General features: G+C 38.4%; 1 protein-coding gene and 1 long non-coding RNA gene across 5 annotated transcripts; one reads left to right on the top strand and one right to left on the bottom strand.

The window, feature by feature from the left end:
* Window positions 1-44,619: 44,619 nt before the first annotated feature.
* Window positions 44,620-133,805, bottom strand: SPRY1 (sprouty RTK signaling antagonist 1). Of its 4 annotated transcripts, XR_013446451.1 has the most exons (3): window positions 133,669-133,805; window positions 132,001-132,930; window positions 44,620-44,704 (listed from the first exon to the last, which is right to left on the bottom strand). XR_013446451.1 is itself a non-coding variant. In XM_036121858.2 (2 exons), exon 2 carries the CDS (start codon window positions 129,101-129,103, stop codon window positions 128,144-128,146), a length of 960 nt encoding a protein of 319 aa, XP_035977751.1. In that variant the 5' UTR covers window positions 129,104-129,158; window positions 132,001-132,223; the 3' UTR covers window positions 126,949-128,143. The 4 variants fall into 4 exon arrangements, 3 of the variants coding, with proteins under 3 accessions (XP_035977751.1, XP_035977765.1, XP_035977741.1); XM_036121858.2 differs by lacking the exons at window positions 44,620-44,704; window positions 133,669-133,805 and adding an exon at window positions 126,949-129,158 and having other exon boundaries at window positions 132,001-132,223; XM_036121872.2 differs by lacking the exons at window positions 44,620-44,704; window positions 132,001-132,930; window positions 133,669-133,805 and adding exons at window positions 126,949-129,158; window positions 130,977-131,928.
* Window positions 132,532-135,925, top strand: LOC144381373 (uncharacterized). Its single transcript, XR_013446452.1, has 2 exons — window positions 132,532-132,632; window positions 132,992-135,925. It is a non-coding gene; the product is annotated as an uncharacterized LOC144381373 (long non-coding RNA).
* The last annotated feature ends 8,254 nt before the right edge of the window (window positions 135,926-144,179 follow it).

Here is a 144,179-nt window from a genome sequence, read left to right as displayed (position 1 = left end):
AGGTTGAGTCTTTAAAATACAAAATAAATAAGTAAGAGATTCAAATATTTTCCAGTTAATCTGATCAATAAACATGGTTAGACCACATAATTCAAATTATTTCTTGATTTGCCCGATTGAATATGGCCAAAACTATAAAACTGCTTCTGCTGGTGAGCATCAGGGACATAGTCCTAAGAAACCTTATTGTTTAAATCATGGACCTTGAGGAACTGGGATTTTTGAAATCCTATCAGGGATTATACAAACAAAATGAAACAGCTTTAAGTTGAGTAGGCTAAAGCAGCCCAGCTTTGGTTCAAGAGCCAATTCACATTATTCCCCAGTCCTGTTAGAGCTAATAAAAAGTTTTCTCCCTTCTATTAGAACAAACCCTCTGTACTCACTCAGAAAAGTATATAAATCTTGATCAAGCAATCCTTAAGTAAACCATATTCCAACATTCCATCTCCCTTGCTAAACAAGACAAATTCAGCCTTTTTTTAACCTCAGAATTGCTAGTCTTGTTGCCTGAACAACAGAACCCATGGTATTTATAGTCCTTAAAGCTTCGTGAAGAAGCCCTGATCTTCTGAATGTCCACTTTTAGTTAACTTAATGCCATTATTACCTCAAGAATTGGCATTTCTCCTCCAACAACCATGTTCCTGAAATAGTCTTATTCCTATAGCTATTCCTGTCCTGTGTGCTCCAAAATATACACATATGGTCACTGGCTTAGAGTAAACTCTGAACACTGATGTAATATCAAAGGATACAAATCGGGTCATTTCCAGGAACCTGGGCTTATTGAGCTTGACCAGATGGACACAGGTTAGAATTTTAAGGATACTGTTCAATTCCCACTTCTGGTTCACCTTCAAATCTACTTCCTAAGGAGTAATAGTTCTGTCGGTTCTCACGGCCTCAGGGTGGGGGGTGCATGGGGGAGGAGTGAAGGAAAATTTTCCTCAATTCCAGGTCTACCTCTTGATTCTGATTGAAATCCTCTTTATTTCAGGCACCAAAATCACAACTCTGTGGATTCCTTGGATTCTACTTGGTTCTACCCCTTTATCTCTTTCTCTGAGAACAGAGCTCCAGGTCAGCCCCCATAAGCCACCCCTGCTCTATGGCTCCCTCATGCCATCTCTAAACCCACCATGTTCTATCAAGCTCCAAGTCCCTACCCAACCCTGTTCCCCATCTGCCTTCCCACCATAACTTCCCTCCAAAACCTTATCTAAGGTTTTACTCTCACATTTTTTCTGACTTTTGGGAATCCCCTCTTTTAAGCTCTATATTTCTCCCAAGTACCAACATTAGCTTTTCTAAAACCAATCACATTTCATTACTCATCAAGGATGGGGTAACTCTCTATCTCCTCATGATTTTTAAACAAAGCCTACTTCCCTGAATTGCCAATGGGTATCCATAGTTTCAGGTAATAACCCAGATATAGCAAAAAATAAAAATCTAATCCATTTGCGGCATCTGAATTAAACTTATTTTTTTTTTAAGATTTTATTTATTTATTTGAGAGAGAGAGAACGAGAGACAGAGAGCATGAGAGGGAGGAGGGTCAGAGGGAGAAGCAGACCCCCTGCCGAGCAGGGAGCCTGATGTGGGACTGGATCCAGGGACTCCAGGATCATGACCTGAGCCGAAGGCAGTCGCTCAACCAACTGAGCCACCCAGGCGCCCTGAATTAAATCTAATTTGACCATTCGTTTGTTAAAATTAGCACGAAATTTTCCAGATTTCCATTTAGGATAGTGCAGACATAACTGGTATCAAGATAGACTAAATAAAACAATTTTAGGGGTGCCTGGGTGGCTCAGTCGTTGGGCGTCTGCCTTCGGATAAGGTCATGATCCCAGAGTCCTGGGATCGAGCCCCACATCAGGCTCCCTGCTCCGCGGGAAGCCTGCTTCTCCCTCTCCCACTCCCCCTGCTTGTGTTCCCTCTCTGGCTGTCTTTCTCTCTGTCAAATAAATAAAACCTAAAAAATAAAATAAAATAAAAATAAAACAATTTTATCTCTTTAAAAATAATACATTGAGCACATGCTGTAACACACCGTACGCTATGTGTAGGGGGGGGAAAACCTTTCCTCTAGAGTCTTAGGTTCAGTGACTGGAGTCTGTGAATTAAACTGACAAAAGACAGATTAATAGTAAAGAAGATTTATTTCCTATATACATGGTAGGGTGGGTCTTCACAGAAGAGAAATGAAAACCCCAAGGAGACCGACGTTCTTAGATACCATTTTAACAAAGGGTGATGTAGAGACCAGACAAAGAGAAAGGGGAGTGGGGATACATTTTAGGAAGATGATTAGGGGTACATAGTAAATAAGGGTTGTTTAGGAAGGCTTGTTATGTCTCAAATCATCTGAGGTGATAAGAATTATCTCAAGAGACTCACAGAAGACTAACTTTACAAAGGGAAATTTCCAGTTGTGAGGCATTCACTGTGGTTTAATCAGAATAATATCCAAATTTAGTTTAATTAGGAATGTTTCATTATCCCATCCTGTAAAATATGTTGCATAGTAAGTTTAATCCTTTTCCAAAAATGGGTTGGCTAATTTTTGGATGACAGGACCTTTGAATCCATTATTTTTAATGGGAAGAATAATAAGGTATCCCCAGTGTGTCTGAAAATCCCAACCAATTTCCCCAAACATTACTGAAACACTCTTGGTGTCTATATAACAATGCATCAAGGATTCCTGCATACTACAGAACACTTAAAACACCAATTACCTAATTATTTAACACTTAATGAACTCATTAGTGGGCATCTTTGTATGCAGTACTTGATAATGTACAGAATAGATATGAATTATGTTTTTCCTTCTGCACTGCCATAAACATGCACTCTAGCCTAAATAAACAATGAAGTGATATGTTAAAGATACATAAAAGTTCAAAAAAAAGGCTCAGCAAAATAAAATAAACAAGACAATTATTTTTGAATGGCTACTGCCTGAAGGATTGCCTGAAAGAGGTTTGGTGGCAAGAGGCAGAGGTGGTCTGTGGTCCCTGTTGCTTTCTGGAGGTGAGAGAAGGTGAGTAAGGAATGCTTCATCATGTGAAGCTTTTCTCCTAAGGCACCCCTCTTCTAGACTGCTTGGACTCACCCAATTTCCTCCTAGGCTTTTCTACTACTTAAAAGACATTTCACTTAATAATATGGGGAAGATGAGAGCAATAATGCACCATGCATTTCATCAACGTGCAAACCTGATTCCAACTGAGAACAGATGAAAGGAGTTTTGCTCAGACCCCAGGACAACTTAAAGTTTTGCTGGCTTGTATGTGGAATGATTACAGCAAGTTGTAATTTAGATAATGAACTTCTTAATGTAGGAAGTTCTTAATTCAGGAAATAGGAGTTGGTGAAATCGAAACCAATTTATTAAATAAAAGGAAAAGCAGATATAGCCAAGTACTTAGATGCTAGAACACTCAATTTTTAAGATTTGAAATAAAATAGCATGGGAGCCATAATTCTTCAGTTTTTACACTGTACCATCACTATAATACTTTGTTTTAACCCTCTGAAGTTGTTTAGAACAGATGCAACAGATACCTGGAAAAACCAACGTAACTTTTACTTCTAAACTTTTGTTCAAGATTTAGCTATAAACATAAACATTTGATTGCATAAACTGGTAACAGTTCACATACCGGACAAGGCTTATATTTAACTGTGTAACACCATATTTTCCAGTCCACTGGGACCAGGCTCCCCTCACTCCCTACAAAGAAAAGCTGTGCCTCCTCCCAATTTGGATGGTTCTATAAATCTCAAGCGTCTGGCTGTCCCCTTGACCACAGGAAGGTCCATGACCAAAGCCCAGGCAATTGGAGTAAAATCTGCTGACTCTAGAAATTGGACCAGGAATGAGCAACTGCCCAAAGATGAGCCTTTCTAGACCCTTCTTTCCAGAGATTGCCCAAACTGAAGGTAGGCGAAAAAGTTCTTTTCCTTTGCCATTGCTAAGCCTTCCCCAGGGATTGCCCTAAAACTCTGGACCTGCCTGTGGCCATCTCCATTCAAGAAAACGTCTGAAGTGACAGAGTGAGTGACAACAAAAGAAGTGAAGACTTAAGGCAGAGAAATGGAAAGACAGTCCTGATACTGGATCCAGGTGACCCTGAAGCCAACCCTACTTCTCCTTTCCTTGTATCAAGAGCCACCAAATTCCCTTTTTTTTTTTTTTTAAAGATGTTATTTATTTATTTGAGAGAGAGAATGAGAGAGAGCACATGAGAGGGGGGAGGGTCAGAGGGAGAAGCAGACTCCCTGCCGAGCAGGGAGCCGGATGCGGGACTCGATCCAGGGACTCCAGGATCATGACCTGAGCCGAAGGCAGTCGCTTAACCAACTGAGCCACCCAGGGGCCCCAAATTCCCTTTTTTGGATAATATTTTTGAGATAAGTTTCTGTCACTACAACCAAATATATTGGTTAAGCAAACTATAGTTTGAGCATAAACTCAAAATTGTATGGCCATTGAAATGATCTTACCAAAGTAGAACTTTCAATAAAAATTAAATGAATGGATAGCCCACAAAGATGATCTGATATATTAAGTGGAAAAAACCCTAGTTACAAAACAATATTCATAGCATCAACTAATTATGTTAAAAATAGATGGATAGAGAAAACACTGTAATGATGGCTTTTTTTCTGGGTGTTGGGACATATGATTTTTAAAAATAATTTTCCATTTTTCATAATTTTTCCTTTTATAAGAAAATGATACTAGAAACCAAGCCTTGGTCCAGTCTTTTTTCAAGTCTATGTAAAAATTAAAACATAATCACCCACCGATACGCTTTGAATTCTGCCATGCCCCTTTACTTCAAAATAAGTCTCCTTGACACATCATCCCTTTTCTTTTTCAAGCACTGGAACTCTAAAAGATGACATTTATAAGGATGGTAAATAATCATCACCTTCCATCAGCAGTTCATGGCTTTTTGGCTAGTGTAGCAATGCACAAAAGAAACATTTTGATCTAAATGAAGTCACTCTGTAACTTTCTAATTATTTTTCTCCATAGTAACACATATAAAATATGAAAAATATGTTTATTCAATTTTTTTTCTTCTTTTTCATAACTAGTTCAAAGAGCCTTAAGTGTGTTTTATACCTCCTTAAAAATTTCACCCTGTAGATGGGGTTCATTTTAACACTGAAGTCTGGGGCTTTACACCAATAACCTGACTCTATTACTGCATTCCTGATGAAAAGCAGTAATAGCTTAAAATGTTTCTTACTTGAATTTTTTTTCTCATGAAAATGACTCTGAAGGCTTTGGAAAGTGTTTTAAAATAATGTCATATGAAAAGTCAGCCTTTTATTAGACTGCAGACCACAGAAGGATCCCATGGAGTTTTTTTTTAATATAATTTAGTCCCTACATTCAAGAACTTAAGAGCTGGAGTATGGTTTAATAGGTAGACTTAGAGGCTTCTGTGCCTCCGTAATCCTTCTTTCATCAAAACAATGGCTATAATTAATATTTATGATTTTGCCTTTCACCTCGAAGGACTTCACAAATTGTTACCACAGGACTCATGACACTCACTAATGAAGTACTATTCAGTCGAGTAGAGAAATTTATAATCACATCAAGTTTACTCCATAATAATGTGGCTACAGAAGGGGGTTGGGTGGTGATGACAAATTAAACTCCCCATCACCAAAAGAATGTCTCAGGAATGGGAAATCAATCAGTCCAGCCCATACTAATTCCTCAAAGCCTGCATAGCAAAATCATGTTTTTTCATTATGAACCACTGTGATGTCATACAAGCGTAGGCAAATTACAGCCTTAGGGCCTCTGGCCTCAATTTTATACACTACCTCTCTCTTACCACCTCCCCACTCTCTACCCCCCAGCGAATGATTTTTACATTTTTATTTATTTTGTTTATTTTTGTTAAAGATCTTTATTTATTTATTTGATAGAAAGAGCCAGAGAGCACAAGTGGGGGGAGGGGGAGGGAACAGCAGAGGGAGAGGGAGAGGTAGGTTTCCCGCTGAGCAGGGAGCCCGATGCGGGGCTCCATCCCAGGACCCTGGCATCATGACCTGAGCCGAAGGCAGACGCTTAACCATCTGAGCCACCCAGGCTCCCCCTGCCCACTGAATTATTAAGTTACATGGTGAGAAATGCAATATTCAACCCAAAGAGACAAAAATAAAAGGGCAAGGAGCAATAATCTTTTCAACATGAGAGATTTTAAAATACTTTCACATGCTTAATCAGATTTAAGCCCAAATTAAATTCTTTTTATCTATATTTTTATATCAGTTTATATGCCATTTTTATATTTAAAATTCATTAAATACTTCCAAAAGTTATTTTTTTCAATTCAATTTATTTATTTTTATTTTTATTTTTTTATTAACATATATTATTTGTTTCAGGGGTACAGGTCTGTGATTCATCAGTCTTACACAATTCACAGTGCTCACCATAGCACATACCCTCCCCAAATGCCCATTCCCCAGCCACCCCATCCCTCCCACCCCCACCACTCCAGCAACCCTCAGTTTGTTTCCTGAGATTAAGAATTTCTCATATCAGTGAGATCATATGATACTTGTCTTTCTCTGATTGACTTATTTTGCTTAGCATAATACCCTCTAGTTCCATCCAAGTCATTGCAAATGGCTAGATTTTGGTTTTTTTGATGGTTGCATAATATTCCATTGTGTATATTATATATATACACACCACATCTTATTTATCCATTCATCTGTTGATGGACCTCTAGGCTCTTTCCATAGTTGGCCGTTGTGGACATTACTGCTAGAAACATTGGGGTGCACATACCCCTTCCGGATCACCTACACTTTATCATTGGGGTTAATACCCAGTAGTACAATTGCTGGGTCATAGGGTAGCTCTATTTTCAACTTTTCGAGGAACCTCCATACTGTTTTCCAGAGTGGCTGCACCAGCTTACATTCCCACCAAAAGTGTAGGAGCGTTCCCCTTTCTCCACATCCTAGCTAACATCTGTCGTTTCCTGACTTGTTAATTTTAGGCATTCTGACTGGTGTGAGGTGGTATCCCATGGAGGTTTTGATTTGGATTTCCCTGATGTCGAGCACTTTTTCATGTGTCTGTTGGATGTCTTTTTGCAGAAATGTCTGTTCATGTCTTCTGCCCATTTCTTGATTGGATTATTTGTTCTTTGGGTGTTGAGTTTGATAAGTTCTTTCTGGATTCTGGATACTAGCCCTTTATCTGACATGTCATTTGCAAATATCTTCTCCCATTCTGTCAGTTGTCTTTTGGTTTTGTTGACTGTTTCCTTTGCTGTGCAAAAGCTTTTTATCTTGATGAAGTCCCAATAGTTCATTTTTGCCCTTGCTTCCCTTGCATTTGGCGATGTTTCTAGGAAGAAGTTGCTGTGGCTGAGGTCGAAGAGGTTGCTGCCTGTGTTCTCCTCTAGGATTTTGATGGATTCCTGTCTCACATTTAGGTCTTTCATCCATTTGGAGTCTATTTTTGTGTGTGGTGTAAGGAAATGGTCTAGTTTCATTCTCCTGCATGTGGCTGTCCAATTTTCCCAACACCATTTGTTGAAGAGACTGTCTTTTTTCCATTGGACATTCTTTCCTGCTTTGTCAAAGATTAGTTGACCATAGAGTTGAGGGTCCATTTCTGGGCTATCTATTCTGTTCCATTGATCTATGTGTCTGTTTTTGTGCCAGTACCATACTGTCCTGATGATGACAGCTTTGTAATAGAGCTGAAAGTCCAGAATTGTGATGCCACCAGCTTTGCTTTTCTTTTTCAACATTCGTCTGGCTATTCGGGGTCTTTTCTGGTTCCATACAAATTTTAGGATTATTTGTTCCATTTCTTTGAAAAAAGTTGATGGTATTTTGTTAGGGATTGCATTAAATGTATAGATTGCTCTAGATAGCGTGGACATTTTCACAATATTTGTTCTTCCAATCCATGAGCATGAAATGTTTTTCCATTTCTTTGTGTCTTCCTCAATTTCTTTCATGAGTATTCTATAGTTTTCTGAGTACAAATCTTTTGCCTCTTTGGTTAGATTTATTCCTAGGTATCTTATGGTTTTGGGTGCAATTGTAAATGGGATCGATTCCTTAATTTCTCTTTCTTCTGTCTTGTTGTTGGTGTATAGAAATGCCATGGATTTCTGTGGATTGATTTTATATCCTGCCACTTTACTGAATTTATGTATGAGTTCTAGCAGTTTTGGGGTGGAGTCTTTGGGTTTTTTACATAAAGTATCATATCATCTGCAAAGAGTGAGAGTTTGACTTCTTCTTTGCTGATTTGGATGCCTTTTATTTCTTTTTGCTGTCTGATTGCTGTGGCTAGGACTTCTAGTACTATGTTGAATAGCAGTGGTGATAGTGGACAACCCTGCTGTGTCCCTGACCTTAGGGGAAAAGCTCTCAGTTTTTCCCCATTGAGAATGATATTTGCTGTGGGTTTTTCATAGATGGCTTTTATGATATTGAGATATGTACCCTCTATCCCTACACTGTGAAGAGTTTTAATCAAGAAAGGATGCTGTACTTCGTCAAATGCGTTTTCTGCATCTATTGAGAGGATCATATATGCTGTCTACAAGAGACTCATTTTAGACCCAAAGCACCTCCAGATTGAAAGTGAGGGGGTGGAAAACTATTTACCATGGTAATGGACATCAAAAGAAAGCTGGGGTGGCAATCCTTATACGAGACAAATTAGATTTTAAACCAAAGACTATAATAAGAGATGAGGAAGGACACTACATCATACTTAAAGTGTCTATCCAACAAGAAGATCTAACAGTTGTAAATATCTATGCCCCTAACATGGGAGCAGCCAATTATATAAGCCAATTAATAACAAAATCAAAGAAACACATTGACAACAATACAATAATAGTAGGGGACTTTTAACACTCCCCTCACTGAAATGGACAGATCATCTAAGCAAAAGATCCACAAGGAAATAAAGGCTTTAAATGACACACTGGACACACAGATGGACTTCACAGATATATTCTGAACATTCTATCCCGAAGCAAGACAATACACATTCTTCTGTAGTGCACATGGAACATTCTCCAGAATAGATCACATCCTAGGTCACAAATCAGGTCTCATCCAGTACCAAAAGATTGGGATCATTCCCGGCATATTTTAGGACCACAATGCTTTGAAACTAGAACTCATTCACAAGAGGAAAGTCACAGTGAACTCAAATACATGGAGGCTAAAGAGCATCCTACTAAAGAATGAATGGATCAACCAGGAAATTAAAGAAGAATTAAAAAAATTCATGGAAACAAATGAAAATGAAAACACAACTGTTCAGAATCTTTGGGATGCAGCAAAGGCAGTCCTAGGAGGAAAGTATATAGCAATACAAGCCTTCCTCAAGAAACAAGAAAGGTCTCAAATACACAACCTAACCCTACACCTAAAGGAGCTGGAGAAAGAACAGCAAATAAAGCCTAAACCCAGCAGGAGAAGGGAAATAATAAAGATCAGAGCAGAAATCAATAAAATAGAAACCCAAAGAATAGTGGAACAGATCAATGAAACTAGGAGCTCGTTCTTTGAAAGAATTAACATGATTGATAAGCCCCTGGCCAGACTTATCACAAAGAAAAAAGAAATGACCCAAATAACTAAAATCATGAATGAAAGAAGAGAGATCACAACCAACACCAAAGAAATACAAACAATTATAAGAATGTATTATGAGCGAGTGGAGGAGAAAGATGGCGGAGGAGGAGGAGACCTGGATTTCGTCTCCTCTCAGGAATTCAGCTGGATAGGGATCAAACCATTCTGAACACCTACAAACTCAACAGGAGATCGAAGAAAAGAATAGCAACAACTCTCTGAACAGAAAAGCGCGACCACTTTCTGGAAGGTAGGACCTGCGGAGAAGTGAATCCGAGGTGATATTCGGGAGGATAGACGGCGGGGGAGGGGCCTCCGTCGGCCGCTTCTGGCAAGTGATAGAGCCACGGAGCACAAAATCGGAACTTTTATAAGTCTGCTCCGCTGAGGGATGTCACTCTGTTGGTGAAGTGGGGGGTGGAACCCTCACGGGACAGTGTGGTCTCAGGACCCTCGGGGTCACAGAAAGACCGGGGGTGCCTGAGTGCAGCAGAGCTCCCAGGTACCAGAGCAGGGAAGCCGGCCGCAGAGACGGAGCCCAGGCGCGGGCTCTCAGCTCGGGGTTGTCATAAACATGATCCGCGGCACAGTCAGGCCACTGCTCCTCCAGCAGGGACCCAACAAGTGGCAGATCCGGGGAGACTCACCTTCTTCCCCCGGGAGAAGAGGTGCGGGAGCGCACCGCGGGGATCTGCTGGGTTTGGAGACCACCCGGGGTCGGGTGCCAGATAGAAAGGCGCGGTCACAGGCCGGGTGAGCGCGGAGTGTGGCCGGAGACCGGAGAGACGGGAGTGACTGACTGCTTTTCTCTGGGGGCGCACTGAGGAGTGGGGCCCCGAGTTCTCGGCTCCTCCGGGGTGGAGACTGGGAGGCCGCCATTTTCACTCTCCGCCTCCAAAGCTGTACGGAAAGCTTGCAGGGAACAAAAGCTCCGGAGAGCAAACCCGAGCAGATTACTTAGCCTGGACCGGCAAGGGCGGGGCAATTCTGCCTCCAGCAAAGACATTTGGGAACCACGGCAACAGGCCCCTCCCCCAGAAGATCAGCGAGAACAGCCAGCCAAGACCAAGTTTACCGATCAATGAGAACGGCAGAACTCCAGCGCTAGGGGAATACAGCACAGAATTCATTGCTTTTTTCCCCATGATTCTTTAGTCTTCCAAAGTAAATTATTTTTTTTAACTTTTTTTCTTTTTTCTTTTTTTTTGAATTTTTCTTTTTCCCTTTTTCAACCAACATCTTATTAATCCCTTTTTAAAAAAAAAAAAAATTTTTATTTTTCATTTTTAAAGTCATATTCTATCCCTTTATAGTAGTTACCTGTATTTTTGGCATATATATATATAAGTTGTTCTCTCTTTAAAATCTTGAGATAGTTTCTTCTAACAGATCAAAATATACTCTAAATCTCTAGTGTATGGTTTTTTTTCTATTCCCCTGCCTGATCACATTCTCTCCCTTTTTTCTTTCTTTCTTTTTTTTTTTAATCCTCTTCTTTCTTTTTTCAAACAACTTATCAAATCCTTTTATAAAATTTTTTATAATTTCCATCTTTACAGTCATATTCCATCCCTTCATCATATCAACCCTTATTTTTGTACATATATAAGTTTTTCTTTCTTTAAAATTTTGGGAGGGACTTTCTTTTAACAGACCAAAATACACCCAAAATCTAGTGTGTGGCACTGATCTATAAACCAGCCTGATCATATTTGATCACATTCTGTTTTTGTTTTGTTTTGTTTTGTTCTGCTTTTGTTTGTTTTTATCTTTATCTTTTTCTTTTTTCTTCTTTTCTTTCTTTTTCTTTTTTCTCTCTTTCCCTTTCTTTTCCCACTGCTTCAGGTCTTTTCTGATTTGTTTAGAGTATATTTTCTGGGGACGTTGTTACCCTGCTAACATTTTGTTCTCTCATTAATCTATTCTCCTCTGCACAAAATGACAAGACGGAAAAAATCACCTCAACAAAAAGAACAAGAGGTAGTACCGACTGCCAGGGACCTACTCAATACGGACATTAGTACGATGTCAGATCTAGAGTTCAGAATCATCACTTTAAAGATACTAGCTGGGCTTGAAAAAAGCATGGAAGTTATTAGAGAAACCCTTTCTGGAGAAGTAAAAGAACTAAAATCTAACCAAGTAGAAATCAAAAAGGCTATTAATGAGGTGCAATCAAATATGGGGGCGCTAACTGCTAGGATAAATGAGGCAGAAGAAAGAATCAGTGAGATAGAAGACCAAATGATGGAAAATAAAGAAGCTGAGAAAAAGAGAGATAAACAACTACTGGATCACGAGGGCAGAATTCGAGAGATAAACGATACCATAAGACGAAACAACATTAGAATAATTGGGATCCCAGAAGAAGAAGAAAGAGAGAGAGGGGCAGAAGGCATAATGGAGCAAATTATAGCAGAGAACTTCCCTAATTTGGGGAAGGAAACAGGCATCAAAATCCAGGAAGCACAGAGAACCCCTCTCAAAATCAATAAAAATAGGTCAACACCCCGACATCTAATAGTAAAACTTACGAGTCTCAGAGACAAAGAGAAAATCCTGAAAGCAGCTCGGGAGAAGAGATATGTAACCTACAATGGTAGAAACATTAGATTGGCAACAGACTTATCCACAGAGACCTGGCAGGCCAGAAAGGACTGGCAGGACATATTCAGAGCACTAAATGAGAAAAATATGCAGCCAAGAATACTATATCCAGCTAGGCTGTCATTGAAAATTGAAGGAGAGATAAAAAGCTTCCAGGACAAACAAAAACTAAAGGAATTTGCAAACACGAAACCAGCCCTACAAGAAATCTTGAAAGGGGTCCTCTAAGCAAAGAGAGAGCCTAAAAGCAACATAGACCAGAAAGGAACACAAACAATATACAGTAACAGTCACTTTACAGGCAATACAATGGCACTAAATTCCTATCTTTCAATAGTTACCCTGAATGTAAATGGGCTAAATGCCCCAATCAAAAGACACAGGCTATCAGATTGGATTAAAAAACAAGACCCATTGATATGCTGTCTGCAAGAGACTCATTTTAGACCCAAAGACACCCCCAGATTGAAAGTGAGGGTGTGGAAAACCATTTACCATGCTAATGGACACCAAAAGAAAGCTGGGGTGGCAATCCTTATATCAGACAAATTAGATTTTAAACCAAAGACTGTAATAAGAGATGAGGAAGGACACTATATCATACTTAAAGGGTCTATCCAACAAGAAGATCTAACAATTGTAAATATCTATGCCCCTAACATGGGAGCAGCCAATTATATAAGGCAATTAATAACAAAAGCAAAGAAACACATTGACAACAATACAATAATAGTGGGGGACTTTAACACCCCCCTCACTGAAATGGACAGATCGTCTAAGCAAAAGATCAACAAGGAAATAAAGACTTTAAATGACACACTGGACCAAATGGACTTCACAGACATATTCAGAACATTCCATCCCAAAGCAACAGAATACACATTCTTCTCTAGTGCCCATGGAACATTCTCCAGAATAGATCACATCCTAGGTCATAAATCAGGTCTCAACCGGTACCAGAAGATTGGGATCATTCCCTGCCTATTTTCAGACCACAATGCTTTGAAACTAGAACTCAATCACAAGAGGAAAGTCGGAAAGAACTCAAATACATGGAGGCTAAAGAGCATCCTACTGAAGAATGAATGGGTCAACCAGGAAATTAAAGAAGAATTAAAAAAATTCATGGAAACCAATGAAAATGAAAACACAACGATTCAAAATCTTTGGGATGCAGCAAAGGCAGTCCTAAGAGGAAAGTATATAGCAATACAAGCCTTTCTCAAGAAACAAGAAAGGTCTCAAGTACACAACCTAACCCTACACCTAAAGGAGCTGGAGAAAGAACAGCAAATAAAGCCTAAACCCAGCAGGAGAAGAGAAATAATAAAGATCAGGGCAGAAATCAATGAAATAGAAACCAAAAGAACAGTAGAACAGATCAACGAAACTAGGAGCTGGTTCTTTGAAAGAATTAACAAGATTGATAAGCCCCTGGCCAGACTTATCAAAAAGAAAAGAGAAATGACCCAAATCAACAAAATCATGAATGAAAGAGGAGAGATCACAACCAACACCAAAGAAATACAAACAATTATAAGAACATATTATGAGCAACTCTATGCCAGCAAATTAGATAACCTGGAAGTAATGGATGCATTCCTAGAGATGTATAAACTACCAAAACTGAACCAGGAAGAAATAGAACACCTGAACAGACCTATAACCACTAAGGAAATAGAAGCAGTCATCAAAAATCTCCCAAAACACAAAAGCCCAGGGCCAGATGGCTTCCCAGGGGAATTCTACCAAACATTTCAAGAAGAATTAATACCTATCCTTCTGAAACTGTTCCAAAAAATAGAAATGGAAGGAAAACTTCCAAACTCATTTTATGAGGCCAGCATTACCTTGATCCCAAAACCAGACAAAGACCCCATCAAAAAGGAGAATTACAGACCAATATCCCTGATGAACATGGATGCAAAAATTCTCACCAAAATACTAGCCAATAGGATCCAACAGTACATTAAAAAGATTATTCACCACGACCAAGTCGGATTTATACCTGGGCTGCAAGGTTGGTTCAACATCCGCAAATCAATCAACGTGATACAATACATTAACAAAAGAAAGAACAAGAATCATATGATCCTCTCAATAGATGCAGAAAAAGCATTTGACAAAGTACAGCATCCTTTCTTGATCAAAACTCTTCAGAGTATAGGTATAGAGGGTACATACCTCAATATCATAAAAGCCATCTATGAAAAACCCACAGCGAATATCATTCTCAATGGGGAAAAACTGAGAGCTTTCCCCCTAAGGTCAGGAACGCGGCAGGGATGTCCACTATCACCACTGCTATTCAACATAGTATTGGAAGTCCTAGCCACAGCAATCAGACAACAAAAAGAAATCAAAGGCATCCAAATTGGCAAAGAAGAAGTCAAACTCTCACTCTTTGCAGATGATATGATACTTTATGTGGAAAATCCCAAAGACTCCACCCCAAAACTGCTAGAACTCATACAGGAATTCAGTAAAGTGGCAGGATATAAAATCAATGCACAGAAGTCAGTGGCATTCCTATACACTAACAACAAGACAGAAGAAAGAGAAATTAAGGAGTCGATCCCATTTACAATTGCACCCAAAACGATAAGATACCTAGGAATAAATCTAACCAAAGAGGCAAAGGATCTGTACTCAGAAAACTATAAAATACTCATGAAAGAAATTGAGGAAGACACAAAGAAATGGAAAAATGTTCCATGCTCATGGATTGGAAGAACAAATATTGTGAAGATGTCGATCCTACCTAGAGCAATCTACACATTCAATGCAATCCCCATCAAAATACCATCCACTTTCTTCAAAGAAATGGAACAAATAATCCTAAAATTTGTATGGAACCAGAAAAGACCCCGCATAGCCAGAGGAATGTTGAAAAAGAAAAGCAAAGCTGGCGGCATCACAATTCCGGACTTCCAGCTCTACTACAAAGCTGTCATCATCAAGACAGTATGGTACTGGCACAAAAACAGACACATAGATCAATGGAACAGAATAGAGAGCCCAGAAATGGACCCTCAACTCTATGGTCAACTAATCTTTGACAAAGCAGGAAAGAATGTCCAATGGAAAAAAGATAGTCTCTTCAACAAATGGTGTTGGGAAAATTGGACAGCCACATGCAGAAGAATGAAACTGGACCATTTCCTTACACCACACACAAAAATAGACTCCAAATGGTTGAAAGACCTCAATGTGAGACAGGAGTCCATCAAAATCCTTGAGGAGAACACAGGCAGCAACCTCTTCGACCTCAGCCTCAGCAACTTCTTCCTAGAAACATCGCCAAAGGCAAGGGAAGCAAGGGCAAAAATGAACTATTGGGACTTCATCAAGATAAAAAGCTTTTGCAAAGCAAAGGAAACAGTCAACAAAACCAAAAGACAACTGACAGAATGGGAGAAGATATTTGCAAATGACATATCAGATAAAGGGCTAGTATCCAAAATCTATAAAGAACTCATCAAACTCAACACCAAAAGAACAAAGAATCCAATCAAGAAATGGGCAGAAGACATGAACAGACATTTTTCCAAAGAAGACATCCAAATGGCCAACAGACACATGAAAAAGTGTTCAATATCGCTCGGCATCAGGGAAATCCAAATCAAAACCTCAATGAGATACCACCTCACACCAGTCAGAATGGCTAAAATTAACAAGTCAGGAAATGACAGATGTTGGCGGGGATGCGGAGAAAGGGGAACCCTCCTACACTGTTGGTGGGAATGCAAGCTGGTGCAGCCACTCTGGAAAACAGTATGGAGGTTCCTCAAAAAGTTGAAAATAGAACTACCATATGACCCAGCAATTGCACTACTGGGTATTTACCCCAAAGATACAAAAGTAGGGACCCGAAAGGGTACGTGCACCCCAATGTTTATAGCAGCAATGTCCACAATAGCCAAACTGTGGAAAGAGCCAAGATGTCCATCAACAGATGAATGGATAAAGAAGATGTGGTATATATATACAATGGAATATTATGCAGCCATCAAAAGGAATGAGATCTTGCCATTTGCAACGACGTGGATGGAACTGGAGGGTATTATGCTGAGCGAAATAAGTCAAACAGAGAAAGACATGTATCATATGACCTCACTGATATGAGGAATTCTTAATCTCAGGAAACAAACTGAGGGTTGCTGGAGTGGGGGGTGGGGTGGGAGGGATGGGGTGACTGGGTGATGGACACTGGGGAGGGTATGTGTTCTGGTAAGCGCTGTGAATTGTGCAAGACTGTTGAATCTCAGATCTGTACCTCTGAAACAAATAATGCAATATATGTTAAGAAAGAAAAAAAGAAGAAGAAGAATGTAGCAGGAGGGGAAGAATGAAGGGGGGGAAATCGGAGGGGGAGAAGAACCATGAGAGATGATGGACTCTGAAAAACAAACTGAGGGTTCTAGAAGGGAGGGGGGTGGGAGGATGGGTTAGCCTGGTGATGGGTATTGAGGAGGGCACGTTCTGCATGGAGCACTGGGTGTTATGCACAAACAATGAATCATGGAACACTATATCTAAAACTAATGATGTAATGTATGGGGATTAACATAACAATAAAAAAATTAAAATAAAATAAAAAATTTAAAAAAAAAAAGAATGTATTATGAGCAACCATATGCCAGGAAATTAGACAATCTGGAAGAAATGGATGCATTCCTAGAGATGTATAAACTACCAAAACTGAACCAGGAAGAAACAGAAAACCTTAACAGACCTATAACTACTAAGGAAATTGAAGCAGTCATCAAAAATCTCCCAACAAACAAGAGCCCAGGTCCAGATGGTTTCCCAGGGGAATTCTACCAAACATTTAAAGAAGAATTAATACCTATTCTTCTGAAACTGTTCCAAAAAAATAGAAATGGAAGGAAAACTTCCAAATTCATTTTATGAGGCCAGCATTACCTTGATCCCCAAAGCAGAAAAAGACCCCATTAAAAAGGAGAATACAGACCAATATCCCTGATGAACATGGATGCAAAAATTCTCACCAAAATATTAGCCAATAGGATCCAACAGTACATTAAGAGAATTATTCACCAGGACCAAGTGGGATTTATTCCAGGGCTGCAAGGGTGGTTCAACATCCGCAAATCAATCAATGTGATAAAAGTTACTTTTAAAGGCCAACAGCTGAATATTATCAACATGCTATATTTCAAATCATAAAAACCTCTTAACCACTTGCATTTGCTCCCTAATTTTTTAGGAAAGGTTTTATCATCTTGGTTTTGCAAAAGATGAAAGATTCTCGGGTGAGTAAATCACTCATCATCGTGTAACCATAAGGTGGTGGAAACAGATTTGAACCCAGTTTGACTCAGGTAAAAAATTCCATTTTCCTACATGGTAATGATTCCCCAACTTTCCACAAGACAACTGCTTTCTTAAAATATGATGTTCTCTAATCTAAATAAATCTCTAACTTGGTGGATCTACTTTCTTTCTCAGGTCAGTTCCTTTAACCCCCCTCCGCCACTTCTGAACTCATCGATTTCTCAGAAACTCCATGTTTTTCACTGAGAACAGCAACTATGACAGGTGGAAAGAGCTTGGGCAGTTGCAGAGGTGGCCATCATTCTGAGTGTTTCCTGTACCTACACAGTTCCGTAGGTAGGAAGGAAAAAACCTCACTAAACAGTTATACCTAATGAAGACTCAAGATAATAGGATTCACAATCAAAACTATCATTTAAGCAAATCATCAAAGCTGAAAGCACTGGAGAAGAAAAATTCATCACAAAAGAACTAAGTCTTTTAAAGATGAGATTATTTATGCATCTAATCTGACGCCTATTACCTCAAAGCACCTGCTCCATGATTACATCATGAATCCTAGACTGGCCTGAAGGCCAAAAATTGGTAACAACCCAAATCTATCAATAGTAGAATGGATTAAAATTTATGGCATATTTGTAATGTGGAATATTACACAACTACTCACAATAAAAAGGATGAATCTTACGTAATGTTGAGCAAAAACAGCAAGTCAGAAGAATAAATCATTATGATTTTCTTGAGAGAAAGCTAAAAGCGGGTAAAACTAAACAGTGGTAGAACAAGAGAGAAAAGAAAGGAAATGGTTACCATAGAGTTATAATGGTTACACTTCTGCGGCAGGAAGAGGATTGGAATTCCATAAAGACACATGGGAAGGGGCTGGGGGATGATTTTCAAGTGTTGGTAAGGTTCTATTTCCTGAGTTGGATGGCAGTTACATAGAAATCCAATTTTTAACCATTTATTAATGCATACATATGTATTGTTCTCTCTTATGAAAGTACTTTCTATTTCACGATGTAAAATGTTTAATTTTCTAAATTGCAGGACAGTTTTCCTGTAATTTGATTATATAGAGGAAAGAAAAGAAGGAAGTTGCTAAAAATACTCCCAAGGCAAAAATAAAGAACACTGCCTCTGTTCTCTCCTTTAGATTCTAAGTTGCACTGGGACCTGGTTGCAATTCTTAACCTATGGTGGATGTTAAATAAATATTTGATGATGTTGAGGGCTTAAGTAATAACTTATGTAAACATCAGGAGCTGTTTCACAGAACGTATTCTCATGACACAATTTAAATTGACCAGAGGGATCTCGCTGTGGTGTGTATGAGACTAACTATAGAATAAAAGAAAGTCTCATTAACTTGTCAAGTTGACAGGGTTTGGGAGCTTGTTTTGTTGTGGCAAAACCAGTGTTTGCAAAATGAGCATTCTTATAGAGTCAGTGGATCTGTAAATTAGCACAACATATAAGAAGGGCAATTTGGCGATATTCGGCAAAGGCCTTCAAAATAATACGTTTTGACTCAGGAATTCCACTTCTAAGAATTAATCTTAAAGAAGTAGTCATGGAATTCAAATGCAAAGATTAAAGCTATAAGGGTATTTGGGATAGCTTTGCTTAGAAAAGCAAAAAAATGAGAAGCAACATAAGTGTCCAATGATAAGGGAGCTGTTCAACAAATTGTGGTCCCTGCCTCCCTTCGGTGGAATTCCATGCAGCCATTAAAACTGGTGTTGTGGAGGACTATTTTAAAACATGAAGATATGTCCATAATATACTGTTATTTTTAAAATACAATTACAAAGCTCTATGTATAATTTGATATAGACAGACAGATAAATGGATAGATGGAACCAAACCACACCAAAATTTAGCAACTTGAAACAACTAGCTTGTTCTCTCTCTCTTCTCCACAAGTTGCCTGAGATGACTGGCTAAAACAAACAGTTCTTGCGTTAATCTCATTCTGGAGACTACTGTAGGCTGACCAACTCATCCCACTTTGCCCAGGACTTTGTCAATTTTAGCACCGACAGTCCCATAGCCAGGAAACTCCCCTCCGTCCTGGGCAAGTTGGCGTGGTTAGTCCCGGACTAGCTGCCATGAATGTACACTCAAAATGACAACAGTGACTCTAGATGGTGGGATTGTGGGTGAAATGTATTTTCTTTTATTTTACTTCTCTACATTTTATACATTCTATCATATCTATGTGTGCTTCTAAAACAGAAAAAAAATTGCAACTAAAACTTCATTATCTAGAATTCCAATCATTTGTAACTTTGAGTTTAGCAGCAGACTGAAGCTTACCTTTGTACCACATATAAAGAAACTAAATGGTATAAATAAAATTGTCTGGAAGATGCTTAAGGCCTTACGGTCTGGGTCAGTAGTTCCCAATCTTGTTTCCTGCCCCACCCAACTGTAGGCATGACATCCCCCCACAGTAACCACCATCCCCTGGTAGTGATTCTAAACCAGGTGCAGAGGATGGAGGACCCTCGGGTTAAAAAAGTAAGTCCGATGTGTTTTGGCTCATGTCTGTTTAAGAATAATTAAAACATTTTTTTACTGTCAGGTTTATCTATTTTTTAAATATATCTTAAAATATTTTTCTAAAATACGTTGTACTATTTCATATTAAAGTTATTCTTTCTTAGTATAAATGTATGAAATTTTACTCTATTTACTATACTAGCCCATTCACTCTAAGACTTCAGGTCCTACCAAACAAGTCAATTAAAGAATAATATAATGTTTTAGGTACGTGGGCTGACCATGGTAGGGACTTCAGATTTTTATATAGTCTAGCTTACTTGTTATATGCATTTTTCTTTCACCAGTTTGAAATTATCCCGTTTTCCCTATTCATTAGCTGAGCAACCACAGGCTAGACTGATTTCCTTTCTATAATGAGTGTTCTTATAAGTTTAATCAGTCCAACTCGTTGATGACATAGTCAGGTGCAGAAATTAAGATAATAAACTTAATCCTCTCTTAGCAAACAAACTTCAGCCTTGTTTTTCTCCTTCCCTCTGAATTGTATGCATACACATAGACAGGCATGATTTTGTTCTCTGGGAACTTGACTTTCTGCATAAAAGATTTCTGCCATAACACATTCCCTAGTGCATTAAGAATGAAGCAATAAAAGGTGAACAATGTACTGTGATGGAACTGAGGAGAGAAGTCGCCATAATATTCTGGTTCTACCAGTGAACTAATCATTTTACAGTATGTGAGCAATTTGATGTTCCAGCCATAGTCTGTACAGAATCGGCTATTCCTCTTTCTAAGCCATCAACTCTACATAAGTTACTATACACCAATAATTTTATTTATTTTTTTAAAAGATTTTATTTATTTATTTGACAGAGAGAGACAGCGAGAGAGGGAACACAAGCAGAGGGAGTGGGAGAGGGAGAAGCAGGCTTCCTGCCGCACAGGGACCCCGATGTGGGGCTCGATCCCAGGACCCCGGGATCATGACCTGAGCCGAAGGCAGACGCTTAATGACTGAGCCACCCAAGCGCCCCCACCAATAATTTTAAAAACTAACAGCAACACAGTTCCTTACTGTGTTCTTCTGTGTAACTTACTCGTGTGGCAAAGACATATTCAACATCATAAAATGGAATATTCTCCTCTCCAAGATTCATGAAAGAATTTCATTCCTGACACACTGTTAGCTTTATTGGGGTAGTATCCTCATTGCCTGGGAAATAGAAGGTGAAATTAGAAAAAGAATATTTTCTTAAGTAGCATTTGACCCTCCTTCCTGGAATTTTATTTATGCTGCCATGTCTTACAGAATTGATTTCCACTAATACAGAAAACTGGCCCTAGCCCTCTGGAAAGGAGCAAATAGAGGAACTATATCTTGTTCCATGTGGGCTTTGGCTGGACAGTCTGGATCTGCTCGGGCTTGGCGCCTCAGGCTCCTAAGGTCTCTGGGATTTGAATCCCCTGCCGTTTGCTTAGGCTGTAACTAGGCCCAAGCTAGGGGGAACCAATACTTTCAAAAGCAAGGAGGACCTTTTCTTTGTTTCACAAGAACCTTCTGATTAGCTACCAGTGGATTAGGCTCATCCCTTTTCAGGTGGTGGGTTGACCCAATGGAGGGGAGGAGGATTGAGCCCTAAAACACTGAGCCATTTTATAAAGCTTATCTCATATGCCCTTAAACTTTTCATAATGCCTGGGAATCCCAAGTAAGTAGGACAAACGCAGACCATGAAGGGTGACCCAAAGTCAGTGGGGAGACAACCAGGAACAAAGAAGAACGACTAAAACATTGGTTTCCCTTATAAGAGACTTTCAAAATAAGTTTTTTTTTTTGATCGAGTTTCCATATCTTGAGATATTTCAAGACACAAATCTACCTGTTTTACAAGCTCATATAACCTTAGAGTTGAAAAAAAATCTTACAGGTAACCTAAATAAGTATCTCACAAATACCGGTGCGCACCAGAATCACCGAGATGAGCTTAGTCAACATGCAGACGCTCTGGGGCCAGGAAATCTGTATTTTGAACAAGCTTCCCAGGTAATTTTGTGGCACCCCAACATCTGACAGTCCCTGAATCTAGTCTCAGTTCCTATCTCCCACAGGCACTTTCATAGTTACTGACAGACCATTCATCATTGGCTCTAGCAAACAACTTCAAATAATGTGCAATAATATCAAGGTGTTGGAAAAGAATAGAAGTGTCCAAAATACCCTACCTTGCAGAATATGCCTTTCTTGCCATGTAGATACCAAATGTCTGCATATGCCCTTCTTGATGACTAAACAAATAGAAAACTGTTATTTAAATAAATAGGAAATGTATGGTTTTCAGTTTTATTTTTATTTTCTTTTTTTTTTTAAGATTTTATTTATTTATTTGACAGAGAGAGAGACACGAGAGAGGGAACACAAGCAGGGGGAGTGGGAGAGGGAGAAGCAGGCTTCCTGACGAGCAGGGAGCCCAATGCAGGGCTCGATCCCAGGACCCCAAGATCATGACCTGAGCCAAAGGCAGTCGCTTAACCAACTGAGCCACCCAGGCACCCCTTATTTTTATTTTCAAGGCAAATCTGTTGTTATATGAGAACTTCTTCCCTGATTAGGTGTGCTAAGCATGCCATACTTGGATAACTAACAGGATTTTTGAAAATCACTTAGGCTTCTACTTACCACAAGCTTTTAATCAATTTGAGTATTCCAACTTATGTAAACCACCCTAGCCTTAGAAACTTAAACAATTTGATGTTTCAATTATCCTTCCCACCTGTGGGTAATGGCTAGCATTTGCTCTTTTATTCTGATATAGATTTATGTTATTCAACTGAATATAGTCTTTGACTATGCTAAGCCTTTTATGAATTCTGAAAATTATGAAATTTAAATTTTGGTTATGTAAATGAGCAATCACTTATTTTAATAAATGTGAAGTTAAACACATGAAACAAGTGCAGGTGTTTTGTAGTTATTACTTGTTGATCTGACAACAGTTGTTAGTCATTTCAGCAAAGAGCCCATCTGTGACTCTATGAGCTGAAAGTTTTCATTGCCATTTATGCTCCCTGGCTGCCATTCACTAATTCCAAAACACCAGCACCCCTCCCACCCACACACACACACCATCTGTAATGCTGCCTTGTCAATGTTCAGGAGCCACATACAGACATTGAGGAAACTGTGCTTACACAGTGCTGACACCCAACTAACTCTTCTTTTGACAATCTATAAAAGATTCTTCTTAATTTTTGTTGCTTTAATTTGGAATAAATACAGTAAAAACCCACGTGAGACTCATACCTGGCCTTTCCAGGGATTCAGTTATATTGCCGATCAAATCACGTCCCCCAAGTACGTGGTGGTGTAAAGTGAACTCTCTCATTGTGACACTAGAAGCCAATAATATGGGTGTTTTCACATCTCTGGACAATGGGTTACAATGGGATTTTGCTATCTCAGCACTAATTGCCTTAACACTACAAGTCCTGGTTAAGCATAGGCTTAAAGCTGAAACTGATTTTCCTGACCATTGGCTCTATGGGCTTGCATTTTCAGCTGTGGACCAGGAGGTCCTAGATGCCTGCAAAAGAGCAATGTATTTTTTTTTTTCTAATATCCACATAGGACACAAAGTCTATTAGCCCAGCCCCCTCAGATTTCTGCCACGACCAGGTCTTGCCTCTGTCAACCCATCTCTTATCCTCCCATGCAATAACCTACATAATGACAGCCAGCTATGATCAACTTTGCTCTGCTAGTAGCCAAGGAAAAGCCCAAACAGAATTTGCTTTCCCTTAGTGGTGACTTGGCTTTCTAAATGTGACCTTCTAGAAATGATGCTTCAGCTTCTGGTGTCTTTTTTTTTTTTTTTTAATTTTTATTTTTAATTTTTTTTATTATGTTCAATTAGCCACCATATAGTACATCATTAGTTTTTGATGTAGTGTTCAATGATTCAATAGTTGCACATAACACCCAGTGCTCATCACAACACATGCCCTCCTTAATACCCATCCTGACACGAAATTTGGGTTCATGAGCCAAAGAGTAGGAAGAGAAGCACAGGGACAAGTCAGTAAGGCATAAAGAAAATATGAATTAAGCAGAGGTTTGTGATAACCCTCAGTTATAACTCCTACCCTGGTGTTATACTTCATATTACCCTGGCCAAGACAGATGTCCTTGGAGGAAAATGTAACAACTAAATAACAAGGCCTTTAAATAAACATACTAGCCCTTATTTACAAGTTCAAATGCTGTCATCCGTGGTGGACTTCTCCATATCTGGACAAGTTATTTCACCAATGCTACCATTGTCAAAACATTGTGGGTCTCCTTTAGAACAGCCTTCGGAGTTTGCCTTTGGCCAAAACAGTATTATTCAACCAGACAACCCTCACTCACTGAATACTCTTAGTTGTTTTTGAAAATAAAATCCACTAACATAGGATAGAAATGTATTCTCATTTAGGATATTCGTTCCTTCACTCAATTATTTGTTCATTCATCTATTTAATCAACAAGGTTGTACTGAGCATCTACCAGTTGCCACACATTGTACTGAGCACACACCCATGGGAAAGGCCTCCCATAAGAAGAACACAGTGCAGTAGGAAAGACAGAAGTATATATAGCTAATTAAAATACAAGAAGATACATGCCATATTCACGACATAAAGCAAATGTTATTTATGGTAACACAAAAGAGGGAGCAATCATTCAGCCTGGGTGGTTAGGGAATGTTCACCGAGATGGTAAATCTGAATATAATCTTGAAGGAATTAAGATCAAGTGTAATCTATAAGATTCAATAGGAAGAGAAGAATGATATAAAACAATTCTGGGTCAAAGTAATAAATAATAATTTAATAATAATTAAACCATAAAAATGCCCAGAGGTAGGGGTCCAAGAAAATTTTATGGGGGAAGAACAGTCTTTTTAACATATGGTGTGGAACATCTGAAAATTCACAAGCAAAATATGATTTGGACCCCTAACTTCATACCACACACAAAAAGTAACTCATTAAATACCTAAATGAAAGATCTAAAATCATAAAACTCTTAGAAGAAAACTCATAAGTAAATCTTTGTGACCCAGGGTTAGGCAGCGATTTCTTAGATATGACCAAAAAGCATAAGCCATCAAAGAGAAGATTGGCAAGTCAGACTAAGTCAAAATGAAAAACCTTTGTGCTTCGAAGGACACCATGAAGAAAGTGAGGGGGCAACCCACAGACAAGGGAGAAAATATTTGCAACTCATATACCTGATAAAGGACTTCCACTTGGAATATATAAAGAACTCTTACAACTCAACAACTTAAAAACAAATAACCCAATTTAAAAATAGGCAAAGGGGCGCCTGCGTGGCTCAGTTGGTTAAGCGACTGCCTTCTGCTCAGGTCATGATCCTGGAGTCCTGGGATCGAGTCCCGCATCGGGCTCCCTGCTCAGCAGGGAGTCTGCTTCTCCCTCTGACCCTCCTCCCTCTCATGCTCTCTGTCTCTCATTCTCTCTCTCTCAAATAAATAAATAAAATCTTTAAAAAAATAAAAAAATAAAAATAAAAATAGACAAAGGATTTAAATAGACATTTCTCTAAAGAAGATAATGAATGGATAATGAGCATGTGAAAAGATGCTCAACACCATTACTTATTAGGAAAATGCAAATCAAAACCACAGTGAGATATGACTTTACATGTAAGAGGGCTATAATAAAAAAAAAAAACAGACAATAATAAGTGTTGGTGAAGATGGGGAAAAATTGGAACCCTCATATATTACTAGTGGGAATACAAAATGATGCAGCTGCTTTGGAAAACACTTTGGCAATTCCTCAGGATGTTATACATAGAGTTACCATATGACAAAGCAATTTCACTCCTAGGTATAATCAAGAGAAATGAAAATACATATCCACACAAAGACTTGTACACTAATGGTCATAGCAGCATTATTCATAACAGCCAAAAAGTGGAACTAATCCAAATGTTCTTCAGTTGAATGGATAGAAAAAATTGGTATCTCCCTACAGTGGAACATTATTTGGTCACAGAAGGGAATGAACTACTGATGCATGATACATGCTACATCAAAAAACATTATACAAAGTGAAGGAAGCCAGACACATACACCCAATGTTGTATAATATCTTTTATTTTAAACATTCAGAATAGGCAGGTTTGTAGAGAAAAAAAGTAGATTAGTGGTTGCCTAAGGCTACGAGGTAGGACAGAAGGGAGGAGGGGGATGGGAAGTGACTGCCAATGGGTACAAAGTTTCTCTTGGGGGTAATGGAAATGTTCTAAAATTGCATTATGGTGACGGTTTCACAACTCTGTACATATACCATAAACCACTGAATTCTATACGTTGAGTGGGTGAGCTTAATGGTGCCCAAGTATGTCTCAATAAAGCTTTTAAAAATTACGAAGGAGTGACCATATAACTGATCATCCAAACGAGGACACTTTTGAAAGCACTGAATATGTTAAACCAGACAGGACCTCAGGATAGCAGGTGTTAACCTAGACTGTCCAGGCAAATGGGGATGTAGGCTCCATCTGGGTTTTAATAACTGCCTGAAAACAGGATGCATGAAGGGGATAAAGAGAAGGAAAGGCTAGAGAAATAATACAAGGTCAGATGGTGGAAAACTTTGAATGTCATGCTAAGGGATATCATCAGTGAAAAAAGATAACTCTAGCAACAGCATGGCGAATTAACTGAAGGAATATAAAAACTGGGCATAAAACTAGTGAGAAGATGTTTCCATAGCCAAGATTAAGAGACGGTAAGCAGCTAAATTAGGACACGGGCTGTAGGGATGACAATAAATGGACAGATTTAGGAAATATTTTGGGTTAGAAAGTCTAAAGGCATTTCCTACAGGAGAGTTCCAAAAACAAAAAACAAAAAAAAGAATCTTCAGTAATAGCAGCTCCCTGAACTAAGTATAAAGCTTTCCAAAGTCATTACTGTGGAAGAACACATTCTGTTCTGTTTTGTCTCCTACAAACCCTACATATATGGTAGACCAGACCTATGAAGCCCAGGGCATACAACTCGAATGTATCCACTGCTTTATAGAATTGTTTTGTGTTTAAAATCTGACCTGCACTGTTCATATTTCTGCAAAGGATGTTATTTTTGCCTGTCAGAGAAATGGAGGAAAAGCAGGGAAACAGTGGTCCAAGTGGGTAAGCTGGGTTTGTTTGTTTTTGATCTTGTTTTTGATTGGCAGTGGCTTATCACTCAGCTGTCTCAAGCAATTTCAAAAAATATACTGCATGGCATTATATATGGACGTGGCAGTGGGAGGGGACTTCCATCGCTATGGTTCTAGGTAATTTTTAAAAACTATATTTTTGTAAAACTAACCAGGCTTAAAAATTAAATGATTTCATGATAATGTAAACTAAGTTTTGTCATCCTTATCCAGTTTCAATAACTTTACCTTAAATAAATTTTAGCTACGGGCTCATGTACGTGGCTTGGACAAACTTAAGGCATGCCTTAAATCAAATCATCTGAGCACGTATTAATTGAAAACCAGAGGATATGAGAAAAAAATTATTAACTACTCCCATGGTAGATAGGGATCAGGGGCTAGAGAACTGGAAAGAAAAGGACTCAGAAGAAAAACCAGTGAACCAAATCATCTCCCTGCTTCCAACCTCAGGGCTATGGAATGAAATCTTTGCCCCAGGGGCTCATAAACTCATTTGCCTAAATTAGAAAGTTTAGACTCTATTCCCAGAAAGAAAAAAAAAAAAAAAAAATACACATAGGGAGTTAAAATAAAGAAGGTAAAAAACAAACCAACTGTGATTTTAATCCCAAAATACAAACAAGGGGATGGGATAGATGGATGATGCATTGATCATGAAGCCCAGACTCCCCCAAGGTCATGGCCCTCTCTTATAACTGGAGTTTCAGACAGTATGCAGCATCTTGCATTAGATAAACAATAGAGGATTAATCATGTAAGATGCTTGAATGGTTTGTGTACAATTTATGGATGTTTGGAAGGTCCCACAAAATAAATTTGCAGACAACCTGAATTAAAGATGTATTTCACTATTGCCAGTTGAAAGCATAAGAAGAGTGTGTGGAAAGGGGAGGGGGGGAGGGGGGCCAGCTGTGTTTCATCTCCACCAAGAAAATAGGTGGAATTTGTTTTTAAATACTAGGATTTGACAAAAAAAAAAAAAAAAGAACTTTCCATCCAGAAAATGTCATCTAACCCTGAAAGGGTACATGAAAGACATTGCCTCTCTCCATTAGAAAGTCTTAAAAAGACAAATATATTCGCTTGCTGGGTGGGTCATCTCAGAAGGAAAGAGCATATGAAACAACGTGTGAGTCTCTCATAAGGAAGTAGTGGTTCACTTGCAAAGTGGCTATCACTTGATGCCAGTTTTGGATGTGGCTTTCCATTATCTGGTTAATCTACAGGAGAGTTCCAAAACTAGTTCTTAAACTAGCAACCAACGAGCTTCATGACGAGAAAACAAAAATTAGAATGAGTTCTGCTTTTTTCGAGGTAATTTTCAGATAATTACTCCAATTAAAACTCTTAACTGTATTTTTCTATTAAAATCAATAAAACATTTGACACCAAAATATATTTAGGAAAATAAACATAGGCACAGCCCAAAGAATACTTTGGGAAAGAAGGTGGCTGTGGGAGACTAGACCGGTATATTATTGATACTGAAGTGGATAAATAAATCAAAACAGTAAAAGAAAAACTGGAACTATATCCAACTATTTGTAAGAATGTAATATATGGCAAAGTAAATTCACAGAAGGGAGAAAGGAAGGATTTTTAAAAATAGTGTTAGAATAAATAGATAGCAAGTAAGGAAAAAGTCATTTCGATCCATACCTTCTCCCATAAAATAATCTTTAGATGAATTTATACATTCATTCAACAAAAACGGAGGGCCAGTTCTATACCGGATATGCAAATATGAAACGCCCAGTTCCTATCCTTAAGGTGCTCACAGTATAATGGAGAGACAGGTCACTAAACAGAAAATTCCAAAACGGCATGATAGGTCGAGGAAAGTTCAAATTGCCCATTCCACTGAGGTTGAAAGGATAAATAGAGATTAGCCAGGCAATAGTAAAGTGGCATTTTAGAGGATAGATGATTCCAAAATTCCAAGTTCTCCATGAGTTGAACACAAAGTGTGTGTGTGTTGAGAAGGGTAGATAAGGAAGAAAGGAGGGGGCACAGCAGGAAACTGAAACAAAGGAGAGAGTCAGCAGACACATCACCAAGAGCCTTTCAGTATATCTTCAAACCTAGGGGGCTACATGCAAGGATTGTAAGACAAGAAAGTGGCATGATCAGATACCTGGTTTAGAGACCTCACTTCACAGCAATGTGGCAGAAGTTTTCAGCAGAAGACAAGCCATTTGCCAAAGATCAGTTGGGAGATGACAGTCAAGGGGGAAAGGAGGAGAGCCTGAATTAAAGCAGGGTGGCAGGGAGGGAGAAGGAGAAGACTGGAGTTATTTAGGGAATAAACTTGATAAGCCTGAATTACCACATCTCTAGCATTTTGATCGGAGCTGGATGGAGGTCCAACTCATCAAGAAAGAGAATTCAGGTGGGAGGTAACTTAGGGGAGTGAAAAGTGATAAATGAATTAAAGGAACTTTTGGGACTTCATCAAGATAAAAAGCTTCTGCACAACAAAGGAAACAGTCAAAATAACAAAGAGGCAACCCACAGAATGGGAGAAGATATTTGCAAATGACACTACAGATAAAGGGCTGGTATCCATTATCTATAAAGAACTTCTCAAACTCAACACCCAAAAAACAAATAATCAAGCAAAAAAATGGGCAGAAGACATGAACAGACACTTCTCCAAAGAAGACATACAAATGGCTAATAGACACATGAAAAAATGTTCATCATCATTAGCCATCAGGGAAATTCAAATCAAAACCACACTGAGATACCACCTTACACCAGTTAGAATGGCAAAAATTGACAAGGCAAGAAACAACAAATGTTGGAGAGGTTGTGGAGAAAGGGGAACCCTCTTACACTGTTGGTGGGAATGCAAGGTAGTTCAGCCACTTTGGAAAACAGTGTGGAGGTGCCTCAGAAAATTAAAAATAGAGCTACCCTATGACCCAGCAATTGCACTACTGGCTATTTCCCCCAAAGACAGCGATGTAGTGAAAAGAAGGGCCATATGCACCCCAATGTTCATAGCAGCAATGTCTGCAATAGCCAAACTGGGGAAAGAGCCGAGATGCCCTTCAACAGATGAATGGATAAAGAAGATGTGATCCATATATACAATGGAATATTACTCAGCCATCAGAAAGGATGAATACCCAACTTTTATATCAACATGGATGGGACTGGAGGAGATTATGCTAAGTGAAATAAGTCAAGCAGAGAAAGTCAATTATCACATGGTTTCACTTATCTGTGGAACATAAGGAATAGCATGGAGGACATTAGGAGAAGGAAGGGAAAAATGAAGGGGGGGAATCAGAGGGAGAGATGAACCATGGGAGACTATGGACTCTGAGAAACAAACTGAGGGTTTTAGTGGGGAGGGGGTAGGGGGATGGGTTAGCCTGGTGATGGGTATTAAGGAGGGCACGTACTGCATGGAGCACTGGGTGTTATACGAAAACAATGAATCATGGAACACTACATCAAAAACTAATGATGTAATGTATGGTGACTAACATAACATAATAAAATAAAATTAAACAAAAAAAGAAAAGTGATAAATGCAATTTGGGACATTCTGAGTTTGAAAAGCTTGTGAGACAGACATCCAAGGTGAAAGGTCCATTTACAAAATTTATTTTTGTGCATTTGTGAGTCATCCATAATATGAGTGGTAGTGATTTATACATTCTATTTACTTAAAGACAAATATATAATGAATACCTACTATGTTCTGAGCTCTGTTCTAGACTCTGGGGGTACAGCAAAAACCAAAACAGACAAGAGCCCTGCTCCCACAGGTCCCACATTCTAATGGTGTGGGTGGGACAAGGGTGGGGAGACATACAATAATCAGTTATATATGTTAGTCATGATAATAACTGTGAAGAAAAATAAACTAAGAGACTCGGGAGTGACTGAGTACAATTACAGGGCTGGGACAGGTAGAACTAGGACAGGTGAGGCAAGTGAGGTGCTTAGGGTACCAAATGTAAAGAGGCACACATTCTCAGGTACTGACTCTGAACTTACCTTCTTAAATTTTGAGTCCCGCATACCTTGCTTCCTCACCCTAGTCCCAGCCCTAATTGGGTATCTGCTATTTTCTACGGATAGCCACAGAAAGCTTTATTCAAAAGGTGACATTTGACTACAGAACTAAAAAAAGAAACAAGCCAAGTATCCCCATATCTGGGAAAATAACATTCTAAGCAGAGAGAACAGTGTGTGCAAAGGTCTTGAGGCAAGAGGGTACCTAGTATGTTCAAGAAAGATCTCCCAGGGGCCCCTGGGTGGCTCAGTTGTTAAGGGTCTGCCTTTGGCTCAGGTCATGATCGCAGGGTCCTGGGATCAAGCCCCGCATCAGGCTCCCCACTCAGCAGGAAGCCTGCTTCTCCCTCTCCCACTCCCCCTGCTTGTGTTGTTCCCTCTCTCGCTGTCAAATAAAAATAAATAAATAAATAAAAATCTTAAAAAAAAAAAAAGAAAGATCTCCCAGAAATCTCACCGTGGGAGAATGTACAGAAGAGATGAGAACCAAAGACAGAAGCCCTAAGAGAGCACAATAAGGGATAAGCGAAGGGGCAAAGAGCCTGTAAGGAAAACTAAGGAGAGGCCAGAGAGGTAAGAGAAAAAAACAGGAAAGATCCCTGTAACATCAGAGATCTGGTAAGATGCAACTGAGATATTTTACTGTTGGCAGTTAGGAATTTGTTCTGCCTTTAAGGAATACAATTTCTGACTTGGAGACCTTTCCCAAACTAAGTCCACACCAGAATAAAAATTAAGGTAGACACTTCTAAATAATTGTCTTTCCGGTATTGAAGGTCACCATCATTATTTTCATTTCGGACAAATCCAAGCAATGCCAGACTAATAATAACAGCTCAATTTGAATAACTTCAACCCAGACATGATAGTCTTATAGGAACTGATTCATAACTAAAGGATCTGAATTCATGTTCCAACTGGCCAAAATCCTCTCCCATAAACAAGGTCAGGTGCGGAAGTGGCCTTTCCCTATGGGAATACATAGTCTTACTCTCTGATCTTTAGTAGAGGCCCAGGGCAGTCCCATATAACCCATTGGCTTTAAGCACATCCTGAGAATGTTTTCCCCAGCAGAATGTGAGTGCCCCAATCTTATCCCCCTGGGCTAAATGAACGGCCATCATTTATTAACTATGAGTGAGCATGAAGCTGCAGGTTCAACTAAAACCAAACTCTTTGCTAGATGGGATACTTTCCTTTTACTGCATTCCAATGCTTTAGGGAATCTGGGGCTTCACAGTTACATCACCAAAATTCACCTACCAACCAAAACCAATAGACAAATATCAGTGAGTGTGTGGGTTTTTATGGCTTAATCAGAATCAGAAAGGGGGACCATCACTGTAATGAAGTCCAATAAAAGTCTCATATATAAAATCAAAAGAAAGCCAAGAACTTTAATATACCCAAGCTCACACCTGTCCATGGAATAATAATAATAATGATAATAATAATACTGTATTCCGTTTTTCACCATTTGGAAGAAAAACCTATAAAATTTTAGAACTCCAAGCAAAGCTCTCTTTCCTTTAACTTTTGAGTTTCTGAACAAATTTGTTTACTGAACAATGCTTAAGCATGTAAAACTACCTATCCCCCCACTCTCACATTTTTAATTTCTAACAAGATAACTTGAAACCAGCTTAGATAGATTTATCTGCAAAAAAAATATGAATTATGGGGTGCCTGGGTGGCTCAGTCGGTTAAGCGTCTGCCTTCGGCTCGGGTCATGATCTCAGGGTCCTGGGATCAAGCCCCGCATCGGGCTCCCCGCTCAGCGGGGAGTCTGCTTCTCCTTCTCCCACTCCCCCTGCTTGTGCTCCCTCTCTCGCTGTGTCTCTCTCTGTCAAATAAATAAATAAAATCTTTAAAAATATATATATGAATTATAAGCCACACCTGCTGGCTGACACCTGCTTCTGGCTACTTCCTGCTCTAAAATGGCTGACTGAAAGGGAAGTGTAGCAGGAATTCATAGTTAAGGGTCAATTCATGGATTCAGGGCTGCGATGGAAGAATGTACTTCGATAAGAAACAGGAAGATCCTTGCACTTGGCCATTTAGAAAGCGTCTCGGTGGTAGCCTAGATAGTAATTAATTCACAGATCCAGGTGCTGTATGTATGTTGTAGATGTTCAGGGAGAGCATGTCAGGACAACTTGAGAGCAGGAGTCTGCAGCCACATGGCAGGTCAGAGTGCCTTTTAAGAAAAAAAAAAAAAGTGCCTTTTAAGAAAAATAAAAATGGACCCTGAGCATTTCACACAGTCAAATGTTTGCACTAGAATTAGAGACCAAACAGACATCTGTCTCTTCACATAAATGTATTAACATGCCCAAGATTTAAACACCTCAAGATTAAAATAGTTCAACAATCTATTTTCCAATGTGTCACCTTTATCCTACCTTCAAAACTGCAAGACAATAATCTACTTCCTGTGTAATCTGTGTTAAAAACGGGAAATTATCTGATTTTTACCACACAGTTGCCCATTCAGATTCTTCCTTTAACTGCTTTGTATTACTCTGCCTAGAACAGTCCAGCGGGACCTTGACTGCCATGTTTTAAGCAAAAGCTGGGGCAATAAAAATAGGTCATGTGTGGGGACAGCTGATTGACCTCATTGCAGACTGACTTGGGGTGTGTTCAGAAGTTTCTAAATGCACCCCCAGCCCCACTGAATATGGAGTCCTTGATACTGTCAGAATAATCAGAAAAATCCATCTTGTGAAATGTCAACATGCTCAAAGGCTCTATGGGCAGAGTCTTCCACTTTTCTAAATCACTGCAAGTATATGTGTACATTTGCACAGCCTGATGTTGAACATACTCTAAGCTACAGCTGGGGAAGCAGACACACGTGTGCGGCCTCGCGGAGCTGCAACGGTGTCCTTCCAGCTCTGGGAACCCAAGGGGGCCGTCCTTCACCGCGCTCCGGGGCCCAAGAGGTCACTGCAAAGCATCAGGAGACCCTGAAGACGGTAAATTCTCCCTTTCCTCCGGAGGGAAATCACATTGAATGGGAAGCGTCCTGATCCCCTCTGAATTTGATGTTTAACGTGAAAAAGGAAAGGGAGGGGAGGCTCTGAAAAAGAGATCTTGCAAAACTTCTGAACAAATTTCCTCGGACTGCTCTCTGCCTAAGCTCAGAAGGCACCAAAAGGATACAAGGGGTCCCTACTGGAAGGGTGGCTTACCAAACATAGCAGGCTCACTTCCAGCACTTACATTTAAAAAAAAAAGGAGGCGCTTAGGCAGAGCTGACCAGACCCATTAGCATCTCCGGGTCTCTCACTGACAGTGCAACAAGGGGGAATAGCAACAGTTAAAAGAGCGGACTACCTTAAGTAAATGAAAAAGCGCATTTCCATATTTTTAAACAAAGGGGTTCTGCACCATCTGTCCCTGTCTGGGTGCCCCCTGCTCCACACTGAGCGGATTTGTGAGGGATTCAAGTGCACCTTATAGATTAAATAGTCACTCGGCTGCTTAAGCCCAGTTGCCCAGACAATGGCCGCGCAGAGCACCCCTTCCTCCTTCCTTCCTGTCGAGTGTTCTGCCTGACTACACAAACTAAATGCGCGCGGCTCCCCCGTTGCAAGAAGTGGACTTGACCGGAGCTAAAACCAACAAAGGCAGATTCTGGTGGGAGCTGCGGAAGCGCCGGGCACTGAGTCAACAAGCGGGCCTCATTGAAATGCAAATAGCGCGGCCGCGGCCCCGGCGCGCCACCTCCCGCCCCTTAACTTCTCAACCCCCGCGCCGCGCCGGCCTGAATGGGCCCATTGACGCGCGCCGGCGGTCCCCACCGCGCCGCGCCCGGCTGCCGCGGGGACGCCTGCAGCCGCGGAGCCCGCCCAGCCGCCGGGGCGCGCAGGCCTTGCGGGCTCTGGTCGGGGTTGGGATTGCTGTCAATCACCATCACCTCCTCTTCGTCATCCCCACCGCGCTCCCTCCGGCGCTAAGGAGGCGGACAGAGCCTTCCTCACACGCAGGTTGCCCTGATTTCTGGCCGAGGAACAGGAAAATTCACTCCGCTGCTGAGTTTAAAACAAACAAACAAACAGAAGTTCCAAAGTTCCACAGTGGCGGTTAGCCTCCCCCCCGCCAAGTATTTACTCACTTAACCTTAAGTATTTACTCATTTAAATCCTGCTCTCTTTCTTTCATCCAGAAAGAAATAGACTTAAATGTTTTTCAGGTGCTGAATACTTTTAGCGTCGAAGCAAGTTCTCCCTGATGCTCTGTAAATGCTTAAGTAAAAACAAATCCCATTTGGCATTTGGATACTGCCCGCCTTCTCTCCCCACTCCCCTATCCTTTGTTTTACTTTGACTAGATAATATTATCAGCTTGTTGTTTATTTTGCGCTTTCCCTAAAGTTTAAAGTTAATGCAAGCACTGTTAAAACTTCTACAGAATTTAAAGGGGGGGGGCGGGGGGTAAAGGTAAGTTTTTACAGAAATACAAGGCTAATTCAATTTTTTTTTTTTTTTTTAGCAAACTATGAGCTACTAGCAATAATTTTTTTAAAAAGCTAAATGGTACTTAAAGATCACCTGAAAACATAAGTTGACTTTCTACAGCATATATATTTGGTTGCTGTATCGACTCCAAGGAAATGAGGATTGATATACATTTAACAAATATAATGAAGGAAATATTTATTTTTAAATCCCTTAATTTTGTAAGGTTACCAGAGTATAATTATATTTGAACATATAATAGATGTGTAATTGACTTAAATACACAAACTATTTTGCTAAAAAGCAACTAAAGGAAGATTTACATTCTACCATTTTTTATTTTTAAATTATTTGGCAAAGCAAAGTAGAATTTCATTTAAAAAGAAAAAAGAAATTTCATAGTTGCCAACTTAGAATGTTTTCTGATTTTTGAAGAACAGCTCTCTTCTGTCCTTTTTCTTTTCTTTTTGGTTTTGGTTTTGGTTTTGGTAGTGCCTCCTTACCCACCTACCCAGCACACACCCAAACACACGCCAAACAAACATAGCTTTTGGCCTATTTAATAAGGGATCAATATTGTTGGATTGGATTGACCTGAGTCGACTAATTGAAATGGAGTTGAGTGGGATCTACAAAACGGGACATTCAGAATTACACTATTGGCCTTAGTAATGGCATTTCTTCTGTAGTGTATATCTGATACTTTTGCTTGCCCAGGGTCCATTTTTCCTTAGTGCAGAAACAGCACCAGATTTTCATCCAGAAGACTACCCTCCCCCACTCCTGGTCCACGTGGTTCACATCCATGGCTCCAAAGCCACAGCTAGTCCCTAGGATGCCTTTGTGCAAATTTAAAAAATACACCCCTTCCTCCAGGCAGGTGAAGCCCTCTTCCAGCAAATAGCCAGGTCTGCACTGTCCTGTCAGCCAGAAGCTTTGTGCAGTTCAGTTATACTCAGCTCTTCCTCTTTCCAGCCGTATACTCATGCCGGCAAATCGGCCCATTCAACGTCTCAGGCCACAGTGAAGAGTTTCAAGAACAGGTGTGTGAACCAAGTTGAGCTCAGGAAAGTTAGCCAGAGAAACTTCGCTGTAATTATTAGAAAAGAGGCATTAAAAATTTCTGGTGTCATTGATTAAATGGTGGCATATAGACTTGGAGCTGCACGTGACTCTCACTGCCATCGGTGGGGAAGAGTTGGCCAAAAGCAAGAGACAGAATCAGAGTGAGAGATTATTAATCCTATCCTATGAGCAGCTGGATTCAGCCATGTCTGAATCAATCACCCCTTCAATTACATGAGCCAATAAATTCCTTCTTTCGAATAAACCAGTTTAATGATTTTCTGTCATTTGCAATCCAAAAGAATCTTGACCAACACGATTGCCACAATGCGAAGAGGTAAATCTCACAGTAGATATTATGCAAGCGAATTTATTTTGGGTTTTGATATCAGCGCCGTTCATAATTCTTTCCGTAACAGGTAAATCATTATAAGTTAACTTTAGGAACAGCCATTCCACTTCCCCTACCTTTTCTTCTTCAATATATAATACTTTAAAATAAAAGACATGAATGGATCTTTATTTTCTTTGGGGGTCTGAAAATATTTCTGTGGCCATGCCCATTGTTTAGTACAGTTAGCCTACTAAATGGGGGTTTAGGTAGGAAGGTTGGAAACTATCCAAGGGGCTAATCCTCTTAACCTGTTTAATTTTGATTATTAGAAGATATATGACACATTGAAATTAGCTTTACAAAGTCTTTTCACACCCATTGAGAACCTTAATAAATTTGTAATAACTACATCAATAAAAGAACAGATAACATAGGTTGCAAGAACTTACAAAATGATAATTACTAGATAACAAACAGTCAAACTTCACTTAGATAAAATTATACCAAACTAAGCACATTTCTCATTTGATAACCAATGCAATGATTTGTTCTTTGCTCCCAGAAATATTCACGTGGATGAAATAAGATGAATCATTTGTCAGGGATGTAGTAGAAAGAATTCTGCCTTGCAATAAGAAGTTAGACTGGTTTTAGGTTCCTTTTAATTTTTATATCCTGATTTTTATGATTCAAACTTTTTAGATGTAGCAGACATGAACTTGTCCCCAAATTAATTACTATCTTATCTATTTAGGATATTATCATCCCCCCCACACACTTATCATTCATTCACGATTATCATTACATTACTTTGAATTGTGCTCATTTGAACCTGAAAAACTTAAATCTTGTTTTCAGAAAAGTATAACCACCTGAATTGTTTCCAGTCTTATCCCAGAGCTAAGTTCCTGTTGCTGTTTTTTATTTAAAAATCTAAGAACAGAGGATTTAGATATGAATGAAAATTAAGAGAAACTGCAATTCATTTTTTCTAGTTCCTGTTCTTTGTTATTCTTGGCTCTACCATTGTCATACCTTAGAAGATTGAGGGGAGGAAAATGCCATTAGTTCTTTGTTTTGTAAATATTGACTTCTTTTCCTTCCTTGCAGTAATGTTTAACACATCTGCTTTCTATTTTTATATTATGATTCCAGTACATTGTGGATAGCTCCACTCTTCCTGTAAAATTCCTTATTTATAAGAAGAAATGACCCACAGCTAGTTCAGCCTCCTTGACTCCTACCTGACCTGCCTATGCTAACTGCTCAGTTTAATCAAATGGAGGAAAGGGTCAGGAGTTTGACAGCTCCTTTAACAAGTGTGAATGATAACTAAGTTGAGTACCTCAGCATTTACATAACCTCCCTGTAGCTTGACTTCCTGTACGATAGAAGCCAAAAGCAGAACTACACACTTCCCAGACTCCCTTGCAGCTTAGGGGTCCTAATAAGATCTAGCATCTGTCAAGCAGATATCATTACTTGAAACTCAAAGATGGAAGTAAACCACATGGGCAGTGGACATATAGAGGAAGATTAGATCTCCTGGAAAGAAGAAACATCCACTTCTTCCAGGGCAGGTGGGGTAAAATTTCTAGAGTCCATTTTCTATCGTTATAGGTTCCAAATGACAAGGTGATACCAGGAGTGTTTTCTTCAAAACATTCTTATGTTGGACTTATGTACTTCTCAAGGCTGCTCTGTTTCTAGCTGTGTAGCAATCACTCAAGCCTGGTTCTCTGGCTCTCCTAAAGATTCTTTAAACTACATAGTATCTGCTTAAAATGATTAGAGTGAATGCTGATGGATAAATTAATTGATAACAGATGTGGCTTTTCAGGTAAGGAAAATAGAAATCTGAGACTGGTTGTCTGTCTTGGTTGGATTTGAAGGCACTGAGGATCTTACTGTGAGCAGCAGATGTGACACAGTGGTGAAAGTTGCCTAAACATTTACGTGCAGTCAGCAGAAGCAATGGAATGCTTATTGAAGGCTAGCTCTTAGATGGCCAAGTGTCTGCTATTATATAACAGAATGGAGGGACATAAGAAATATAAAGTTTGTGTGGTGGACTGACTAGTTCTAATCATACTGGAGTCCTTAAAGAAAGAAAAGGATAACATCAAGATTTTAAGTTCTTGGTTGAAGACATTGTTAGAGACCAAGGAGTTAATTTAATTGCCATGAAGACTTTTTATCTCTTGTCAGCCACATTTTTTGTCTGATATAGCCAACAATGAGATGGAGAGTCTGATCCTACAAGTCTCTGAATTATGACATAGGTGAATTTACATTCATATTAGGTCTCATGTGAAAGTTTGGATGGCTTGATGCTCTGCCACCTCCACCCATAATTGGAATGGGGATATTTGGGAGGATTTAACTACAGGGTGTATCTGAACTGCCAAGTCCCACTGAGCTACCCCAGAATAATCAGCCCTTCCTCTCCTATATGTTGAGATTATAACTATCTTTTTTTAAGAGTCTATAATAATCTCACTTCAGGTAAATAACTTGCAGTGGATGCTGGTTCTCCTTATCTTCCTCCCTTACCACCATTCATTGCTTCCAGACTTATAGGACAGTCATATTTAGCATTTGCTAGTTTATGAAGTTAAACAAAAGAAGGAAAGACGAACACAACTGCAAAATTTTTCTATCTCAGATCATCAAGAACGTGCATAATATACATGGAAACAGACTCTAAGGTTTCTAGACTAGAGAAGGAGGTAAATAATTCCAGATCAGGTTGAATTAATCAACATGGCTACACTTATTAGAGAGATTTTGGTTTAAACAGCTGGCAGTCCTGTTTGTTCACTTGCTTTCCTAAAACCTGGACTCAGAGGTGTTCCACGTGAAATGAGGTTGAGATGCCAGAAATTTCTTGACACAATGTGCAGGAAAGAACCTAAAGACTTCAGAAAACAGGTAGGTTGGGACAAATTTTCATGCTCAATCTGCTTGCCCACTCTCTAACTATATCTACCAAAAGGACCCAGAGAACACTCATTAAACCTTGATATTAAGTAATGCTTTTGCAAGGGACAAGTGACAGCATTTTTTTAAGTGCATTGGTGTCTGTCCTCTATAGGTCATAAGCAAAGGTAAAGAAAACCCTATTGAAAATGGCTTTCTTATTTAAATGAGGGTAACTAAATCCTGGAATGGCAGAAGCCAAGTAGCACGTGCCAGAGGTGAGGTAGGTATGATTCCCAAAATAGGCATCAGAATCACATTAATAATCAGAATTGTTTGAACAGTAAGAATCTTTAAGGGGAGCTAGTTGATCACAGGGCTTTTGAGATCAAAACAGATTGTCCACTTGCTGTTGTACCCACATAGTTGTAATAGCTATTCTAAGCAATCAGAAGAATCCACTAAAACGGAATTCTGACCTATGTAGCTGGGGGCTATAATGGAAAAGGAGGGATAAGTGGAAGGTCTGAAACCTCTCCCTCACTTTCCAAACTGTAAGCCAAAATGAATACTGTTATCACTTGGGGGATCATAGAGTAACATCATTAAAGAAATGAAATTTGAGAGATAGTTATTCCCATGGTAACCTCTTTTAAGTCATTTGTTTGACCTATGTGGGAAAAAAAAAAAGTTTTTGAGAATAATAGTAGACTGACTACTAAGCTTTCTCAGTTGGTGACTCCATAGCAGGTCTGCTTCAAGTGAGATCTCATTATTAGAACAAATGAACACAACCCCTAATATCTGGAATGTGCCTACTAATCCTGAAAATGCCTCCTACCCCACCCTTATGTCTACATAAAGCTTTCTTTCACCTGGAAGGTTTAGCATTATACTTTTACCAACTTCCTTCAAGGCTATGTCAACCCCCTGGTCCCATGACATAATTTAGTCTACTAAGAACTTGATCATCACCATCCCACAGGGCATCCCTCTGGCCCTCTGCACTGATAATGTGCTAATAGGATTAGTGAGCTGAAAGTAACAAGTACTCTAGATATCTTGGAAAGATGTGCACATGCCATAGGGTAAGAGCTAAAATCCAAGTAAATTCAGAGATCTATTCTCCATGCAGTTTCTGGGGTTTCAGTGGTCCAGGAATGTCAGTATCTTCATTCCAAAGTAAAAAACAATTGCCTAAACATTGTATCCTCTCCCACAGTGTTTGGTAGCCTCTCTAGATTCAAATGTTCTATTTTAACCCACGGACAAAATAATTCCTAGGTCTTTGAGTGAGAGTCCAGAGGGAGAGAAGATTTGGCAGCTCTTCCAGGCTAAATGGCAATTAATTCTGTTATTATCTCCCATGACCCTGTGGATCAAAACACTATATGGAGCCTTTGGAAATAGGATAATTACAATAAAAACTCCAAGAATTTTGGAACAAAATCTCTTCAGCAAATAGCTACTTTCCTTTTGAGGCCAGCAGATGTTTTCATACTCCTAGTCTGTCCTTTCACCAACATGTATCTAAGACCTCAGTGGCAATTCCCTATAGCCAGGTGGCTGAGGGTGAAATATTCAAGCCTTGTTTAAGGAAGGTTCTCTAACATATGCTGGCTCCAGCTATGAGTGTTCTTTGCAATCTCACTGACAAGGGATGGAAAAGGCTTACAACTGGGCAGAACTTTGGGAAATACAGCTTAATGTCCACTTTGACTCTTAGAAGAGATAACTGGAGGTAGGGATCTCTTCAAATGCTAGACATAGGTAAACAGTTCAGTCAGATGTCTGGGTCTTGGAAAAAAATAAGTTTGAAGGATTGACAACAAGGGGATTTGGGAAAGAGTCATATAGACGAACCATTCAGAATATACAGCAAGGGAAAGGAAATATTTGTGTTCAAGGTCAATATTCAATAGTAGATTCTTCTGCAAAGAAAGTGCTCAATAATAGTCAAGATTACCTATTTTGTATATATTGGTTGGTTCCCTTCACTTAGCCATGCTCAGTTGGCTTATGAAATAAGAGGTTATAGATACAGGGTTACGTATGGGTGAAACATGGATTTTCCTCTGCTGTTACTAAATTTCCAAACTCCAAGCAACAGAAACCAGTGCTGAGCCCCCAGTAGGGCAACCTTAATATGAAGGAACCAGGTAGCCACCTGACTCCCTTTCACTATGTTATTGTCTGCACCGATGTTTATTTTGGATATGGATTTGGCCACCCTGGCTGCAATTGCTTCTTTGTGCATTAATTTACATGTGCTAAATGAATGCATTATTCACCAACATGGTATCCTACATACATCATTGCTTCTGACTAAGGAGGTAAATTCATTGGAAAAAATAATAAATAATGCAATGGTCACATGCCCATAGGATTCACTGGTTTCACCATCTACTCCATCCCCCTATAGTTGACCTGATAAAAATAATTGTGGAATGGCTTATTAAAGACATAGCTACAGTACTGGTTGGGAGATACTTTGTGTACTTGGGGAGCTGCTCTACAGAAAATGGCATACTCTCTGAAATTACTTATGATACTGTTTCTTCAGTAGCCAGGACACATGGTTCCAGGAAGAAAGGGGTGGAAAGTGGGTGGTCTCTCTTTAATTTCACCTAATGGTTCATTTGCAAAATGTTTTTGTTTCAGTCTCCTTGACTTTATCTTTGTTGGATTAAAAGTTTTATTAGCCAAAGATAGAATGCTTTATTTTCTAGAGAGAAATAACAATATCCCATCAAATTGGAAGTTGAGGCTGCCACCTGGTCTTTTGGGGCTCCTAAACCGCTGAATTAACAGACAAAATTCAGTTATCATGTTGGCTGGAATGATTTTTCCAGAATCCAAAGGAGGAATGGGCATAGAGGGGGAGTACATCTGAACCCAGAATATCCTCTATGGTTCTTTTTAGTTATGTGATAAAAGTTAATGGAAGACATGAAAAAGATGTTCAACATCCTTAGTTACTAGGAAAATGCAAATCAAAACTATATTAATATACCACTTAATACCTACTATGATGGTTATAATAAAAAGGGGGGGGATAACAAGTATTGGCAAGGATATAGAGAAATAGGAACATTCATGCACTGGTGGTAGGAATGTAACATTGTGCAGCAGCTGTGGAAAACAGTTTGACAGTTCTCCAAAAGGTTGAACATAGAAGTACCACATATGATCCAACAATTCCACTCCTAAGTATATACTCAAAAGAACTGAATGCTTGTACAACAATGTTCATAGCAGTATATCACAATAGCCAAAAGGTGAAAATAAATCAAATGTCCATCAACACATGAATGAATAAATAAAATGGGTATATACATACAATGAAATATTAGCCATAAAAAGGCATAAGAATCTGGATACTTGCTATAATATAGATGAACTTTGAAAACATTATGTTAAGTGAAATAAGCTAGACACCAATGGAGAAATATTATATAATTCCTCTTATATGAAGAATCTAAAATATGCAAATTCAAAAAGACAGAAAGTAGAATAGAGATAACTAAAGGCAAGTGTTAGAGGGTGGAATGGGGAGTTATTGCTTAATGGGTATAGAGTTTCTGTTTGGGATGACGAAAATGTTATGGAAATAAACACTGGTGGTGGTTACACACACTGTGAATATATTTAATGTCACTGAACTAATACACTTACAGATGATTAAAATGGTAAATTTTATGTTATATATAATTTACCACAATTAAAAAGAAAGGAACACTCCAAAAGACTACAGCAACCCCATATAAGCAAGATCACTAAGAACTCAGATGTTTCAGGCATGAAAATTATGGTTGCATCACCAGAGAAAGAACCCCAACCAAACAAGATGCTGGATGAAAGCTTAGCAAAACCAGAATGGGTAGTAGAGGAAAGGAATTATAAATGTCTACAATAAATTTGTGACCAGATGTAAAAAGACGAGGATGGTTTTACCTAATTTTTTTCTTGATTTTTTTATCCATCTCCCTTTCCCCATTACCTTAAATAAGGTGCATTAGTGGTGTTAATTTTATAATCTAGTCCCTAGGATACAGGATAAGAAAATGGGATTATGAGTGAATTAAAGTAGAAATGAATATCACTCAGAGTAGATGTGGTGATTGACTTTTTGCTCAGCCATTTTGAGGAGAGGGTGAGAGTGCATTTGTAGGAAATCATGGCATTATGTCAGCCAGGAGTATGTTGTTCTTGCTATTATTGTTTGGATGTTTATGTGTTCGAGAATAAATGGATTTTGAATAGTAAAGAGAGTATGGCAGATATTGTAAGTTTTCTCACCCAATTTACACCCATTCAAACCCCACTTTAGCCTAACTTCCTATACTGTAGAGACTGGAAAGCTAAATATTAAATTTCCAAGAGTCCCTTTAACTACAGCTCCTCCATGCAGTTACACCAACCTGAGATTTGGATGTAGAAATGAGCAGTACGAGGTGGTGGCCATACACACAGAAATCAGGTCTTCTGGCAAGGGCAGTGGCAGCTCTGGTTCTTCTGGGCAGCTACTAACATCTACTTCTGTTTCAGGCTTCCCCCCAGGAAGCAGACTCTGAAATGGAGGTTAGCATGCAGAGAATTTATTAGAGAGTGCTCTCAGGATCAAGATCTGTGGAGGAAGGGAAGGAAGCAGGATTGGGCAGAGGGCAAAGTACAGTTGCCATTCAGTGTCACCTAAGACTTCAGCTGACTCTCTAAGGAGGCTTTGAAACTGGGATGGCCCTTCAGAATTGTCTTGAGTTGACACAAGGGGGCCAAGCATCTTCACTCAGGGCAAGGGCTCTCTTCAGTCAAGGGCAAGTCCCAGACGGGGCTGGCTGGTGGACAGCACATCTGGCAGCACTTACAGCAAGTGGAGGAATAAGTCCTTCAGTATGTACATACTAGAGTATATCCCTTACGTTGCTTATATCCACAGCCTTCAGGTAAGTTCTGGGAGTAACTCCTCCAGGACTGTGATGGCCTCTTTCCCCAGTACTAAGTTATAAGAGGAAGGCTAGAGGGACAAACTAAAGTCCCCATCACTGCAACTGGTCTCACTGCGTGGCTCTTCTACTACTTATTCTAGATCTCTGTAACCTTTAGCTTACTCTTCTGGTTTAAATAAAGTATTTGGTTAGGTGACTAAGACCCTCATCCCTGAGAGATAGGATTCCCTAGTCACAGTACCCATTTCTGGCCATGGCTGATAGAAATTGGACAAGGAGTACCAAAAGATGCTCAAGTGGATCTCCTGGATGCCAAACACATTCTTCCCTGTCCCCATTGTATAAGCGGTACCTTTTTCTGAAGACCATCGTTAATTACCCCTGCCAGGTTTGTGACTCTTCTCTTAGTCTACAAAGTACCTGGGAGGCAGCCATAACTTAACGTTCAGTGGGACTTTTGCTATTCCCCCCAAAAAGCATTCTCCCTTTAGAAACTAGGACCTCTAAACCAGTGAGCCTAGAATTACAGGGGTGAGAGGCATAAATTTCAAAGTGGGTCACTTAATGTGATGGTTACACAGCAACTCCTACTTTTATCCCTTGGTTCCTGAACCCATGCAAGTCTTACCTACTGGGGACATAGCACCATATAATGGTTATTGACTAGAATGCATACCACACCCTAGAAAATGGTGCCCCATTCTCATGGTCTCACCATCTTTGAGATGGTGCCTCAGCTGTGCCTTTAACGGACATTTCAATGCTCAGTCAGGCCAGCAGTTTCAAGGCAGTGGATTGATAGGACTAGAAGATTTTTGTGGTCGTATGGTCATACGATGGCAGTAGCTAATCAGCCCCAGTAAGTGGGACCCAAGCTTTTGGGCCCATACATGGCTTCCATCTAGTCCACCATGGCTACTACTTTGTTCATGGGCCTATTGTGCCAGCACTGAAATGGCTCACGTCCAAGGCTGGCTAACATCAACTGGCTGGGTCAGCTCTGACTGCTTGGTTGTTGTCTCCCTCCACGGTGGATGCTCTCAGGTGGGTATTGACATGCATACAGAGATCTTCACACTCAATCCTCCTTTTACGTCCATTCATACGCCTTTACTACACACCTGTTAGTTCCCAATCTTCCAATTTTTCTCCTTCCAAATTTCTGACCAAGCTGTTTCTCAGCATTCTTGAGTCTGTATATGTTCTTATTTGGGCCACTTCTATTTCCACATAGTGTGGATGTCTAGGTACATCACCCAATGCTCTGCTCATTGGGAGAATTTCCTTTCACCACTTTTTTCAAGGCCACTCTTGAGTAGGACTGTGATCAGTGGGGTGCTGGTAAATATTTTACAACCAACTCTCCAGAAAAAAGAGCCCCGATTTATAATATTTATAGCTTTCTGCAGGGAAAATACTCCCACCATGGCCATTTCAAGCTCCCAAAGTGATGTCTATGAATGCAGAGTTTAGAAGAGATACGTATATTTGGCGTGTGTAGTATGAGCCAACTCCAGGGCACCACTGGCTATATTGTAACTACAGTCCATTTTCAGCCTCTACCACAGACCAAGCCTACCCATTGTAAACTGAGCTTGAGTTCTGGCCTCATCCAGCAGTCATGTGGATCCCCCATATTCATAGGCACACTGGCATGAGCTGGGAAAGGGATACTAGTACAACAGTGGTAAATGTCAAGGGGTTCTAGACTCGCTACTCTTGCAGTTTACTTGTGCCCATCAGCTCTGCACGTGCCTGATCCTGGATGTACCACTTCCATCCAACAATAAATTGCTGCTGGTCCTGACTGACTCAGAAGTCTTAGAAAACCTGGCTCTGGCTGTACAGTTCTGGCCTTATGACCACTTGATGACCCTTGGTCAGGTGTTCCATATCCACCAGTGCTCAGGAGCCTGTCAGCCGCTGTTTTTCTAAACCTATCTAACCTTCTGTTGCACATAACATGGCCTAGCTGTTTATATTGTGAACCATAGGAATTTACATTGTGATTTTCCTACTGGGACTGCTGTCAACTCCTTACAGAAGGTTTTCCCACCACAGATTCCTCCAACATTATAGTTTTTGCTGGACCATATGGTCCAAATGCAGCCTGGACCTCCTACAGAGACATTTTCTACTCTAGATCCCACTCAAAGCTGGAAGTATTTTGGATCATCTAATATATAGACAGAAGCAGCAGGGCCAGATGTGGAATATGATGCCCCCAAACCCAATTAGGCTCCTAGTATTGTGCCTTCTTTTTTGTGATGGGAGATGGGAGATGCAGTAATTTGTCCTTTGCTTTGAAGTTGGCACAACTATGAAGCTGTTTCAGCATGCCTCAGACCACTGGACTCCTAAAAATTTCACTAAGGCCAGCCCCTGAGTCATTGCAGTGTTTATCTTCTATCTCTTGGAGGGAATTTTTCTTATCAAGGTTATCAACATACTTGCCACTTCATGATCATCAACTTCACCAAGTCATTAATAGAGTGAAATAGTATGATGTTCTGGAGGACGTCTAGATGGCTCAAGCCTCTCTGAGTTGTATTGTAACAGAGGGTGAGAGGTTAACATAGCCTCGGAGCAACACTACTACTGTCCATTTGAAGTGTAAACTGTTTCTGATTCTTTTCTTTTAAATATTTATTTATTTACTTGAGAGAGAGTGTGTGAGCAGGGAGAGGGGCAGAGGGAGAGGAAGACAAGCAGACTCTGCACTGAGCGGGGAGCCCAACGTGGGGCTCGATCCCAGGACCGTGAGATCATGACCTGATCACTCTCTACCATACTTATAACCACTTTGCTTTCGATTTGTTCAGCATCACTACCTGACCTCTATTATTTTAGATCTGGTCATCCTCATTGCTCTCAGAGAGTTCAGTTCTATAAAGTCATCTATCATTAAGCCTTTCCTCTGGATGGCAGGCACTAAGTTTCTCAGTGACGTTACTGCCCCCTCAGCAGTGTATACCTAATTACTTGGGTAAATGTAACATTCTCCAGGTTCTCTCAAGGAAATACTTGGGATGATCAGTTTTATGTGTCAACTTGGCTAGGCTACAGTCCCCATTTATTCAATCAAACACTAATCTTAGGTGTTGCTGTGGGTGTTGGATAAAAGAAGGGAGCCACAGGCAAGAATGAAGTCAGGAGGCTACCACTTTGGAATTAAATAGCATCATCATGTTTGTAGGTATAGGAAGAATAGTCAAGCTACACAGTGATTGACCAATTACAGTACTGCAATGGGCCATCCAGACGCATCATTGTCCCTGGGCAGGCAATATGAACAAGAGTCTCTGCCTCCAGGTAGAAGCAGAATAGAGTGTGGAGATTTGGCTGTAGGAGGAAAAAAAGGGAAAAAAAAAAGTAGCTGGAAAAGTGTGGTGGACTAAAGAATCCACTAACTGACAGATACCTTTTTAGCTCCATCTGGACTCAAGGTCTATCCTGGATATCAATAACCATTGGCTAGAAGTTGGGATATCACATATAGCTAGAAATTAAGATTTATGTAATAGCAACATAGTCTCAGACCCCAAACCATAAAGTTAACACACAGATTGGCCCTATGTCTCTATATCCCTGGAAATTCGGGCAGGGCAAATAAAAACTCTGTAGAGAAATACACCTTCAACTCAAGATGCACAATATTCAAATAAAGTCCTACTAAAAATGATCCCACATAATTAACAATTATAAGATATATGAAGAATCTACCACATTTGGGAGTCAATAAAACAACAACAGAATTAAATAGCAAAATCAAAATAATCAGAAATTCTAAATTAGATATTATTAAATCATATATTTAAATTGATTAAAGACCTAAAATAAATAACTAAAAACATTAAAAGACCAAGACTCTATGGAAGACTATTCAGAATTTAACACAGAGAAAAAAAGAGATTTTAAAATATGGAAGAGAGTTTAAAAAAACATAGAATATGGAAATGAGAAAACCCATCACAGGATTTTCAGAAATATAGAAAAGAATGAGGGAGAAGTAAAATTTGAAGACCTAGTGGCTAAAGTTTTTCCAGAATGGATGAATGATATGAATTCTCACATTCAGAAAGCATGGTGAGTGCTGTACAGAGTAAATAAATATAAATATACATCTAGATAAAGGGGGATCATAAAAGCATGCAAAGATTAAAAATCAAATAGGTGAATAATAGATTTATATCAGACTTCTTAACAGAAGGCATAAGCTGACAATTGAATATAACTTCAACATGCTGAGAGAAAATACCAGATAATTCAGGATTCTAACTTCAAACAAACTTTTATTCGATAGTAAGAATGAAACAGACATTTCCATGCACACAAAGAATCGAAGTCTTCACTATTACCACATTCTCACTGAGAAACTTTAATTTTATTTTATTACGTTATGTTAGTCACCATACATTACATCATTAGTTTTTGTATGCGTATCACACCCAGTGCTCCATGCAATACATGCCCTCCTTAATACCCATCACCGGGTCAACCCATCCCTGCACCCCTCTCCCCTCTAAAACCCTCAGTTTGTTTCTCAGAGTCCATAGTCTCTCATGGTTCATCTCCCCCTCCGATTCCCCCCCCTTCATTTTCCCTTCCTACTATCTTCTTTTTTTTTTTTTAACATATAATGTACTATTTGTTTCAGAGGTACAGGTCTGTGATTCATCAGTCTTACACAATTGGCAGAGCTCACCATAGCACACACCTTCCCCAATGTCCATCACCCAGCCACCCCATCCCTCCCACCCCCCACCACTCCAGCAACCCTCAGATTGATTCCTGAGATTAAGAGTGTCTTATGGTTTGTCTCCCTCCCTGGTTTCATCTTGTTTCATTTTTTCCTCCCTTCCCCCATGCTCCTCTGTCTTGTTTCTCAAATTCTTCATATAAGTGAGATCATATGATACTTGTCTTTCTCTGACTCACTTATTTCACTTAGCATAATACCCTCTAGTTCCAACCATGTCGTTGCAAATGGCAACATTTTGGTTTTTTTGAAAAATATTAGGGCTGTATAATATTCCATCATATATATACCACATCTTATTTATCCATTCCTCTGTTGATGGATATCTTGGCTCTTTCCATAGTTTGGCTATCGTGGACATTGCTGCTATAAACATTGGGGTGCACATACCCCTTTAGATGAGTACATTTGTATCTGTGGGCTAAATACCCAGTAGTGCAATTGCTGGGTCATAGGGTAGCTCTATTTTCAACTTTTTGAGGAACATCCATACTGTTTTCCTGAGTGGCTGCACCAGCTTGCACTCCCACCAACAGTGTAGGAGGGTTCCCCTTTCTCCACATCCTTGCCAACATCTGTCGTTTCCTGACTTGTTAAATTTAGCCATTCTGACTGGTGTGAGGTGGTATCTCATGGAGATTTGGATTTGGATTTCCCTGATGTCGAGCACTTTTTCATGTGTCTATTGGATGTCTTCTTTGCAGAAATGTCTGTTCATGTCTTCTGCCCATTTCTTGATTGGATTATTTGTTCTTTGGGTGTTGAGTTTGATAAGTTCTTCCTAGATTCTGAATACTAGCCCTTTATCTGACATGTCATTTGCAAATATCTTCTCCCATTCTGTCGGTTGTCTTTTGGTTTTGTTGACTGTTTCCCTTGCTGTGCAAAAGCTTTTTATTTTGATGATGTCCCAATAGTTCATTTTCGCCCTTGCTTCCCTTGCCTTTGGCAATGTTTCTAGGAAGAAGTTGCTGTGGCTGAGGTCGAAGAGGTTGCTTCCTGTGTTCTCCTCTAGGATTTTGATGGATTCCTGTCTCACATTTAGGTCTTTCATCCATTTTGAGTCTATTTTTGTGTGTGGTGTAAGGAAATGGTCTAGTTTCATTCTCCTGCATGTGGCTGTCCAATTTTCCCAACACCATTTGTTGAAGAGACTGTCTTTTTTCCATTGGACATTCTTTCCTGCTTTGTCAAAGATTAGTTGACCATAGAGTTGAGGGTCCATTTCTGGGCTCTCTATTCTGTTCCATTGATCTATGTGTCTGTCTTTGTGCCAGTACCACACTGTCCTGATGATGACAGCTTTGTAATAGAGCTTGAAGTCTGGAATTGTGATGCTACTGGCTTTGCTTTTCTTTTTCAATATTCTTCTGGCTATTCGGGGTCCTTTCTGGTTCGATACAAATTTCGGAGTATTTGTTCCATTTCTTTGAAAAACGTTGATGGTATTTTGATAGGGATGGCATTAAATGTGTAGATTGCTCTAGGTAGCATAGACATCTTCACAATATTTGTTCTTCCAATCCATGAGCATGGAACATTTTTCCATTTCTTTGTGTCTTCCTAAATTTCTTTCATGAGAATTCTATAGTTTTCTGAGTACAGATCCTTTGCCTCTTCGGTTAGATTTATTCCTAGGTATCTTATGGTTTTGGGTGCAATTGTAAATGGGATCAACACCTTAATTTCTCTTTCTTCTGTCTTGTAGTTGGTGTATAGAAATGCCATGGATTTCTGTGGATTGATTTTATATCCTGCCACTTTACTGAATTCCTGTATGAGTTCTAGCAGTTTGGGGGTGGAGTCTTTTAGGTTTTCCACATAAAGTATCAAATCATCTGCAAACAGTGAGAGTTTGACTTCTTTGCTGATTAGGATGCCTTTTATTTCTTTTTGTTGTCTGATTGCTGTGGCTGGGACTTCTAGTACTATGTTGAGTAGCAGTGGTGATAGTGGACATCCCTGCCGTGTTCCTGACCTTAGGGGAAAAGCTGTCAGTTTTCCCCATTGAGAATGATATTTGCTCTGGGGTTTTCATAGATGGTTTTTATGGTTTTGAGGTATGTACCCTCTATCCCTACACTGTGAAGAATTTTATTTATTTTTTTTAAGATTTTATTTATTTATTTGACAGAGAGAGAGAGATTGAGAGAGAGCGAGCAAGCACATAAGCAGGGGGAGTGGCAGGCAGAGGCAGAGGGAGATGCAGACTCCCCGCTGAGCAGGGAGCCTGATGCGGGACTCAATCCCAGGACCCCGGGATCATGACCTGAGCCAAAGGTAGTCGCTTAACCGACTGAGCCACCCAGGAGCCCAACTGTGAAGAATTTTAATCAAGAAAGGATGCTGTACTTTATCAAATGCTTCTTCTGCATCTCTTGAGAGGATCATATGGTTCTTGTTCTTTCTTTTATTAATGTACTCTATCACATTGACTGATTTGTGGATGTTGAACCAACCTTGCAGCCCAGGAATAAACCCCACTTGGTCATGGTGAATAATCCTTTTAATATACTGTTGGATCCTATTGGCTAGTATTTTGGTGAGAATTTTTGCATCCATGTTCATCAGGGATATTGGTCTGTAGTTCTCCTTTTTGATGGGGTCTTTGGTTTGGGGATCAAGGTAATGCTGGCCTCATAAAATGAGTTTGGAAGTTTTCCTTCCATTTCTATTTTTTGGAACAGTTTCAGAAGGATAGGTATTAATTCTTCTTGAAATGTTTGGTAGAATTCCCCTGGGAAGCCATCTGGCCCTGGGCTCTTGTTTGTTGGGAGATTTTTGATTACTGCTTCAATTTCCTTAGTGGTTATGGGTCTGTTCAGATTTTCTATTTCTTCCTGGTTCAGTTTTGGTAGTTTATACTTGGAAGATTGTCTAATTTGCTGGCATATGGTAGCTTGTAATATGTTTTTATAATTGTATTTCTTTGGTGTTGGTTGTAATCTCTCCTCTTTCATTCATGATTTTATTTATTTGGGTCCTTTCTCTTTTCTTTGTGATAAGTCCGGCCAGGGGTTTATCAATCTTATTAATTCTTTCAAAGAACGAGCTCCTAGTTTCATTGATCTGTTCATCTGTTCTTTGGGTTTCTATTTCATTGATTTCTGCTCTGATCTTTATTATTTCCCTTCTCCTGCTGCGTTTAGGCTTTATTTGCTGTTCTTTCTCCAGCTCCTTTAGGTGTAGGGTTAGGTTGTGTATTTGAGACCTTTCTTGTTTCTTGAGAAAGGCTTGTATTGCTATATACTTGCCTCTTAGGACTGCCTTTGCTGCATCCAAAGATTTTGAACAGTTGTGTTTTCATTTTCATTTGTTTCCATGATTTTAATTCTTCTTTAATTTCCTGGTTGACCCATTCATTCTTTAGTAGGATGCTCTTTAGCCTCCATGTATTTGAGTTCTTTCTGACTTTCCTCTTGTGATTGAGTTCTAGTTTCAAAGCACTGTGGTTTGAAAATATGCAGGGAATGATCCCAGTCTTTTGGTACTGGTTGAGATCTGATTTATGACCTAGGATGTGATCTATTCTGGAGAATGTTCCATGGGCACTAGAGAAGACTGTGTAGTCTGTTGCTTTGGGATGGAATGTTCTGAATATATCTGTGAAGTCCATCTGGTCCAGTGTGTCATTTAAAGGCTTTATTTCCTTGTTGATCTTTTGCTTAGATGATCTGTCCATTTCAGTGAGGGGGGTGTTAAATTCCCCTACTATTATTGTATTGTTGTCGATGTGTTTCTTTGATTTTGTTATTAATTGGCTTATATAATTGGCTGCTCCCATGATAGGGGCATAGATATTTATAATTGTTAGATCTTCTTGTTGGATAGACCCTTTAAGTAGGATATAGTGTCCTTCCTCATCTCTTATTATAGTCTTTGGTTTAAAATCTAATTTGTCTCATATAAGGATTGCCACCCCTGCTTTCTTTTGATGTCCATTAGTGTGGTAAATGGTTTTCCACTCCTCACTTTCAATCTGGGGGTGTCTTTGGGTCTAAAATGAGTCTCTTACAGGCAGCATATCAATGGGTCTTTTTTTTTTTTTTTTATCCAATCTGATATCCTTTGTCTTTTGATTGGAGCGTTTAACCCATTTACATTCAGGGTAACTATTGAAAGATATGAATTTAGTGCCATTGTATTGCCTGTAAGGTGACTGTTACTGTACATTGTCTCTATTCCTTTCTGGTCTATGTTACTTTTAGGCTCTCTCTTTGCTTAGAGGACCCCTTTCAATATTTCTTGTAGGGCTGGTTTCGTGTTTGCAAATTCTTTTAGTTTTTGTTTGTTCTGGAAGCTTTTTATGTCTCCCTCTATTTTCAATGACAGCCTAGCTGGATATAGTATTCTTGGCTGCATATTTTTCTCATTTAGTGCTCTGAATATATCATGCCAATCCTTTCTGGCCTGCCAGGTCTCTGTGGATAGGTCTGCTGCCAATCTAATGTTTCTACCATTGTAGGTTACAGACCTCTTGTCCTGAGCTGGTTTCAGGATTTTCTCTTTGTCTCTGAGACTCATAAGTTTTACTATTAGATGTCGGGGTGTTGATCTATTTTTATTGATTTTGAGGGGGGTTCTCTGTGCCTCCTGGATTTTGATGCCCGTTTTCTTCCCCAAATTAGGGAAGTTCTCTGCTATAATTTGCTCCAGTATACCTTCTTCCCCTCTCTCTCTTCTTCTCCTGGGATCCCAATTATTCTAATGTTGTTTCGTCTTATGGTATCACTTTTCTCTTGAATTCTGCCCTTGTGATCCAGGAGTTGTTTATATCTCTTTTTCTCAGCTTCTTTATTTTCCATCATTTGGTCTTCTATATAACTAATTCTCTCTTCTGCCTCCTTTATCCTAGCAGTTAGAGCCTTCATTTTTTATTGCACCTCATTAATAGCCTCTTTGATTTCGCCTTGGTTAGATTTTAGTTCTTTTATTTTTCCAGAAACGGTTTCTCTAGTATTTTCCATGCTTTTTTCAAGCCCAGCTAGTATCTTTATAATTGTCATTCTGAACTCTAGTTCCGACACCTTTCTAATGTCCGTATTGATTAGGTCCCTGGCAGTCGGTACTGCCTCTTGTTCTTTTTTTTGAGGTGAGTTTTTCCATCTTGTCATTTTGTCCAGAGTAGAATAGATGAATGAGAGAACAAAATGCTAAAAGGGTAACAACGACCCCAGAAAAATATACACTAAACAAATCAGAAGAGACCTGAAACTGGGGGAAAAGAAAGGGAAAGAAAGAAAGAAAAAAAAAAAAAGAATATGATCAGGATGGTGAATAGATCAGAGCCACACACTAGATTTTGGGCATATTTTGGTCTGTTAGAAGAAACTGTCTCCCAAAATTTTAAAGAAAGAAAAACTTATATGTGTACAAAATAAGGGTAAATATGATGAAGGGATGGGATATGACCGTAAAGATGAAAATTATAAAAGATTTTATAAAAGGAATTGATAAGAAGTCGGTTGTAAAAAGAAAGAAGAAAAAATTTTAAAAAACAAAAGAAAAAAGTGGGGGAGAGAATGTGATCAGGCAGGAGACTAGAACAAAGCCATACACTAGAGATTTAGGGTATATTTTGGTCTGTTAGAAGAAATGATATCCCAAAATTTTAAAGAGAGAAAAACTTATATGTATATATACAAAAAATAAGGTTAACTACAATGAAGGGATAGAATATGACTCTAAAAATGAAAATTAAAAAATATTTTTTAAAAAGGGATTGATAAGATGTTCATTGAAAAAGGGGGAAAGAAAAGTTCAAAAAAAAATAGAAAAAGAGAAAAATAAAGAAAATTTAAAAAATTAACTTTGAAAGACTAAAGAATCAGGGGGGAAAAAGCCATGAATTCTATGTGCTGTATTCCCCTAGCGCTGGCATTCTGCCGTTCTCATTGATCGGTAAACTTGGTCTTGGCTGGCTGTTCTTGCTGATCTTCTCGGAGAGGGGCCTGTTGCAGAGATTCTCAAATGTCTTTGCCTGAGGTGGAATTGCCACGCCCTTGCTGGGGGTGGGCTAAGTAATCTGCTCCGGTTTGCTCTAGGTAGGTTTTGTTCCCTGCAAGTGCTTTCCGTACAGCTTTGGAGGATGAGAGTGAAAATGGTGGCCTCCCAATCTCTGCACCGGAGGAGCCGAGAACTCGGGGCCCCACTCCTCAGTGCGCCCCCAGAGAAAAGCAGTCAATCACTCGCATCTCCCCGGTCTCCGGCCACACGCACTCCATGCTCACCCGGCCTGTGACCAAGCATTTCTATCTCCGGCACACGACCCCATTTGGAGTCTCCAAACCAAGCAGATTCCTGCGGTGCGCTTCCGTGCTGCTCCTCCCCAGGGAGGAAGGTGAGTCTCCCCGGCTCTGCCGCTTGTTTGGTCCCTGCTGGAGGAGTAGTGGCCCAACTGTGCCATGGATCACGGTTTATGGCAACCCTGAGGTGAGAGCCCACTCCTCGGCTCCGTCTTTGCAGCTGGGTTCTCCACTCCGATACCTCAGAGCTCTGCCACACTCAGGCACACCCGGTCTTTCTGTGACCCCGAGGGTCCTAAGACCACACTGTCCCAGTGAGGGTTCCACACCCCGCTTAGCCACTAGAGCTATGTCCCCCTGCAGAGCTGACTTCTAAAAGTTCCGATTTTGTGCTCCGCAGCTCTATCACTTGCTGGTAGCAGCTGACGGAAGCTCCCTCCCCCGCGGTCTGTCTTCTGAATATCGCCTCGGATTCACTTCTCGCACATCCTACCTTCCAGAAAGTGGTCGCTTTTCTGTTCATACAGTTGCTGCTATTCTTTTCTTCAATCTCCAGCCTCTCTATCCCTTACTGCTTCTCCTGGATCATGGCCTTTTGGCTGCTGCTGAGCCCATCTCCTGCTTCCAAGTGTGGGGACTCAACAGGAGCAAGGGCAAGTAGACAATCTTGAGAGCGTTTGATGATGATGTTGGCCAGCCTTGTTCTCTTCTCTCAAGACTTTCAGCAATCCAGCAGTTGCAGTTGGGTCTCCTTTCTAACAAATCCTAAAGGGCAGCCATCTTGCTTCCTTCTGCTTCTCTACTGAGAATCTTCTAAAATATATACTTCAGGAAGAAGAGCTCAAACTCAGAAGGAAGAAATAAGATGCAAGAGACAGTTTTATGCCAAGAAATGATAAATGTGTGCAAATCTTAAAAATACTTTGCAGTATAAGAGTAAAAATCAAGATGGAACTAAAATGCTACATGACAATAACTTTTAAAGTAAAAGTAGATTTGTCAAGGATTTTATACACATGTACACACACATACATATATATGCATACACACATACACATGCAAGTATATATATGTATGTATGTATGTATTTATATAGAAGACATAACTTCCAAATTGGAATTGGTAGAGAAGTGGGGGGCAACTTCAGTCAACTAAAAAAAGGCAGGAAAGGAAATGGAGGGAGGAAAGGAAGAAAAGGGGGGAAAATGCATGGTAAATAAAAGGCACCAAATAATATGTAGAAATTAAAGCAAATATGCCAACAATCATGTTGCATGTACGTAGATGACCTCATCTGTTAAAAGACGGAGATTATCAGATTAGACAGAAAGACTAAATCCAATTCTGATTCCAACAGACATACATATATGTCCTGATTCCAACAGACATACATATAATTTAAAGACACGAACATTTTAATTAATGTGATGGAAAAGATATATCAAGTAAATATTAACCCAAAGAAGGTTGTTGTAGCTAGATAAAAAGCAAACAAAATCAGTCTTAAGACAAAAGGAATTTTTAGAGATAGATACTATATAATGATCAAATGAGCAATTTGCCTACAAAATATGATAATTTTAAACTTGTATGTACTTAATAAAACAGCCATAAAATGTGTAAAGCAAAAATTTACAGTATTAAAAAGACAAATTTAACAAAACCATCTCATATTCATACCTCTCTGAAACTGGTAGATCAAACATACATAAATCAATAAGGATGGGAACAGGGATTACTGCAAATGGACTGGAGAGATCTTTTTTAAGGTGAAATGTTCTAAAATTAGTGTAGTGATGTTTGCACAATTTATAAATTTATCAAAAATCATTGCATTGTGCAATTTTAAATGGGTGAATTTTATGGTATATAAAGTATACCTCACTAAAGCTCTTAAAAACAAATCTATAGGGATGTAGAAAATTTTGTGAACCTATCTAGTATACTGCTTCTGCCAATTAAGATACAAAAATTCTACTCGAGCACCAATGGAATATTTAGAAAATTTCACTTCACATGCCACCACAAAGTAAATCTCAGCTAGTAAGAAAAAATTGGCATCTGGTAGATCATATTTATTTAATATAATTAATTAAAATTAGATTAAGTAAGTGATTTTTAAAATTCATGTCTGAAATACTTCTAAAGCATGGACTTAAGAAGAAATCACAATACAAATTGAAAAATACTTAGAACTGAAAGAAATAAAAATATTGTCATTTATGTCAAAGATGTAAGATAAGCTAAGGTAGTTAATTTTTAAAGATTTCTTTATGCATTTTAGAGAGAGACAGAGTGTGCGCACACGCAAGCGGGGTCAGGGAGGAGAGGGAGAGAGAGAGAGAGAGAGAATCCTCAGGCAGACTCCCCACTGAGCCTGGAGCCCCATGCAGACTCAATCCAGGACCCAGAGATCATGACCCAAGCTGAAATCAAGAGTCAGTCGCCCAACCAGCTGAGCCACGCAGGCGCCCCAAGGTAGGTATTTAAAAGGACATACAAGTCTTAACTGTTGATACCAGGAATACATAAAAAGGGCTAATTACACATACAATGGAGGTCTTCTACTCTTAAGAGAAAAATATGAATAGCTAAATTTGAAAACTTAGATGCAAGTTACATGGCCTTAACTTTTGTTAAAGGGCTAGAAATGTGGGGGAGAGCACAGGAATATTCAGAAGGTCTTAAATGTTTCTGCCACGTCTAGAAAGGAAAAAAATAAATTGTCATGGTTTGCAGATGATATGACTGTGTAGAAAATTTAAGAGAATTTATACACTATTAAACTGGGATGTAGATTATACTATTAGAGCTAATATGTTGGCAAATTTACTTGGAACAATGTACAAAAACCAATTTCATTGACACACACCAATAATAAATGGTAAACAAATAGAATTTTTAACACAAAGACACTTTGTAATAAATATCACAAAAGGTAAGCAAGATCTACATAAGAAAATTTTTAAACTTCATTGAAAGGCATAAAGTAGGACCTGATTTAAAAATCTATCTATACTATATACACACAAAATAAACATAAAATTATGTATATATAAAATATTCATAGATGGGAGTACCCACCATCAGAAATGCATTCATTTCCTCCAGATTAATCTCTAAATTCCATGCAAATCAAATTAAAAATCACAATAGATTCTTCTTTTTTTCTTTCTTTTCTTCTTGAGATACATATGTTTAACTTGTTAAGCTGAACCTAAAATTCATATGGAAGAGGAAAGATCCAGGAGAAACATTTTTGAGTCAAAGGACAAGAAATATCAAGATTAAATCTGAGTGTAGAGTACCAACAACAAAATACTTACAGCGACTTAAATTAATTGAGTATCATTTGTATTACATAACAGAAGTATATCTACCTATAAAGAGAAAAAAATGAAAATATGCTAACCAAAGCATTTGAATCTGGATCTCTCTGCCAGTTATTTCTTAATCTAAATTAATAAGCTGACATTGTGATTACACATCAGTCTCTATGAGCTTGACATATGAATCCACTCCTATGAAAGGACTCATTTTCCACACAGTGATAAAGTAAGTTTCTGATCCTACAAGTTCAGATCATTACAAATTCATGAAAGTATGCCATGTTCTGAGGCCACTTGACAGACAACCATCTGACTTTTTCAGGTGGCAGCTCTTCTATGTTACCACCCTTGAAGGCTTCCATTTGAAATGAATTCCCTTTGTGCCAATTTCATATTTATTCACTGTCCTTCTGATTTGAAATTCAGCTTCTCATATTAACCTTTATAAAGTTAGATTATTTCTCCATCCTGCATGACATTCTCCAATCAAAATTGCTTACAATGTGCTAGCCACTTCTCTGAAGTGGAAGGAGGGGCACCTGGCCAGCTCAGGTCATGATCCCGGGGTCCTGGGATCGAGCCCCATGTCGGGCCCTCTGATCTGTGGGGAGCCTGCTTCTCCCTCTGCCTCTGCCTGTTTCTCCCCCTGCTTGTGCTCTCTCTCTCTCTCTCTCTCTCTCTCTGGCAAATAAATAAATAAAATCTTTTAAAAAAAATAATAAAGTGAAAGGAGGGTAGGTCGTCTTTATACACATTATGGAAAGAAAATCTACTAGATAACTAAGTGATCGTTGCCATTCCAGGGCATGATGTAGATTTCGTGATAGCATATGGCACTGTGCTTTGCCTAGAGTGGCACCCAATAAATATTTTGACTAATTGGTTGTCACAGCAAATAAAATAAAGCCAACATAGCAATCCATAATTTTTGGATATTAAAATTCCCCAGAAATGTTTCCTTGACATATAACTCCCATCATAGGCTTCATAGAGACAAGATAAGTCAAGCCAAATTAATAGGTTAAATGGTCCCACATGGATAAATGAGATAGGCAGCGTGGGGATGCGAGGGCCTACTCAAGCAACACTGCTCTTGGGTCTAAGCTGATCTTTTTCAGAAGAATTATCAGCACATCTTAACATGACACTGAGAAGTAATTAAATGTACTTTGGTCCGAAGTGGGGAGAAGGATGTGGGAGAGGGAATAAGTTCTTGTTTTCTTTCACAGTCAAAAAATCAAAGAAAACTATGGTTTCATGCTCCAGGACATTACCTGGGGGGCGGGGGGGGGTGCTCTTGTGGCTCTCCCAGAATATCTTTCTCTTCGTGTTGCTGCCAGACTTTCTTCCTTAAAGACACTACATAAATCACAACTGGAGAAATAATTTATAGCCACAGAGGAGGAAAGCGGGGGGTGGGAGGGTGGAAACACTCTTTTGTAGATTACAGTGAGAAGTCCTGAATTTTCAGCAGGCTCTATGAAGACCAAAACAGGAGGCAGCTGGATAGGAATATGAAACATATTGTGCCCAAACAGACTTCCCATCTTCATGCTGTGGCTGGGATCCATCTGTTTATCATTGGATGCAACACAGGCTGGGGCAAAATATGCCATTAATAGTTTTGGGAAGTTGGGAAACAGAAGGGGAAATGGTAAGCCACAGAAAGGTCCTCAGAATTGGCTGCCTTCTAACTAGCCACATTTTAACAATGTGTTTACAGATAGCAGCAAAATTTGCAACCTCTTCTTCCCAATCAATCCCGGGTGCAAGACTTTCTTACCAGGGAGAACCAATCACCAGCAGAAGAGATGATTTGGGATATGTTTCTGTGGAGAGACAGCCAAAAAGATGAAGAACTTAACTCTTGGCATGTTTCTTCTTCCAGCTCTCTCAATTTTGATGAAATACAAAAGAAGAGATGGGATTTACAGTCTCATTTACATTTGTGAACAACAGGTAAGAAGAAATGATTGGCATAATTCATTACATCATCTGCCTTTTGAAGATGTGGGCTTTCGACATTATCCCCAAAAGGTAACCTTGAGCAAACCTACATTAAGCTATTTATAAGTTTCGCCACATGGATCATTCTCATGAGCAGTAAACAATTACTCCACTAACATGTCAATTACTGTATTTGATATAGATGTTTAATCTGAAGATTCAAACTAAAACATTTATTCTCCTGAATTTGTGATGGGCTTTAATTTTTCACTTGCATCATTTTTGAAAAGCATCATGCTGCTCAGGGAAAAATTCTCTGAGAAGAAAGCTTTTAAGTGGAGATCACAAGGTGCAATGGAACTCTAGTCTAATATATGAACTGACATGTTTTATCTTGTAATAGTTTGGGTTACCTTTGACCCTGCCCCCTTCACGCAGTTAGACTGGAAGAATCCACCCCACCTCAAAGGAGGATTGTTTTATCAGAACTCTGAGAACCAGAGTCGTCAAGGGTTAGATGCCAGGTATTCAACAAAAGAATCAGAAGAATATATATGACCAATCCCTACCATGGAGGTTTGTTTACATAAGTATGTGAATCACACACAAAACTAAAACATTTCATCCAGCTGATTCACCTGGAGCCACCTGACGCTATATGGAATTCTGAACTGTGGCCCACACTTGTCCAACTAATATTTATCTGGGGCCTACTCTACCGCACAAGACTTGTAAGGAATACAGTTATAAGTAGGCTACCTTACCTGTCCTCCGAGAGCTCAAAACCTCACAGAGTAAGTAAGAAATACATCCAGAGAAGTCTAATACAAGGCACTGTGTGAACGTGCAAGCAGAGAGGCTCCACTCCACCTAAAATGCCACTCCCCAACAGCACCTGTGTCCTTCATATCATCCAAAACTATCATTATTTCTCGTGGGGTTTACTTGTATCTTAATGGTCTACCTGACTCTAGCAGGTATTAGTCTATCTCAATACAATAGTTTTCCTAGCACATAGCAAGAGCCTGGCTATTCAAAGCATATTTTGTTGAATGCATAAAGGAAGGAAGGAAGGAAGGAAAGAAGGAAGGAAGGAAGGAACTCATACCAAGGTCTATTTTTGTTCAGTGATTATATCAAATTTTATTCTTCAAGAATTTAGAGAAGTAGGCCTTGTGTGGTAGATTGGCTACTGCCAGCTTGTCACCATCACCAACCCCTTCCAAGCCTGAGAACTGCCCTGGAGTCCCCTTGCAGTTATAGATGAGGACTTGGGATAGAGGTGGAAAGTGAAGCTAATTCTCGGATTCTCTGGAGACATTTGCACACATATACACAGACCAGTTTCTGCGATCCACCCAATAGGCTGATAGAGTTAGTGAGAGTTTCTCAGAGATTCTCCAGCAGTGCAGCAGCTTGCAAACAAGCTTTTAAAAACTATGCCATGTGTTGCAGGCTGTGGGCATCGGTGTCACCCCCTCTGACCTTTGGGGCAGCCTCTCTGACCTTCAGGGACAGCCCTGGTGAGCCTCCCCTCCCTCCTTCCAGCTCTTCCAAAAGTTGTCCAAGTTCCCAATCATCAATTAAACTCTTTATATCTAAGACACAAAGAGTGGTTTCTATTTTCTTGCCCAAACCTGGCTTGTCCATTCAGGAATTGACCCTGCCCTCACATGTGACCACACTCACATGAACAGTGTCTATATCTGGATCATTCCATCTCACTAATTTCAGATTAACTTTCCTTTTGTGCAAAAAGAAACCAGCCCACATAGAGAAAAGACTTCCTTTTCACACAAGAAAAATGATTTTCAGTCAACTGTTCTTTAAGATATCAACCTATGCTTATAAACATTCAATACTTCCAAATAATCATTTTAATTTCACGATGATAGTTTCGATGGGTATCTCCAATAATTTAAAATGAATCCATACCTCTCAGCAGGTATGTTTTCATTCCCATTTATAGGTGGTAAAGCTGAAACATGGAAGAGCCAATAGTAGCTCTGATATATCACATATCTTACTTTGGAATAACATTAAAAACCCAGTATCATTTGAAATAGAAAGTTTCAAAAATAATGGTAATTTTTTGATAGCCAGCCTCATGAATGTTATAAGAGGCCACACCTTGAAACTTAACTTTAAACTCAAGTATATCAGCCACACATATTCAACTGATTAATTTTAACTCTTGGGAACACGTTATTGTGTTTTCCTAACGATTTTTACTCAGATTTTCCACTTTCCAGCATTTCCCAGGGCAGGTTGGGCCCGATGCCTGCCAAATCCACTAAGATTGCTCGCAGATAATACCAAGGGTGCAACGATAGCAACAATTAAAAACAAAAACAAAAACAGATTGCCCCAAGTTGAGAGCCCTCATGGATTTATGGGACAGGCTTCTCCAGTCAGTGTCAAGAATGCCAGGACATTATAAACACAGAGCAGTGCGACACTGAGAGAGCCTGGAGTTCACATTGGCCTCTTCCCTTTGGGAGCTGCTGTACTGAGCACAGACGGCTCATGTCTTCTTCACTTCTCGTCTCAGGCTACACTGATGTCTTCCTGTTCTTGGTTTCCCAGTACGTGGTTCAGAGCACCCCACCCCACTGAGCATCCTTGTGACAGCCAAATCTCCGCCACTACTGTGTCATACCTGTGTGCATTTTCTTTCTTCTATCTTCATTATCTTAAAGCAAAGCCCAGCCCAGCACCAACAGGAACTGTGGAGAGGGCAAAGGGATCTAACATTTAATGAGAGACATAGGTGGATATTCCTGCATGTGCTATACTTTAAAGAGCTTCAAAGAGGTGCATCAAGTGACCTGGTTCTGATAGAGAAAACTCTGGGTGCTATGAGTCTCAGATTCCTCTTCTGCAGTAATTAATGCCAACTCCCATGGTAGTAGTCAGTATTCACTGAAATAACGTTGGGGTGCCTGGGTGGCTCAGTTGGTTAAGGGTCTGCCTTTGGCTCAAGTCATGATCCCAGTGTCCTGGGATCGAGCCCTGCAATGGGCTCCCTACATCACAGGAAGCCTGCTTCTCCCTCTGCCTGCCACTCCCAGTGATTGAGCCCTCTCTCTCTCTCTCTGTGTGTCAAATAAATTAAGAAAAATCTTTAAAAAAAAAAAGAAAGAAAGAACGCGCATGAGGCACTAAGTTCAGTGACTGGCACATGGTAGAAACAACCACAACAGTAGAAACTAGCACTGATTGAGCAAAAATGCTTTTAGGGTAAAAAGCCTTGCTGTGCCACTTACTAGCTGCATGACTTGGGCCAAAGCCCTTCACCTCCCTGAGCCTGATGGCCTCACCTGTCAGATGAATCTAAGAACACCTGTGCTCTTAACTCCTGGGCTGCCATGAAAGGCAAATAGGAATGCCTATGTAAAGGGGAACTGTACATTGTAAACCTTTAAACAAAAGAGAGTCTGTGTAAGTCACTCCCTTACCCACCAAGCTTGCTTTGGTAAACTGGAAATCTTAAGAGGCCACAGAAGAACTAGGCAGCACTGGGGTAGAATAATGATTATCAGAGGACTTGTACTCAATCATAACACCCTAAACCAATTTGTATTGAAAACCTCTAAATAAAAATACATCAAAGCATAACCTATCAGCATTTCTTCCAAAAAAAAAAAAAAAAAATGGTCAGGAAACAAAAGCTGTAACAAATATAAGAAGTTCCACATGCTTTACTGAACTCCTTTACTCAAGGCAGGAAGTATGTGAATACAAATTCCCCAGATTCCTGAGCAGCAGTGTCCCCAGCTATGCACACATCATAATAGCCCCAAAACTCCATTAGCTAAACTCTTACCTTGCAATTCTAGAATCACAGTATTCACTATGCTTTAAAAAAACATATGCATTTTACACACACACACATCCAATTTAAGAACACATTGTAGAAATTGTTCAAAAGCTGTTGCTTCTTTTTTTCCCAACAGTTAAATAGAATTACAAGAGGAAGAAGGAATGTCATTATGAAATCTGTGTGTATGGGAGGGCCAGAGAAGGACCGAGGGCAAACAGTAAGCTGTGCTATCAGGAGGAATTTAAACAGGTAGTCAGGTTTCTGAGTGTGGAAAGGAAAGAAGTTTCAATTGGACTACATTCAACAGGACATGAGCCCGGAAGTACTGCTTTAGTCTTATGATATAAAAAGAAGTTATATAAGTTGAACAAATGCTCCTCTCTTTCAGGAATGTCTTACACAAGTTGCACAAACTGTCAGAAGCCTTGGGGAAATAGCTGGTGGCAAAAATGTTTGTCCAGTGCTCAGCTGATCTGCATGCATTGCAAAATGCTCCCTGGTATTTATTACCCTCGCCCTGCCCCCTGCACACACACACACAACCACACAGCAGTGACTCCACATCAAAGTGGAGTCCTCACTACCCTTTTGTCCTTCCGAGCTCCTGCCAGCAGATCAGGACTAGTTCGGAGAGGTGCGCCTCTGAGAGTGTCTTCCTCGTTCCTCCCTGTGCCATACCTGTTCTGGACATACACGGAGGCCCCCACCTCCACAACTTTTATCTAATAAAAGACACATTGTTCAAAGCCACACTAGGAAAAGCATTATAGACTGTACCTCAGCATATCTTCTCATCTGCAGGAAGATGGCTTCCCAATTACCTAATTATTCCTACCCCTAATTCTATGATCTTTTAGAATTTTTCAAGGGAAAAAATTCCAGTTGGGCTGAAGAGATGGAAGGAGTGAGAGGAAAAAGAAGAAAAATCTTTTCAAATCACTTGAGCTTGTATATTTTGCATCCCCACCCTAAGAGTTGGATCTTCATTTACTGAACACTACTATTGCTTATGCTTCAAGTGAAATTCTGAATTTTCCTTTCCAACTTGTGTTAGTGTGATAAGGCAAACATATTCAGATTTTTCATGTTATGAAAGTAAAAAAGTACCACTTTTCCTTCCCGAGTGTTGTCCAGGATCGATTTGCCCAAGTGTTACTTGAAGATTGGGGCGATTAGATTAATGGAGCAGATGTCTCCGCCACAGGATAGTCATGGAGGGCTTACTGACCTGCTTCTTACCTCCTCCTTCAAAGAGGCTACGGTTTCTGTCTTGTGTGTCGTGGGGAAAAGGACCCCATAAAGAGAGTAACAACCGTGCTGGTCAACCACCTGCTCCGAGCGCTCACTCTGGACCGGCGCCATACACAGCGCCCTGCGTGTTTGAGGCTGCCCAAGGCTCCCGGCAACCCGCGGAGGTCCGTGCTGTAGCGCGGCCGTACTTCCTTCCTGCGCACGTCCCACAGCTGGTGGGTGACACGCGGCCGCTCCCCCTGCACCGTTCTCTCCTCGGCTGGCATCTGTGGCATTGTTCCCAGGGCCTTCCGCCACCACTTCTTGGCGTCACAGGATGTGGTGCCTCTGCTCTTGCCGCAAAGGCCCCACCGCCACAAGGTTTCTATGCTTTTCTATTTTTGTAAGTCAACACGGATGTGCCTTTGGGAGTTGTTTTTCAGGGAATTTGTACCTCCTTTCTTTTCCTGGGCGGTTCTCATAGACTGTTGTCATTCCTTTTCCAGTCACATCTAGTGCAGCTTGATGACTGGATTTTTGAAAGAGCGGCTGACTGTGCTCCGGCGCAGCACATCATACGGGTAGGGAATTGTGTGTGTGTGTGTGTGTGTGTGTGTGTGTGTGTGTTCTCCAAATGAAGCTACCACAGAGGCTGCTATCGTATAAAAGCATGGGCTTTGGAAACAAGCAGACCTGGGTTAGAATCCCAACTTGATCACTAGCTCCTCTGGGCCCTTCGAAAGATTACTTAATTTCTGTAAGCTTCAGTCTCCTTTTTGGTAAAATTGGAATAATGATAATACCTACCTACCTCAAATTAGATGTGGTAAAAATTAAATATAATTTTGCATTATGTAGTTATCAGCACTCGAGAAATACTAGCTATTGTTACTGCTGTGTTTTCAAACTTTCACTATGCGAACATCGTTGTTGTCATTCATTTAATAGTATTCTGTAATATGATCTAGCCATTCCATACTTAAGTGGATTCCCCTGGGAAACTTGCACTTATTTGTACAAAGAGACCTTTATGGGAATGTCTTTGAAGCATTATCGATACCAGTTGTTAGGGGATGACTTGTGTCCCCCCAAATTCATATATTGAAGTCCTAACTCCCAGCACCTCAGAATGTGATTGTATTTGGACATAGGGTCTTTAAAGAGGTAATCAAGTTAAAATGAGGTCATTAGTGTGATCCCTAATCCTCTATGACTAGTGTCTTTATAAGAAAAGGAGATTAGGAACCAGATGCAGGGAAGACACAGGAGGAGAAGATGACCATCTATAAGCCCAGGAGAAGCCTCAGAAGAAATCAACCCTGCCAACGCCTTCATCTTGGACTTCTAGCCTCTACAATTGAGGAAAAGTAAATTTCTATTGTTTAAGCCACCTAGTCTGTAGTACTTTGTTTGGCAGCCTTAACAAACTAATACAGTTATCATTTTTATTAGTAATCTGGTGTGCATTAATTGTATTAATCATGATCCTTGGTCCATGACACATTGTCATCATTCGACCGTGAATGTTAGGCTTATTTTTAGTTATTTATTTATTTTTTTAAATAATGAAATAAACATCTGTTGAACCCATCTCCCAAAACAAAGACTAGAAATAACTCACCTCTAATCACACCTTTCACCCACCTTACCCTTGTCTCCTAAATGTCCATCAATTTGAAAGTAAATAAATTACAATATGCTCATATACTGGAATACTATACATCAGTGAAAGTGAATGAATTAAAGCTATAATTATTAATATGCATAAATCTCAAACACATATTTACCCCGGGGAAAGAGGATAGGTAGTGATAGGATTGGGGTGGAAACAGAAAGGGTTTCAATTGTATTTGTAATGTTTTATTTCTTAAGCAGAATGCCAGAATGCAAATAAATACTATATTATCTATGTTTTTATATACCTATTTCATAAAAACAAGTTTTGTAAAATAATTTTAAATTATCATCTTTAGTGTCATCCTCAGTTATTAAAGATAGGGAAGCAAGAGGTGCAATGGCCGGGGAGAGATCCTATTGTTCACTGCCATGCCCACCACCATGTCCCCCTTCTGAACAATTAGGAGGACTCTATAGTTCTGTGATGCCCTGACCTTGAATCTCACCAAAACCTTCCTCATATATCCACAGCCAGGCTGTTCTAGCAGTCATATTTCAAACTCTTCTAATTGGTTAGTAGTTTACCATTTGCCATGGAGGGTGACTATAGGTAATTATATGAACCTCAGGGTTCTATGTAACCACCATGACAGACGTATGGCAAAGTAAATAAGGTGGAAACTCTCATTGCCGTAAGAGTCTTAACTCATTGTAAACCAAGTCAACAAAAAATAAATTCTGCCTATTGAAAGCTTTAATGATATACTAAAAATGCTAATTTCAGCATTTCAGAATCAAGTTAAAAAAGAACCAACTGAGCTTTTATTCTTTCAAAAAACCCCCAAACCTGCATTGTATAGCAGTAAGAGCTCAGACATACCTGAGGTTGACTCCAGTCTGATGTAGACACACTGCTTGACTTTGACAAATTACCTAACCTGGGTAACTCTTAATGTCCTTTTCTTTTTTTTTTTTTTTAAAGATTTTTTATTTATTTATTTGAGAGAGAGAGAATGAGAGAGAGCAAGCACATGAGAGGGGGGAGGGTCAGAGGGAGAAGCAGACTCCCTGCCGAGCAGGGAGCCGGATGCGGGACTCGATCCAGGGATTCCAGGATCATGACCTGCTTAACCAACTGAGCCACCCAGGCGCCCTTAATGTCCTTTTCTTAATATAGGAACACTGATCACTCCTCGGCAGGGGTTTTGTCGAATTGTACAAGGTAATACATAAAAGCACTTCTCACAGTGCTGCCACATGGCATATTTCCAGCATATAAAAATCCATCCCTTCTGCCCTCTGACAGCTAAATTATCTAAGATAAACAAGAAACTTTTAAAAACCCATTGTTGTTACTACAACTATTTCTGGGATCCTCTCAAAGTCTTCAATGTCCCAGCAAAGGCAGAAAATAAATGTGAAGGCATAAGAAGGGAAAGAAGTTCATGATAAATATATGATTTTCTTTTTGCTGCAGGGTCCTAATTTTTCTTAAGTTTCAGGCTACCAGTGAATTTACAGGGTTGAAGCAGATTCAAGGAAGAAAGGCACATTTAAAAAATGGTATAATGCTAAATAATGAGAAAAAAGATTACAATAAAGATATTTAATCTGATAAAAGAGATGGCTAAGGTGGTTTTATTAGTATCTTTACAGTTTCTTTTAAGGAGGAGAATGCTGAAAAATGTTTACAATTTTGCAAACCAGAACAACAAGACATAGATTTATATTAAATCAGGGAGATTTCAGTTAAAAATTTTTCAGATTTCTAGAGTTAAAAAACACTAGGAATAGTTTGGAATATCCATCCCTGGAGATCCTCAAATGGATTATTGTTTCGCCTGGATATTTTGGAGTACTCCTTGCTAAACAAACAATCCTTTTTTAAATTCTATGATTAAAAAAAGATTGATCGATATGCATTGCACATTTTATGATTATCTGTGTATGACATAATATTCTATGATTTTATTTATTTATCTGAGAGAAAGAGAGTGCACAAGGAGTGGGGAAGGTCAGAGGGAGAGGGACAAGCAGACTCTGCTCTGAGTAGGGAGCCCAATGCAGGACTCCATCCCAGGACCCTGGGATCATGAGCTGAGCCGAAGGCAGACGCTTAACTAACTGAGCCACCCAGGCGCCCGTGTATATGACATAATATTCTAAATTGCTACTTTGATTTTTTTATCAACATTCTAATCCTAAATATGTAATTTTTAGATTGTTCTTTTTTTACTCAATACTTGATACAAAGCATTTTCCCATGTTATTTAATATTCTCTAAAAATATAATATTCCTTCATTATTTGTCTGTTTCAGATTTTTCTTTACTATAAATGATTTTGTGATGAACATAAACAATTTTGAAACCCTTTTTGTCTATTGCCTTCCAGAAAATAGGTACCAAGTTACATTTGCCAGTGCAACTATTTCACCTCACCTTCAGGTGCTCTGAGATTAGCACTTAAAATCTCTTTGCCCTTATGTTTAGCAGGGAAATCATGTCCCATTGTTAATTTAATATGCATAGCTTTCATTACCAGTGAGGCTAAAGGTTTTTTAATAAGTCCATTCAGAACACCTGGTTTGTCCTTGAAAAGCTCATATAAAAGCCAGCCTTCTAAAGAGTCCTCTATTCATCTGTCCCTACAGAGACTCTTAGGCAATAGTCCTAGGCAGTAATTTGTTGATTCAAAGACTCTTCACACTAGTTCATACCAGTTACTTACACCAGCTCTTTCAGTCCTTCTTAGAAATGTGGAATTGGGGTGGGAGGGGCGGGGGGACTCTGGCTTCAAATTTTCCCTGAAACAATGGGAAAATAATTTGATGAGAGGTTCTTAGAGTACTTTGGCAGCAGAAGTACTGTTTCTTACCCAATTGCAAATATTATGCAATACGTATATTCAACATATATATATTCAATCACAGCACTTTTTATTCATAAAAGAATGAACTTAGCCTTTATAGAGCCATTGTTCGAATTTCAAGGAAAAATACACACAAATTGCATGCCATTCTCTTTATCCTCTAACAGTGCTCTACAAAAGTTCATAAAAGTGTGGTGTCTTTCCTTGATACCAGAAAATTGAAACATTCTTGCTTAATCAAAAAAATTTCATTGTCTTTATTAAATAATATTTCTAAGACAATTACTGAGGACACCAACAAAAATAATCTAGATAGAACATCAGTTATATTAGAACAACATGCTAAAAAAATAATTTCACAAAGTTCAAATCCTAAATGGAGTACAAATGTTTAATAATAGGAAACTACTATTATTATTAAACTCTAGGCATCAAACATGAGCTTCAATAAACAAAATTCTGCCATCTTTTGGTTACTCATAATTAAATAAGCATCAAGGTAGGGAATTTCTCTCTCTACTCCTTAATATAAAAAACTATAAAATCTTCCAGCCACGGAGTAACTGGAACCAAAATAGCCCTCCCTCCCCAATTACGAGATTAAACAAAAGAAATGTTTTCAGGAAATGGTTAACAGGTAGTGAAAAGCAGTAATCTCTGAGGGAATAGAAATCCACAGTGTAAGCCCTAGTATCACCCAGTTCTCTCTGCCTTGGGAAGATTTCCTGACCAAGGTGAAGAGAAAGGCAGTCCAAGGACAGCATGGCACTTTGGCTAAGCTGAGCAGGCAGAGATCAGAATTCAGGGCAGCTAGAATGGCTGGAATTTTCAGTGCAACACAACTGGAGAGGAAGGAGCTGTGCAGAAAGGGCCCCGGAAGTCTGTGTGGGAGTCTCCAGTGAGTCCATGGTTGAAGGTTGTGTTGTACATACACAGGATGAGACCACTCAAAGCTTACATATAGATATAGCAGCTGCTAAAGAGTTGAGAACAGAACAGAGATACTAGAAGTTAAAAACTGATGGAGGATGTTAAAGTTCCAGTCCTGTCAGAGTGGAGAGATCTAATTAACACCCTATTAACATCCTTGGAATTCATCTGAGATGTGGAAGTCCAGTGTCTTAGTAAGAACTACTGTATACCTACTCCAACAAACCTAAAATCTAGCCCAGACAAGATCTGTAGGGAAGACAGAGCTTAGAGATTAAGTTTCACTAAATTAGAGCACCTTGAGACATAACTTAAGCTTTTTTTTTTTAGATTTTATTTATTTATTTGAGAGAGACAGAGATAATGACAGAGATAGTGAGAGAGAGCACGAGTGGGGAGGAAAGGGAGAAGCAGGCTCCAGGGAGCCTGATGCGGGGCTCGATCCCAGGACTCCGGGATCATGACCTGAGCCAAAGGCAGATGCTTAATGGACTAAGCCCCCCAGGTGCCCCATAAGCTTTTTAAAAATATAAGTTCAAGGTGATTGACCAAAACAGAACTGCCTACTAATACGAGAATTAATGTTCTTTACAGCAAGATAAGAGAATCTAGAGTCTTTACAATCATGGCAATAATTATATTAAATGTAGGGTGGAGTAGACACCCCAATTTAAAAGCAAACATTAGGGGCACCTGGGTGGCTCAGTCGTTAAGCATCAAGTATTTTAAAAAATCATGATGGATATAGATTATCTAAATAACACAATTGATCAAATTAATCTAATTAACATTTACTGAACATTACACCCAACAATTGCTGAATATGCGTGTGTTTTCCAGAGCACATGGAATGGTCATCCATGTAAACCGTATGCTGAGCCATAGTATATAAGTCAATGAATTTCAAAGGGCTTAAATCTTACAGCATGTTTTCTGACCACAATGGAAAAGGAAATAACATTGAGCCATTATGTGGGCAGGTAATGAAAAAACATTCAAGATAATTTTTTCTAGGAAAAACACATCATCAAGATTAGGATGAGTAATAAAAATAATTCATGAGGAAAAAAAAGAACTAAAAAGACTGGGGAGTCTTACAAAAATAAACACTCAGAAAGGAAAAGAGGTTCTATGAAAGAGATACAACACCCATTATTTTTATTCTTCTTAAAGTGGTCATAGTAGTGAGACAGCTGATAGCAAAATAGGTCACTGGATCCTTTAGCTTCTTCAGGAACATCTGTTTAAAATGTCTTTGAAGTTTTATCAGTGTTCCTCAACCTTTATGTGCATAGGGATTACCTGGGGCTCTTGTTAAATTTCAAATTCCTATTTAATACATCTGGACTGGGGCCTGAGATTCTGCATTTCTAAAAAGGTCCCAGGTGATGCTGACACTACTAATCTGTAGCATTTTGGGGGCGCCTGGGTGGCTCAGTCAGAAGAGTGTGTGACTCCTGATCTCAGGGTCATGAGTTCGAGTGCCACATTTGCTGTAGAGATAATACTTCAGTAAATTTTTTAAAAAAAATCACTTAAAATTGCACTCATGAAATATGTTACAGGCAACCACATTTTAATAAAATTGTAAAGAAAATGTAACCATTAGAAAAAGAATCTATACACATCTCCTGGAGAGAAATTTGAGGGCTACTGGACTCCTTTAAGACCTGATGACCATCAGGGTATATCTACAAAAGAAAGTTCCTTTGAAACTTATGGCACAACAAAATGAGGTGTCCAGTATAATCTTGATCACTAAAAGACTTAGTCAATGTACTCTACTTATTTTTTCATGTCAGTTACCACAGAATTTGAAATGAAAAGCTAAAGTAATTCATCCATGTCAATTGTATTCTTTCCTTCAGTCATGGATTTATTCAACCGATGTTTGATAACACCAGGTGATTGCAGGCATAGTATTCCTACAACATCACTTACCTAAAATGAGTTCATGTTTACCAGAAATCATCTTTTTTCAAGTAAGGTGATTTTTAGATTTTAATTTTTAACTTTTATTTGAAAATAAATTCAGACTTACAGAGAAGTCATAATAGTAAAAAGAGCACCCATATGCCCTTTACCCAGATTCTCCTATTTGTTAACCTTTTGCCCCATTTTCTTGATCATTCTGAACCACTTGAGACTAAGAATATATCATAGCCCTCTACTCCAGATGCTTCAGTACGTATTTCTTAAGAATAAAGATATTCTCTTACAAGACCACAGTACAATTATCAACTTCAGTAAATTTAACATTGATGCAATACTTCTAGCTAACCTACCATTTGTATTCCAAATTTGTCACTTGCCTCAATAATCTTTCATAACATTTTTTCCTTCAGAACTGAATCCAGTCTAAAGTCAGATATTGCATTTAGTTGTCATGCCCCTTTAGTGTCCTTTAATTTTGAAAATCCCCTTAGCCTTTCTTTGTCTCTTATGACATTGATATTTTTGAAGAATTCATTCTCTCTCATTTTGTTAGTAAAATTTTCTTTATTTAGAGTTGTCTGAGTTTTCCCTCATTATAAACTCAGATTATGAATTCTTGGCAGGAATTCTATATAAAGTGTTATGTCCCTCTCAAGGTATCACATCCAGAAAGGATGATACTTTTAAAGTATTTTTTTTCATAGTGCCTTAATAGACAATTTAATGTAAAAATTAAGCACTATTAATTTAATATGCTTTTTCTAGATTAAGTAAAATGTTTTCATTACATAAAAGAATTTGTATGTTTAAGACAAGAAAGTCATCCCACATTTTATGTATATATTTTCTCAGCTTTTCTATTCATTACCTTTTCTGTGATCTTTTTTATGAGCAAGTACTCAATAGCTGTAGGCTATTCAGTAGTCTTACAATAGCTGTAGAACCATCTCTATATCATTAAATCACTTCAAATGAGTTTTCAAAAAGTGTCGTCTTTTTAAAACCTCTTTTACAATTAAGACCTCTAAAATGAAAATATTTGTATTTATCACATGTCACTTGCTTATTTAATTATATGAAATGAAGCACTGAGGTCTTGTTGTAACAGACAGTAACACTTATATCTCTGAATTGACACTAAAACTACCATTAAGTATGTGCATGATTTCATGAGACTTACGCTCTGGTTTACTACACGTCTGTATTACAGATGAATTCTAGAGAAACAGTGCATCCTGACAGCTGGTTTCAGTTCATTGTACTTTTTCCTAAAGAACATTTGTTTTCAATTTGTCTATAAATAATGGAAGAAAACACAGCTGAGGGGCCCCATGTGATTTTTATAGCAGGTTCCTTTTTGGAAATCTGATAAGCTTATAACCACATATGTTTAAAATCATTCTAGTATAAAATTCAGAAAGTTGGGGTGGGGAAAATCCTACTTGTCAGGGAATTCAATGTTTATTTTATCTATCTATTACTTAGCACTATTTGTCAAACATTCTGTGCTTTAAAAATTTTAGAAAAAAAATTTAAGTACATGTTAAATTTGACAACACTCATTATAAAACCTTAGCATGTAAATGTTACTTATTCATTATAAACTGCAAGTACATGGGCAAATAGAAATAAATATGTGTTAATGACATTGAATGATAAACTTATACATGCACATGGACCTATTGGAAGTACAGCAAGACCTTTGCGCATGTGGGTATATTGGATATGGGTATGCCTGTATTGTTAAGAGGATCTGTCTTCTTCTAGAAGGGTACGAACCTAGCAATACAAAACAAACAAACAAGAAATTTGATAAGGTCTTGAAGATAAAAGATACTTTTCTGTTGGGCAATGATCTGGCCAACAGAATTTAACTTTATGTATACTATAAATTCTTTAGTAGATAATTGATTACATCTTCATTTATGTCAGATATAATGCTCTGCTTTGGAAATGGAACCAGCAAATTCCAATTAGAAGTAAGTTTGTTATATGTATTAGTCATTCTGTAAAGTAGTGTAAGCAATTAAAATCACAATTTCTTTAAATTAAAATGAACTGAATTTCAAACACTGGATGTGGTATTTAAGAGCCTTTGATAAGGGGGTGCCTGGCTGGTTCAGTTGGTGGAGCATGTGACTCTTGATCTCAGGGTCATGAGTTGAGCCCCATATTGGGTGTAAAGATTACTTAAAAATAAAATCTTGAAAAAAAGAAAGAGCCTCTGATAAGAATTTAAAGTATAGCTTTAAAAATTCTAGAGAATTATGATTTAATATAAAATTTTATTAACTTTATGCCTCCCACAGTCCAATCCACAAAGACAGACTTTGACAGACCATATGACAAAATACAAACTTCACATTAATGTCCAAAACTGAATCTAATTTTCTCTTAGTCATATCTGATTAATACATTTAGGATTGGAAGAAGCCAACAAGAGTCATTTCTCGGTCTCTACCTATTGTTGTAAGAAGGTAAACATAAGATAGAAGTTCTCTCTCAGAACCCCTACAGAATGTCTTCTGTCCTTTGGGCATACAAATGTAAAGATAATCCAACTGTATGATCTCCCCAAATGAAGTCCTATGTAAACATATCATGCTTCATTCTTCTTTTGATAAAGAATTACATTTTGTCAAAGAGTACAAACTTCCAATTATAAGAGGAGTAAGTGCTGGGGATCTGATATTCAGCATGGTGGCCGTAGTTAACAATACTATATTATATACTTGAAAGTTGCTAAGACAGGAGATCTTAAATGTTCTCACCACACACACACACAACCATAGAGAAGATTGATGTAACTAACCTTATAGTGGAAATCTTTCCTAATATATACATGTATCAAATCATTACATTGTACACCTTAAAAAAACACAATGTTATATGTCAGTTATGTCTCAAGAAAGCTGGAAAAATAACACAGAAAGAGAGAAAGAGACAAAGGAAGGAAAGGAAAGGAAAGGAAAGGAAAGGAAAGGAAAGGAAAGGAAAGGAAAGGAAAGGAAAGGAAAGGAAAGGAAAGGAAAGGAAAGGAGGGAGGAAGGAAGGGAGGATTAGTTTACAATGGTCATCAGATTAATTGCCTTTTTTAAAGACTTCTCAAACACCATTTCTAAAGTGAACTGAGTGGAAACTGGTCAAAACTGAGAGAAGAAATCTGACAACTCCTAGACTCAGCCTTGCTGTTATTTATGGAAAGACATAAGAAGACATCTTTTGTCATAGTAGTTTTCATGAGGTTTTGAATGTTTTTGTCAAAGAACCACTGAGATGCAAATGTCACACAATGAGTAAGGAAGGATTTCCTTCCGAACACAACTGACAGAACAGGTGCTAGATAAAGGGAATGTATCCAAACACTAAGGAAGGACATACTTCAGATCTGTTAAAAGTTACTCATATTTCTCACCAAACACGAAGAAGCCGCTTGTCCCATAAAATAGGAAATGTCAGAATTTGGAGAATGGCAAAGTTGTTAGGAATGTGGAGTTAAGAGCCACACATCAAGTTTAAATTCTAAATTTGCCACTGATTTGTTCTGTATTCTTGGGCACCTAACATTTTTTGGTCTCAGTTTCTGCATCTGTGCAATGGGAGTCATAATACTTACCTCTAGGGTCACTAAGAGGATTAAATAAACTAGTGCATGTAGAGTACTTAGAACACTGCCTACCACAAATAAGTACTCAAGAATATTTGTTTTGGGGCGCCTGGGTAGCTCAGTTGGTTAGGCGACTGCCCTCGCCTCAGGTCATGATCCCGGAGTCCCGGGATTGAGTCCCGCATCGGGCTCCCTGCTCAACAGGGAGTCTGCTTCTCCCTCTGACCCTACCCCCTCTTGTGCTCTCTCTCTCACTCTCTCTCTCTCAAATAAATAAAATAAAATCTTTAAAAAAAAAGATTTTTTAATACCTTCTCCTCTAGAGCAGCACAATATAAGGGAACACATTTCCCAAAGTCTTGTTTCACCAAAGAATAACTATTAGATTCCTTGTATTTAGTCTGATCCAGGCATGTCTATTCAGCCAGACTTAATTTCACAAAGATCTTCATTATTATTATTAATGAAATCAGTTTGGCTTAATAGTATCTTTTGTTTTAATAGCATCTTAATAAGCAAAGCACACAACTCCAAAATAATGTTGGATTTTGTTACTATACATCTCCATTTAATTCTCAATTTGCACAGTGTTTTATGCTGATCAGTCCACAAGTAGTTATTGAGTATTGAATTGGCCCTTAACACTTTGCAAGGCACAATGAGGAAGCATTTCAGAGACTTCCAATCTTGCGAAAGAGACGAGATTTAATGACCTAAAATGAGTCATGAACAGCCCCTTCAGCCCTGTCCTTGGTCATACCCTCCTCGCTTAAACTTCTTCTGCCATACCAGGCATGAAGCCCAGATTCCACAGCTTTTGCTGCTTCTATTTTTCTCAGTCACAGAACTTTGCTGCCTTGACTTGAAACAATTTTAAGTTCACTCACCCTTACTAGACCCTTGCTGCTGCTCAATAATATTTTTCTTCATCTCCCCAATCCTTCACATACTTCCGACAAATGCTTCAGTAATGGGACATATGGAAGGAAATATAGGTTTCCAACAAGAGACCCAGATTTTAATATGAGCTTGTAAATAAGTGTATTGCTATTTAAGTCTTGATTTCCTTATCAGCAAAATGGGAATAATAATGTCTTTATAGTACTGTTATGGACTTTAAAAGAAAGTGTATGTAAAGTGTCTACATAGTAACTCAGTCATAGAAGACACTCGGTGGCTTTCTTCTGGCCCCGCCACCTCACTCACTCAGAAAATCATCATGGATACCACTTTACCGAAGAAACTGAAACCATCTTGCATGAGGGAAATGATGTCTCCACATTGGTCTCTTCTCCTTTCCCTCCCGCCTTGGAGGAAGACATACCTCTCCTATCCTGAGCTTACTTCTCCACTCCCTACTTCATAAAGCTTATTATGTGCCAGGACCATTCAAAGTACCAGTGATTCGAAGACAAAAGACCTAGGCGCTGCCCTTGAGGAGCTCACAGTTAGTTAGGGAAGATAGACAAGCAAATATGATCACAAGACAATGAGGTACACATAAGGGAGTATGGGAGCCTATGAGAACCAAAAAACAAACAAAAACAAAACAGAACAAAAAACCAGCTAGCAATGTGATATGATTTTCTGTCCCTCCACCTCATCACACCAAAAGACAAAACCACCTAAAAATGAAACTTTTGCCTTCTAGGGTCCTCTCACTTGGATTGTGTTTGCTAATTTAAGAACATATCAGATTCACCAGCGTCACAAGGCACAACTGGCGCCTGGAGGCTCAAATGAAAACCTCAGTCCTTCCACGCTTCGACGACCTGCTCTACCCACCACTGAGCATTCCACTCTGGTTCATTCAGCAGCGGTACCCATCCCCACCTCCATCCATGTCCCCTACACACACACATACGCACACACCCCTGCAGGGACGAACTTCAATAGTCACCTCAGATACCACATTCGTCCAGTGATACATCACACTCACTCAGCATGCAGTGACTCGTACGCAGGAACAGTCATTCATTCAAATGTGTTTCCCAACCCCATGCTGCTTCCTCTGACCACCTCCAGTTATTCACGTCTTCCAGATTTTGATTCCCTGACTTCAAACACCAAACAATCTGTCCCCGCTGATGTCCATCCCTTGAGTCGGGTGGCCTGTCCTTCTCTTTCATTTACCACCAAAGTCCATGAGTTTTTATGATCGTTGCCTCCGCTTTCACATCAGACATTCCCTCCTGAATCATTTGTAATGTGGCTTCTGGCCCTGTACTTCCATAAGTCAACTATGGTCTTCCAGTTTACAAACCCAGGGGTCGATTCTCAGGCTGCATTTTCTTGTGGTGACCCTCTCTACACCCTTCTCGTGTCTTTGCTTGTGCCATGTTCCTTCCTGCCAACGCCTTCTCATTTTCCTTTATAAGACAATACTCACCTGGCTCCCACTGACCTCGAATCTTTTTCCTTGCTTTTCCTTTCCTTTCCCACCTCAGAAACATGAATACTTCCTAAAATCTAGTCCTTGTTGAGTGATCTTACTCATTTCCAAAGGTTCAACTAGCATTCAGTATATTCCCAAGTCTGCATTTCTAGCCAGGACTCTCTCTCAAACCCAAATCCTGCATCCCAAACTATCTATGTGACATTTTCAATGAAATGAAATGCAGTCATTTTGGGAGGCTGGGTGGCTCAGTTGGTTAGGCGTCTGCCTTCGGCTCAGGTCATGATCCCAGGGTCCTGGGGTCGAGCCCCACATCGGGCTCCCTGCTCAGCGGGGAGCCTGCTTCACCCTCTCCCTCTGCTGCTCCCCCTGCTTGTGCTCTCTCTCTCTGTGTCAAATAAATAAATAAAATCTTAAAAAAAGAAAGAAATGCAGTCATTTCAACCATCACATCTAAAAGCTAATTATACACACATAAAACCCCAGATTATTCTCCTGGCTGCTCCATTTCTCCTAGTCATCAAACTTGAAATCTTAGAGTCATCTTTTAATCTGCTCCCTCACACTCATTTCATTTCCAAATCCTGTAAGTAGTTCCTTCCCTGGGTTTCTCATATCTGCCTCCACTTTTCTCTTCTCATTGCCTTCACCTCCTCAAGGCCATTATACACACGTAGGCCAGAGCCTCGTAACCAGTTTCTCCGCCTTCAAACATTCATCCCCACCCAATCTGTTCGGTCCATTTCCAGTAAGTGAGTCTTTCTCGATAATAATATCACTACCATGCCCAAACACCTTCCACAGCTTCCCAAAACCTACAGTACAAGGATCTAGAAGCTGATAATACCCTTACCATATATACCTACCATACCCTTCAGATTCCTCTCCCCACAGCCTTCCTTGCCAGTTAAACTGCTCCAAAATACTTTGGTGTCTTCAGTCACTGTTCCTAAAAGAAGACAAATGCTCCCTTTCCACCTCTCTTCTAGTCAAATACTCCCTATTTCTTCAAGGCTTGTTTCAAGCCCTACCTCTTCCCAATTCTAGAATATTTCTCACTTCCAGTGACCTCCAAAGCATTCTAAACCCTAGCCCTTCCCATCTCCCCCATTTACCTTCTAACTAGTTTGCTTATTCCTTGTGAAATTGATGACATTGTTCTTTTTGCCTCTAGGGTTTGGAGGTATTTGAGGAAGAGTGTCATGTTATCCTTTAGGAAGATGATTCTTATGTCAGTATGCAGGATGGATTGGGTGGAGGTAGGAAGCTGAAGGCAAGGAAACCAGTTAGTAAAGAACCCCAGGGTCAAGATATAAGGTGATGAGGGAAGAGTGAAGATACATTTACTGAAGAGCTGCATCCTAAATTGAGTTTGGGAGCATGGTACAAATGAAAGATAAAATGGGTTTGTATTATAGGCTTGGAGAACACCATTAAGGTTTTATTTCACAAGAAAAAGTAGAAATTAGCATGAGTTTTGGAAAATTAGTGAGAACACTAATATGATCCACTTAGGGATTTTATGGTGAAGGGTTTGTCAGGAAAAACTACTGATACTGAGTTTTATAGTTTTAGCAGAGTTTCTGTGTGAATTAAGCTTTTCCCTCATAGTTAGCTTTAAAAACAAATATAATATAAAGACAAATTACATATTTAAATTTGGTCAGGATCCAACAAGAAATTCTTTGTTAACTCCCTAATAATTCCCATGATGGGAAATAATGATCCAACCCAAGTACTGACAAAGAGATAATTTTTACAGAATATTATTTTTAAATGATAATAAGCCTGAAGATAGAATCTTTTTACTATTCAAATTGTCTACATTCATTTACTGCTTAATTCAGCTCCACTAAGCATAATTATTCAAAATTCTACTTTGGGAAACAGGCAAACCAATCCAGTCACAATGGTGATTGGTTATATTTCCCACAGTTCTTTCAGGCTAATAATTTTTTTTCCCCTACAGGTAAAATGTCAATGACACTGATTTTAGTAGCCTCTATTCGCAAGAACTGATCTTTTATCAGAGCCTCTATCTTATCAATTGAAAAGTTCAAGGGTATGTTAGCCCTGATATTTGTAGCAATGAAATGCAATGTTCCTGCACATTTTTTCTCTTCCTCTTTTCAGGTTTGCTTATTTTTGTGTTTATTTTCTCATGGTTTCAAAACTTACTCTACCAAATTCCCGAGTCTAGAATTATTTTCCATCACTGCAGTCACTGAAGCATACTATTGTTTTGTTTGCCATCCGGAACATCCTCCAGTTCCATGCAGAGGGGAAGAAGAGGAGAAGAAAGGGGGAGCAGGTGCAGAAGTTCTATTCACGAGGGCACTGACCCTCAGCAGGGGCGTGACAGGGCTTTAAAATAGGATTAGACACCCAAACAAGAAAAAGGTCACACTTGACATTTCCACTGGAAATACCAATGCAAATAGAGCTGATCCTAGGAACATTTTTCACACACACACACACACACACACACACACACACACACTTTTAGTTGATTCAAGAGGAAAATGATAATTTTCAATGAATTATTTCATTGAAAAAAGCTCAAAAAAGCAACTATTGGAAGTGGGGCCCAACAATAACAGCAACCATGAGTCAAAAAGCTCACTTGAGAAATTTCTCTTTTATTTATTTGCTATTTTTAAGAGTTTGTTCTTTACTTTGTCATGGGAAGAAAAGTCAGGATGGAGTTGATGGGGAAAATGACATAAAGATTTGGAACTTTGATTATGTTGTATTCAAACTCATTTACTTTTAAAAATTTAGCCTCTAATCATATCAACCCCATTCTTACCTATAAATTGTCCCATTTGTCTCCTGCATAATTGATTATAGCTTAATAATAACATTTTTTCTCTTAATTTTCCATTTGTATATCCAAAAATAGCTGATCAAAGTATGTAGTACCAAAGTAAACTTTGGAGATACCTAGGGGAGAAAATCTGTCTCAAGCTGCTTCAAGATCCACCAATATCTACTGAAGATTTCCAAATTGTTCACCAAAAAGGAAATTGCCCATTGATCTGATTGTGTGATTCCGAGAACTCATGAACCTTCCAGCTCCAAAAATGTATGCCTTCATCAGTGCAACTGAGACATGCATGGCCATTAACAATATCCCCAAAGTAAGTCAGACCAACATAGGTTTATTCCTGATACAAAGAATTCTTGGAGGAATAAGTAAACTCTAGGCAGTCCACCCAAAGGCAGTCCAAGAAAAATGTATCTGTGGTGCAGATCCATGTTTTCACATATTAGATATATATAAAGGGATGTTGATCTATACACAAATTGTTTGTTAAGTTTCTTGAACATTTGCCTATGAAAAACATATAAGTCAATTCTACCATAGAGAAACTAAAACCCTTTAAGTGAAGAATTTTCCTGACTGGTATAGTGGGACACAGGGGAAAGGGTGCGTCAGTGGGTCCAAATCCCACTCTCATCCAATGACCACAGGTTTTGAAATTGTCTATCAAACTGAAATGATAAAATTTGTAGTCTTTTATTAGTCAGAGTTATATAGAGCTCTCATGTTATCTAACTGGTATAAGATTACTTGGGTTAAAAAATTGAATTATAACCAAAAGCAAAGGAAGGAAGGAAGGAAAGAAGGAAGGAAGGAAGGAAAAGAAAGAAAGAAAGAAAGAAAGAAAGAAAGAAAGAAAGAAAGAAAGAAAGAAAGAAAGAAAGAAAGAAAGAAAGAAAGGAGGGAGGGAGGAAGGAAGGAAGAAAGAAAGAGAAAGAAAGGGAGAAGGAAAGAGAGAGGGGAAGGAAGGAAGGAAGGAAGGAAGGAAGGAAGGAAGGAAGGAAGGAAGGGAACCATCCTCCCATGGGAAAATGTATGATTCCATTAAGTTGTTTGAAATTATACAAGCTCCTAGGTATCTAGGGACCCCCATATTCCAATCTGCGAGGGCTTCTGTAAACTGAAACAGCACCTACAATTTTGGCTGATTTTAGCCTGGAACATGCCTTACCACATTCTCATCTCATAAGTTGCCTGTAATAACCTAAATTGCCCCTTTAGCCTCAATGAAATCCAAGAACCTGCTGTAGAGGAAAAAATTTTTACTAATGATTAGCTTTAAGGCCATAGTTGCAATCAAGATTTTCTTTTAAACCGCAGATGATAGTCAGAATCTCTGGATATTAACTGTAACAAAGACCATGAAGAAAGTGAGAAACAGACTAGATTAAGCTGAATTTTGGAAAGTTTCTTCTTTGCTGCACATTTTGGGACTTACCAGTCAAGAGAAAGTATTTGTGTAAATTACTTTTAAAAATATTCTCATAGCAATATTTAATTTTACCTTTGTATGTTTGCCAAAAGAATCTCACCTAAGTATTTATGTGGCTATTACCACTGGGATCAATTAAGTGTTTCACTGAAGACACAATATTGAACTGAAATGTGAATTGGGAACTCCTGATGATTACATAAAGCAGTTAAAGCCAAAATTCATAGTTACAAGAATATCATTTATTTGTCTTTACTAAGGAGCTATAGGACTTCATGAGAAAATGTAAAATGCATCTTGAGAGATAAGGTGAGAGACCAGAAAAAAAGAGATCAGGTCACTTATTCACAGCTCTTAGATTATATGGAAATGGAAAAGAATATTCTTATTTTAAAGATAATGTTCAATTGTTTTTCTAATTACAAAAGCACTCACTACATGCAAAATATATAAAATTTGAAAAATACAAAAATTAAAATCTTAAAATCCATAAACAACCATGGGTTCAGGGCTTTTATTATGCAAATGTGTATGTGTATAAATAAATATAAGTATGTTAAAAGGGGATTATCATTGTTTATATAAGCCCATGCACTTTTCTGATCCATCTCTAGTTATTTCCTTGGGATCCATTTTTAGAAGAAAACTTACTGAGTTGAAATACATTTGTAGTATCTTTCTACTGAAAGCACAATTACTTTCCAAAAGGATTATCTATATATATTCCCACAAGCAATGTATTTACTTGCTAACACCAAATATTAAATATTTTTATATATTTAGAAATATAAATATATAGATAGGATATACATAGATATTTTTTAAATGTATCATTAGTGTTTTAATCTGTTTTTCTTTGATTACCAGTGAGGTTGAGATTTTTTTGTTAGTAGAGTAGTCATGGTTTCCTTATTGATTTATAATAATAGCTTTTTTTTAAATGTTTTTAACTAACCTGTAACAGCACTGCTTTTTACAAATATTTTTTTCCATTTTGTCATTTACTTACTTTTTTTAAACAAATTTTCTTTTATAATTTATTCCACTGCATTTCCTACATTGTTTTATGCTGAGAAAATCCATCCTTCTCTCAAAATTAGTTTAATACATACATGTTTTTCTAGGATTTTATAGTTTTAATGCATCTAATATTTACTATAATATATAGTAAAAGAATGAAACTCTAACTTTATTTTTTTTCTTCAAATTCTTGGTCTGGTCTCCCAACCAAATCATCCTTTATCCAAGACTTTATATTTAAATCATGAACTGTCATTAAATATGAGAAATTTTGGGGTGACTGAGGGGCTCAGTCACTAGAGCGACTGACTCTTGATCTTGGCTCAGATCTTGATCTCAGGGTTGTGAGTTCAGGCTCCATGGACAAACAAACAAACAAACAGAAAAAAACGACATGAGGAATTTTCCAGAACCCTCTATTCTTTAATTGTCTTATTTGTCTATTCTTGTTTTGGTCCCATGTTTTTTAATTTGTGTCATTTCCCTTAAGAGAGATAGAGTGTCATTAATCACTCTTTTCAAAACAATTAATCTTGGACATTTTCACATGTTTAGTCTTCTAGATAAACTTTAGAATAATTTATTCAAGTTCCTAAAGGCAACCATGTTGGTCTTGTGATTAGGAATGCATTAGATCTGTAAATTAATTTGGAAATAACTGTCAACCTTACCACATTCAATCTTTCCATCCAGAAACAAAGTAAATTTTCATGTTTCCCTAATGTTCTAGTAAAGATTTTTATTATTATTATTGATTAACTCTTTTTCCCTATTATATTTTCTTTGTTTTTTGGATTTTTTTTCATTTTGGGTGGGTTTTTTTGTTTTTTGTTTTCTTGTTTTTGCTGCCAAATAGGAAAACTATTCTGGGGACATTTATCTGGCAAATTATTCATTATTTATCCATTACCTGGCCACTTTGTGGAAATTTCCTATATTAAATGTTTCAAAGTTGATTCCCTTATATTTTTCTAGATATACATCATCATAAATAACAATAAGTTGGTCTTTTCATTTTTTGGAAGTTGTATTTCCCATTTCTACTTCAGACAGAATAATACTAAATAATGAGTTATAGAAGCATCCTTGTCTTATTCCTGATTTTGCCTCTTGTGTTCCATTATTAGATTTTACCTTGAATCTTGGTTTTGGATGGGAATTCTTTATCAATTAGGGTTTCTATAGAATTAGGACTGAAACTTAGATAAGACAGCATGTACTGTTAAGCAATATTCACTCTATGATAGTGTCTAATCACACCATCTGATTGGTATCAGTCTTCATTGTAAAAAATCTGTATCTTTTATGTAATTGAGGTTAACCATATAAAACATGCCTGAAGAATAGGATTGGAAGGAGGAAAAGTTGAACAACAGAAATCCAATTTCAAGGAAAGACAGTGGGGCTTCTGAGATTAAAGAAACTCACAAAGAAGTCTGACATGGTGGCTAGATTTAATAACAGTCTCCAAGAAAAGGAAATGGGTCCACTTTGAAATGAAACTATTCTTGAAAAAATATTAGTTCATTTGTTTTCTTTCTTCTTTATAACAAAAGCATTTTAAGATTATGAATATGCTTCATTGTATAGCTTTGGTCGTATACCATAGTCATATTAGTATTTTTGTTTCTTTGGCAAATTTTCCATTTTCTCTTTCACCCACAAGGTAAAGCATTTCATCAATTGTAAAACACACGTGTTTGCAAATTTAACATCTCTCAGGTTGAGATATGTCTGATAATCAAAGGTGTCTTAGTTTCACAAAAATGTGGTATTTAATTTCCAGAACAACTGATCATTTTGTTCAATCTTTTGTTATTAGTTTTTAGTTTTATGGAATTAAGATCAGACAATATGGCCTCTTCACTTTCTACATGGGAAGAATTTATTGAGATGTTCTTTATAGCATAATATAATCAATTTCTGAAAATATTTCACATACACTTTAAAAAGAAGTATATTCTTTGCTTGAATTATACAAAGTTCAATAATTAGCTATAAATTCAACTTCTCTATTCTAATTTTCTATATCTATATATTAGCTATTTGATATGTCAAAAGCTTTAAAAAAGTGTATCCACAATAATTGTTTTTGTCCATTGCTCTACATACCTCTAGTATATTTTACTTTATATACTGATTTTTATTCCTATTATAATACCTACATAACTCAGTTTTTGTAGGTTTATGACTTCTTTTTCCATAGTGTGGGTTATGCTTTTCATCAATGTAAAGTGACCCAAAATACCCATTTTAACTCTTTATCCTGCTCTACAGTTTTTGTGGTGTTTGTAGATTCCACCCAGACTCTGACAATAGGATGGCTATTAAGTCTTACTTTTCAGTGTTGTTAAAGAGATTTATTTTATTTTGGGTCTCTGGATACATGTTATTCTTGGGCATTTAGAAGAGGCTAAGTCAGTTTTTTTTAAAGATTTTATTTATTTATTTTTAGAGAGAGAGAGAGATTGGGGGGGCAGAAGGAGGAAGACAGAGAAAAGCGGACTCCCCACTGAGCTTGGAGCCCCACACAAGGCTCCATCTTACAACCCTGAGATCATGACCTGAGCCAAAATCAAGAATCCAATGCTTAACAGATTGAGCCACCCAGGCGCCCCAATCAGGTTTAATTTAAAACAGAAACCATCCCAGAACTAAAATATTTATTGAATGCCCCCAGTCTACAAATCTATGCTGAGCACTTTACATGCATTAGCTCATTTAAACATCACGATAACTTTATTAGAGGGACAGGCCCACTTCTAATATCTGTAGGTGGGGTCTGGAGTATAAATGAATGGATCTTTCTTTCCCACACCCAACCCTCTCTATGCCACAGGCATCGAACACATGCATATGGACACTGAAGCCCCCCACCATGTCCTAGCTCCATCTATTTCCACCCACCTCTGCTGACCCTTTCCTTTGATAGCAGCATTATAGCCCCTTTGTCTACCCTAAGAGGACAGACCTGAGAAAGAGTCCTATAACTGTCTGAAGGCAGGCCCTGCTGTTTGAGTCTAGAATTCTGGGGTCCAGGTATCCAGCATATGGGGAGGTACAGGTTCAGGGAGAGTGGCCAGCCATACCCTGTTGGACCCACAGACTCCCAGTCACATGGTAGATGAGGTCAGAGAAAGAGCAGAGCAAGGTCCTCTAAGGTGGGGAGGGGCAATATGCCAGGATGAGACCTGGGTGCTCAAGGTCTAAGGATTGTATTGGAAATAAGTACTGGCCCCTGCAAGTGGCAGAGACTGGTATTGAACCTATATTTGTCCAATCCTAAGCCCAACCTTTCCATCTTTATCCATTATCTCTAATTTACGTGCATTTTAGAGATACAATGGTTTCAAACAATGGGCTGTGGTGTTCTGGAAAGGTCTCTGAGCTTCTTGAAGTTATGAAAAACAGAAGTTAAAGTATAGAAAACTTCTCCTCAGAATGGTTGCATTATTTTGCTGAGGAAGAAAACTGAGCTACAGAATCTACTTTTCACAGCGTTGGACTTATTTAACCTCATTCAGATGTCCCCCAGGAACATAGATTTTAGGTGAACTCAGAAGTGTCCCCACTACCTTCTGTGTCAGAAAACATGATGGGAAATAAATACACAAGGGTGCTGCACTGAAATCTCCAGGGTGCCCGGGAGGAGCAGGAATTCCTTGTCCCACGGGGCCAGCTTCTCACAGGAAAAAAAAAAAAAAAAAATTAAATAGGTTTGCCTACTGCCTCTCACAAGGGAGCCTGGCACAGAGCTAATGGGCTCCGGCAGGACCTTCGGAGACTGAAAGATGTACCATAATTTCTCTTTTGTGACTAACAGCAGTTCCCTGGTGTGTCACACAGCATTTTACATGTAACGATGAATGGTTCATTAGCTCATTCCTCATCCTCAAAGCTGTGCATAAACTGGATTCCTTCTTCAGTCTATGTTCATTTCATGTTTTCCCCCCTTCTTTCAATAAGCTAGTTTTTTCTTTCATTTTCAATTCAGATGCCTTTAATTAAAAAAGTCATTCTGTACTTTCACCATTCTAAAGTCACCACAATTTCTTCATTCCCATTGTTTAACAGAGCCATTTTCCTTTTTGTAGATTCTTTCCTCTCAATTTGTTCAGAAAATATTCCTCATTACCACTAACCTCTATGAGGGCAATGTTTGTCACTAGCAGTTGACCTGACCTTTTCATTGTGGTCATCTTTTCCACTCCACCCACCTTAGGACTGAAAAACACTTTATAACACATAAAGTATGCTATAAATTTTAGCTGGAGACAAGTGAAGATTGTGACAAAGGCTGGAGGTAGACTTCTGTTTGTTTTAGCTTAGATGGTCAGGAGGAGTGGATGAGCTCAGGGTGCATGTGCTTACATCAAGCATCCAATAATGTCTGCAGCGTCTGAAATACCAGCTCCAGCAGACCAGCACAACTTTGAGGAGATCCAAAGAGAGACTAAGGGGATCAGACAGAATGGAGGAGGGTAAAAATATCAGTGAGAGAGCTGCTTTTGTTTATGTCTACTTACCGGATATACAAATTGTGAATGATGAGCAGCACTACAAGCAAATCTTTTAATGACGCCTTTTTCTAGCTACCAGTGATGAGAGCAGCATTGACAACTCTCCTGGAATGGCACATGTGTGGGTTCCTCTATCCGACAGTGAGCAGTGGATATCGCCTACTATCTGATGTAGCAAAACTTTTTTTCAGTTTAGGAAATTATCATTTAATCAGACATAGTTTGTTCCATCCTGAATGGTTTAATTTTGCCATAGGTTGATTTAATGGATTCAAGGAACCCAGGACATCAAAACCCATGGGAAGATTCAGAATTGCTTACTTTTAAAGATGTTCAAAAGCCTCACTTAGATTTACCTACTTTGAAGATTTAAAACAAAGAAAAATGAAACTTAAGTTTACAAAGTTAATGTATAGAAATTTTTTGATAAAAATGTTATTTCTGCAATCACTTTCATCTGAGTTTTTTCCATTTAACTGTGTACAGATTCCTTAATAAATTATTTTTAATTTAAGAGAATTTAGTAATCATAGATTTGAAGTTTTTTTCCTTTTTAAAAAAGTCATTATAATCCAAAATAATCCAGGAAAAAAAAACCACCAACAAATAAAATTGAATTATCTTCTTAAAGATCAATGTTACTTCTCTGTCATGTTTAACAATATAACATATTTTACAGTTCAGATCCATTTATACTAGGTGGAGGATTTGGAATCTTTTAAAATTATTCTTTGTTCATTCTTACTAGTAGGAACTGTCATTTTCTTCCCCAAGTATCATTAGAGTTTAAAGTTCATGGATTCATTAAAAAAATAAAAAATAAAAATAAAAAAAATAAAGTTCATGGATTCAGACAGGTTTTTCTCCATTTGAGAGAAGTGATATTATATTCTTTATCATCTATCTTTAGTGCTACCTGGTTAGTGGATGGTCAGTAAGTATTTTTTTAAATCAATAAAATGTATAATCAACTTTAAGCTCTCAAAATTTGCCACTTGTGAATATCAGACTAAGGAAGCAAAAATAAAACTCCATTCTCCCTATGACTATGTAAATCTAGCAATATAGTACTACCAAAATATATCTAACATATTAAATGCCTAACTTATTGTTAAGGCATAACTCAGATACCAAGGGAATATAATAGGTGGCAAAAATGAAGTCTCACTAATATGGGCCAATTAAGTTGCTGACCAGCTTGACTTAATAAAACAACTGATTCTTTTATATGGGTGATAGAAAGTACAGAGCTGAAGAAACATCCTAAGGTCATAGAGGTAATCACAGAGAGATCTAGAATTGGACCTGCAAAAGGATTTCCAAGCACTTCGGAGACACATGTCAGTGATGGTGATGAAACTCAAGTTGTAGAGCGGCATATGTGAAATTAAATATTAAGAAATTGGCAATTATAATAATTTAACAAATGCCTTTTTTATTTCATGACAAAAATAATATCCAGTTAGTTGGCTGAAGGCAGCCATTTCTATATGATATTTTACCATGACTTTATTTTTAATTTATCCTTTTATTTTCAATCAATTTTTAGGAATGGATTATAATTTTCTTCCCAATCAGAAGAATCTACTTTGGCTTACTTTAATGACTTTTTATGGTTATAAACATAATAATCAGCAAATCTGCTCTGTGGCCTTTATTACCAAGCCTTTATTACCTCGTAAGGTTAACCTTATCCATAATTTGCTAGTACATTACTTTTTTCAGTGAAAGTATAATTTTATCTTTGCATTTACATGGCATTCACGATACAAGTCAAAAGTAGACATTGATATGTTAAGTATGCAGATAATCATCTTTCTGGGCATGGCAATTAGAGAATATAGTTCACAGCTTTAACATAAACTTTTTATAGCATTGCTATACTAATATACTAATACTGACATAATAAATGTTTGTTGACTTGAACTCTATAACTACATTGTTTTTTGTTTGCTTCTTTGTTTTTATCTTTCTGTTGCTGTAATGGTGGTTGTGCTGTGTGTTTTTTAAAGATATTTATTTATTTACTTGACAGAGAGAAACAGAGCACAAGCTGGGGGAGCAGCAGACACAGGGAGAAGCAGACTCCCCGCTGAGCAGGGAGCCTGATGTGGGACTCGATCCCAGGATCCTGGGATCATGACCTGAGCCAAAGGCAGACGTTTAACTGACTAAGCCACCCAGGCGCCCCTGTAATGGTGGTTGTAAGGACCATCATATATATCTTGCTCACTACTTTAATAATGGTGTAAATTAGGGGAAATTTTTTAATCTTTTTCTAAAAGATGATCAACAGAAGAATCTTGGTCTCCTGAATTCTAGTCTCTCTATTCTTTTTGAAGTTCATGTAAAGCTAAATTCCTCTCATAAAGAATTTATTATTTGGGGCACCTGGGTGGCTCAGTCTGTTAAGCGTCGGCCTTCGGCTCAGGTCATGATCCCAGGGTCCTGGGATCGAGTCCCACATCGGGCTCCCTGCTCAGCGGGGAGCCTTACTTCTCCCTCTGCCTGCCACTCTCCCTGCTTGTGCTCACTCTCCCTCTCTGTCAAATAAAGAAATAAAATCTTTAAAAAAAAAAAAAAAAGAATTTATTATTCTATTTATGAAACTATTCCACAATATCCCCATAAAATAAAAAGAGAAGTATCCTTATTTTAGACAAGAGGAGTTTAAAGAAAATAAAATGCAATAAGCACTACTATGACCCAGTCTGCTATTGTCTGTAAGCCACAATGGTAAACAGACAGAATTTCCCTTGTTACCCACCCAGAGGCCCTAAAGAAACATTCCAATATTCTTCCCTGCCATCTGTTGCAGTCTGAACAAGTCTCAGAACAGTACTAGAGCTGAGGATCCCCTTCTTTGGGGGAAAAAAAAAGTGGAAGAACTCAAAACCATTTTCTGATCCTTTTTAAAAACTCAAATGCTACCATTCAAATCTACCACCACCCCTCTAGGGATATATTGAGGTATTCCCCTGCTAATAGGCAGATTATTAAAACCATAAGAAATCTACAAACATGTGAATGGTATGTTTTCATTTCACTCAGGGATGTCCCAAACATCCATCTGTCCTTGGTCATTTCCCACTTTCCTAGGCTCAACCAGAAAACCCACCAAATGGCAAGTTATCAGGCAAACTGTTTATCCTGTCTGCTAATAAAACTGACTAACCATATCCATTGCTCTTTTAAAGACATGGAGAAATATGTACACACACATATGTATGTTTACACACAGAGATATGTATCATATCCTCAAAATTATTCATTGGTAAATTTTGCATGTTTCATTTGATTTTTTGAAAGAAATATACTTAACCAGGAAAGCACAAATAACTGAAAATCATTTTTCTTTGTGACATCCCTATACACAATATTTATGAAAATAATCACCCTTACAGCATAGAAACAAGGCAATTAGGAGCCTTGGAGTTGGTCTGGGTCCCTCTAGACATTTGCATGACTATGAAGTTTTCTGCTACTTTGTCTATAAAATGGAACTGGTAATACTTACTCACTCTGCACTTTACATTTTTAACTTCCTTTGCGGTGAAGGCTGACATACATATTTCCACACTGTGTAGCAAAGATAGTCCCTCTATGGAAAAGAGTTACAATAACTTCTCAGGTATTCCCACCACTACAAATCTTTGAAACAAGAAATGGTCAAGACCACCTGAAATTAAGCAGAAAGATGGCATTCATTTTAAGCCCCCACAACTGGCAGACAAAGAGTTAAGAAACAGTATGGTCATTAGCATTAAGAATTGCCTACAGTAAAAATTTAGGGTTGCATGGGTTGGAAGGTAGGAGTTGGGGAAGAGAAGACATTTTCCTCCTCAGGATGAGGGCTAGGAAACTTCAAAGTTTTAGAAGTTAATTAATGTATTAATAAGCTTCAAAAAGAATCTCAAAATTTTTCTATACCTCTACAGCATAGTATTCACCTCTAGAGTGAAATTAAAAGTTTCAAAACAAAAATTTCAAACTAACCCACTCTATAGTTCTAGCAGATATGCCTGGGAATTTGAAATCAAAAGAATTCGAGAATTATTATGAAGGATACAAAATCACAAATTCTTTCACTTAATCCAGGAAGCAAGTAAAGTCATGGATATTTTCCCTAATTTTAAAATAAAAAAATGAGTTAGTTTTTAGTGATTAAGCACATTCCCTATTATATGGTTTATTACACTTGTTACTTAGAATAATTGGGGCCTTCTGGAAAATTGCCCTCTGAGAAATTCAATAGTCCACTTGATTAATATTTTAATGTAAGACTATACACTCAAGTCAGTTTAATAGTATATTAATATACTTAAATACTATATACTGAAATCCTGAAGTAATCTCCTATTCCTCTGATATACATGGTTATTAAACAGGAGTGAGTTCAATATGTACAAAAGAATTTTAAAATATACCACTTGTTTTTAAGTTTATGAAAGAAAATATATTTTTGCAACCAGGATCCACTGGGCTGCTTTATATAACCCCCAATCTTACCACCCCCACCTATTCCACCCAAGGCCTGAGCTATACTAAAATTTTGCAAAGCCTTGCATTGTTCTCCCTGACACCAGATCAACCAACACAAAAAAGCAACTGCCAGCTCAAAAGCAATCCGGTGATAGAGCCTGGTGCTATCTAATCAAGGGCAAGAGGTCACTTCCGAACAACTGGGCAATAAAAGATTATTTCTAGGGACAAAACAGAGAGGCCTAGAGGTGGGGGGTAGAAAGTGGGGAGGAGCTGGGAAGGAAGGAGGGCAAAAGGGCTCTCGTCTGTGGGAGGAAGTGCATTGACTCAAGGCAGCAGACGGGAACCATCTGGCTCCTTCTGAGGTCTGTTCTTAAAACAAGAGAGAAAGCCCCCTTTAAAGGGGCCAGTGACTCTGGGCTGTGCAATTCAAATTTTAATAATATAAAACCAGCTTTCCCAGGCATAGAAAAATGAGAGAGAGAGAGAGGAGAAATCTTTTTCCAAATAGGAGATGCCTTCACAAATGCTAACTGGAGAATGCATTGCTTTTCAGTAAATAAATTCTCTTGATAAGTACTAAGTAGATGATCCAGCAAATAGTGTTTAAGTATTATTTAAAGTTAACCTTAAGGTAAAATACACACACAGAGACACACATAATTTTTAAAAGAATATAAAATCCTCTTTTAATGATACAGTGGTACTAACTTCTTCCTCTGTCCTCCTTCTACTTTACCCCTCCCCTTCCCCACCCTCTCCAATCCCCTGCCTTCAGTACTCTTCTCACTTGTTCTTATTGAAGCACCTTGGAATGGGTACAAGGTAAGCCAAGGGCCCTATTACATTCAGCCTAGATGCCTTGGTCTGGGGAAAGCTAGAATTACAGACAGTGTACCCTATGTTTCCCACTTCCTACCCCCAACAAAAGAGTCAATACCAAGTAAACTATGTCCTCAATTTTCTCATCTGTGATTTTCTTATCTTTTTTTTACCACTGAGCAATTACCAACTGAAATAGAAAGTGCCCAGGCTGAGAGACCACTGCTGGCTGTATGGCTGCAAACATGAGATCCTAATTACAGTAATTCAAAATCCACAGGACAGGAAGTCCAATCATTTTCAGACTTTTTTCTTCTTCTTCTTCTTTTTTTTCTGGAGGAGTACAGCATTGCTAACAGACTGGCTGATCTGAGACAGTTCAGGGTGGGCCACAGTATGATATCCATGTTTCTAAATATGAACATCTTTTAAAAATGGCTGAGTCCAAGAATTGGGATTTGGAATAAATGTCAGCCAACCACTCCAGCGGTACTGCTAGAAAGGAAATAGAGCTTTAGATGTCTTCTCCTCGGTCAACTAAACCTTTGTCCCAATAGAACACACTGAGAAACTATTCTACAGAGGAAATTTCATATAAGTAGGAAACAGAAACGTAGATAAAATAGAAGCTTGCTTTTTGACATCCTCAGAGTCATGAGAAAAATACTGATATAATATTATAAAAAATTATAATACAAAGATATATTAAGATTTCCTCTCATGAAGAGTACCATAGGTGAATTTAAATGCCATGTTATACATAAACAAATAATAAGAATAATGGTGGTGGTGGTGGTCAACATTTATTAAATGTCCACTACACATCAATCACTGAGTAGTAGATATAATGGGATTTCCACAGAGAAGTATCCAGAATCCATTTCCTCAAGGAGTTTATCATCTCAAAGTGGTGGGATAAACCCACTTGGAAAACATGCAAAAGAATATATGGATAAGTCCAATACCAAATGTTCCTTAATGCTTAAGGGATACAAGAATACAATGTGCTCTGAATTAGGTAGAGATCCTTTGGGAAAAGACTTTAATGGGGAGATGAATTTCAAACAGAATTTTAAAGACGGGTAGACACATGCTTTGGCAGAGTAAAGAAGACATTGGTCTTTCTAGCCAAGGAAGTTTAAAGGTGGGATGAGAAAATCTGAGTCTGGTCAACTGGATTTGATGCTCTGACCTGAAGAGATATAATAGATAAAGACAGTTTAGAAAGCAAGGCCTGCTGGAGAGTAGGGCACACAAAAGGTAATAGTTTAAAAGTCATGCACTTCAAATGTAAATCAAAACCACAACCCACTCATTAAGATGGATATTATTTTTAAAATACCACAACAAGTATTGGTGAGGATGTGGAGAAATTGAAACTCTTGTGCACTGTTGGTGGGAATATAAAATAGTACAGCACTAAAGAAAAAAGCATGGTGGTTCCTCAAAAAATTCAACATAGAATGATCTTATGATCCAGCTTCTGGATCTACACCTAAAGGAATTGAAAGTGGGCACTCAAAACAGACTACTGTATGTCCATGTTTGAAACTGCATTATTCACAATAGCCAAAAGGTAGAAAACAACTCAAATGTCCATCAACAGAAAAATGGATAAACAAAATGTGGTACATACATTTAATGGAATATTATTCAGTCTTAAAAGGGAAGGAAATTCTGACACATGCTACAACACCCATGAACTTTGAAGACATTATGCTAAGTGAAATAAGCCAGACACAAAAGGACATATAATGTATAATTTCCATTATATGAGATACGTAGAGTAGACAAATTCATAGAGACAGAAAGTAGAATAATAGCTAGGGGCTGGGTAAGAGGGTAATGGGGAGTTATGATTTAATGGGTATACAGTTTTGGTTTGAAATGATGAAAAAATTCTGGAAATGGAGAGCAGTGATGATTGCACAACAAAGTAAATGTACTTAGCCAGTGGATGGTACAGTTAAAAAATGGTTAAAATGGTAAGTTGCATGTTATGTATATTTAATCACAATAAAAAGAATGCATTAAGATAACATTTTAAAAAGAAAAAAGATGAACTTCAAAGTCAATGAGGCTAGCTTTAACAACAATCTCTGCCACTGAATAGTCATGTGACCATGGGCAAGGTCCTTGCTTGTTGAGGTCCGAATTCCTCAGCTGCAGAATAGAGATAAAATTCACTCACAATACAAGTTTTTAAATACAAGAAATAATGTAAAGTGCCTAACACCACTGAGCGTGTGAATTAACTGAAATTCTTGGTTGCAAGAAATGGAACCACAGGGGCGCCTGGGTGGCTCAGCCATTAAGTGTCTGCCTTCGACTCAGGTCATGGTCCCAGGGTCCTGGATTCGAGCCTCACATCAGGCTCCCTGCTTGGCGGGGAGTCTGCTTCTTCCTCTCCCACTCCCCCCGCTTGTGTTCCTGCTCTCGCTAACTCTCTGTCAAATAAATTTAAAAAATCTTTAAAAAAAAAAAAAGAAATGGAACCACAAATGACCTACCTTTGGGAATTTATTGGCTTATTGAGGCAAACTACCAGAGGGTCAAGGCCAGATGCTGGCACTAGGAACAACTGGAACTAAGCTGCCGTCCAATAATATCAAGTTCTTTTAATCTGACCTGTCATTTCTGTATAGTAGTTTCTCTGACTGCTAGAGAGTATTACTAATGGGATTTTAGACACACATTCCTATGCTTTCACAACTGGATAAAAAGAGAGCTCTTCCTTTGCTGCTATTTGAAAAAATACTGGGGAAAGATTCTGATTGGACTTGGTCACATGCTGAACCCCTAGCCCAATCACTGTGGCTGGAAAGTAAGAACACCCCCATTGAAAGCCCAAGATAAGGAGGGAGGGTGGAGATAGCCACTGGGAAAGTAGATGTGAACCAAGTAGCCATCCTATTGGGTAACTATTATAGCCAATTTAGGAAATAATAATCTAGATTTTATATACAACATAAACAGGAACCATCCTAGACACCTGAACAGAGAATTTATCATTTTATCTAAGAAATACGCATTTCATGTTGTTTTGAACTAATTAATTCAGTCACTCATTATCAATACTCATTAGTCACTCATTATTAACACTAAGTTACTACATAGAGGATAATTTTCTGAATAATTGAAATTTATTAATTTATTAACATTTTTATTTTGAACTTTAAAATATATTCTTTTTGTGACAAAATATAAAGACAATTTTCTTATATATGCAAGTTCATTTATCATGAAAATAAAATATCATACTGTGTTGCAATATACTAATACTCTCAGGAAAAATTTTGGTGCTCAGAACTGCTCAAATGCTTCACTCCAAAGCTCACAGAGCATCTTAAGGTCAATATTTGTTACTTCTCTTGCTAATATTCTCATTTTTCTGCTGTAAAAAACAAAAGAACAAAACAAAACAAATAAAAAAAAAAAACCCTTCATCCTTCATCCTGCTTCTAACTGCTGAGTATTGAACATCCAGACAATCAATGACTGTTAGTAAAATAAGATTTTCAGGGTGTATTTTACAGGGAAAAAGTGATTGGCTTTGATCCAAAGAATTATTACAGGCATTCAAGAATTTGTTCTTCAGGTTCACAAAAGTGTTTTGGAAAACTGGAAGCCAACCTTTGCCTGAAATTCAGTCACTTCAAAATATTGAGTCAAGACATATTAAATCTTATGGTGGAATCAAAGATGGCTGAGACACTGAACGTTTTTAACCTAGTCATTAAAACACTTACGAAAATTAACTATAAGGAGAATATCACCAAGTTTAAATTGCTCGGTTCAGATATATACTAGAAATTCAGAAGAAGTATGTTAGAATATTTGCAAGGCAAATTTATTTGACCCAAGATATATTGGTTATTAAATTTCTCAAATAGATTTTCTGAAGAAGTATTAACCAGATTAAGACAATCTTGACTCTAAGGTACATCATTAAAGTGACTGACAAAGTAGCTACTGACGCAGAGAACTCTCACAGTCGGTACAGTAATCCTTATTGATACTTAGTGATTTCCACAATTTCTCTTCAAGGTGACTTTGACTTTGCTCTTGACCAAAGTATTGATGGTTGTGGCAACAACGATGTGTTTAAGGGAAAAATGACCCAGAAGGAGCACAGAGAACATGTATGCTCTCTTTACTTATTTCACCATCTACAGAAAGGCTTGTGATATTATCATCTCTCACCCAGAAACATAAAGTTCATGACCTAGTATTTTCAGTAGCAAATGCTCAAATACTTAAAGAATTTAATCAAATCTGTAATTGCACATTCTTAAAAGAGGAAATGAGTGTTGAAGGGAAGATTAGGGAGGACAGGAAAAATCCAAAATCTTCCTTGTTTTCTCTTTCAGAAAGCCTAGTAGGCATAGAAAATATTATTTTTCTCATGTGATTAGAAGAAGAAATAAGTGATAAAACATCAAAAGTAACCACAAGCAAAAAGAATGCAGTTCTTATGTACACTCACGGCCTCCCATTCTAGGAGGGCAAACCCACAGATAAAACCTGTGCCCCTGCCAAGCTCTGCCAAGGCGTTAAGTCTCTCCAGCTATGTAAACTGCAGAGAGTTTGCAAAGGAACAAATCCAGGACATAACCCCCTTGAAAACAACAAAAGGGATACTTGTCCAGACATTCACATTGCATCACGCCACTTCACAACTTATAATGAGTCTAGAAAAAGAGGCATGGTTTTGGCATGGCCAGTCCTGTAATTCTCATTCCATAAGACAAAGCAAGCACATCATCATTTTCTAGTCTACATTTTATCTGCTTGAATCCACCTAGTGAGACATTCACAAAACTGTTAAATCAAACTAAGCCAAATCAAAGTGGGGTTTTTTGCTATAAATTGTAAAACTTATTAGCAATCAATCAAGGCCTGATACACTTATTTTAGGGGTTTATCTAAGCAACTTTTCCTTTCCTCCCCCTGTCTATCTCACTGATAATTGGCTTCTAATATAGAGAGTTTGAGGGAATTTTGTTATGTTTTCTGTGTATATGGGCTTTTTGGGTATGTCTTCTGCATACATTTCACACTATTCTAGATGCTTAAGTTGTAAACTATACTACTGCACAAGTACTTAAGCCTTAACCTCACACAGTGAGGAAGAAGAATTTTGCAGATAAAAACTCAGATAGGGATAGATGGAAAGATAGACAGACAGACAGGAAGCTGATCAATGTGCATTTTACCACCATGAGATTTAGGGTATAATCTTCTACTCCTAAGTCTCCCATATTTCCCCAACAGACCAAATATTTACAACCTGTACATTTAAAATAGCTACTATTTGGAAAGGGCCATATCTGACATTCACAAAGTTAATTAAGTAATATCTAAAGTGTCAAAACAGGTCCATTTCATGAATTTTTTTCCCCTAGCATTTTTGAGTTTCCCAAAATTTTTCCAGATTTAACATAATTTTAGTTTCAGGTTTGTGTAAATTTGGACTCAAATTCTTCTGTTTTCAGTAAACTTGGGAAAATCGCCCTCACTGCCAATATTTGCAATGTAAAATAGTAAGGGCCACAGCAATGTATAAGATTTTTTAAGACTCAGTATAAGTTTTATGGTACACTGTCATTCTTATTTCCTAAATCTGTTATTCAAAAGACTAGAGGAGAATTAAGAAGACTAAAGTCATGGTGCCTGGGTGGCTTAGTTAGTTAAGCACCTGATTCTTGGTTTGGGCTCAGATCATGATCTCGGGGCCGTGAGATCACCTGCATCTGGCTCTACACTCAGCAGCGGCGTCTGCTTCAGATTCTCTATCCCTCTCCCTCTGCCCCTTCCCACCACACACTCTCCCTCTCTCTTGCTCTCTCTCTAAAATAAATAAATAAATCTTAAAAAAAAAAAAAGAAGAAGAAGAAGAAGAAGACTGAAGTCACAGCTTCTTGCCCCACGGCTTCTTTTTCCTGCCTTCATCTCTTTGGTCTCTCTAACAACTTACGCTGATGAAGGTATGGGAGGCAATATTCATTATTCACTGTCTTAGTACATCAGCAATACGAAAAACATGCAGCTCAACAATCCTTCTCCTGCTGAATAGTGAAGAAGAGTGTTTAGCATGGCGAAGATTAGTTATATATGGCCCAGAGCCACTCCTGAGGAGCTTATTCACTAGTTGAAGCATTGGAACTAATGTATAGTAAACATTACATTGCCAACTGAAGGCAATCCATTTGGTTTGAAGTCGGGAGCATTGGTAGGGCTGACAACTTCTCGTGAAAGCTGAGGAGCTACCTAATGGAGGTTTAATATAAAGACATCACCTAGCTCTATACACAGGTAAGTCACTAAAGCACCTGCAGACCAAGGGATCCTTATCATAATGTTGGAAGGATTGACTTCTATCTAGAAGCCATACTGCATTAGTCAGCTAGGACTGTCATAGCAAAATACCACAGACTGGGTGGCTTAAACAACAGAAATTTATGTTCTCACAGTCTTAGAGGCTTGAAGTCCAAGATCAAGGTGCTGGCAAGATTGGTTTCTGGTGAGCCTTCTCTTCCTGGTTGGTGGATGGCCACTTTCTCACCATATCCTCACATGGTCTTTCCTCTGTGCAGCTGAGAGAGAGAGAGAGAGAGAGACTCTCTTATGTCTCTTCCTCTTCACATCAAAACATCACACCAGTCCTATTGGATTATAAGGCTCCATCCTCATGATTCCATTTAACTTTTATTACCTCTTTATGGCCCTAGCTCCACATACAGTCATACTGTGAGTTAGGGTTTCAACATACGAATTTAGGGGAAATACAGTTCGGTCCATAATACATACCATAAGTTGAAAGAGTTAATGGGAGACTAAGACTACCAGAAGATTATGGTACTTAGGCCCTTGTAAATTTCCTTGGGGGAAAAGAAAATCAGTCTCCAGTGAAATATGCTTTAGTTTTATAGCTCTAGCTTTTATTGAAGTTTGCCACATGAACTATTTCTCTCTTTTTTTGAGGATACTGTCTATTCCCAATATTCAATTCCTTCTACATAAGCTCTATGTAAGATTTGTCTTTTAGAATTTAGTACCAGGGGCAAAACTGTCTTCATGAGAACTTCCTATAATTCCTTAAAATGCCAAGAACCTCATACTATAATATTTTCATTTTTACTTCTAGTCTGGCAGGAAATTTTGGCTCATATTGGATGCTCAAACATAGCAAACTTATTTACTTATATTTGCAACCATCCTCTTACATGTTTTGCTTTTCATCCTGATTCTCTTATACATTTTTAGTAAAAATCCTCTGAATATCCTTTTTAGTAGGCTCATATTTCATATTTTCATGAAAAAGATAAGTGTTTAAAGAAATCCCTGGCACTACAAGTATCTTCATAAAATTAAAGCAGATTTTTAAAAATCAGATGGCAGATACCAGTTTCTGTGAAGAAAAAAAAAAAAAAACAGAAAAAAAACGGGGCGCCTGGGTGGCTCAGTCGTTAAGCGTCTGCCTTCGACTCAGGTCATGATCCCAGAGTCCTGGGATCGAGTCCCGCATTGGGCTCCCTGCTCCGCGGGAAGCCTGCTTCTCCCTCTCGCACTCCCACTCCCCCTGCTTGTGTTCCCTCTCTCACTGTCTCTCTCTCTGTTAAATAAATAAATCTTAAAAAAAAAAAAAAACCTACAAAATAAAAAAAGAAATAAAAAGAGCAGCCACCAAAGAAGAGAATTCTGATTTATCCTTAAGTTTTCACTCACCATACCCAGGAAAATGAATACCTAGCAATGACTATGAAAATAAAGTTTCATAAGCAGCAAAATGCATTTAAAAGTGGAAACAAAGCTTTCAACAGAATAAATAATTTTAAGCCATTATATACGAATTAACTTTCATACTGGTTGGTAGTAAATCAAATTGGCTAGCAATAGTCACTAGGAAGTAAGTTCTACTCTGTTGTTGCTATGCGCCCACTTTTTCTGCATTGGACCTCTGTATCAGGCAGCATACCACTGGACAGTGCAGCTTAAAGAGGAAACAAAAGCGGCAGTAGCAGCATCCAGGAAGAAAAGGACAGATGCCCTTCTGTGTCTCTGCATGTGCTAGAATGTGATGTTAAGGCCTCGCACTGGTAAGATTAATGCCTAAGGAAAGGCTGAGTTTTGTTTTGTTTTGTTTTTAAAGATTTTATTTATTTATTTGGCAGAGAGAGACACAGTGAGAGAGGGAACACAAGCAGGGGGAGTGGGAGAGGGAGAAGCAGGCTTCCCGCTGAGCAGGGAGCCCAACGCGGGGCTTGATCCCAGGACCCTGGGATCATGACCTGAGCTGAAGGCAGACACTTAACGACTGAGCCACCCAGGCACCCCAAGGCTGAGTCTTTTAAGTTTTAGAAAGAAACTGAAGTTTCTGGGAAAGCAGTTTATGAAACAAAAGGTCAAAGAAATCACAAACTAAAGTATTTAGCTCTTTTATAATGGTATAGAATCAGTGCATTGGAGTAACATGTTGCACTATGCTGTGCAAATGTTTTACACATGCCTCTGTAAAAGTACAGGGGATGCATTGACAAAATATCGACAACATGTGTTGATAATATTTAAAATCTATCAATCATGTAGGGATGTCAGAAAACAATATGTTGTTGGATCTGCCAAAAACTGGGTAAGGTCTTCCTGAAATTCTTCACAAGTATGGCAGACCTCCATAAAAACTCTGCCTTGTATTATGGTCCCAACTAAATGGAAAAAAAAAATTAAGTAAAGCAAATTACATTCTGATAGGGGACTGATAGGAAGTCTCTGGACAAATTTTCACAAAGTAGGTGAGAAAGACTAGGTTAAATCCTGTATGGAAAATTACATCAAGATGGAGACCAAACATAAGCAACTACCTTCCCTATCTAAAAGCTTCTAAAACAAATAGGAAAGATAACATGGGAGAGAATAACTCCTGAAGCATATTAGAAAACAAGAAAGGGTACATTAGCAGAATACCAAATGCTGGCAAGGATATGGAGCAATAGGAAGTCTCACTTATCGTTGATGGGAATGCAAAACTGATGTAGCACTTTGGAAAAGTTTGGCAGTTCCTTACAAAGTTAAATATATGCTTACTGCTATCAAATGTTTGTGTGCCCCCCAAATTCATATGTTGAAGCCAAATCTCCAACATGATGATAATTGGAGGTAAAGCCTTTGGAAGGTTTTTAGGTCATGAGGGTGTAGCCCTCATGAATGGGATTAGTGTCGTTATATTAGAGACTTCAGAGAGATCTCTCACCCTTCCCACCATGTGAGGACACAGTAAGAAGATGGCTTTCTATGAACCAGGAAGAAGATCCTCAATCAGATATTGAATCTGTCAGCACCTTGATCTTGGACTTCGCAACCTCTATAACTATAAGAAATAAATTTCTATTGTGTATAAGCCACCCAGTCTATGGTACTTTGTTATACCAGCCCAAAAGGACTAAGGAGATATAGAAAATATACAAATTTATTTTTCCATATGTCATGATAGGAAAGCCAAGAATCCCAGAAAAAAACTGCTGTTCATCTGTTTACCATGCTCATATCCCACACTCTATTTCCACTGCACAATGGCACTTATTATAACATATAGCATTGCCTGTTTGTAATCATCTATGTCTTTTATTAGAGCATCAGTTCTGTCAGGGGAAGGACTGTAGCTATCCTGTTCAATGATATATCACCAGAACTCTAAAAATATTTTTATAAGTTTGTTGAATTGAATGACTCAATTCCAACTTAAATGATGAGAGAAGTGCTTTATCTAAAAAAAAAAAAAAAAAAAAAAAATGGCTGTAGCCAATATTCATCTTGCCTCTACTCACTGTAGTAGCGAAAGTGAACATTCTATAAATAAGTACAGCACCTAGCTTTACATTTTTTGGAAAGTTAGTGATCCCTATTTAATATAGTGATTCAATACTAGGAGCATAGAAATATGCTAAATTAATCTACATATTTAAATTAATTTTGGAATAGCTTCCAAGGAAGAAATGGAACCTAGAAAGAAAATCAAATTATCTACTCAGTATTTTTCCAGTATTCCTTCACCTGGTAATATGGCAAACCTAGGACTCGGTTGAGCAATTTCTAAGCACCATACTATATGAAGTTCCTAAAAAATACATCTACTTTGACTGTAACATTAAAAAAAACTATAGGTAAAGCCAACTTTTGAAAAAGGCAGTTGCCTGAGTATTTGAGGATGTCTTCCATTTGTTACTAAAAAGTCTTGAAATTATATTTCTTTTAAAGTAGTAAAGTACTATTTGGAAACTGGAGATTCAGGTAGATCAGAAACAAAAATTATAGACCAAACAACCAATGAGTCAACAAAGAAAGATGAAATAAAAAAAAATACACAAGACAAATGAAAATGGAAACACAACTTTCCAAAATCTATGAGATACAGCAAAAGCAGTTCTATAAGGAAAATTCATAGTGCTATAGGCCTACCTCAAGAAACAAGAACAATCGCAAGTAAGCTATCTAACTTTACACCTAAAGGAACTAGGAAAAAAAAAAAAGAACAAGCAAAGCCCAAAATGAGTAGAAGGAAGGAATAATAAAGATCAGAACAGAAATAAATGAAACAGAGTCTTAAAAAATAGAAAAGGTCAATGAGACTAAAAGCTGGTTCTTGGAAAAGATAAACAAAATTGATAAACCTCCAGCAAGACTCATTAAGAAAAAAAGAGAGCAGGCTCAAATAAAAGCAGAAATGAAAGAGGAGAAGTTAAAACTGTTACCACAAAAGTACAAAGGATCATAAGAGATTACTATGAACAATTATACACCAACAAATTGGAAAACCTAGAAGAAATGGATAAATTTGTAGAAACACACAACCTTTGGGGACTGAATCATAAAGAAATAGAAAATCTGAACAGACTGATTACAAATAATGAAATTGAACAGTAATCTAAAACTTCCAAAAAACAGAAGTCCAGGACTTGACAGCTTCACAGGTAAATTCTATCAAGCATTTAAAGAAGAGTTAGTATCAGGCACCCACTGGAGCCCATGGCCCTACATGGGAGCCCAGCGAGCCTGCCAAGGGGAAGTGCTTTAAACTCCTAGGAATTTTAGATGTCAAAAACATTCCCTGTGCATGGGATTCGATATTGTATGATTCATTAGGATTTGTTGTGGCTGGCCTTGGAAATTTTTTGTTAACTAATAGAATTAGAAGATTGTATGATGTTGGAGTAGGAGGATTTATCTTGGTGACTTTAGGATGTTGGTTCCATTGTAGGTATAATTATGCAAAGCTAAGAATCCAGGAAAGAACTGCCAGAGAAGGAATTAAAAATAAGATGTTGGGGGCACCTGGGTGGCTCAGTCCTTGAGCATCTGCCTTTGGGTCGGGTCATGATCCCAGCAATCTGGGATCGAGCCCCGTGTTGGGGTCCCTGCTCAGTGGGAAGCCTGCTTCTCCCTCTCCCACTCCCCCTGCTTGTGCTCCCTCTCTCAGTGTCTTTCTCTCTGTCAAATAAATAAATAAAAATCTATAAAAAAATAAAAATAAGATGTTGTATGAAAGTATCCACCTTGATCCTGAAAGAAAACAAACCAATGGCAACAGCAGGAATTGAGCAGTCTCAAGCATAGAAAACCCAAATACAACTCATGGAGTCAGTGTAAACAAAACTGAGGTCTGGGATGCCTGGGTGGCTCAGTCGGTTAAGAATCTCCCTTTGGCTCAGGTCATGATCCCAGGGTCCTGGGATCAAGTCCTGCATCAGGCTCCTTGCTCGGCAGGGAGGCTGCTTCTCCCTCTGCCTGCTTCTCCCCCTGCTTGTGCTCTCTCTCTCTCTCTGACAAATAAATAAAATCTTAAAAAAAAAAAAAAAAAAAAAAAAACTGAGGTCAACTCCATTAAACCTCGTATGTACATAAGGCTTTCAATCAAATAAATAAAGTAAGTGTTAGTTGGAGGGAGGAGGAGGAGAAGAAGGAGAAGGAGGAGAAGGAGAAGAAGGAGAAGAGAAGAAGAAGAAGAAGACGAAGAAGAAGAAGAAGTTGTTAGTACCCATCCATCTCAAATTATTCCAAAAAATTGAATAGAAAGTGATGCTTCCAAACCCATCTTATGAAGCTAGCATTACCTGAGACCAACACTAAACAAAGACCCACAAAAAAAGAAAATTACAGGCCAATATCTCTGATAAACATAGATGCAGAAATCCCAACAAAATATTAACAAACCAAATCCAACAATACATAAAAGGATCATATACCATGATCAAATGGGATTTATTCCAGGGATGCAAGGATGGTTCAATATCCACAGATCAAACAATGTGATACATCACCTTAACAAAGCAAAGGATAAAAATCACATGATCATCTAAAGAGATATAGAAGAAGCATTTGACAAAATTCAACTTCCATTTATGATAAAAACTCTCAACAAAATGAGTATATAAGGAATGTACATAATAATAGGCTAATAAAGGTCATATATGACAAACCCAGAGTAACATGATATTGAATAGTGAAAAGCTGAAAGCTTTTCCTCTAAGATCAGGAAAAAGACAAGGATAGCTGCTCCCTCCACTTTTATTCAACACAGTATTGAAGACCTAGTCACAGCAATTAGGCAATAAAGTTAGAAAAAAAGAAGTAAAACTGTCACTATTTGCAGATGACATGCTACTATATATAAAAAACCCTAAAGACTCCACCAGAAAACTATTAGGACTAATAAATGAATTCAGTAAAATTACAGGATACAAAATTAACAGAGATCGGTTGTGTTTCTATACACTAATAACAAGCTATCAGAAGGAGAAATTAAGAAAACAATTCCATTTATAATTGTATCAAAAAGAATAAAATACATAGGAATAAATTTAACCAAGCAGGTGAAAGACTTGAAAACTATAAGACACTGATGAAAGAAACTGAAGATGACACAAATAAATGGAAAGGTATATGATGCTTATGAATTAGAAGAATTACTATCATTAAAATGTCCATTCTACTCAAAGTAATCTAGATTCAATGCAATCTTCATCAAAATACCAATGGCATTTTTCACAGACTAAAACAAAGAATCCTAAAATTTGTATGGAACCACAGAAGACCCCAAATAGCCAAAGCAATCTTAAGAACAAAGATGGAGGTGTCACACTCCCTGATTTCAAACTATACTACAAAGCTATAGTAATCAAAACAGTATGATCCTGGCAGGAAAATCAATACATAGATCAATGGAATAGAATAGAGAGCCCAGAAATAAACCTATGCATATAGGTCAATTAATCTAAGTCAACTGAGGCAATAATATAAAATGGGGAAAAGACAGTCTCTTCAATAAATGGTGTTGGGAAAACTGGACAGCAACATGCAAAAGAATAAAACTGGACCACTTTCTTACACCATACACAAATATAAATTCAAAATGGGCTAAAGACTTGAATGTAAGATCTGAAATCATAAAAACTCTTAGAGGAAAACAGGCAATAAGTTCTTTGACTTTAGTCTTAGTAATATATTTTTGTACCAATCTCCCCAGACCAGGGCAAAGCTCAAATAAACAGTACTGTATCAAATCAAAAAGCTTTGCACAGTGAAGGAAACCATCAACAAAGTGAAAAGATAACTTACTGAATGGAAGAAGATATTTTCAAATCATGCAAGAACTTAGACAACTTAATACTTAAAAAACCCAATTAAAAACTGGGCAGAGGACTTGACTACACTTCTTTTTCCAAACAAGGCATACAGATGACCAACAGGCGCATGAAAAGATGTACAACATCACTAATCATCAGGGAGATGCAAATCAAAACTACAAAGAGATATCACCTCACACTGTCAGACTGGCTATTACCAAAAAGACAAAAAATAACAAGTGTTGGCAAAAACGTGGAGAAAAGGGAAAACTTGTGCACTGTTGGTGGGAATGTAAATTGGTGTAGCCATTATAGAAAACATTATGGAGGTTCCTCCAAAAATTAAAAATAAGACTACCATACAATCCAGCAATTCCACTTCTGGGTATTTATCCAAAGAAAATGAAAACACCAATTCTAAGAGATATATGCACCCCTATATTCACTGCAGCATTATTTACTATAGCTGAGAGATGGAAGCAACCTAAGTGTCCATCTATAGATGAATGGATAAAGAAGATGTGGTGTATATATACAACACAGTATTACTCAGCCATAAAAAAGGAATGAAATCTTACCATTTGCAACAACATGGTTGGACCCAGAGGGCATTATGTTAAGTGACATAAGTCAGACAGAAAAAGACAAATAACCATATGATTTCACTTATATATGGAACCTAAAAAAACAAACAAATAAACAAAACCAAACAAAACAGAAACAGTCTTGTAGATACAGGGAACAAACTGTTGGTTACCAAAGGAGCTGGGGGTGGTACAAAATAGATAAAGGGAAGTAACAGGTACATACTTCCAGTTGTAAAATAAATAAGTCATAGGGATGCAATGTACAGCATAGGAAACATAGTCAATAATATTGTAATAACTTTGTATGGAGACAGACCGTAATTAGACAGATGGTACAGAGTTCAAATCCTGATTCCCCCAGTTTTAGCTGTGAAGAAACTGGGCTAGTTACTTCATCTCCCTGCCCCTGGGTTTCCTCATCTATAAAAGAGGATAATAATGGTACCTACTTCATACAATTGTTGAGAAGATCAAATAAATAATTCATGGAAGAACAGTACCCAGCTACCCCAGCATATGGTAAGCAGTCAATAAATTTGAGCTATGAAAATAATGAAAGGATATAAAAAGAAAGATCTATCCTTTGGAGGAACTTACAATACAGTGAGAAAAGCAAACCATAAATGAAATAAATTATATGGGAATGAATATTAACATGCATAAGAATAAATATATACCTTACAAACTGAAACTTCGGGAAATGGAGATTACAGTAGTAATAAAGTTACAGTAGTAAAGGCTTTACAGTAGTAAAGGCTAGTAGCCTTTTGTTGTGGAGGAGACAATCACAATGTAAGCAAAGAGTCCAAATGTCATATTTGGTAATAAGACCTGAAATGATGGAAACCTCAGTCAATGGCTCTACTGCTCTGTGACCGGGGTTCCCGTATGGAAAGGGGGAAATGGCTAGTCTTTTTGATTTCCATAGAATAAATCGCAGAAGAGAAGGAGAACTTTCATCTCTTAAGGGTAGTGATATCTGGAATACAGAGCTAGGAGGGTACTAGTACTGAATTTATGAAGGTTTTGCCCCAAAATCTTTTTGCTTCTGTAATTAAGAGGAGAAGAGATCAAACTGAAAGCAATAGGTCTGTCCTTGTTCACCACCACAACCTCAGAAGCTGGCTCACTGCCTCCCTAGCCCATGTCTGCTCCCTCAGCCCTATCTCAGAAAATAATTACTTGTCTCTCCAAAGTCTCAGTATTTCAGTTTTCTTCTCTAAGAAAATTTAGTGCACTCTAATTCCTCATTATGGGTGTGTAGATTTTGGGCTTTGTGTGGAAGTGTTGAATTACTATATTGTACACCTGAAACTAATACTACAGTATATGTTAACTAGAATTTAAATAAAAACTTAGAAAATACATTTTTGCTAAATTCCTCAATTACTTAAAATTATTATATTCCACCTTTAAAAACGATCATACTTTATAACTTTAATTTGTCACATATTCGAACTTCTTCTCTAGGAATCTTAAGAAACCAATAGCTTATGCAGGTTTCAGAGTGTCTTGTTTTCCGTAGAGCAATTTGTTTTGCTGCTTTTTAAAAAAAGTAATAAAGTAATAAGTAAGCATGCACAAGAGTAATACATAATGCCAAGTATGTTTTTTATTCCCTACGGATTGCAGAAAAGACTCAATATTTTCTCTTTATTTACCACACTATTAAATACCTCAGTCCTGAAACCACCATCAACACTAAATTCTAACTGCAGGTGATTTATTGAGCCTAAAAGCTTAACTCTACCTTCAATTTCCCTTTCTCAATTGAGAACACAAAACAATTTTGCCAACATACAGAGTGCTAGGCTAGTTATTATTAGGAAGAAGAAAAATAATAAAAACCTGTGAGCCCTTAAAAGTGAAAGGCTTAAATAATCATTTCCATCATCCAATCTCCTTTTTTAGCTTTTTACGCTTCTTTGGGGGGAAAGCAGGAGGGAAGTTGTATATTTGGTTCATCAGTATCGTGGTTTTAATTCTCTTTTACAATTTTAAAAAGCTACTGTGCTTCTGAAGCTTCTTGCCAGGGGCTTTTTGTCCCTGAAGTTTCAAAACCTAGGGCAAATGGTTTTCTCCAACCCTGCTTAACTCAAATATGAAACAGGAAACTGTGATGTCGTGTCTAGTAAACCATCAAAAGCAGTCTGTTTAAAATAGAGAAATTAAGTGAGCTCATTGCTGCTTTCAAATACCTTAATTTTTGGTAGAACACTTACCTATCTAGGAGTCATTGTAAAAGGTTAATTAAATAAAATAAAAATAGGGTAGTCACTTCTTCCTAAGTGCATCCTAAGTTGTCTTAGCAAATGAATTCCTTCAACGGAAAAGATGAAAGATGTCAGCATTCTCCTGTGAGAATGATGTACACTTAAGAAGTTACTTTGCTCACAACTCAAAAAGTTCCTTTAATTCGTGTAACAAGAGAATAATAGAACATGAACATTCTAACAGTATCGTTATAATAGTACTATTTTAATGCCGATAACTTTGTGGATGTACACATAGCTAATCACAACAGTAGGCCACTAAGCAGCCATTTAGAGCACTTAAGGAAAACAAAATAGTTCTCTGAGGCTTTGACATGATAAACATACAAGTTCACTATCTAAACATTAAGTCATCTTTTAAATGGATACTTTAAGTAATCACTTCCTGTACAACCGGAATGAAATATACACTGATTTTAATGACAGTGATAATAAAGTTGGTTACGTAATTCCAAGCCAGTCACCGTGGGGAAAATGATGAGCATTGGTCTTCAGAGACAAAGTTTCTTAAGAGAAATTATTAGCACTATTAATGTGGTTAACGTAAAAAGTGGGGGATGGGGAAGAGAAGGAACCTAGCTCTCACAGCAGAGCTGTGGTTGACATTTTTTTTTTTTTAAAGGCTTTTCTTTACAGGATTATTTTGCTGTAACTATTGGCAATATGATATAATTACAGTTTCTTTTAAGTAAAAATCATATATTCTTGTCACTGAGCCCTTAAGTTTTCCCTGGTGATCCCAACTTTCTTAGCTCTTTCTTATCAAGTGCCTTAGTTTTCCTCCAATAAATGTACTTAGCTGGGTTTAAGTACTGGAAAGCTGAAAAGGACAAGCTCAGTTTTTCCCCTTCACAACTCACTGAAAAGAGCTCCACTTTATTAAGAAGATAGAAAAGAAGGAAGTAAATGAAATAAAATACAAATTCTGGTTCTCTTCAGAATGACTGTTTTCTGAAAGATCATTCTGGTCTATACCGTATTTTGGAATCAATGCCTCTATTCTAAAAGAGTCAATGAGTTATAGAAAATAATAAAGGGAGAATAAAAGTAGAGGAGTGTTTTTACTTATAATTTTCATTTTAATGGTAAAGAAACTAGAAGATAGGTAAAGAGTATCCAAATAATTGTTAAAATCCCTCTGTAACTAAGAAATGGGTAGCAGGATTATGTGTGACTTTTGTTTTCTTCCTCATGCTTTTTCTAAATTTTCAAAAACAGTGTTACAATAAACACATGTTACTTTTATCAGAAGAAAAGAGGATTTAAGTGCTTTTCTATTTCCGGTTGCCAGGTCAGCCTCCTGATCCAGCTCTTAGTGAAGATCAAGAGCTTATACTTTTTCCTTTAAAACCACGCTACTGGCACAGTGCTGAACACGTTCTGGGCGTTCAGCAAGTCTGGACTGACTAATTAATTGATGTAGGGCTCCTTCACTTTTGTACACCTCTGTACTTAAAACACTGTTCTCAAGGGTGTCTAAACACACTTAGAAAAAGCTGCTCTGGTTTTAAATGATATATAAATTCTCTACTAAAGTAACTTTTCTATATTCATCATCTCTAAAGAGCAGATGAGTGAGGTGACATTTTCATGTTGCTAGTTAGAAGTTGCTCAGAACAAAAAGCCACTATCTTTTGGTTTAGAGTGAAGATTTGCTCTAAAACTAAGTTACTTGAGGATCTCAGACATGACCCAGGCTTTAGATTTTTATCAAGAATGCTGCCTCCACATTACCATTGTAGATGTAAAGTTTAAGTATTAAAATTGAGATTATTTTTTCCCAAAGAGAAGCCTCCACTTCTGGCAACAGTGCTGGGAAAGAGATTGCCATATCTCCTTAAAGACAGCCCTCCCCCCACCCACCACCAATCTTTCCATCATTAATGCTTTGGCCAGTATGTAGGGCAGAGTAGGTATTTTACAACTGTTGAAGATTGAATAAATCAATTAAATCTGCCAACATAGCTACCAACCTAGTTTGTCATGAAGTGGATATAGTATGTTCAGGGAGAAGGATAGTCTAAAAATTATTTATTTAGGGTATTAAAACAAAAACCCTACCAAATATACCATAAAAGGGCAAAATACACTGTCTTCTACAACATGTTAGACCAGTTCATAAGAATACATGTGGCTTATAATTAAATGTGATGGCGAATAAAAACTTCTTAAGCTAGTATCATTTTAACAAACAGGTGAATTCTAGAGTTCAATTTATAGAACAAAAAATCATTCTGAATAAGGATCAAGTCATGAAAATTGTTCACCTCATAAAACAGATATAGATATAATAAATGCATCCTGAACCAAAACGCATGACTTAAAGTGACAGTTCCCTTAGCATCTCTAAGGAGTGCTTTCTTGAAGTTACCTATCTGTGTTTCAGTTATATCCTTTTTCCTTGTGCTTTTTACAAGTTTTGTGTCCAATCATATATGTGATCCAGATATTCAATGCCACCTTGCTAATGCTAAGACAGCTATTGTATCCATAAAACCACTGCACAGTGTCTAAATCAGGAGCTGAATATGTTCGTCTACCTTTTATCGGCTCTAAAAATGCAGAGCAAACATTATCTATTGTTAATTACCTGTAAAGTAGGGCTTTAGCCACTTCCCCTGTTTCTAAGAGCCCTGAAGTGAAACCTAAAAGAAGTCACCCATTGTTTTCAATTGTGCAAGGGCCAGGAGCAAACAGGGCTCAAATTGCAGCTCTGAAAGGCCACAGGAAATTGGCATACCACTAATCTGCACTCAACTATTCAAAGAAACAAAGCCCGCATTCCTGCTGAAAAACTCACCAGCAGAAACCCAAGGCAGATCTGTTCAGTAAGGACCACAGAATAAATCTGCAGAAATAAAAGTTTTAATTAGAGTACCAGGAGACCTGGCTCTAGTTTCCTAGCTCTGAGAGTAACACGCATCATTTAGATTTCCACCTTCCCAATTTTCCCCAAAATGAGACTATATAATTAGAAGACTTTCCACTTAATAATTTGAGCAGGGATGGAGTTGGAGGCGACAACCTAATAAGAGGCCAACTGTTCGCTATAGATAGCTAAGTTATAATAAACTAGTATACTAAAATAATCAAAATCCAAAACAACTTAAATTTGCTTTTGTGTATTTGGGCTATATACATTCCTTGTCAATGCAACAACATTGTTTCTAAACCATAGGAATGGCATGAAATTATGAAACTGGCCAGATTATCTTTCATATGAAAAGCACAATTTAAAATGAAATTCCCTATAAAATTCAAGTACGAATACAGGCATAGTTGTTTCGACTAAATGCTCCATCACAGCAAAAGTCATGCGCAGAACACTGCGGCATCATCATCAGCTGGTGTGACATACTCATTTGTTCTTACATAGCGTGCATCAAAGAGACAGCAGAATTAGCTAACAGAGCCAGGGAAGTTAGGTTTTAGTCCTAACTTTATTAATAAATGGGAAAATCCTATTTCCTCCCTGTGTCAAACCTATCTATAAAACTAAGCTAATAATTTGGCTCCTTCTTAACTCACAAGTTTGTTGAAATACCAAAATTTTATAAACGTAAGTACTTACAAAAATACTATACGTAATATATAATTTAAAATATTACTGTATTTATTAAGAATAATGTTTGGGCACCTGGGTGGCTCAGTCGGTTAAGCATCTGCCTTTGGTTCAGGTCATGATCCCAGGGTCCTGGGATTGAGTCCCACATCCAGCTCCTTGCTCAGTGGGGAGCCTGCTTCTCCCTCTGCCTACTGTTCCCCCTGCTGGTGCTCTCTTCCTCTCTCTCTCTGTCAAATAAATAAATAAAATCTTTAAAAAAAAGAATAATATTCTGCTTTGCGTAATAACTTGAATTACATGATATTATTATAGGTCTATCCAAAGAGCATTCAAAAGCATTTATAGCCATTGTGCATTTGAAAAAAGGGAGGTTTTGAAGAGTTTGTGCCTATGCCAAGTTCAGCAAGAAGAGTAAACAATAGTTTAGTATCTAGGAGAAGGACCATTAGTACCTAAGAAGCTAAGAAGGGCTCTAGCATTCTCCAAGACTCCCAAATCAAAATCAATATTAGTTACTCTAAAGGATACTTCTGACTCTTAATGAAAAAGACCAAGTGGTTTATATTATGAATAACTAAGAATAGATTAGTAAAATGAAGGAGTAATTCCAGGCACTTCCATGTCAGGTCTATTTGGGATGTTATAGAGAGGATGCAGTGGGGTAAAAGGTACAGTGGGTAAAAGGTAAGATGTTTCAATGACCTCTAATGTCTGTCTCCTCCAGTGCCAAAATTTTACTGCCCCAATTCTTAAAACTATTCTCTTCTGGAAACTTTAACATAATCAATGATATTACCAAAATTTTCTACACCAAATAATTACATAATATTGTTAGAATTCTATGCAAGACTAAAATGGTTTAAAGTAGGTTACATATCATATCAGAATATATATTTTATTACCATAGTAAATGTCCCTCTGGTCAGAAAAACAAGACACAAATATAGGATTTTACTTACTTTTTTTAAAGATATTGTTTATTTGAGAGAGAAAGCATGCGCATGAGGAGGGGGGAGGGGCAGAAGGAGAGGGAGAAGCAGACTCCCTGCTGAGCAGGGAGCCCAATGCAGGGATAGATCTCAGCAACCTAGGATCATGACCTGAGCCTAAGGCAGATGCTTAACCACTTAACCGACTGAGCCACCTAGGTGCCCCTCAAATATAGGCTTTTAAACTCAATTGTAAAATGCGAGGGGAAAAAACATCAACACATATTTATTGAATGCCTAGTCTAAGTGAAGCACTTTTGGGGTGCAGGTAAATCTACAACATAATCTCAATCTCAAAGAATTACAATATAAAAGGAGAGACAAGACAAAAATTTTGAAGAGTGCCAGAAAGTGCTACCCTAAATATGCCACTTTAGCTTAAGAATTATTTTTAGCTAAGGGCACTAAAAAACAGCAGGTGCTCTGACCTCCCCTTTACTTCCTGAAAGCAGGAGATGAAACTCCCCTGGGAAAGATGCCCTCCAAGGACCAGGAGGAAAGGAATATTCTTAACACCAGATTCGGGGAGTGGAGGCTGAGAGAAATCTACGCAGACGGACCTAGTTAAGATAACTCAATTTCCTTTAGTCTCCCCATATGTCTTAGTTACTTTTCCCACAATTGTCTCTCTTTATTCAACCTAGTATATAAATACTTAGGCTTAGCCACTTCCTTGGGTCTTCATTTTTCTAAGAGGGCTTCCATGTACATGTAAAAATCCGTATGCTTTTCTCCTGTTAATCCGTCTTATGCCAATTTAATTCTCAGGCCCAGCCAGAAACCTTCAGATGGTAGCGGTGAAGTTTTGCCTCCTCTACAACATTAAAAAGTAAACATGAAAATTAATGAGTTTACACAATGTTGTTACTAAAAAGGTTCTGGGAGAGATTATTTTATCATGATTCAGTCAGAGAAGTAGGATTTAGACCTAGCTATTAAAGAGTAGAATTTAAAAGGTAAAAGCAGTCCCTGAGGTCGGGATTTGAAGGTGTGTTTTAGGGACAGAGAGTGAACCAATTCTACTAGATAGAAGATTTATGTTGCAGGATAAGCTGAAGAGAAGGGTGAAAAGCCTGGTTGGGGGTCTGACAGTGCAGCTATGAAAACCTAGTGCACAAATTTTCACTTAATCCTATAGTTAATGCATAGGGTGACTGCAGGAAAAGAGGATAGGGCAAGAAGGAAAGCGAAAACTTGGGGCTTCAGAAAGACCTACAGTCTGATGAACTGGAAAAGATTAATTTTTAATATGGTTATTTGTTATGCAGTCATGCTGTAGGCCGGTAACATCATATGATAAATGACACAAATGTTTCCAAGTATAAATCATCATATCCCAACTAGGCAGCCACCAACAGACACACATTTTCCATTGGGTCAAAAGGACCCAAAATTTTATTTGCACACAAAAATACAGTTCTGTGTTTTTTCCCCTTGAGAAACTGCCCCATAGGTAACATCTGAATGGCCCCCATCATGAAATCACCGCTCTATGTTCGTTGCTGCCTGTGGTTGAGTTAGTCATTTGTTGTGCCATAGGAAGGAGGTGACGGTTACTGCTTGGATACGTTTGTAGGCCATAACCTCAAAGGGACTTCCTCACACTCTATAGTAGAAAGAAATAAATGTTTGTTTTGAAAGATAAGCATAGGTAAGTAGGAAAAAATGCTCAAGGGCAAATACTTTTGAAAAAAATGCTTTATGAAAGAATGTTGGGTTTTGTTTTTTTTTTTTTTTCAAGAAAGGCAAGTTCAAGCAGACCATTTTTTTTTAAGAGTACTGCCTGTTTTTCTTCTTTCCAAAATTTGCCAGATTTTACAATCCATATGAAGCATATTTCCCTAAGGATTAAGAGACTCCCCCCCGCCCCGATCCAATTAAAATTTTTACTTAAGAAATTAAGGGACCACATGGTACCTATTTCTTTGCCAAGGAGAAAAAAAATCCCATTATCTACATAGGATGCAAGGAAATGGGAGCTTTCACACTTGATTTTTTTTTTTAACTAAACTCTTGAAATCAAGCAATGCCAGTTTCCCTCAAATTCAAGTTATTCTGCCTTATAATGATCACCTCTCAAAAAAGCATTTCCAAGTCTCTACATGTGCCACATACTAGGCACCTATAAAATGTAGAAAAATATTAACTCCAATGCCACCACTTAAAATCATTTCAAACGATAAAGAAAAAAATAACCAATTCCAATCCCAAAATTATTTTGTCCTTCATTTTGTATAGCTTCTGCAAGCATTTGGATTTTACTGCCTTCACCTATTGTTATAGTTCACTCTATTTAGGAATTGTAAATTAAATTCCCAGGCTTCAAGTATAGACAAGGTCTACAGTATAGGCCTCTTAAAAGTACTTTTCATATATTTTTCTCATTCTGCTGGTTCACTTTCCTATTAGATGTTTATCCTTGGATAAGTCATCTCTCTGAGGTCAACTTTCTTTGAAATGAGGGAAGGGAAAACTAAGTAGCTTTTAAGGTCCCTTCCAAGTTTGATTTTGAGTGGCTTCAAATTATTCTGTAATCTTAATTCCCAATCACCTAATACACATATTCCCCAACCACTCTCCTTCTTTGTCCCACCATTGTCACCACCACTTTTGACTTTGACAAACAGGCAGAGAAAAACACAGGAAATACAAACTGACACTGAAGTTGCAAACACTGTTTTTAAACTTCAATGATTCAAGATGTAAAGCCTGAGGGAAGACGGAGGCGGGGTGCAGAGGGAATGGGGGGTTAATGTTTTTAGATAATCAGGAGAAAATGGTTGGCTTACTGAATTTTCTAGTTCTGGAATTTGGTATTTCTGACAACAAAGCTCAGATCCATAATTCATTTTTCTGAGTGATAGACAATGAACTCTGTCTAGGGAGCTGGGGTGGAAGAAATAATTTAGTTTCTGTTTGATTTTCCAAAGCCTTTGATTCTCTTCTCTGCCTTGTTTCCTGCGTTCAGTATACTTCATTACTCATTAACTGTTCTGAGAGAGATGTGGTCAAGGGGGAGAAAAGATTCTTCAATCTGCACAATTAGTAGAATGTTCAGTGTGGAAAATTCTAGTCTCCTTATACATTTCATTTATACAAATGTTCTCTCTGCCCTATGTTGCCAGAAATAACTTGAACAGCGCTGAGTCACCTAGATTCCTCCTCCCTCATCTTCCTCAACCCATTATCTCAAACCCATCCCTTCCTTTTAATTTCCATTGTCCTTGTCACATTCTGGCTGAGGTGTCAGCCATTATATTAACTATCTAGCTGGTCTCCCTCTTCCACTCTAGGTTATCCTCCACAGCGCTGCCTGAAGAATCATTCTGAAACTCTAATCTGGTCACGTTACTCTCCTGTTTATAATCTGTCCTGTTTGTGACTCTATTCACCCACAGGATAGAGCTTGAACTCTTTAATATGACGTTCACACTTTCCATGACTGGCTCCTATCCTTCCCACAGGCACCTTACATTCCAAACATACTAAATCACGTGCAATTTTCCCATCATGCCATCTTCATTCCCACTTACATGCCTTTGCACTTATCTGAAATGCTTTTCTCTCTCCTGTCTACCTGATGAATAACTACTCATCTTTCACACTTTTTTTATGAAGCCTTCCCTGACTTGCAAAGACAGATGTGGCTGCCTCCTCCCAGAGTGATTCCATGGCCCCAGTAACCAACCAACATAATAGCACCAATCGCATGGCTAAAAACTTATGAATTACTAGACAAAGCCTGGGATCCTCCGCACCTAAGATACTGTTGTCGAATAAATGATTAAAGGGTTGACAGAGCCAAGCAATTCTTCTTTTCTCACAAAACTGCCTATATTGTTGACAATAGAAACAGTTTCAAAAAACTGCAAAAACAAGAATTCAATTTGGTTATTAATCTCAGCACGTTTCCTTAATTTGAAGCTTTTAAGAATAAACCTAGCAAGGCAACCAACAACAAATATTTACTGAGCTTCTACTCTACTGCAGTAAGCACTGTTCTAGGTATTAGATAGCAAGAGGTTAAATTGACATATTTTAGTTTCATTTTATTCTATTTTATCTTCCCTAATTGAATTGTGTTTCTGGTACCAAAGAGCAAAAAGCCAAAAACGGTCAAAGGCAGATATAAAGAAGAAATTATAGGTAGTTCCAAGAGCAGGTCTACAAGCCACAAACTAACCAGTAAGAACTCCACATTCTCTGTAAATAACTCTGACACCAGCAGTTTTCTTTACAAAGATAAGGCCTCTCTACATTTGGAGTACAGGGAAGATTCTGGGTGGCCCAGAAGAATAAAATGTACTTCTGTTAAGGAATCAAATTTACTCACAGCTTCTACTGCAAATCTGCAACATGCAAACTCTGTGAAGTAGACAGGGCTAAGATCTTGGACCCAATCCCTCTGCCTTCTGAAGTGCCTCTGAAGTGCACAAAAGCTTAAAGAAGGGAATGTGGGAAGCAAAAGGTCTTTGGCTCTGTATATTATTTTGACTTAATTGACTGGTCAGTCAATTTTCATGAAGATATTTTCTTTATTCAATAACTGACTTTAACAGACAATTTGTGCTATGAATGGAGCACATCTCATCTGAAATAAATTCTACTCCATTTATTCATTCCTTATTAAGAAATCATATTTTTATCAGATCCTAATTACTTAATTTATAATCCATTAGCTTAAAAGCAAGTTAAACTGTCTGAAAACATCCTTTCCGAACATAAACACCAGCCTCTAAATTTTCCTCTCCATCTCTACCTCTGGCATCTTAATACCTAAATTAACAACTCTTTTAATGCATTGGGTTTTCTTCCTCTTTGGCTCCAAAAATCTCTCTACCTCAGCTACTCAGCAGCACAGAGAAACCCCAGATTTCTTTAGTATTTAAAAATGGCCCACCTTCTAAGATCTTGACTTGAAAATTCACCTCTGTCCTCAGCTGTCTACCTTTCCTATGTAGGTACTCTCTGTAAACGTGCATTTCATCCTCATGGGAAACTTCATCCAATTATTCTGGCCAGTCATTTCAGCATACAGACTACTGCCCTAAAATTCCTGACCTCTTTCAAATTCACCATTTCTTATTGGCCCCTTATTCTCTGCCTTAACTGCTCCTTTAACCAGCCGTAAGCAATGTCTAGATAAAATCTGAAAATGCTTAGAGATCCACAAAACATTCTCTGTTCAATCTAAGCTGAGTTCTGGGCGCTGCTCTTCAACTCATCAGTTCTTGCTGAGTATGCACTAGCATCCCCACATCTAGCCATTCTAGACCTCTGCCCTCAAGAACAAATTTCAGTGCTGGATGGATCTTACCTATCAACAGAAGACCATCCTCTTTTTTTTTTTAAGATTTTATTTATTTATTTGAGAGAGAGAGAGGGAGCATGCACTAGCAGGGGGAGCGGCAGAGGGAGAGGAAGAAGCAGGCTCCCCACTGAGCAGGGAGCCTGATGTGGGGCTCGATCCCATGACTCTGGGATCATGACCTGAGCTCAAGGCAGACACCTAACCAACTGAGTCACCAGGCGCCCCGACCATCCTCTTTTAATCAAAATTAGAGTGTGTTTCTACAAGTTCCTTGTTCTCCCTCTTAAAATTCCACTATATCTTTTTCTTCCTTCTCTCCTTTTATTCTTCCCCCTGAGAGAAGAGCCATTCTTGCCAGGATTAAAGCATCCCTTTGTGCTCTCTTCTAGACCCTCCTCCCTCTTCTGGGATTCTGTTCCTTCAGCTATTTCCTCTGCTCCCCGCCCCTTCTTTCTCAAGTACCCTTGCTCTCTTCCTACGAAAAGGCTTTGGAAAAGGCTCAAGTTTGTTATTCTAAAAATCCTCCTCAGCTGTTACCTGCCTCCAGTTACTTTCTTATCATCTCAAAATTTCTAGAATGAATAGACTGAGAGCTGTTACCTGCATGTACTTACCACCCATTCGTGCCCCAATCCCTTGCGATCCGGTGATTACAATTTCACCTAAATACCACTTACCAAATCTAGTTGAGAGTCTCCACAGTTTTTGACATTTAATTACTAATTTCCATCTTGAAAGTGTTTAGATTCTAAAACACACCAATCTCTTGGTGCCTATCCTTCTTTGGCCAACCCTCTTATCTATTGGTTCTATATTCTCCCTCTGTCCCCTAAATATAGGTATGTCCCTAGCCATTCTTTCCTTTCGGGATCTATGCCACAGATTCCCTATCACCCCCATGTGGATGACAGCCATCACCCACCTCTCTTAAACCCTAGATGGTTTTTTCAATGACCTGCTTGCAACTCACTCACACTTTAAGTTTATCCCAACAGAACTCATAACTTCTCCCACCCCACGTAACTCCTAAACTAATTCCACCATTTCTTTTAACAGAACTACCATTTGCATATTCACCTTGCTGCAAACCTTCAGAATCACTTTCAATTCTTTCCTCTATCTCAAACCCATATATGAGTAACTGCAAAGTCCTATGGATTTAACATTTGTAATACTTCTTAACTCACATTGACACCTTCTTTCCTTTCCTACCAACCTTCAAACCACTTCTGACTCTTAATACCTCTGGCTTTCTTTTTCTAAACTGGCCTCCTTATCTTAATACCTGCCATTTTAATCTCCCACAATTCCCCACATACCTATGATCGAATTCAGAGGTTCTGGGCTGTGGCTGTGCCTTAGAATGATCTCAGTGCTGCTAAGAAAAAACAAGAGCCAAAGTCCTCCTCCCAGAGATTCTGATTGAAGTGGCCTGAGATGGGATCTAAGCACAGGTTTTGTTTGTTGTTAGTTTTTACTCTCAGATGACTTTAAAGTATAGCTAAAGTTGAGAACCACTCACTGCTAGCTAGCCAAACTGGAAGTCAGTTTTCTCAAACACACACTTTGTTTTCTTACATCAAATTTTATTCAGTTAGTTTTGTCTGAATCCCTTCTTATGGCATTTATTTCTCTGCCTTGGACTGACATCCATCCATTGTGCTTTAACAAATTTGTTCAGTTTTATAATTTATAAATTAACCTGGAACTTTTGTTCAAATCCCCCTTCCAACCAACCTTTCCTTCCTTCCAACCATTTTCTACCACATGTTCACATATAGCAAGTAGTTTTAAGACAGTTTTTGTTTTTGGCAGCTAGATCATGACTTTAGGTAACTAACCTCTGAACCTGACTTCTCATCTCTTAAGATGGATTAGATGACCTCTAAGTTTCCTTCTAGCACTAAAATTATGATTCTATATTTATCAAAACAAACTCTTGGCCTACTAGTGAATGAAAGAAGCTTCTAGGACATTTTCCCAAATATGCCCAACTCAAAACAGTTCTAGGTTCTTTGATAGTTTTTTGTTTTTTTTTTTAAAGATTTTATTTATTTATTTGACAGAGAGAGAGATAGCGAGAGCAGGAACACAAGCAGGGGGAGTGGGAGAGGGAGAAGCAGGCTTCCCGCTGAGCAGGGAGCCCGATGCGGGGCTCGATCCCAGGACCCTGGGATCATGACCTGAGCCGAAGGCAGACGCTTAATGACTGAGCCACCCAGGCGCCCCTCTTTGATAGTTTTTGCAATTAGTTATTACCATATCTAGCAGGGTTCAACCATCTGATACCAATCTTTTTAACAGTGCAAAATAGAACATTTAAATTTGCTTTTTAATCACTATGATCCTAATGCAACCAAAACAGTGATAAGAAGTAGCATCACCTAAATTCTTAAGTCTAGATGCCGAGTTGCTACTACCTTTTACAAACTGATTAGATCAATTTGTTATTACCATATAAACCTAGCCAGAGGAAGCACACATGCTCAGTTTTCCAATGAAGTTGTTAAGTTTAATATTAACATAAAAAATAATCATGGCAATGAAGTCATTTGCTACTTATTTTTGATAGCTAAGGGCAAATAATATATGCAGAAAAACATTCCATTTCCTAAATTATAGTCAAATACATTAATTATCAAGTAAAAACTTTCTGGTAGAGAATGAAATGGTAAAAGCTAGTGTGCAGCATTAAGGTACTGGCTTGCAGCTAAGAAATGAAGAAAATCCTGTATCAGATGAAGGAGTCCTGGCTGTACCCTAGTTCTCATGAATAGCTTATCTTCCAAGCTAGACCTGTGTTTCTACATCCTCAAAATGAAGACTTCAAGCTAAAAAAGCAGTTCCAAAATTGTCTGATAAAATCACCCAAGAAGATTTTTAAAAATACAGAATACAAAGCTCCTCCCCTAGAGATTTTTCTGATATAATAGGTCTGAACAATAAGAGACTTCTGAATTTTTAACTAGTGACCTATTTTTATACATGGTTGAGAAGTATGAAGCAAGATACAAAACCTACTTCTAGCTCTAAAATTCTTCTGAATATAGAATAATGCACACAGATGTTCAATAAATATAGAAAAATGGCTTGGTAATAGTCTGAGAGAACATTAAAAAAATCAGTAACTTGTCAATTAAGTACATGGCTATTTTTATTATATGGAATCAGTGAAATAATGGGGAAAAAAGTCCTCCAACTGTCAACTGGCCAAAGAGAGGATTTAAAGTTTTGTTTTCAAGATGTTTAAAGACATGAAACTCTCTCTTGCAATTAAAACAAATATATATAGTGGGAGGTGGGATAGGTTTTAGGAGAACTGTCTAGACCCTCTTTTTTTGTTTCAAAATTTCAGTGTTTCAAAAAGAGATTGTACTTTTTCAGCTAAAGAGCTATAAACAAAACATGTCATGTATTCATCACTTTATCTAAAAACCGGGTGGAGGGGATTCAGGATAAGGAGACAATGTCAAAAATAAGTCAGTCTTCTGGAAATGAATCCTCTGAGTTTGGTTCCAATATCAATTTTAGGGTAAAAACAAGACTAGTTTTTAATTCACTTCCTTTCACTTTAAAGAACATTGTTTTTTACATTTTCACTTTTCTTAGTAATAACTGGAATGTTCTATGGTTTGGATTTTGGAAACCATATAATAATTATTACAGACTATAAGGTTTCAACTTAGGCCTTCACAAAATAAGTGTATCTACTTTTTCGCATTTCATTTTCCTGCTGGGTTATATTTTATAAACTCTGTTGACAGGAAACTACTCAATTATAGAAATCCCATATTGGTTTTATTCACAATTAAATTATCTAAATAAAACTCTGAAATGAAAAAATTGGCAGTCAGAAAATATGCTGGAAAGAAACTACTTAACAAAAATATTCATTCTGTCAAGCTGTGGTAGTTGAGGAATAGGGACAAATTCATGGAATAAGAAGGAAAGAAGGCTATCCCATCTATTTGCTATGTTATTTTTCATTTTTAAGTATCAAATAAATAATAAATCAAATTAAGCACTGTAAGAAATTTCAGCTTTGCTGGTTGCTTTCAAAGCCTTAGCACTATAAAATGATGATCAATATTAAGTACAAACACCTAGGACTCATAAAGACTTATGAGGACACACCCTAATATTTTTTCCTTCTAGGTTTAAACCATCACAAAGGAGGAAGTTTCGAATCAAAGTGTTTATACTTTGCCACCTGACAAGCTTGTCAGAAGTCTGAACTTCTACTTATTGCTACTTCCAAATATGGGCCTGACATTATGCCAGAATGCATATAAAGCCCTAGCAGCAGTAGACCACCATCTTAATATTGTAATTTTAATGTATTCTGCATATAGCCAGAAGTTAAAACTCCACAACATACCTCATTCTCATAAAAGTTATAAATTTCTTTCAATAAAAGCTACAGCTTTAGTCTGGTTATAATAGCTACAGACAGCTCTTACACCAGATCCTAATTATACCGAGAGTCTGAATAATAACAGAAAAAAATTACACGGCATTTTGAGGGAGTCTGTGTTTATATACTTCGTTAAGGAGCCAATCTCAACCAAAAACCCAATTTTAAGGGACCAGTGATAACATTACATAACGAGTATAAGAGAAAATAACTTCACATTTTGAAATACTATAGATTATGAAGTAGCCTCCAAAACAAATACTCATTTCTAAAATGCTCCTGCTTTCAGAGCACAGAGAAAATTTTTGATTATATCAAATGTCACAATGCCAACTAGTAGGTTTAGTGGCTTGAGAGAAAGCATTAAAACAAGTTTCTACCACTTATGCCTGGTCTAATTAAAACAAAATCAAAGCTTATTTACAAATAACACATACTCCTAAAATTAGCAGCCAAATCATCCAAAAGACAATGCCCAAAACAAAAAAGCTGGGTAAGAGTTTTGGTAGTCTAAATCGCAGGTTCAAATTATGTCAGCATCTTATTCTGAAAAGCAGATAATTTTTCAGGTTTGACATATCACTTAGGAATGGGGAGTCAGTAAAACTGAGTCTAAAGATTCACATAAACAAAATTTTATCAGACCCAAAGATTCTAGCTATGAGTGGTTTCAGTAGACTAAAAAATAAAAATACTTTTATATAAGAAAATCTGTGCCCTCAGATTTTCTTATTCCAGAGAACGTGACAATATGTAATTTGACCGGGCCACATTAAAGACTTAAAGAAAATGAAAAGGTAGGGACGGGAATGTTTTTAAAACATCTCTTTGATAATGTGAGCTATTCCCTTGGTGCACTCTAACATCCACAATGTTTTATTAAGGTGACAGTGCCAGAGACTCCTAGCATGCCTATAGAACTAAGTTCTTTAAGTTTTACTGATGAAGACTAATTTTTGGTTAACCCAAGAGACTTAAAATAAACATTTTTTTAAATTACAGACACGTTCCATTCCAAGAAATTATGATATACACAGAACATCGTGCTTACAAAATAGCCAAAGTAGGGAGTGACTGTTAATATTAATTGCAAAAAAAAAGCTCACTTTATAAAGTGATTCACTTGGGCATTTGTTGAAACAGAATTTGGATCACAAAATTTTGATTAATGCCTTTCCAGGAAACATCTAGTTCAAAATTTGAACTCACCTATGTCTAGATTCAGTATGTTAAGGAAATAAAATGGGTGCGTATGAAGAAAGAGTCAAAGCAAATGACAAAAAACACCATAATAGTACAGGCTAATAAATGAAGAAATCAAGAGACAGTTTCATTAATTAATATATTTTCTGCATTATAGTTAACATATGTACTTTCCTCGTGTCACCTTATTTTCCGTTATGTATTGATATTTTGTTATATTCAGACATGAGTACATTTCAACAGTCTTTTGCAATAAATATCATAAAATAATAGAGATTCGCATAATAAATATTCTTTACAATAAAAAAGTTTAACAGACTTTTGTCTTAAAAATAGTCAGAATTCAACTTTGTGATTTATACATAAAATATACAAAAAGCACCACAATTTGTGGTTAAGGCAATGAAAACACAGAAAAAATTAGAATTACTCAGCTGTTAACTAACCAAGGGGCCAAAAGGACCATTAAGGGGCCAAGATCACTTTAGGCAGCATAGTTCTGTGACATCTATAGATCGATCAGCTATAAATATCAACTTCAGTTACCCAAGTGCCCTCAACTATGAGAAATTTGGTAAAAAATGTGGGGTGTGGAAGGAAGGCAGTTGAGTCCTTCACAAATATGAAAGCCAGAATAAAGATGAGCAAGATACAACCAATATATCTCCAATGTGAAGATTTACATTGTAAAGCAAATCTAAAATTACATAGGAAAGAAAAATACCTGGCATCTCCAGAATAAGAAACTGAGGGGAGAGAACTCTGAGGGGCAAGTAGAGGGCAGTGGTTAAAGGAAAATTTTTATGTTATAACAAAAATATATCCCTCATGCTTCTTAAGGGTCCAATGCTATGAAGATAGCCCTAACTGGAGACAGACTTAATACATAGCTTATTTAAGCAATAAAAACGTTGCTTCTTCAAAAACCAATTTCCCTGCTCCCAGAGTACCCAATCAAAAACAGCTCTAAATCATTGTAGATTGACTGGGTATGCGTGTGGGTATGTTCACATACACAACTTTGACAAGTTGCCTGCAGAACAAGAAGGCTACACAAAAGCCCACTAGCTCTCAATACCCTCTTCAGTGGATGGCAGAGGCTCTTGTTGTAAGTGGGAGCCAGGTGCAGTTTCACAGTCCACTCTTACTGAAGATCATCCGTTTGAGAAGAATAAGATCCATGAGTCAAACCTTGGGAACAGGGGAAGAAAGGCAGGAAAATTGTAAAGAAAATAAAACCAGTATCTAAGAGAATCTTTTTAACAGCCACAGCTTGAAAGCTAGAAGTTCAGGAGGTCCAACCCACTTCCAAAAATCATGATGGTTTACCCTGACCCCTGGAGGGGCAGCTCTCCAGCTTACAATAGACAGTGTTGGAGTTCTTACATCTGCATCCTGGGCGATGGATCCAGTCATAACACCCCCTGCACAGTTTCAGGCATCCCTTAGCAGGAGGATAACAGAGTAAGCAAGGTAAAAATAGAGACATGGCTCCCATACACAGGTACCTAGAGCAGCAGTGGGACTGTGAACAGGAGCAAGGATTATCCGAGTAAGAATCCCCTTCATCATCATTGGAGCAGTGGTAGAAGATGCCCTTGACTAAGCACATGCAGGTTCCATATTCCACCATGCTCTCAGCAGAGCAAAGGCATTGACGATTGCAGGCCAAACAGGATGGCAGGGTCCTGGGAGCTGTGCATTCTCCACACTTGCACTTCCCACACTGTTCACAAATAAATTTGTGCTGTGTCAGGTCCTCTTTCAAGGAACCCTTCAAGTCATCCACAATCAATTGCTTGGGCTGGGTCCGGATTGCCCTTTCAGACCTATTCCCAGGGACTGGTCTGGTTGGTGGTGACCTTCCTAACAGTCCCTGCTCAGAAGAGGCACTGCTGTTGCTCCCAGAACTGGCTGCACTTCCAGTGCTGGTCGATCTGCTCAAAATGGGGCCTCTGGCATTATTTGAGAGTCCTGCATGTCCCAGGTGGCTTGTAGGTCTATGCTCATAGTTGTTATTCACATTAACTGGTATGATTTCATGAGTCCTTTCATGCTTTTCTTGTCTTGGTGCTGTTCGAGGAGCAGGTCTTTTCACCACAGATGGCCCTTCCGTGTATTCGTTACTGCCTCTGATAGCCTTGATCTGGTCTAAAGACAAAATAGCAGCAGGCTGAATTTCTCTCTCATAGTCTAACCTCTGACGGCTATCCAATGTAGGCTGCTGGATCACAACTAATGAACTGCCACTGCCATGTTGATTTTGGGGATCCATGTGTAGTGATCTCGAATTCTGGCAATCAGTGGAAACCTGGCATGCATCTGAAATCCTAAAAGGAAAGCAAAGATGAAAAAAAAAAAAAAAAAACAGAGAGAGAGAGAAAATAAATGACAGGAAGCATTTGGGGGGGGAATCCTGTCAAGTCACAAATTGCCTTGTGTTTACACCTGGTAATGATCTCCTTCATCAGCGGATTACAATGATGCTGGGGTCCTGGCCAGAGTCCAATTCCAAGAGGCTGAGGACCACATCATGGAAGAAGAATGCAAGCAAGAGACCCCATGCCATAAAAGTTAAAAGTTTTCTTCAACTTCTAAAAAGCAGAATCAAGAAGTAATGCCTTTCTGTTTATGAGTCTAACAAATAATTAAAATGGAGTATGCCCTTGTAGGGAATATTGAGTATAAGCACTGGAATAGCTCTCATCTAGAGAAAGCTCGGTATCAGTTCACTGGTGTTTTCCATAAAGGAAAATACCCACTTTTAAAAAAATTAAGAATGGCTTTGGTGCTCCTGCCTTTCTGTTATTTGTTTGGTGTTACAAGCATTAGACTAATAATGAGGAAATTGGTCAAGGTATGCTTCATGCATTAAAGAAAAAAATCCAAGAGACTTCAAATGAATCTCAACATGAGAGCATTTTCCACAGAAACCAGGGTTTTAAGGCTTTCTCATTATTATCTACAAGATGCAAAAGTGAATATAGATGAATATAACAGTTCTCCGTGTTTTATAGCCTTAAAGCACATACACAAAACTAATGTACAATGCTATGATGTTAAAAAGCATTCACATTTGAAATCATGAAAGGATTTTTTTTTTTTTTTTTTTAAGTTTAAATTAAGGGATCACTCACGTAACAAGATAACTTTCATGCACAAGTTAAGTATTAGGCCTTTAAAGCAGTATGGAGAAATCCTGGCCATTTTAATTACCTACATTTCCTCTAATTTAAAAATCTGTATTTACATGACAGATCTTGATTTTCAGAAGCACTGCCAAATCTGAGTCAATGTGCTTCTTGTAATAAGTACAGTAAAATCCTGATTAAAATAAGCATTTTATGTGTTTCCATACCAAGAGTAAGTTATTTCTAATTTATAATGCACTCTTCATACACACACAAACTACCAAACATAAAAACATTTCCATTTTCAGTCAATAGTAAACCAGAATATTTCTCACACAAATTCCTTCTAAAGTCCACACAGATCCGTTCCAATTCAAGAATGAAAAGAAAAAAATGTCCATTTTCAACTACCACCCTGAGCCAAAAACACCAGCTTAGGGAATAAGGCAGATTGAAGTCCATTTCATCTCTTAACTGAACTGAAAGTCTATAGACTATGCCTTATATGTTAACTTCTTGGAGTTCCCCCTCCCTTTTTCTCCCAACTAAGACCTCCCAAGTTTCTACTTTACTCTACCTTCTCTGTACATGAGGAGAAACATATTCGTGATCTGCTGGGCTTAGTCCCGGATTCCTTACGGACTGTTAAAATATTCCATCGTTACTCTGCACACACAGTATCATTCCTCCTTGCAAAGAACTTTTAACCCGGTGCTTTAAAAGCAGAGTATCCGAAAGGTCGGAGTCAGATCCTACTGTTAAGAAAAGCCGTGGAGGACATGGAGAGTGTAGTAAAAACACCAGGCACACCTTTCGTCTGCGTTTTAAATAATAGTTGTAACAGAGTTCACGCTGGCTGGTGAATGCGATCACCAGATAAAATAGAAAATTAGCCCCCTCCGATCTGAAGCAAAGCCCCCTTTCAAGCACTGACAGTCCTCGATCCATCCCCAAACACCACTCGCACGCTCTCGGCAACCTGTCTTCCCCACGGAAACAGGAATCCAAGTGCAATACCTTTTCGGACAATCCCATCACATCCTAAGGATCACCGTGGATTTCCAACCCATTTTTGCGTATCTCGCCAAGATTTCTTTCAGATCGTGAAGAGCCTTCCGAGCTAACGCAGGCGCCAAAAGCAAAACCACGGCATGGATAGTTTGTCAATAAATATCTGTCTATACTTTAAAGGCAAAGCCGGATTCCTAAAGGGCCGGCCAGAAACGAGCCGGGGGCAGGGGCAGCGGAGAAGCGTCGCCACACTGCAAGTTAACGACGGTGGAGCTGCGCCCTCTGCAATCCGAGCTGAGAGAAGCGGTGAATAAATAGTTGACGGAGAGGAAGGAAAAGGAAAAAGTTATGAATGAAAACAAGTTTTCTCTCTCTCCCTCTCTTCAGGCAGGAGGAGGGGAGGAGGCTGAGGTTACCATTACCTCAGGAGGGCGGACTTCTCATTTTTAAAGTGGCAGCGCCCTCTCCCCTCCCCTCGCCGCTCCACTGCTCTCCAAACAAGAATAAAGTTGAAGCTCGCTTTGGCGCAGACGAATTCTGTCGAGGGGGTTACCCGCGAATTCCGAGGTTTGCCTCCCTAGACACGCGCGCGCACACACACACGCACGCACGCACACGGCCTTTCCCGCTCCCCCGTCTGAGGAAACCCCTCCACAGAAAACCTGCCGTTGGCACAAGTCAAGAAGTTCCTCAGAGCCCTCCCGGGAACACCCCGAAAAGCCTCCTTGAGTCCATCTTTCGCGTGGAGGGGTTCCTTCAAGAGGACAACCCGGGCCACCGCGCCACCACTCCAGGAAACTGGGGATGGGAGACCCTACCTCTTCGCCCTCCGCAGCGGCGGAAGGTCGCCCACGGGGTTACCCAGCCCCGAGCGCCCCGGCAGAGAGGCGGCGCCGCGCGCGCAGGGGTCGCCCCTCCATTTCCCCTCCCCCTCGCCGAACGCCGGAGCCCGCACCTGCCGCGCGGAGCCAGCGGGGTCTGCGCCTCCCCGCTCCCCACCGCCGCCCGAGAGCGGCCGCCCGACACTCACCTAGGCCGAAGCGGTGGATGGGGGCCAAGCCGTGCAACCCGGCCCAGGTCCCCGTGCGGGCGGCAACGTGCACGCGCCGCATCAACCGCGGCGGGGAGGACGAGGAGGCATTGCCCCTGCTGCGGCGTGCCGGCCCGCGGCCTCCCCCGCCCCCACCGGGCAGGAGCGCTCCCCGCGGCCCCCTTCCGGCTGCGGAGGACAATTCACCGGAGACTCCGCGCGGCCCAGCGCAGCCGGCCTCTCACAGCTCGCGTTCTCCGCGCAGCTCAGTAACATCCACCTCTGGGGCTTTTCTCCTGCAGCCCCCTTCCACGAACCAGGCAAAAAAAAAAAAAAATCCCTTCGGGAGGCCTCTCGAGTCCCTCAGAAAAGCGAGCCGGGGAACGGCAGAGAGAAGAGTGCGGGACGGGCCCACCGACTGACACGCTGTGCTCTGCGAGAGTCCTCCTCGGGTTCCGACCGGTCCTCGCGGGAAAGGAAGGAGTGGCGGCCCCCTGACGAGTGAAAATCCACGTCACGGACGTTCGAGACTCTGCGGCGCCCGGGACGGGGCTCGAACCGGTGTCTGCGGGCGGGTCACGGAACCGTGCAGGCCCCGGCGGGGCCCGGGAGCGCACGCCTGCGAGGCGAAGGTTGCCGCTCCCCCGGGGGTGGGGGTGGGTGGGATTTTTTTTTTTTTTTTTTTTTTTTTAACCCGCTTTTCTAGGGGTAGCAGTGAAGGGAGCGCGGTTGGGGGATTCTTCTCAAGGGAAGAGGCGGGGCGTCGTCTCTTGGCCCCCGCGCAGGTCGAGGCACTTTCCCGATCCTGCACGCTGGGCAAGTGGGGGCACAGCGTCCCCCGGAACTCTGGTCCTGGCAGGGCAAGCCTCTCCCCGGCAGCGCTCGCTCCCAGTCGTCCGACCCTTCTGTCCCACGGCCGAAATGCCTGCCCTAGAGGATTAGCGATTGGAAAATAAAACAAAACAAAACATTAATTTCCCCTTCTTTCCAGGCACTCGGACGCGTACCGCGCTCAGCCGCCCGGGCGCAGAGTGGAGCGGGGTGGGCAGCCCGCCAGCTCGCCCGCCGCCCGCAGCCCGCTGCCATGTGCTGGCTGTTGCTGCTCCCAGTGATTGACAGGCCGGCGCACAGTCGGCGTGTCAGCAGCGAACCAAAGTAACATGCAGTCTTGCACGTTTTGCCGAAGTGCTTTTGCCCCTTGGAATGCCTAGGAGTTCAAACAACGTTCAAGCAACGCCTCTGCGCACTGGAAATCAATACACAGAGACGGGAAATTCAGGTTTTAAACAATTGCTTCGCTCGGGACTCGGTCGCCAACAATGCCTAAACAAACATGTATTTGGTCCACACACCGAGTGCCAGCCCCTCTTCGGCAAAAACCACCCTGTTTTTCACACAACCGACCGTTTCAGACTTTAAACTTGTTACCATTCGGGTAAGAAAAAAAAGAAGAAATGAAAAGGACCCTGCTTTTTCTCTTAGCAGTAGCATTTACTTTAAGAGCATTAGTTTTAGCAGTGGGAATGCTACTGGTAATTTGAAATGCAACCAGTAATCTTAGATCTAAAGCGAGTTCAAAGAAATGTTCAATTCCTTGCAAAAGCCAGCATTTCTCACCTAATCTTTCCTAAAATATCTACAGAATGAAAGGAAGGAAACAGTTCTTACCTAACGCAAAGACTGGAAATTGCTTTTCAGGCACATTTACAGCGACTGCAGCTGTTCCTTATCCAAGGTAAGGAGCTCTGTCCGCTGCTATCACTCCGCAAACCACTGCGTGCCTTACAGAGCAATCTCACTCCGGCTCCGCAGAATTTCAGCAGCTCGCCTCCACCTCCACCTCCACTCCAGGACACGCCTCCAGTGATATCATATGTCAATCACACGGGCTGCCTGAAAACCTGGAACAGGATTTTTCCAACAGTCATTTCCTCTTTCGTGTATGTGTACCAACTTGGAAATGTTGCCCTGTACACTCTTGTGATAAACATCCTCTAAAACTTTGAGATTGTCTCTAAAAATCCTGCAAATGCAGTTTGTCATAGAAGAATCCTTTAAATTTAGTCATCAGTCTCAGTGAAGGATTAGTGGACACAACCTTTAAGGTCGAATTAGAAAATAATATTGAAGAATAAAAGAAGATAAAAAAAGTCGTATGCCAAGCCATCACTTCTGATCAGCTAGAGAGAAAATGTATATTGATATAAAAAAGATGATAATATAACATTACGGTTCCTATTTAAAGCAAAATTCAGAATATTTGAAATCTGAAAGTTCAAAAGGTGGCACTCCTTACTGCAAATGTATAAAACATTACCTCATAAAGGCAAAATTTCCTGCTGTAGATTTTATAATAAGTGCTCTATCTTGGCTTGTGATATAATTTCCTAAAAATCAAATTTAAAAATCCCAACTTTCTTCAATTTTGTAATTTGTACAATTTTGGGGAAACTACAATTAATTTATTTTTAAAAATCAGCTGGGGCGCCTGGGTGGCTCAGTTGGTTAAGCGACTGCCTTCGGCTCAGGTCATGATCCTGGAGTCCCGGGATCGAGTCCCACATCGGGCTCCCGGCTCGGCAGGAAGCCTGCTTCTCCCTTTCCCACTCCCCCTCCTTGTGTTCCCTCTCTCGCTGTCTCTCTCTCTGTCAAATAAATAAATAAAATCTTTAAAAAAAAAAAAAAAAAATCAGCTAATTGGAAATCAGTTAAAATAGAAATAATTTACCAAGAAGTTTTATAATTCTTAATGATCTATGTTGTGTTACTGGAGGGAAAAAGTATTTTAATCAGTAGGAAACTCGCTTTTTGTTTTCTTACAAACTACGAGATTTTAGACATTTATTATCAGAATTGTGTACTTTATGCTGCAGTGAGGATAATTATATGTGAAATTTAAGGTTCCACAGAGACTTTTAAAGATACCTAAAAACCAAAAACATATAGTAAGTGGAGAGGAAGTATTTTTTTTCCAGGTACTAGATATCAGAAATAGCGTCAAGTCTTTGACAAAATAAAGCAAACAAAACAAAACTCCAGAATCTAAATCATGTATAAATTTGGGTATGGAAATTTTCAATTCTTAAGCTCCTTCTTAACTATAACAAGTGATTCTGTTGAAACTGGTTTTTTCTAGACTTTCAAATGTTTGAGCACTGTAAAAAATTAAAGTTGTATTTGGAATTAACCTCTTTGGAAGCTAGGGCATTGCTAAGACCATCAACAAGAAGAAAGCATCACTAGAAAATAAAATAGAACAAGAACGAAGCCAAAAATCTACATATGCACTCTTAATATAAACTGTATTAAAATAGGCTGTTTAGAAGGATAAAATCAATTTTATTGTACATATTTTCTATTTTTTCTTAGATCTCATATTTTGGGATGTAATGAACTTTAACCAGTGATGGATAGGTTTCTTGACCATTAGAAGGGATTTGGAGTAGTCAAATCAGAACTAGAATATCACATCAGAGTATCCTATTTGGTTCTTCAAAACTGTCTTCTCAGCCATCACCACAATTTTAGGATGAGAGGTCAGTTCACCAATATGATAAAACCAGGAGAGGGAGCACTGAACACTACACTTCCATAAATCCTACAAAAATATAGTTGAAAGATTTCAGTTACAAATAAGCTTCAAACTATTTCAATCACAGATGTATTAAATTACAATCCGCATGTGATTAAGTATTTTTGAATTAAAATAAATCCATGAAATTTTATCTATAACACCATCATCATGGATCATGTTCTATTTAGAAATCAAATAATACGATGCACAAGTTGACCAATGACTCTTTAGATCATTTAGCAATAAAATACATCAGTATGTTTTTCTCTCAATATTAGGTTACAAATAAATATAGGTATTGTCTGGCCACTCTGATCTAAAAGACATTTAATAAAACCTGCTTCTCCTTTTGGTTGCCTACAGCTCGTAAGAATTTGTAAAAATTCTAAACTTTTAGCTTAAAATAGACATTGTTCTTTATTTAGTAAGTTTAATTTCAGTGTACCTTAGCTAGAAATGGATAACTGGAGCATGAAGTTTCCTGGAAAGGAAAAACAACGTAAATACGTGTGGGAAAATCTTAACAATAATTTTCAGTTCACTATTAAGATATGTCTAAAAGAATAAAGTGGAATGGAGAGTGAGCACTGACCTGTTGTTCACTTTCGTGTGAAAACAAGAACAGCCATCTCTTCTGCTGATTTGATTTGGAAAAAAGAATAAAATAAAATGAAAAAACAATCTGGTAACTCCTCACAACTGCTAGTGATTAAAAAAAAAAAAAAAAAGGTGTAATACTGAGAAGCTTAACTTACTCATTTATCTACTTTATTTGCCAAAGTAGCAGAATCATATGTGGTCCAAGCTCTTGAAAAATAATACCCTATTAATTCTCCCAATGTTTCTGTGAAGTCATGATAATAAGTATAATGTTTTATCTTGTTGAGAAACAAAATAATCACATAAGTTGGTAAGTTAGCCCATAAGTGCCTAATAAATTAATGAAGAACCAGGAATGGAAACTAAGTCTCTACTTTCCTTTTAGGGCAATAGTCACTATATTACTATACTTCCCAAGAAAAGCTGGCAAGGATAGGCCATTTTATTTTCAGTTTCCTTTTGTAAACAGCCTTTGTAGTTGACAGAAATAGACCAACCTATTCTGTAAATTTTCCATAAACATTCTCTTTATTTTCAGAAGCTTCTCATCCTTCTGCCCTATTTGAAACACAAATGTTCTGTATTGGTTTCAAATTCTGGAAGTGGGCAAATCAAACAATACATTGAGTAAATTACACTGAATGATTTGTAGAGTTTCTGTCCGCTCTATAATTCTACAACTAATCATTTGTGTACTTCGTCACAAATGATTCTATTTTTCTGCAAGTCGTAAGAAAAAAAGAAATGCACGTGGAAGGGCTCTGAATTGCCCTCTATTCATTCCTTTAGTGTCATATTCCCTTACAGAGAATCAAAATGACAAGAGTTCAGGAAAACTGCATCACTACTATATATCGAAGATTTTACTAACTAAATCCACATGGTAAGGTTGTATAAGGAAACATCATTGCCCTAGTACAAAACAGTCTTCATTTCTTACCTAGCCAATTGAAGAATAAATCCTCTCTTTTTTCCTCTTCCACAATATTCAATGTTCCTTCTGAGCCTTGACTTCTTCTTTTTCACAAGAAAACAAAATTAGCCATCTCTTCTGCTGATTTGACTTCTGGATGCCCTCATTATAATGATCACCTGGTATCATCTTTGATTCAGCAAAAGTTATTAATCTCTCATTTCCATAACTATTTACTGCTATCTTCATCTTCAGAGACAAATGCATAAGAATGTAGTTTAATTTAAACCTGTAACTGCCCCCAAAGAGAACAGCCAGAAAACAAAATCATGTTTTCATTAAAACAAAAACAACTTAAAACATCTCCTGGGGCTTACTTACTATAATCTTTATTTCCTATACTGAAAAAAAGAAAAAACTTACAAGAAGATTTTTTAAAAGACTTTATATTAGTTTTCTTTGATTTGCAATTCTCTTGGAGCATTTTAAATAATTCCACGTAGGGGCACTTGGATGGCTCAGTTGGTTAAGCGTCTGCCTTCTTCGGCTCAGGTCATGATCCCAGGGTCCTGGGATCGAGCCCCGCGTTGGGCTCCCTGCTAGGCGGGGAGCCTGCTTCTCCCTCTGCCTCTGCCTCTCTCTCTCTCTCTCTGACTCTCATGAATAAATAAATAAAACATTTTAAATAATTCCATGTATAAAAGCATCTCATGTGGTAATAATAATTGATAGGCTACATGTATTGAAAATCTGAGTTTTTGCTATATCATTCTTCTATATCATGGTCTATAACTTTAGCTAACCTTCCATATTTGCCCATAATGTCCTTATGTCCAATATTACAAGTATGAAAATGGCATGGTATTGAGAAAAAAGCAACTAATGTAGGGTCAGATGATAAGAAATTCAGGTACCAGCTTTGCCACCTTCTAGCTTGATGACCTTCACTTAATTTCTCTTACCCTGCTTTCTCATCAATAACCTGAAGTTAATAACAATCCTTCACCTTCCCAAATTGTAGCACTACTGTGGACTCAATGTATATGCAGTGCTTTGTAAGCTTTATAGCTCTGTATAAATTTTGTAAGTTAGCATTGCCTCAAACACACTGTATGATGAAGAAATGTTTCAGGTCCCCTCTTTTTAGGTGCTTCATCCCTAAATAATGAGTTTATTTATCTTATAATTGTTTCAAGTTAATTCAGTTTTGCTTTTGTTTTTCTAAGGCTGAACTCAGGTTTAAATAATTGTATTTCTGTGTGTGTGTGTGTGTTTTAACTGGGATTTTGGAACAGCTATCTGCTAATAATTTCAGATTTAGAAACTGAATGAGCCCTGATCACTTTAACATTTATCTGGAATTTTTTATCATTTATATTTTACTTCCAGTTAAGATAAAGTTTATTGCAAATAATAAAATCTCTTCTATAATATTTGTAAACTCTTTGTGATCATTCGGATTAAATAAAGCAAATATATGTTTTAAAAAAGTAATTGGATAACATTTTAAAAATGGAAAATTAAATAGAAAAGTAAAAAGTAGGGATGCCTGTGTGGCTCAGTCAGTTAAGCGACTGCCGTCAGCTCAGGTCATGATCCCAGTGTCCTGGGATCGAGTCCTGCATCAGGCTCCCTGCTCAGCGGGGAGCCTGTTTCTCCCTTTCCCTTTGCCTGCCGCTCCCCCTACTTATGCACGGGCTCTCTCTCTTTCTCAAATAAATAAATAAAATCTTTAAAAAAAAAAAGGAAAAAGAAAAGTAAAAAGCAGATATACTTCTACATATTTTCATACTCTTGCTTCTTTTTTATAATCTCTTAGAATGTTAATTTTGATAAGTATGGCAGATATGGTAGCAGACAGTTTCTGTCAATTACCAAAGTACTATATGAATCTGATGTTTGTATTAATTTTTAAGATTGATAGCAAAGAGGTATGTCATACAGCCAATGCATTTCAACTAACCAAAAAAAAAAAAAAAGACCAACTTCCCCAAAACCTGTAAAGCGCCACCTATTGTTGAAAATAAGTCATTTCAAATTTCAATCAAAACTAGAAAATTGCGTGTTAATCTAGGAATTGAATTCATCAATTTATATTGATCAGTGTTTTGTAGTCTTTCTTTCCCTTAAGTTAAAATACTGTGTTATAACTTAGGGTGTTAGTTTTCAATAAAACTGCAACAAATGCATTAAATATATTAGATGCTTTTTGAAGAATCTGAAAGCCAAAAACAAACCACTGCACCTATCTGAAGTTACACTATCAATGGAGAAGATAATAAAGTAATGATATGGACTTTTTTTTTACTATGTTATGTTAATCACCATACATTACATCATTAGTTTTTGATGTAGTGTTCCATGATTCATTGTTTGCGTATAACACCCAGTGCTCCATGCAGAACGTGCCCTCTTTAATACCCATCACCAAACTAACCCATCCCCCTCCTCCCCATGATATTGACTTTTAACCAACACATATACCCAAAAAGATGTTTTCCCATTCAAAGTAGTTACTTAGAAAAGATATATACTTCTTGCAATAATGCCACAATTGGGTAAATCTTTCTTTAAAATCCTTAATTACAAATACAATCTGGGTTGGTCAATTATAGTTATAAATATTAATGATCTCTTATGAATACATTTCTCCCTGAAAGTCTTTCTTTTTCTATTTCTTTCAAAACTGAACAGAAGATGGAAGGGATGAGTATATAATACCTCTTTAACTTTTCTGATGAATTATGCATTCCTTCACTCTGAAGGTTCATAACATTGGGGAAATGCTGTAAACTTTATGCACTCAAGTGTCCTTAGGACTGGTTTGGTTTATTTATTTATTTATTTATTTATTTACTTACTTACTTACTTACTTACTTACTTATTTGAGGAAGCTCTACACCCAATGTGGGGCTTGAACTCATGACCCCAAGATCAAGAGTCACACCACCGACTGAGCCAACCAGGTGCCCCATGACTGGTTTATTTTCGGAGTAAATGTCCTTAGTATAACTGACCAAATTAGGTGTATTTTACCATTCTTTAAGGTTTTGTTAAAGCCCTGTGGGCAAATCTTCAGCCTATTGCTATCACATCATTTAATGATTAGGTATGTAATGAATCTTCTTATTAAGCTAGATCTGGCCCTTTCTCCTCTTTTCCACTGCCACCCTGATCCAAGTTCTGATTACCACTTATTAGATTACTGACTCACCTCTAAGGCAGTTATCTGACACCAGCTTTTGCTTGGGGCAATCCACATAGTCAGACGAATCTTTTAGGAAGAGACTCTTTTGTCAGGTAATTCCTTTGCTCTTGATTTCCTTGAGATCAAGTCCAAATCCTCACTGTGGCATTAAAATCCCTCTGTAATTTGTCCTTACTTTACTTTTCCAATTTTGACAGTTATGATTTTACAATAGAAGCCTTCCTTTAAGTCATGCCAGTCTTGTGAAACGATTGTGATCATAATGGCCCTATTGCCTATTTTCTCCTTCTGGTGTTTCCTTCTGCCATGCCCTGAAGAGATTGTCTTTTTCTTTTCCTCTCTTATGAATCCTATTTATTCTAGAATGAGATTCAAGTTCTTCTTTTCATAATAATCAGTACCTTATATTTTATAGCAATACATATTTTATGTTATGTTCCTTTCACTGTTGATTCTCCCCACCACAGTAAGTGATCCTCTAAGATTTTTGAATAGTTTTGTTATTTTTATTTGGGTATGTGATTTTTCTTCTCAGACTTTTACTCAGCTTGAGCACTCATCTTACTCAATATACTGGCTCCTATTGATTTATGGGTTAACAAAATCCAAATCCATCTTCAAAAGGGAAATATTTTTCTAATACTGATATTATTTATAATATATACACTATACCATATACAGTATTGATATGCAAGATAGACCAACCCAAGGAATAAAATGTTGATTATATTATGCCATCTCAGAGACATCAAGCAGTATGCATGCTCCATTACAGAATTAATCAATTAGGGCATAGAAAAGATTACTGAAAAAGTCCCCCAAGTCAAGATATTGTGTAAATACTGGAGAAACAATCCATGAAAGATCTTGGAATACTATATTTATAAAAAATTGAGATCAAATACTTACAATAGCAAGTTAATTAGAGATGCTATTATGATTTTTTTTAATCATTTAAAACTTTATAATTCACTGTCAAACTGTATGCAATAAATAAGTCATGACTTCCCTTTCCTGCAAGACCATTTTAGTTTATGCATTCATTCAGCAAGGATGTATTAGTAGTGTGCTCGGTGCTGTGCTAAGTGCTGGTGATGCAGATATGGCAACAAATTCCTGGAGAAGCCCTAACAGTCCCAGTCTCAACCATATAACTCTATGCCCCACGGTTGATTGGATTATGGGTGGACTCAGGACCTAAACGCAGTTGAAAAAAACAGAAAGAAGAAGAAAAAAGAAATGAGCTGGGCCAGTCTGATAATCACAGAGAGAGTAAGGCAGTTATTTTATGAAATAAAGCTACAAATTCATGAAGAAAAAGGCAACAAAGGACCATGAGTGAATAAAATTTATGAGCAAATGAATATTATTAGGTAATAATAACCAACATACCGCATCTAATCAAATCTAAGATGTCAATACTTGTATGATACACTTTTATTTTATGGACTGCTATGAAAGAAAAAATGCTGCAGATTAACCTAAGGCACAATGCTTATCACTTAGAGTTTTATATTTATCGAAAGGGCTTTTAAGGCTGACTTATACATAGATTTTTATCATATATCATTCTTGTGCACACATGGAAAAGAAAATATGTGCAATGTAAGTTGATTAGGGTTCCTAAAACTTCCTCATAGTCTAATTCTTCTGAATCACTCTTGACTCAGTCATCAGTGCGTGTGTTTTTGTATACAACATAATGCTCTGGCCACCGAGAACACTGGCAGGAGTTCTTCAAAGATGCAACAATTCTTAAAAGAGCTCTCCACCATTTTTAGGATGTCTTCCAAGCCACTAACACTTACTCTGCAAGTTTTGATACTGTAGTATTTTTTTATCTTATCACAAGTGCCAACAGAAGGTTTTCAGACAACAGCCAGAACTCATAGCCTTGCCTCAAATGATCCCTAAATAGTTTCCCAATCAAACGTGGAGAGGTTGTGGTGGTCCAGTCATGCAGCCGGGAATAACAACCAAGTTTGTACATGGGTAGGCAATAACTACCACATGACTTGACTCCTGTCTGGTAAGCAGTAATTATAAAATGCAAGCAAATCTCAGAAGTATTACAATGTGGATGATAATGTGCCTCTTGGAATTGATGAAATGTAGTGGCTGGCATTTTATCTTTACAGTAATCTTAGGCTTTCCTTATCTAACCTTTGTACATATGATGCACAAAGAAGTTCAGTATTTTGACCCAGATTACATAGTTGACAAGTAGTGGAACAAGGATTTGAACCCAGGTATATATAGAGTGAGGAAGTTAGTTGGTACAAAGAAAAGGAGACAGAAGAGGATAGCTGAATTGTTGTAATAAGAGGGCATTTCACTGATGATCTGCCACCCGCCTACTGTTGATGTTCTCAAAGCTCCTTGGCCCTTAAGGCAGCACAGCTATCCAGTGGTTTCTTTTCTTGGATTCCCACGAGCTTCCTATTTCTCTTTTTACCATATTTGTTCGGGGGGCCTGACACAGTATCTGCTCTTTACAACCAATAATCTTAATAAATATAAACATGGATATATGCCTGGGAGAATTGGGAATGTTGCACAAAGGGCACACTGAGCTTAGATTTGTTGAGTAGGAGACAAAACTGGGGTGGGAGGGAGAGGAGGAAACAGAGGTGGGACATTCTAGAAGAGCTAAGTGTGTGTGCAAAAGTACAAAGGGCAAAATAATCCAGTAATATCTTAAGGAGTTCAAAGTTGTTAAAGTAGAAAGTAAGGGAGTGGAAAAGATCAAGAGAAGGCTGGGTAGGAAAGCAGGGGTCAGAGCACACAGGGACTCTGTGCCATGTAAAGAAACTTCATGCTATCCAGGAAAAGAGTGACTCTCAAACTTGTTTTAGCAGTGACCTATTGTTTCAAAAATAATGCTAGATGAAACTCCAAAATATGTAAGAGATAAGGTGGCACTGAACTCAAGCAGCAAGGATGGAGTGGGGGAAGAGGACTCTCCAAAGGCAGCTCCACACAACACAGCTTTAAATCCATTTCTAGAGCTAGAAATGCATGACCAGAGAAAGAGCGTCTTGTCAGTGGTAAAGAGGATGGAGGGGCAGAGGAGATCATTGCTCTCTGTCACTAAGAAGCCACCACAACCATCGGGGACGAGACTGAGAAGTGAGGAATGCCACATGGTATGCAGTGTTAGACTGCAAGAGAAGTTTAGGGGAAGAGGGATTTCTTATACAAGTACAGCAGATGACCACAGATACCCGAGGACAGAAAACAAAGTACAATTAGCTCTACACAAAGCAGAAGTGCAGGAACACAGAATGATGGTAGATGTCTTTTTCTTTTTTCTGTGAACATTTTCTGATGTGTTTATGTAATGAGATGAAAATGGATATATGAGTTTGTTTCCTGCTGTATTGTTATAAAATTATGATAATCCATAATATCGTATAGATTACATCTATAAGTTTCTTGTGTGACAGTTCTTTTGCTAAGAATTTTATATGCATCATCTCTTTTAATCCATACAAAAATCATATTAGTTAAGTGTTATAATTTATAGAGGAAGATGCTGATGCTCTGAGATTAAAAAATGTACCCCAAACAAGTACCCAACTCGCAAGTGACAAAACTAAGATTTGAAAATAGATTTGTCTGACTGCAGAACACTAGCTCTTTATGCTATTATTTAAAAACCTTCCAAAAACACTAAATACTGATATTCCACTGATATATTGTAATATATTACAATTTACTGAAATATTCCAGTTTCGAATTTGAAGAAGAAAAAGCACAAATTTCCATGGTGCTGGATCTCAACTCTGATACCAAGATTTCATGAGACTGATTTTCACTCTCTTACCTGATGCCATCGCACGACCCTGCTTGCTAAGCCATAGGAGTGGAAACAATGATGTCAT

This window comes from Halichoerus grypus, chromosome 3 (assembly GCF_964656455.1).
Source record: "Halichoerus grypus chromosome 3, mHalGry1.hap1.1, whole genome shotgun sequence".
In the NCBI taxonomy this organism is placed as follows: Eukaryota; Metazoa; Chordata; class Mammalia; order Carnivora; family Phocidae; genus Halichoerus; species Halichoerus grypus.
Note: the sequence above shows the minus strand (reverse complement) of the source record. Positions and strands in the feature narration are given on the sequence as shown.

Excerpts from the sequence above, each read along its gene's own strand:
- SPRY1 (XM_036121858.2), bottom strand. The coding sequence starts at position 129,103 with ATGGATCCCCAAAATCAACATGGCAGTGGCAGTTCATTAGTTGTGATC.